The following is a 120895-nucleotide window of genomic DNA, read 5'->3' on the forward strand; positions in this document are numbered from 1 at the left end:
GCCACTGCCACGACCGCCATTCACCACCGCCTTGATGCCCTCCAGAGTACAGGTTTTCCCTTGCCCGGTGATGATGACGAACCCGGTCCTGCCTCTCCAGCCCAGCCTGCCCCGACTTCAGCCCCCGTTCCCACTCCAGTGTTGCTCCCGTTGACTCCCCCTCTTGCTGCTCCAGAACGCTTCCAGCGTGAACTCCGGAATAATCGCACCTTCATAAATCAGTGTAAATTACATTTCTTATGCAAACCTCAGGCTTTTCCCGACTCTGTCACTAAGGCCGCCTTCCTTCTGTCTCATTTGTCCGGGGTAGCTGCCACTTGGGCAAATCCATTGTTGGAAAACGATCACCCTGCCTTATACGATTTCGATCTGCTGGTCGCAGAAATGGCAAAGGTATTCGATACCCGTTACAAGGCCCAGGCACGGGACCTGGAATTACTTGATCTCACACAGGGTAGGCAAACATTGATAGAATATATCACCCGTTTTAACCAATTGGCCGCAGAAACTTCCTGGCCAGAGGAAAAAAAGGCGATCGTTTTCTACCGGGGCTTGTCCAATGCCATGAAAGATGCTCTGTCGGTGGTTCCTGCTCTGACTTCTGTTTTTTCGGATCTAGTTGATCTCACACTGCAGTTAGACGCCCGCAGATCCGAGCAGAAGGCAGAAGCAACATTTGCTAGTCACTCTTCCTCGGCACCTCCACCTACCAGTCCCAAACCCATGCAAAAAGGCGGGATCCGCAGTCCAATAACACCGACTGAAAGGGAACGTCGGAGGACAGATAACGCCTGCTTTTATTGCAGACTCAACGGGCACTATGTGAAAGAATGCCCTTGACGTCCCAGAAGCAAGACTCCGTTTTTTCAGAAGGCTCGCCCATGAGAGAGGGGGCACCGGCGGTTGAATATAGACGGTTGAATGCCATCACCATCAAAAACAGGTATCCTATTCCACTCATTTCTACGCTGTTAGATAAGTTAACGGCCGCTTCTATCTTTACCAAGTTGGACCTGAGAGGGGCGTACAATCTGATCCGCATGCTGCGTGGGGACGAGTGGAAAAAGGCCTTTTGTTCTCGACAGGGGTTGTTTGAGTACAACGTGATGCCCTTTGGGCTCTGTAACGCTCCTGCCACATTCCAACGCTTCATCAATGATGTATTATCTGACATTCTTGATGTATTCGTGGTGGTCTATTTAGATGATATCTTGATCTTCTCATCCTCTCTGGATGACCATATCGGGCATGTAAGAGAAGTCCTCTCTCGCCTCAAAAGAAACGCCTTGTTCGCCAAACCCGAAAAGTGTTTGTTTCATTCTCAAGAAGTAGAGTTCCTGGGTTTTCACATTACACCCGGTGGGTTGACCATGAATCAGACAAAAGTACGTGCAATCACGGAGTGGCCTACCCCCGTCAAACTCAAACAACTCCAATCGTTTCTCGGCTTTGCCAACTTTTACAGGCGATTCATCGCCGGCTTTTCTGCCATCGTTTCTCCCCTGACCGCCCTCACCAGCCCTCATGTCCCCTTCATCTGGACACCTGACCACCAAGGGGCCTTCGTGTCACTCAAGTCCAGGATTGTTTCTGCCCCTGTGCTAAAACACCCTGACCCGGAGATTCCGTTTGTTGTAGAGGCGGATGCCTCCTCTTTCGCGTTAGGTACCATACTTTCTCAACCTTGTTCTGCTACTGGGCTTTTGCAACCTATAGCTTATCATTCACAGAAATTCTCGACAGCCGAGTCCCATTATACCGTAACAGAAAAGGAACTGTTAGCCATTAAGGATGCACTTCAAACCTGGCGTCACCATCTAATGGGGGCAAAGCATCAAACGGTGGTGTACACAGATCATAAAAACCTGAGGATCTTGCCTCTCTGAAATGTGTGAACAGTAGGCAGGTGCATTGGTATTTATTCTTCGCCGCATTCGATTTTGTGGTAAAGCATAGGCCAGCTCTCGCTCATGGTAAAGCAGATGCACTTTCACGTTCTCCTGGGGGAGTATTGCTTTCCACATTTCCGGACACATTATTGGGAAAGGGCCATGTCATCTGCCTATGTACACCGACCCCAACCATGCTTACCACGATTAAAGATTGGACCTGCCAACACCGGCACATACTCACTGAATGGGACATTACACTTCAGGAGGGACTGCCATTCATTCAAGGGAAATTAATCCTCCCCACTAGCGATGTATGCAATCAGGCACTTGCCTGGTCTCATGATGCTGCCATCAACGGACATCCAGGGCAACAACGTACCTTGGAGTTATTACGACGTTGGTGTTGGTGGCCGTCAATGGGAAGGGATGTAGCGAACTATGTAAACACCTGTGCGATCTGTGCCCAATGTAAATCACGCGGGGGATGTCCTTTGGGTTTGCTCCAACCTCTACCCATTCCCCCCAAACCATGGCACACGGTCTCTATGGACCTTATGACAGACTTACCCCGCAGACAGGGGTATGATACCATCTGGGTCATCGTTGATTCTTATACTAAAATTGCCCGTTTCATTCCCTGCACTGGCGTGCCATCAGCCCCGACCTTGGCCCGTTTGTTTTTTAGGTCTGTCTTTTGTCTTTTCGGCCTCCCACAAGTCATCATATCAGACCGTGGAGCAAAATTCACGTCCTGTTTTTGGCGTTCTCTGACCAAGCTCCTGGGTATTGATGCCCGCTTCTCCTCGGCCTATCACCCGGAAAGTAATGGACAGACGGAAAGGGTGAATCAGGCTCTAGAACAGTTTTTGCGCTGCCTGACCCTTCAGTATCAAGACTCCTGGTTCGATCTGCTCCATCTCGCTGAATTTGCCTACAATAATGCATGGCACTCGGCCACCGGCTTTTCTCCTTTCTATTCCATGTATGGCCAACACCCACGCACCCTTCCACTTCCGGACTTTCCTTCTGCCACCCCTGCTGCTACTGCTTGTGCCCGCGATCCAACTGAGGTTCATGCCCAAACCATGATCCATCTCCGTGAGGCACAGACAGCTATGAAGAAGAAGGCGGACAGGAAACGAGCAGTAGCACCTGTGTATCATGTAGGGGACCGTGTTTGGTTGTCAACTCGCCATTTACACATCCCGGGCTGTCGCAAACTTCTGCCCCGCTTTGTCGGCCCCTACAGAATTGCTAAAGTCCTGAACCCTGTAGCCTTGCGCCTTGCTATTCCATCTGCTTGGCGTATACACCCGGTTTTTCATACTACCCTCCTTAAACCATACCTTGCCCCTACCCGGGTCCATACTCCACCTGCTCCTGTTTCAGTCTCCACACCCGATGTCTTTGAGGTCAGTGCCATTTTGGGTTCCCGTCTGCACAGAGGTCGGCTCCAATACCTCGTGGACTGGTTGGGCTACGGTCCGGAGGAGCGCTCTTGGGTTCCATCTCGGGGCGTCCAGGCCCCGCTTCTTGTTGCGCACTTCCATAAGGACCATCCCTCCTGCCCACGAGGTTGTGGGCCTTTGAGGGGGGACTCTGTTACATCTTCCACGTCCTCTACCTTACGAACTCCTATGTTTCCCACAGACTCACGTTTCCACACACCCACATTACGTAGCCCCCGATGCTTACCTCTGGGTGCGCAGACAAGGCGGCACCATTGCACTCGTCATGTCAGGGGGGTCCATGGCAGGCTTGGTGTCTATCGCCCTTCTCTCCGTTGGCAATGTAATTGGAGGTTCCCATTTGGCCGCAATCACCGTTGCTCATGTGGACCTGATCGTCACGTGAGGAGACCAAACGCAATAGGTATCACCTGACGACCCCCACGCCTCAACGTTTCCTTGTTGAACATCACGTGATTTTCTCCAATGGTTTAAATGCATTCAGAAACACTGAAAGTTGCTTCACAGCTGGTCTTTCTCTTGGACATTGCTACGCTTCGAATTTAACAGGAACTTTTGGTCACTCGACAGCAGTCTGCCTAAAGGATTGCTTTCTCTTAACCCTGAACTTGCCTCGATTAGCTCTGGAACTCTTGGTTTACTCGACCACGGCCTGATTAACGGATTTTCTCCACAAACCACGATTTTTGGAACCTGGGCCTATGACCTCTCACTAGGCGTTCGCCTGATCAAGCACTTCAAACTCCAGTGCTTACCATCATCATACTAGAGGTTGTGGAAACCTATCCGAACCCGAGCTCAGGTCCAATCACTCTCCTTCCTTTCCGGGTGGGCCTACAGTACACATACAGTACACATAGGTAAGAACGTTTAGTTTCTATTCCTAGATACTCTGTAAAATTGCATTTCGCCTTGTACTAATCCCTCCTTGCCTTACAGAGCTCAAAGGGTCCTTCCGGCAGTTCCTGACTCCAGACTCGACGAACTACCACACCTGTGGCCTCAAGGATTGCACAGGTAGTGTTCATATAATCGCCTGTGTGGTACTTGGGGACGGAGGTATTCATATCTGCACGACCGGCAACTTTGTAACAGAGGGCTACCAACCTTAACCCTTTGTGCTGTGCATGGCCAGGAAGCTCATCATGTTCCAGGTGGTACGAAGAAAAACTGAGGCCTCCTGCATAAGGGCCGGTTATACCTCCAGAGAAGGGGCAGAGCCAACAAAGAAGAGATTAGAAAGGGCTCTGGGCAGAGGGAGATCCTCTCAAAGGTAAGTACTGAGACAAGGAAGCGGGACGTGGAGGTAATGGCACTATACCGCCAACCAACATAACACATTTGCCTTCTGTTGCGCCTTTATGGGACAGGGGCCCCTGGGGGGAAGTGACATCACAGAGGGACAAACCAAACCAGTGGGTAGGGGGAGAAGGGACTGGGAAAGGAAGCGGGACATGGTGGAAGGAAAAGAAAGTAATACAGCTGCTGTTCCCCACCTTATATTGAGTGCCCCATAGCGCGTGTCTCCTTACGCTCACATTTCCTAATAGACCTTTATAGCACCTCTTGCCTCTTTCCCCTTCTCTACCCTTTACTATCGACAACCCAATGTAAATAATTTGGCTAAAATGTTGTAACGACACATTCTGAGCTCTAACTTTGTGTATCTCATTTGTCAATGTATACTGTTTACCATTCTGTAACTTTGTAAGCTTTGCATTTCCTTGCTGCGCCCTGCTACCTTCGGGTCAGGTGCGCTCTACAAATTGAATAAACAAACAAACAAAGCCCCCTCTCCCTGGTCAGTAGAGTGCAAAACCATCAGGAGGGAAAGCATCTCTCTGGTAACTCTCATACTCGTGCTGCTGCCCTTTCTTGCACAATCTCCTGTGCTGACTTCATGCACAAACAACGGTTAAGAAAAAGCAGAGGCTTTCCTCCGTCAACTGGGGATAAAGCTCAGTGGTAGAGCATTTGACTGCAGATCAAGAGGTCCCCTATTCGAATCCGGGTGTCCCCTTCTTTTTATTATTATAAAACTTACTTTCTCAGTTCATTAAGAATTGCCTTTCTTTTCTGTGCAAAGCTGACATCCGTGAACAGTCGCTGCTCTGAAATGTGGAACTTTAAAATACTTTCTTAAGTTTTCTAAATTGAAATATCTCTACGGTTGAAAACTCGAAAGAGGAACACATCACATCCATGTTTTTGTTTTTAGCTCTGAAGTCAGTATTTACACGGAGCTCTTAACACATAACATCGCTGCAAAGGTCACTTAACCTGCTGTGCTACCTATGCAGATTTCTTCTTTAGGACTCATCACTCAAATTACAAAGAATCCAGTCTCAGATGTGGTTCTCTGATCGTGAGCACTGCACTACCAGCAGTGCCATTCATATGCATGCCTTAAAAGAGTAGCGTCAGTGCCCACAGTCTCGTTTAAGCTATACATTTGGAAACTGAAAGCACAGGTGTTCCTACTTTCCCAACTCACTGGTGGGATGCGGCGGTAGGGGGGAGGCGACACTTGTAGCACATCCCTGTGTGGTACTAGGGGACGGAGGTATTCATATCTGCACGACCGGCAACTTTGTAACAGACTGTGAAGCCTTCCCGGTTGGTTCAGACTATGAATCCCTCCGCCGGGGACCCTGTGACGGCGTTAATGCAGGCCCTAGAGGACCTTAGGACCGACATGGCCACTGCCACGACTGCCATTCACCACCACCTTGATGCCCTCCAGAGTACACGTTTTCCCTTGCCCGGTGATGATGACGAACCCGGTCCTGCCTCTACAGCCCAGCCTGCCCCGACTTCAGCCCCCGTTCCCACTCCAGTGTTGCTCCCGTTGACTCCCCCTCTTGCTGCTCCAGAACGCTTCCAGGGTGAACCCCGGAAATATCGCACCTTCATAAATCAGTGTAAATTACATTTCTTATGCAAACCTCAGGCTTTTCCCGACTCTGTCACTAAGGCCGCTTTCCTTCTATCTCATTTGTCCGGGGTAGCTGCCACTTGGGCAAATCCATTGTTGGAAAACGATCACCCTGCCTTATACGATTTCGATCTGCTGGTCGCAGAAATGGCAAAGGTATTCGATACCCGTTACAAGGCCCAGGCACGGGACCTGGAATTACTTGATCTCACACAGGGTAGGCAAACATTGATAGAATATATCACCCGTTTTAACCAATTGGCCGCAGAAACTTCCTGGCCAGAGGAAAAAAAGGTGATCGTTTTCTACCGGGGCTTGTCCAATGCCATGAAAGATGCTCTGTCGGTGGTTCCTGCTCTGACTTCTGTTTTTTCGGATCTAGTTGATCTCACACTGCAGTTAGACGCCCGCAGATCCGAGCAGAAGGCAGAAGCGACATTTGCTAGTCACTCTTCCCCGGCACTTCCATCTACCAGTCTCGATCCCATGCAAATAGGCGGGATCCGCAGTCCAATAACACCGACTGAAAGGGAACGTCGGAGGACAGATAACGCCTGCTTTTATTGCGGACTCAACAGGCACTATGTGAAAGAATGCCCTCGACGTCCCAGAAACAAGACTCCGTTTTTTCTGAAGGCTCGGCCATGTGAGAGGGGGCACCGGCGAGCCCTTCATTGACCCCCACTGAACCCGCCTTTGGTCCAATCAGACCCATAGTAGTGTAGGCCTTATTAAAACCAACCAGGGAGATCACACACACTGTCTATCCTGTGATCGATTCAGGGGCCACTGGCTGCTTCATGGACATCGCTTTAGCCCATAGTCTTAACTTAATCAAAAAGGAGCATCCTGAGCCCGTACAAGCAGTCAATGGCACGTCCCTGACTTCTGGCCCGATCAGACATCAAACGGCCCCTCTTGAGGTGGTAATACAAGGCACACATAAAGAGACCCTGTCATTCGATCTCATCACTACACCGCAGTTCGGTATCGTTCTAGGTATCCCCTGGTTGAGGCAACATAACCCTTTGATCAATTGGGGAACAGGACACGTATCGTTTGAGTCAGAGTTATGTCAACATTTTTGCCTGATAGAACCAGACTCCCTTGTTTCTCCTGCCACGATTCTTGGCGCCATGGCCTCCTCCCGACTCACTGATGACACAGCAGAGGCTACCACATTACATACCGTAGGGGCCATCTCGGTTAGCATCCCTGTTGAATACCAAGATTTACACATGGTTTTCGATACGGCATCCACGGAGGGTTTGCCCCCGCATAGGGCCTACGATTGTCCTATTGATCTCATTCCAGATGCCCCCATACCAAAGGGGAGGATCTACTCGTTGTCACCTTCCGAGGAACAAGCCCTGAAGGATTACATACAGCAGGCTCTGCGTCTAGGTCATATCTGTCCCTCCTGTTCCCCAGCTGCTAGCCCCATTTTCTTTGTGCCAAAGAAGGAAGGTGATCTACGCCCGTGCGTGGACTATAGACGGTTGAATGCCATCACCATCAAAAACAGGTATCCTATTCCACTCATTTCTACGCTGTTAGATAAGTTAACGGCCGCCTCTATCTTTACCAAGTTGGACCTGAGAGGGGCGTACAATCTGATCCGCATGCGGCGTGGGGACGAGTGGAAAACGGCCTTTTGCTCTCGACAGGGGTTGTTTGAGTACACCGTGATGCCCTTTGGGCTCTGTAACGCTCCTGCCACATTCCAACGCTTCATCAATGATGTATTATCTGACATTCTTGATGTATTCGTAGTGGTCTATTTAGATGATATCTTGATCTTCTCATCCTCTCTGGATGACCATATCGGGCATGTAAGAGAAGTCCTCTCTCGCCTCAAAAGAAACGCCTTGTTCGCCAAACCCGAAAAGTGTTTGTTTCATTCTCAAGAAGTAGAGTTCCTGGGTTTTCACATTACACCCGGTGGGTTGACCATGAATCAGACAAAAGTACGTGCAATCACGGAGTGGCCTACCCCCGTCAAACTCAAACAACTCCAATCGTTTCTCGACTTTGCCAACTTTTACAGGCGATTCATCGCCGGCTTTTCTGCCATCGTTTCTCCCCTGACCGCCCTCACCAGCCCTCATGTCCCCTTCATCTGGACACCTGACCACAAAGGGGCCTTCGAGGCACTCAAGTCCAGGTTTGTTTCTGCCCCTGTGCTACAACACCCTGACCCGGAGATTCCGTTTGTTGTAGAGGCGGATGCCTCCTCTTTCGCGTTAGGTGCCATACTTTCTCAACCTTGTTCTGCTACTGGGCTTTTGCATCCTATAGCTTATCATTCACAGAAATTCTCGACAGCCGAGTCCCATTATACCATAACAGAAAAGGAACTGTTAGCCATTAAGGATGCACTTCAAACCTGGCGTCACCATCTAATGGGGGCAAAGCATCAAACGGTGGTGTACACAGATCATAAAAACCTGCAGGATCTTGCCTCTCTGAAATGTGTGAACAGTAGGCAGGTGCGTTGGTATTTATTCTTCGCCGCATTCGATTTTGTGGTAAAGCATAGGCCATCTCTCGCTCATGGTAAAGCAGATGCACTTTCACATTCTCCTGGGGGAGTATTGCTTTCCACATTTCCGGACACATTATTGGGAAAGGGCCATGTCATCTGCCTATGTACACCGACCCCAACCATGCTTACCACGATTAAAGATTGGACCTGCCAACACCGGCACATACTCACTGAATGGGACATTACACTTCAGGAGGGACTGCCATTCATTCAAGGGAAATTATTCCTCCCCACTAGCGATGTATGCAATCAGGCACTTGCCTGGTCTCATGATGCTGCCATCAACGGATATCCAGGGCAACAACGTACCTTGGAGTTATTACGACGTTGGTGTTGGTGGCCGTCAATCGGAAGGGATGTAGCGAACTATGTAAACACCTGTGCGATCTGTGCCCAATGTAAATCACGCGGGGGATGTCCTTTGGGTTTGCTCCAACCTCTACCCATTCCCCCCAAACCATGGCACACGGTCTCTATGGACCTTATGACAGACTTACCCCGCAGACAGGGGTATGATACCATCTGGGTCATCGTTGATTCTTATACTAAAATGGCCCGTTTCATTCCCTGCACTGGCGTGCCATCAGCCCCGACCTTGGCCCGTTTGTTTTTTAGGTCTGTCTTTTGTCTTTTCGGCCTCCCACAAGTCATCATATCAGACCGTGGAGCACAATTCACGTCCTGTTTTTGGCATTCTCTGACCAAGCTCCTGGGTATTGATGCCCGCTTCTCCTCGGCCTATCACCCGGAAAGTAATGGACAGATGGAAAGGGTGAATCAGGCTCTAGAACAGTTTTTGCGCTGCCTGACCCTTCAGTATCAAGACTCCCAGTTCGATCTGCTCCATCTCGCTGAATTTGCCTACAATAATGCATGGCACTCGGCCACCGGCTTTTCTCCTTTCTATTCCATGTATGGCCAACACCCATGCACCCTTCCACTTCCGGACTTTCCTTCTGCCACCCCTGCTGCTACTGCTTGTGCCCGCGATCTAACTGAGGTTCATGCCCAAACCATGATCCATCTCCGTGAGGCACAGACAGCTATGAAGAAGAAGGCGTACAGGAAACGAGCAGTAGCACCTGTGTATCATGTAGGGGACCGTGTTTGGTTGTCAACTCGCCATTTACACATCCCGGGCTGTCGCAAACTTCTGCCCCGCTTTGTCGGCCCCTACAGAATTGCTAAAGTCCTGAACCCTGTAGCCTTGCGCCTTGCTATTCCATCTGCTTGGCGTATAGACCCAGTTTTTCATACTTCCCTCCTTAAACCATACCTTGCCCCTACCCGGGTCCATACTCCACCTGCTCCTGTTTCAGTCTCCACACCCGATGTCTTTGAGGTCAGTGCCATTTTGGGTTCCCGTCTGCACAGAGGTAGGCCCCAATACCTCGTGGACTGGTTGGGCTACGGTCCGGAGGAGCGCTCTTGGGTTCCATCTCAGGGCGTCCAGGCCCCGCTTCTTGTTGCGCGCTTCCATAAGGACCATCCCTCCTGCCCATGAGGTCGTGGGCCTTTGAGGGGGGACTCTGTTACATCTTCCACGTCCTCTACCTTACGAACTCCTATGTTTCCCACAGACTCACGTTTCCACACACCCACATTACGTAGCCCCCGATGCTTACCTCTGGGTGCGCAGACAAGGCGGCACCATTGCACTCATCATGTCAGGGGGGTCCATGGCAGGCTTGGTGTCTATCGCCCTTCTCTCCGTTGGCAATGTAATTGGAGGTTCCTATTTGGCCGCAATCACCGTTGCTCGTGTGGACCTGATCGTCACGTGAGGAGACCAAACGCAATCGGTATCACGTGACGACCCCCACGCCTCAACGTTTCCTTGTTGAGCATCACGTGATTTTCTCCAATGGTTTAAATGCATTCAGAAACACCGAAACGTTGCTTCACAGCTGGTCTTTCTCTTGGACATTGCTACGCTTCGAATTTACCAGGAACTTTTGGTCACTCGACAGCGGTCTGCCTAAAGGATTGCTTTCTCTGAACCCTGAACTTGCCTTGATTAGCTCTGGAACTCTTGGTTTACTGGACCACGGCCTGATTAACGGATTTTCTCCACGAACCACGATTTTTGGAACCTGGGCCTATGACCTCTCACTAGGCGTTCGCCTGATCAAGCACTTCAAACTCCAGTGCTTACCATCATCATACCAGAGGTTGTGGAAACCTATCCGAACCCGAGCTCAGGTCCAATCACTCTCCTTCCTTTCCGGGTGGTCCTACAGTACACATACAGTACACATAGGTAAGAACGTTTAGTTTTTATTCCTAGATACTCTGTAAAATTGCATTTCGCCTTGTACTAATCCCTCCTTGCCTTACAGCGCTCAAAGGGTCCTTCCGGCAGTTCCTGACTCCAGACTCGACGAACTACCACACCTGTGGCCTCAAGGATTGCACAGGCAGTGTTCATATAATCGCCTGTGTGGTACTTGGGGGCGGAGGTATTCATATCTGCACGACCGGCAACTTTGTAACAGAGGGCTACCAACCTTAACCCTTTGTGCTGTGCAAGGCCAGGAAGCTCATCATGTTCCAGGTGGTACGAAGAAAAACTGAGGCCTCCTGCATAAGGGCCGGTTATACCTCCAGAGAAGGGGCAGAGCCAACAAAGAAGAGCTTAGAAAGGGCTCTGGGCAGAGGGAGATCCTCTCAAAGGTAAGTACTGAGACAAGGAAGCGGGACGTGGAGGTAATGGCACTATACCGCCAACCAACATAACACATTTGCCTTCTGTTGCGCCTTTATGGGACAGGGGCCCCTGGGGGGAAGTGACATCACAGAGGGACAAACCAAACCAGTGGGTAGGGGGAGAAGGGACTGGGAAAGGAAGCGGGACATGGTGGAAGGAAAAGAAAGAAATACAGCTGCTGTTCCCCACCTTATATTGAGTGCCCCATAGCGCGTGTCTCCGTACGCTCACATTTCCTAATAGACCTATTTAGCACCTCTTGCCTCTTTCCCCTTCTCTACCCTTTACTATTGACAACCCAATGTAAATATTTTGGCTAAAATGTTGTAACGACACATTCTGAGCTCTAACTTTGTGTATCTCATTTGTCAATGTATACTGTTTACCATTATGTAACTTTGTAAGCTTTGCATTTCCTTGCTGTGCCCTGCTACCTTCGGGTCAGGTGCGCTCTACAAATTGAATAAACAAACAAACAAAGCCCCCTCTCCCTGGTCAGTAGAGTGCAAAACCATCAGGAGGGAAAGCATCTCTCTGGTCACTCTCATAGTCGTGCTGCTGCCCTTTCTTGCACAATCTCCTGTGCTGACTTCATGCACAAACAACGGTTAAGAAAAAGCAGAGGCTTACCTTTGTCATCTGGGGATATAGTTCAGTGGTAGAGCATTTGACTGCAGATCAAGAGGTCCCCTTTAAATCCGGGTGAACTTACTTTCTCAGTTCATTAAGAATTGCCTTTCTTTTCTGTGCAAAGCTGACATCCGTGAACAGTCGCTGCTCTGAAATGTGGAACTTTAAAATACTTTCTTAAGTTTTCTAAATTGAAATATCTCTACGGTTGAAAACTCGAAAGAAGAACACATCACATCCATGTTTTTGTTTTTAGCTCTGAAGTCAGTATTTACACGGAGCTCTTAACACATAACATCGCAGCAAAGGTCACTTAACCTGCTGTGCTACCTATGCAGATTTCTTCTTTAGGACTCATCACTCAAATTACAAAGAATCCAGTCTCAGATGTGGTTCTCTGATCGTGAGCACTGCACTACCAGCAGTGCCATTCATATGCATGCCTTAAAAGAGTAGCGTCAGTGCCCACAGTCTCGTTTAAGCTATACATTTGGAAACTGAAAGCACAGGTGTTCCTACTTTCCCAACTCACTGGTGGGACGCGGCGGTAGGGGGGAGGCGACACTTGTAGCACATATAATCGCCTGTGTGGTACTAGGGGACGGAGGTATTCATATCTGCACGACCGGCAACTTTGTAAAAGACTGTGAAGCCTTCCCGGTTCGTTCAGACTATGAATCCCTCCACCGGGGACCCTGTGACCGCGTTAATGCAGGCCCTAGAGGCCCTTAGGACCGACATGGCCACTGCCACGACCGCCATTCACCACCGCCTTGATGCCCTCCAGAGTACATGTTTTCCCTTGCCCGGTGATGATGACGAACCCGGTCCTGCCTCTCCAGCCCAGCCTGCCCCGACTTCAGCCCCCGTTCCCACTCCAGTGTCGCTCCCGTTGACTCCCCCTCTTGCTGCTCCAGAACGCTTCCAGGGTGAACCCCGGAAATATTGCACCTTCATAAATCAGTGTAAATTACATTTCTTATGCAAACCTCAGGCTTTTCCCGACTCTGTCACTAAGGCCGCCTTCCTTCTGTCTCATTTGTCCGGGGTAGCTGCCACTTGGGCAAATCCATTGTTGGAAAACGATCACCCTGCCTTATACGATTTCGATCTGCTGGTCGCAGAAATGGCAAAGGTATTCGATACCCGTTACAAGGCCCAGGCACGGGACCTGGAATTACTTGATCTCACACAGGGTAGGCAAACATTGATAGAATATATCACCCGTTTTAACCAATTGGCCGCAGAAACTTCCTGGCCAGAGGAAAAAAAGGCGATCGTTTTCTACCGGGGCTTGTCCAATGCCATGAAAGATGCTCTGTCGGTGGTTCCTGCTCTGACTTCTGTTTTTTCGGATCTAGTTGATCTCACACTGCAGTTAGACGCCCGCAGATCTGAGCAGAAGGCAGACGCGTCATTTGCTAGTCACTCTTCCTCGGCACCTCCATCTACCAGTCCCGAACCCATGCAAATAGGCGGGATCCGCAGTCCAATAACACCGACTGAAAGGGAACGTCGGAGGACAGATAACGCCTGCTTTTACTGCAGACTCAACGGGCACTATGTCAAAGAATGCCCTCGACGTCCCAGAAGCAAGACTCCGTTTTTTCAGAAGGCTCGCCCATGAGAGAGGGGGCACCGGCGAGCCCTTCATTGACCCCCACTGAACCCGCCTTTGGTCCAATCAGACCCATAGTAGTGCAGGCCTTATTAAAACCAACCAGGGAGATCACACACACTGTCTATCCTGTGATCGATTCAGGGGCCACTGGCTGCTTCATGGACATCGCTTTAGCCCATAGTCTTAACTTACCACTAATCAAAAAGGAGCATCCTGAGCCCGTACAAGCAGTCAATGGCACGTCTCTGACTTCTGGCCCGATCAGACATCAAACAGCCCCTCTTGAGGTGGTAATACAAGGCACACATAAAGAGACCCTGTCATTCGATCTCATCACTACACTGCAGTTCGGTATCATTCTAGGTATCCCCTGGTTGAGGCAACATAACCCTTTGATCAATTGGGGAACAGGACACGTATCGTTTGAGTCAGAGTTATGTCAACATTTTTGCCTGATAGAACCAGACTCCCTTGTTTCTCCTGCCACGATTCTTGGCGCCATGGCCTCCTCCCGACTCACTGATGACACAGCAGTGGCTACCACATTACATACCGTAGGGGCCATCTCGGTTAGCATCCTGTTGAATACCAAGATTTCGACATGGTTTTCGATAAGGCATCCACGGAGGGTTTGCCCCCGCATAGGGCCTACGATTGTCCTATTGATCTCATTCCAGATGCCCCCATACCAAAGGGGAGGATCTACTCGTTGTCACCTTCCGAGGAACAAGCCCTGAAGGATTACATACAGCAGGCTCTGCGTCTAGGTCATATCTGTCCCTCCTGTTCCCCAGCTGCTAGCCCCATTTTCTTTGTGCCAAAGAAGGAAGGTGATCTACGCCCGTGCGTGGACTATAGACGGTTGAATGCCATCACCATCAAAAACAGGTATCCTATTCCACTCATTTCTACGCTGTTAGATAAGTTAACGGCCGCCTCTATCTTTACCAAGTTGGACCTGAGAGGGGCGTACAATCTGATCCGCATGCGGCGTGGGGACGAGTGGAAAACGGCCTTTTGTTCTCGACAGGGGTTGTTTGAGTACACCGTGATGCCCTTTGGGCTCTGTAACGCTCCTGCCACATTCCAACGCTTCATCAATGATGTATTATCTGACATTCTTGATGTATTCGTGGTGGTCTATTTAGATGATATCTTGATCTTCTCATCCTCTCTGGATGACCATATCGGGCATGTAAGAGAAGTCCTCTCTCGCCTCAAAAGAAACGCCTTGTTCGCCAAACCCGAAAAGTGTTTGTTTCATTCTCAAGAAGTAGAGTTCCTGGGTTTTCACATTACACCCGGTGGGTTGACCATGAATCAGACAAAAGTACGTGCAATCACGGAGTGGCCTACCCCCGTCAAACTCAAACAACTCCAATCGTTTCTCGGCTTTGCCAACTTTTACAGGCGATTCATCGCCGGCTTTTCTGCCATCGTTTCTCCCCTGACCGCCCTCACCAGCCCTCATGTCCCCTTCATCTGGACACCTGACCACAAAGGGGCCTTCAAGGCACTCAAGTCCAGGTTTGTTTCTGCCCCTGTGCTACAACACCCTGACCCGGAGATTCCGTTTGTTGTAGAGGCGGATGCCTCCTCTTTCGCGTTAGGTGCCATACTTTCTCAACCTTGTTCTGCTACTGGGCTTTTGCATCCTATAGCTTATCATTCACAGAAATTCTCGACAGCCGAGTCCCATTATACCATAACAGAAAAGGAACTGTTAGCCATTAAGGATGATCTTCAAACCTGGCGTCACCATCTAATGGGGGCAAAGCATCAAACGGTGGTGTACACAGATCATAAAAACCTGCAGGATCTTGCCTCTCTGAAATGTGTGAACAGTAGGCAGGTGCGTTGGTATTTATTCTTCGCCGCATTCGATTTTGTGGTAAAGCATAGGCCATCTCTCGCTCATGGTAAAGCAGATGCACTTTCACATTCTCCTGGGGGAGTATTGCTTTCCACATTTCCGGACACATTATTGGGAAAGGGCCATGTCATCTGCCTATGTACACCGACCCCAACCATGCTTACCACGATTAAAGATTGGACCTGCCAACACCGGCACATACTCACTGAATGGGACATTACACTTCAGGAGGGACTGCCATTCATTCAAGGGAAATTATTCCTCCCCACTAGCGATGTATGCAATCAGGCACTTGCCTGGTCTCATGATACTGCCATCAACGGACATCCAGGGCAACAACGTACCTTGGAGTTATTACGACGTTGGTGTTGATGGCCGTCAATGGGAAGGGATGTAGCGAACTATGTAAACACCTGTGCGATCTGTGCCCAATGTAAATCACGCAGGGGACGTCCTTTGGGTTTGCTCCAACCTCTACCCATTCCCCCCAAACCATGGCACACGGTCTCTATGGACCTTATGACAGACTTACATCGCAGACAGGGGTATGATACCATCTGGGTCATCGTTGATTCTTATACTAAAATGGCCCATTTCATTCCCTGCACTGGCGTGCCATCAGCCCCGACCTTGGCCCGTTTGTTTTTTAGGTCTGTCTTTTGTCTTTTCGGCCTCCCACAAGTCATCATATCAGACCGTGGAGCACAATTCACGTCCTGTTTTTTGCGTTCTCTGACCAAGCTCCTGGGTATTGATGCCCGCTTCTCCTCGGCCTATCACCCGGAAAGTAATGGACAGACGGAAAGGGTGAATCAGGCTCTAGAACAGTTTTTGCGCTGCCTGACCCTTCAGTATCAAGACTCCTGGTTCGATCTGCTCCATCTCGCTGAATTTGCCTACAATAATGCATGGCACTCGGCCACCGGCTTTTCTCCTTTCTATTCCATGTATGGCCAACACCCACGCACCCTTCCACTTCCGGACTTTCCGGCCACCCCTGCTGCTACTGCTTGTGCCCGCGATCTAACTGAGGTTCATGCCCAAACCATGATCCATCTCCGTGAGGCACAGACAGCTATGAAGAAGAAGGCGGACAGGAAACGAGCAGTAGCACCTGTGTATCATGTAGGGGACCGTGTTTGGTTGTCAACTCGCCATTTACACATCCCGGGCTGTCGCAAACTTCTGCCCCGCTTTGTCGGCCCATACAGAATTGCTAAAGTCCTGAACCCTGTAGCCTTGCGCCTTGCTATTCCATCTGCTTGGCGTATACACCCGGTTTTTCATACTTCCCTCCTTAAACCATACATTGCCCCTACCCGGGTCCATACTCCACCTGCTCCTGTTTCAGTCTCCACACCCGATGTCTTTGAGGTCAGTGCCATTTTGGGTTCCCGTCTGCACAGAGGTCGGCTCCAATACCTCGTGGACTGGTTGGGCTACGGTCCGGAGGAGCGCTCTTGGGTTCCATCTCGGGGCGTCCAGGCCCCGCTTCTTGTTGCGCGCTTCCATAAGGACCATCCCTCCTGCCCACGAGGTCGTGGGCCTTTGAGGGGGGACTCTGTTACATCTTCCACGTCCTCTACCTTACGAACTCCTATGTTTCCCACAGACTCACGTTTCCACACACCCACATTACCTAGCCCCCGATGCTTACCTCTGGGTGCGCAGACAAGGCGGCACCATTGCACTCGTCATGTCAGGGGGGGTCCATGGCAGGCTTGGTGTCTATCGCCCTTCTCTCCATTGGCAATGGAATCGGAGGTTCCCATTTGGCCGCAATCACCGTTGCTCGTGTGGACCTGATCGTCACGTGAGGAGACCAAACGCAATCGGTATCACGTGACGACCCCCACGCCTCAACGTTTCCTTGTTGAGCATCACGTGATTTTCTCCAATGGTTTAAATGCATTCAGAAACACCGAAACGTTGCTTCACAGCTGGTCTTTCTCTTGGACATTGCTACGCTTCGAATTTACCAGGAACTTTTGGTCACTCGACAGCGGTCTGCCTAAAGGATTGCTTTCTCTTAACCCTGAACTTGCCTTGATTAGCTCTGGAACTCTTGGTTTACTCGACCACGGCCTGATTAACGGATTTTCTCCACGAACCACGATTTTTGGAACCTGGGCCGATGACCTCTCACTAGGCGTTCGCCTGATCAAGCACTTCAAACTCCAGTGCTTACCATCATCATACCAGAGGTTGTGGAAACCTATCCGAACCCGAGCTCAGGTCCAATCATTCTCCTTCCTTTCCGGGTGGTCCTACAGTACACATACAGTACTCATAGGTAAGAATGTTTAGTTTCTATTCCTAGATACTCTGTAAAATTGTATTTCGCCTTGTACTAATCCCTCCTTGCCTTACAGCGCTGAAAGGGTCCTTCCTGCAGTTCCTGACTCCAGACTCGACGAACTACCACACCTGTGGCCTCAAGGATTGCACAGGCAGTGTTCATATAATCGCCTGTGTGGTACTTGGGGACGGAGGTATTCATATCTGCACGACCGGCAACTTTGTAACAGAGGGCTACCAACCTTAACCCTTTGTGCTGTGCATGGCCAGGAAGCTCATCATGTTCCAGGTGGTACGAAGAAAAACTGAGGCCTCCTGCATAAGGGCCGGTTATACCTCCAGAGAAGGGGCAGAGCCAAAAAAGAAGAGCTTAGAAAGGGCTCTGGGCAGAGGGAGATCCTCTCAAACGTAAGTACTGAGACAAGGAAGCGGGACGTGGAGGTAATGGCACTATACCGCCAACCAACATAACACATTTGCCTTCTGTTGCGCCTTTATGGGACAGGGGCCCCTGGGGGGAAGTGACATCACAGAGGGACAAACCAAACCAGTGGGTAGGGGGAGAAGGGACTGGGAAAGGAAGCGGGACATGGTGGAAGGAAAAGAAAGTAATACAGCTGCTGTTCCCCACCTTATATTGAGTGCCCCATAGCGCGTGTCTCCTTACGCTCACATTTCCTAATAGACCTATATAGCACCTCTTGCCTCTTTCCCCTTCTCTACCCTTTACTATCCACAACCCAATGTAAATAATTTGGCTAAAATGTTGTAACGACACATTCTGAGCTCTAACTTTGTGTATCTCATTTGTCAAAGTATACTGTTTACCATTATGTAACTTTGTAAGCTTTGCATTTCCTTGCTGCGCCCTGCTACCTTCGGGTCAGGTGCGCTCTACATATTGAATAAACAAACAAACAAAGCCCCCTCTCCCTGGTCAGTAGAGTGCAAAACCATCAGGAGGGAAAGCATCTCTCTGGTCACTCTCATACTCGTGCTGCTGCCCTTTCTTGCACAATCTCCTGTGCTGCCTTCATGCACAAACAACGGTTAAGTAAAAGCAGAGGCTCTTCTCTGTCATCCGGGGATATAGCTCAGTGGTAGAGCATTTGACTGCAGATCAAGAGGTCCCCGGTTCAAATCCGGGTGTCCACTTCTTTTTATTATTATAAAACTTACTTTCTCAGTTCATTAAGAATTGCCTTTCTTTTCTGTGCAAAGCTGACATCCGTGAACAGTCGCTGCTCTGAAATGTGGAACTTTAAAATACTTTCTTAAGTTTTCTAAATTGAAATATCTCTACGGTTGAAAACTCGAAAGAAGAACACATCACATCCATGTTTTTGTTTTTATCTCTGAAGTCAGTATTTACACGGAGCTCTTAACACATAACATCGCAGCAACGGTCACTTAACCTGCTGTGCTACCTATGCAGATTTCTTCTTTAGGACTCATCACTCAAATTACAAAGAATCCAGTCTCAGATGTGATTCTCTGATCGTGAGCACTGCACTACCAGCAGTGCCATTCATATGCATGCCTTAAAAGAGTAGCGTCAGTGCCCACAGTCTCGTTTAAGCTATACATTTGGAAACTGAAAGCACAGGTGTTCCTACTTTCCCAACTCACTGGTAGGACACGGCGGTAGGGGGGAGGCGACACTTGTAGCACATATAATCGCCTGTGTGGTACTAGGGGACGGAGATATTCATATCTGCACGACCAGCAACTTTGTAACAGACTGTGAAGCCTTCCCGGTTCGTTCAGACTATGAATCCCTCCGCCGGGGACCCTGTGACCGCGTTAATGCAGGCCCTAGAGGCCCTTAGGACCGACATGGCCACTGCCACGACTACCATTCACCACCGCCTTGATGCCCTCCAGAGTACACGTTTTCCCTTGCCCGGTGATGATGACGAACCCGGTCCTGCCTCTCCAGCCCAGCCTGCCCCGACTTCAGCCCCCGTTCCCACTCCAGTGTTACTCCCGTTGACCCCCCCTCTTGCTGCTCCAGAACGCTTCCAGGGTGAACCCCGGAAATATCGCACCTTCATAAATCAGTGTAAATTACATTTCTTATGCAAACCTCAGGCTTTTCCCGACTCTGTCACTAAGGCCGCTTTCCTTCTGTCTCATTTGTCCGGAGTAGCTGCCACTTGGGCAAATCCATTGTTGGAAAACGATCACCCTGCCTTATACGATTTCGATCTGCTAGTTGCAAAAATGGCAAAGGTATTCGATACCCGTTACAAGGCCCAGGCACGGGACCTGGAATTGCTTGATCTCACACAGGGTAGGCAAACATTGATAGAATATATCACCCGTTTTAACCAATTGGCCGCAGAAACTTCCTGGCCAGAGGAAAAAAAGGCGATCGTTTTCTACCGGGGCTTGTCCAATGCCATGAAAGATGCTCTGTCGGTGGTTCCTGCTCTGACTTCTGTTTTTTCGGATCTAGTTGATCTCACACTGCAGTTAGACGCCCGCAGATCCGAGCAGAAGGCAGAAGCGACATTTGCTAGTCACTCTTCCCCGGCACCTCCATCTACCAGTCCCGAACCCATGCAAATAGGCGGGATCCGCAGTCCAATAACACCGACTGAAAGGGAACGTCGGAGGACAGATAACGCCTGCTTTTATTGCGGACTCAACAGGCACTAGGTGAAAGAATGCCCTCGACGTCCCAGAAACAAGACTCCGTTTTTTCAGAAGGCTCGCCCATGAGAGAGGGAGCACCGGCGAGCCCTTCATTGACCCCCACTGAACCCGCCTTTGGTCCAATCAGACCCATAGTAGTGCAGGCCTTATTAAAACCAACAAGGGAGATCACACACACTGTCTATCCTGTGATCGATTCAGGGGCCACTGGCTGCTACATGGACATCGCTTTAGCCCATAGTCTTAACTTACCGCTAATCAAAAAGGAGCATCCTGAGCCCGTACAAGCAGTCAATGGCACGTCCCTGACTTCTGGCCCGATCAGACATCAAACGGCCCCTCTTGAGGTGGTAATACAAGGCACACATAAAGAGACCCTGTCATTCGATCTCATCACTACACCGCAGTTCGGTATCGTTCTAGGTATCCCCTGGTTGAGGCAACATAACCCTTTGATCAATTGGGGAACAGGACACGTATCGTTTGAGTCAGAGTTATGTCAACATTTTTGCCTGATAGAACCAGACTCCCTTGTTTCTCCTGCCACGATTCTTGGCGCCATGGCCTCCTCCCGACTCACTGATGACACAGCAGAGGCTACCACATTACATACCGTAGGGGCCATCTCGGTTAGCATCCCTGTTGAATACCAAGATTTCCACATGGTTTTCGATAAGGCATCCACTGAGGGTTTGCCCCCGCATAGGGCCTACGATTGTCCTATAGATCTCATTCCAGATGCCCCCATACCAAAGGGGAGGATCTACTCGTCACCTTCCGAGGAACAAGCCCTGAAGGATTACATACAGCAGGCTCTGCGCCTAGGTCATATCTGTCCCTCCTGTTCCCCAGCTGCTAGCCCCATTTTCTTTGTGCCAAAGAAGGAAGGTGATCTACGCCCGTGCGTAGACTATAGACGGTTGAATGCCATCACCATCAAAAACAGGTATCCTATTTCACTAATTTCTACGCTGTTAGATAAGTTAACGGCCGCCTCTATCTTTACCAAGTTGGACCTGAGAGGGGCGTACAATCTGATCCGCATGCGGCGTGGGGACGAGTGGAAAACGGCCTTTTGTTCTCGACAGGGGTTCTTTGAGTACACTGTGATGCCCTTTGGGCTCTGTAACGCTCCTGCCACATTCCAACGCTTCATCAATGATGTATTATCTGACATTCTTGATGTATTCGTGGTGGTCTATTTAGATGATATCTTGATCTTCTCATCTTCTCTGGATGACCATATCGGGCATGTAAGAGAAGTCCTCTCTCGCCTCAAAAGAAACGCCTTGTTCGCCAAACCCGAAAAGTGTTTGTTTCATTCTCAAGAAGTAGAGTTCCCGGGTTTTCACATTACACCCGGTGGGTTGACCATGAATCAGACAAAAGTACGTGCAATCACGGAGTGGCCTACCCCCGTCAAACTCAAACAACTCCAATCGTTTTTCGGCTTTGCCAACTTTTACAGGCGATTCATCGCCGGCTTTTCTGCCACCGTTTCTCCCCTGACCGCCCTCACCAGCCCTCATGTCCCCTTCATCTGAACACCTGACCACCAAGGGACCTTCGAGGCACTCAAGTCCAGGTTTGTTTCTGCCCCTGTGCTACAACACCCTGACCCAGAGATTCCGTTTGTTGTAGAGGCGGATGCCTCCTCTTTCGCGTTAGGTGCCATACTTTCTCAACCTTGTTCTGCTACTGGGCTTTTGCATCCTATAGCTTATCATTCACAGAAATTCTCGACAGCCGAGTCCCATTATACCATAACAGAAAAGGAACTGTTAGCCATTAAGGATGCACTTCAAACCTGGCGTCACCATCTAATGGGGGCAAAGCATCAAACGGTGGTGTACACAGATCATAAAAACCTGCAGGATCTTGCCTCTCTGAAATGTGTGAACAGTAGGCAGGTGCGTTGGCATTTATTCTTCGCCGCATTCGATTTTGTGGTAAAGCATAGGCCAGCTCTCGCTCATGGTAAAGCGGATGCACTTTCACGTTCTCCTGGGGGAGTATTGCTTTCCACATTTCAGGACACATTATTGGGAAAGGGCCATGTCATCTGCCTATGTACACCGACCCCAACCATGCTTACCACGATTAAAGATTGGACCTGCCAACACTGGCACATACTCACTGAATGGGACATTACACTTCAGGAGGGACTGCCATTCATTCAAGGGAAATTATTCCTCCCCACTAGCGATGTATGCAATCAGGCACTTGCCTGGTCTCATGATACTGCCACCAACGGACATCCAGGGCAACAACGTACCTTGGAGTTATTACGACGTTGGTGTTGATGGCCGTCAATGGGAAGGGATGTAGCGAACTATGTAAACACCTGTGCGATCTGTGCCCAATGTAAATCACGCAGGGGACGTCCTTTGGGTTTGCTCCAACCTCTACCCATTCCCCCCAAACCATGGCACACGGTCTCTATGGACCTTATGACAGACTTACATCGCAGACAGGGGTATGATACCATCTGGGTCATCGTTGATTCTTATACTAAAATGGCCCATTTCATTCCCTGCACTGGCGTGCCATCAGCCCCGACCTTGGCCCGTTTGTTTTTTAGGTCTGTCTTTTGTCTTTTCGGCCTCCCACAAGTCATCATATCAGACCGTGGAGCACAATTCACGTCCTGTTTTTGGCGTTCTCTGACCAAGCTCCTGGGTATTGATGCCCGCTTCTCCTCGGCCTATCACCCGGAAAGTAATGGACAGACGGAAAGGGTGAATCAGGCTCTAGAACAGTTTTTGCGCTGTCTGACCCTTCAGTATCAAGACTCCTGGTTCGATCTGCTCCATCTCGCTGAATTTGCCTACAATAATGCATGGCACTCGGCCACCGGCTTTTCTACTTTCTATTCTATGTATGGCCAACACCCACGCACCCTTCCACTTCCGGACTTTCCTTCTGCCACCCCTGCTGCTACTGCTTGTGCCCGCGATCTAACTGAGGTTCATGCCCAAACCATGATCCATCTCCGTGAGGCACAGACAGCTATGAAGAAGAAGGCGTACAGGAAACGAGCAGTAGCACCTGTGTATCATGTAGGGGACCGTGTTTGGTTGTCAACTCGCCATTTACACATCCCGGGCTGTCGCAAACTTCTGCCCCGCTTTGTCGGCCCCTACAGAATTGCTAAAGTCCTGAACCCTGTAGCCTTGCGCCTTGCTATTCCATCTGCTTGGCGTATACACCCGTTTTTTCATACTTCCCTCCTTAAACCATACCTTGCCCCTACCCGGGTCCATACTCCACCTGCTCCTGTTTCAGTCTCCACACCCGATGTCTTTGAGGTCAGTGCCATTTTGGGTTCCCGTCTGCACAGAGGTCGGCTCCAATACCTCGTGGACTGGTTGGGCTACGGTCCGGAGGAGCGCTCTTGGGTTCCATCTCGGGGCGTCCAGGCCCCGCTTCTTGTTGCGCGCTTCCATAAGGACCATCCCTCCTGCCCACGAGGTCGTGGGCCTTTGAGGGGGGACTCTGTTACATCTTCCACGTCCTCTACCTTACGAACTCCTATGTTTCCCACAGACTCACGTTTCCACACACCCACATTACGTAGCCCCCGATGCTTACCTGTGGGTGTGCAGACAAGGCGGCACCATTGCACTCGTCATGTCAGGGGGGTCCATGGCAGGCTTGGTGTCTATCGCCCTTCTCTCCATTAGCAATGTAATTGGAGGTTCCCATTTGGCCGAAATCACCGTTGCTCGTGTGGACCTGATCGTCACGTGAGGAGACCAAACGCAATCGGTATCACGTGACGACCCCCACGCCTCAACGTTTCCTTGTTGAGCATCACGTGATTTTCTCCAATGGTTTAAATGCATTCAGAAACACCGAAACGTTGCTTCACAGCTGGTCTTTCTCTTGGACATTGCTACGCTTCGAATTTACCAGGAACTTTTGGTCACTCGACAGCGGTCTGCCTAAAGGATTGCTTTCTCTGAACCCTGAACTTGCCTTGATTAGCTCTGGAACTCTTGGTTTACTGGACCACGGCCTGATTAACGGATTTTCTCCACGAACCACGATTTTTGGAACCTGGGCCTATGACCTCTCACTAGGCGTTCGCCTGATCAAGCACTTCAAACTCCAGTGCTTACCATCATCATACCAGAGGTTGTGGAAACCTATCCGAACCCGAGCTCAGGTCCAATCACTCTCCTTCCTTTCCGGGTGGTCCTACAGTACACATACAGTACACATAGGTAAGAACGTTTAGTTTCTATTCCTAGATACTCTGTAAAATTGCATTTCGCCTTGTACTAATCCCTCCTTGCCTTACAGCGCTCAAAGGGTCCTTCCGGCAGTTCCTGACTCCAGACTCGACGAACTACCACACCTGTGGCCTCAAGGATTGCACAGGCAGTGTTCATATAATCGCCTGTGTGGTACTTGGGGGCGGAGGTATTCATATCTGCACGACCGGCAACTTTGTAAAAGAGGGCTACCAACCTTAACCCTTTGTGCTGTGCATGGCCAGGAAGCTCATCATGTTCCAGGTGGTACGAAGAAAAACTGAGGCCTCCTGCATAAGGGCCGGTTATACCTCCAGAGAAGGGGCAGAGCCAACAAAGAAGAGCTTAGAAAGGGCTCTGGGCAGAGGGAGATCCTCTCAAAGGTAAGTACTGAGACAAGGAAGCGGGACGTGGAGGTAATGGCACTATACCGCCAACAAACATAACACATTTGCCTTCTGTTGCGCCTTTATGGGACAGGGGCCCCTGGGGGGAAGTGACATCACAGAGGGACAAACCAAACCAGTGGGTAGGGGGAGAAGGGACTGGGAAAGGAAGCGGGACATGGTGGAAGGAAAAGAAAGTAATACAGCTGCTGATCCCCACCTTATATTGAGTGCCCCATAGCGCGTCTCCTTACGCTCACATTTCCTAATAGACCTATATAGCACCTCTTGCCTCTTTCCCCTTCTCTACCCTTTACTATCGACAACCCAATGTAAATAATTTGGCTAAAATGTTGTAACGACACATTCTGAGCTCTAACTTTGTGTATCTCATTTGTCAATGTATACTGTTTACCATTATATAACTTTGTAAGCTTTGCATTTCCTTGCTGTGCCCTGCTACCTTCGGGTCAGGTGCGCTCTACAAATTGAATAAACAAACAAACAAAGCCCCCTCTCCCTGGTCAGTAGATTGCAAAACCATCAGGAGGGAAAGCATCTCTCTGGTCACTCTCATAGTCGTGCTGCTGCCCTTTCTTGCATAATCTCCTGTGCTGACTTCATGCACAAACAACGGTTAAGAAAAAGCAGAGGCCTACCTCTGTCATCTGGCAATATAGCTCAGTGGTAGAGCATTTGACTGCAGATCAAGAGGTCCCCGGTTCAAATCCGGGTGTCCCCTTCTTTTTATCATTTATTATTCTAAAACTTACTTTCTCAGTTCATTAAGAATTGCCTTTCTTTTCTGTGCAAAGCTGACATCCGTGAACAGTCGCTGCTCTGAAATGTGGAACTTTAAAATACTTTCTTAAGTTTTCTAAATTGAAATATCTCTACGGTTGAAAACTCGAAAGAAGAACACATCACATCCATGTTTTTGTTTTTAGCTCTGAAGTCAGTATTTACACGGAGCTCTTAACACATAACATCGCAGCAAAGGTCACTTAACCTGCTGTGCTACCTATGCAGATTTCTTCTTTAGGACTCATCACTCAAATTACAAAGAATCCAGTCTCAGATGTGATTCTCTGATCGTGAGCACTGCACTACCAGCAGTGCCATTCATATGCATGCCTTAAAAGAGTAGCGTCAGTGCCCACAGTCTCGTTTAAGCTATACATTTAGAAACTGAAAGCACAGGTGTTCCTACTTTCCCAACTCACTGGTAGGACGCGGCGGTAGGGGGGAGGCGACACTTGTAGCACATATAATCGCCTGTGTGGTACTAGGGGACGGAGATATTCATATCTGCACGACCGGCAACTTTGTAACAGACTGTGAAGCCTTCCCGGTTCGTTCAGACTATGAATCCCTCCGCCGGGGACCCTGTGACCGCGTTAATGCAGGCCCTAGAGGCCCTTAGGACCGACATGGCCACTGCCACGACTACCATTCACCACCGCCTTGATGCCCTCCAGAGTACACGTTTTCCCTTGCCCGGTGATGATGACGAACCCGGTCCTGCCTCTCCAGCCCAGCCTGCCCCGACTTCAGCCCCCGTTCCCACTCCAGTGTTGCTCCCGTTGACCCCCCCTCTTGCTGCTCCAGAACGCTTCCAGGGTGAACCTCGGAAATATCGCACCTTCATAAATCAGTGTAAATTACATTTCTTATGCAAACCTCAGGCTTTTCCCGACTCTGTCACTAAGGCCGCTTTCCTTCTGTCTCATTTGTCCGGGGTAGCTGCCACTTGGGCAAATCCATTGTTGGAAAATGATCACCCTGCCTTATACGATTTCGATCTGCTAGTCGCAGAAATGGCAAAGGTATTCGATACCCGTTACAAGGCCCAGGCACGGGACCTGGAATTACTTGATCTCACACAGGGTAGGCAAACATTGATAGAATATATCACCCGTTTTAACCAATTGGCCGCAGAAACTTCCTGGCCAGAGGAAAAAAAGGCGATCGTTTTCTACCGGGGCTTGTCCAATGCCATGAAAGATGCTCTGTCGGTGGTTCCTGCTCTGACTTCTATTTTTTCTGATCTAGTTGATCTCACACTGCAGTTAGACGCCCGCAGATCCGAGCAGAAGGCAGAAGCGACATTTGCTAGTCACTCTTCCCCGCCACCTCCATCTACCAGTCCCGAACCCATGCAAATAGGCGGGATTCCGCAGTCCAATAACACCGACTGAAAGGGAACGTCGGAGGACAGATAACGCCTGCTTTTATTGCGGACTCAACGGGCACTATGTGAAAGAATGCCCTCGACGTCCCAGAAACAAGACTCCGTTTTTTCAGAAGGCTCGCCCATGAGAGAGGGGGCACCGGCGAGCCCTTCATTGACCCCCACTGAACCTGCCTTTGGTCCAATCAGACCCATAGTAGTGCAGGCCTTATTAAAACCAACCAGGGAGATCACACACACTGTCTATCCTGTGATCGATTCAGGGGCCACTGGCTGCTTCATGGACATCGCTTTAGCCCATAGTCTTAACTTAATCAAAAAGGAGCATCCTGAGCCCGTCCAAGCAGTCAATGGCACGTCCCTGACTTCTGGCCCGATCAGACATCAAACGGCCCCTCTTGAGGTGGTAATACAAGGCACACATAAAGAGACCCTGTCATTCGATCTCATCACTACACCGCAGTTCGGTATCGTTCTAGGTATACCCTGGTTGAGGCAACATAACCCTTTGATCAATTGGGGAACAGGACACGTATCGTTTGAGTCAGAGTTATGTCAACATTTTTGCCTGATAGAACCAGACTCCCTTGTTTCTCCTGCCATGATTCTTGGCGCCATGGCCTCCTCCCGACTCACTGATGACACAGCAGAGGCTACCACATTACATACCGTAGGGGCCATCTCGGTTAGCATCCCTGTTGAATACCAAGATTTCCACATGGTTTTCGATAGGGCATCCACGGAGGGTTTGCCCCCGCATAGGGCCTACAATTGTCCTATTGATCTCATTCCAGATGCCCCCATACCAAAGGGGAGGATCTACTCGTTGTCACCTTCCGAGGAACAAGCCCTGAAGGATTACGTACAGCAGGCTCTGCGTCTAGGTCATATCTGTCCCTCCTGTTCCCCAGCTGCTAGCCCCATTTTCTTTGTGCCAAAGAAGGAAGGTGATCTACGCCCGTGCGTGGACTATAGACGGTTGAATGCCATCACCATCAAAAACAGGTATCCTATTCCACTCATTTCTACGCTGTTAGATAAGTTAACGGCCGCCTCTATCTTTACCAAGTTTGGACTTGAGAGGGGCATACAATCTGATCCGCATGCGGCGTGGGGACGAGTGGAGAACGGTCTTTTGTTCTCGACATGGGTTGTTTGAGTACACCGTGATGCCCTTTGGGCTCTGTAACGCTCCTGCCACATTCCAACGCTTCATCAATGATGTATTATCTGACATTCTTGATGTATTCGTGGTGGTCTATTTAGATGATATCTTGATCTTCTCATCCTCTCTGGATGACCATATCGGGCATGTAAGAGAAGTCCTCTCTCGCCTCAAAAGAAACGCCTTGTTCGCCAAACCCGAAAAGTGTTTGTTTCATTCTCAAGAAGTAGAGTTCCTGGGTTTTCACATTACACCCGGTGGGTTGACCATGAATCAGACAAAAGTGCGTGCAATCACGGAGTGGCCTACCCCGTCAAACTCAAACAACTCCAATCGTTTCTCGGCTTTGCCAACTTTTACAGGCGATTCATCGCCGGCTTTTCTGCCATCGTTTCTCCCCTGACCGCCCTCACCAGCCCTCATGTCCCCTTCATCTGGACACCTGACCACCAAGGGGCCTTAGAGGCACTCAAGTCCAGGTTTGTTTCTGCCCCTGTGCTACAACACCCTGACCCGGAGATTCCGTTTGTTGTAGAGGCGGATGCCTCCTCTTTCGCGTTAGGTGCCATACTTTCTCAACCTTGTTCTGCTACTGGGCTTTTGCATCCTATAGCTTATCATTCACGGAAATTCTCGACAGCCGAGTCCCATTATACCGTAACAGAAAAGGAACTGTTAGCCATTAAGGATGCACTTCAACCCTGGCGTCACCATCTAATGGGGGCAAAGCATCAAACGGTGGTGTACACAGATCATAAAAACCTGCAGGATCTTGCCTCTCTGAAATGTGTGAACAGTAGGCAGGTGCGTTGGCATTTATTCTTCGCCGCATTCGATTTTGTGGTAAAGCATAGGCCAGCATTCGCTCATGGTAAAGCGGATGCACTTTCACGTTCTCCTGGGGGAGTATTGCTTTCCACATTTCCGGACATATTATTGGGCAAGGGCCATGTCATCTGCCTATGTACACCGACCCCAACCATCCTTACCACAATTAAAGATTGGACCTGCCAACACCGGCACATACTCACTGAATGGGACATTACACTTCAGGAGGGACTGCCATTCATTCAAGGGAAATGATTCCTCCCCACTAGCGATGTATGCAATCAGGCACTTGCCTGGTCTCATGATGCTGCCATCAATGGACATCCAGGGCAACAACGTACCTTGGAGTTATTACGACGTTGGTGTTGGTGGCCGTCAATGGGAAGGGATGTAGCGAACTATGTAAACACCTGTGCGATCTGTGCCCAATGTAAATCACGCAGGGGACGTCCTTTGGGTTTGCTCCAACCTCTACCCATTCCCCACAAACCATGGCACACGGTCTCTATGGACCTTATCACAGACTTACCCCGCAGACAGGGGTATGATACCATCTGGGTCATCGTTGATTCTTATACTAAAATGGCCCGTTTCATTCCCTGCACTGGCGTGCCATCAGCCCCGACCTTGGCCCGTTTGTTTTTTAGGTCTGTCTTTTGTCTTTTCGGCCTCCCACAAGTCATCATATCAGACCGTGGAGCACAATTCACGTCCTGTTTTTGGCGTTCTCTGACCAAGCTCCTGGGTATTGATGCCCGCTTCTCCTCGGCCTATCACCCGGAAAGTAATGGACAGACGGAAAGGGTGAATCAGGCTCTAGAACAGTTTTTGCGCTGTCTGACCCTTCAGTATCAAGACTCCTGGTTCGATCTGCTCCATCTCGCTGAATTTGCCTACAATAATGCATGGCACTCGGCCACCGGCTTTTCTCCTTTCTATTCCATGTATGGCCAACACCCACGCACCCTTCCACTTCCGGACTTTCCTTCTGCCACCCCTGCTGCTACTGCTTGTGCCCGCGATCTAACTGAGGTTCATGCCTAAACCATGATCCATCTCCGTGAGGCACAGACAGCTATGAAGAAGAAGGCGTACAGGAAACGAGCAGTAGCACCTGTGTATCATGTAGGGGACCGTGTTTGGTTGTCAACTCGCCATTTACACATCCCGGGCTGTCGCAAACTTCTGCCCCGCTTTGTCAGCCCCTACAGAATTGCTAAAGTCCTGAACCCTGTAGCCTTGCGCCTTGCTATTCCATCTGCTTGGCGTATACACCCGGTTTTTCATACTTCCCTCCTTAAACCATACCTTGCCCCTACCCGGGTCCATACTCCACCTGCTCCTGTTTCAGTCACCACACCCGATGTCTTTGAGGTCAGTGCCATTTTGGGTTCCCGTCTGCACAGAGGTCGGCTCCAATACCTCGTGGACTGGTTGGGCTACGGTCCGGAGGAGCGCTCTTGGGTTCCATCTCGGGGCGTCCAGGCCCCGCTTCTTGTTGCGCGCTTCCATAAGGACCATCCCTCCTGCCCACGAGGTCGTGGGCCTTTGAGGGGGGACTCTGTTACATCTTCCACGTCCTCTACCTTACGAACTCCTATGTTTCCCACAGACTCACGTTTCCACACACCCACATTACGTAGCCCCCGATGCTTACCTCTGGGTGCGCTGACAAGGCGGCACCATTGCACTCGTCATGTCAGGGGGGTCCATGGCAGGCTTGGTGTCTATCGCCCTTCTCTCCATTGGCAATGTAATTGGAGGTTCCCATTTGGCCGAAATCACGTTGCTCGTGTGGACCTGATCGTCACGTGAGGAGACCAAACGCAATCGGTATCACGTGACGACCCCCACGCCGCAACGTTTCCTTGTTGAGCATCACGTGATTTTCTCCAATGGTTTAAATGCATTCAGAAACACCGAAACGTTGCTTCACAGCTGGTCTTTCTCTTGGACATTGCTACGCTTCGAATTTACCAGGAACTTTTGGTCACTCGACAGCGGTCTGCCTAAAGGATTGCTTTCTCTGAACCCTGAACTTGCCTTGATTAGCTCTGGAACTCTTGGTTTACTGGACCACGGCCTGATTAACGGATTTTCTCCACGAACCACGATTTTTGGAACCTGGGCCTATGACCTCTCACTAGGCGTTCGCCTGATCAAGCACTTCAAACTCCAGTGCTTACCATCATCATACCAGAGGTTGTGGAAGCCTATCCGAACCCGAGCTCAGGTCCAATCACTCTCCTTCCTTTCCGGGTGGTCCTACAGTACACATACAGTACACATAGGTAAGAACGTTTAGTTTCTATTCCTAGATACTCTGTAAAATTGCATTTCGCCTTGTACTAATCCCTCCTTGCCTTACAGCGCTCAAAGGGTCCTTCCGGCAGTTCCTGACTCCAGACTCGACGAACTACCACACCTGTGGCCTCAAGGATTGCACAGGCAGTGTTCATATAATCGCCTGTGTGGTACTTGGGGGCGGAGGTATTCATATCTGCACGACCGGCAACTTTGTAACAGAGGGCTACCAACCTTAACCCTTTGTGCTGTGCATGGCCAGGAAGCTCATCATGTTCCAGGTGGTACGAAGAAAAACTGAGGCCTCCTGCATAAGGGCCGGTTATACCTCCAGAGAAGGGGCAGAGCCAACAAAGAAGAGCTTAGAAAGGGCTCTGGGCAGAAGGAGATCCTCTCAAAGGTAAGTACTGAGACAAGGAAGCGGGACGTGGAGGTAATGGCACTATACCGCCAACAAACATAACACATTTGCCTTCTGTTGCGCCTTTATGGGACAGGGGCCCCTGGGGGGAAGTGACATCACAGAGGGACAAACCAAACCAGTGGGTAGGGGGAGAAGGGACTGGGAAAGGAAGCGGGACATGGTGGAAGGAAAAGAAAGTAATACAGCTGCTGATCCCCACCTTATATTGAGTGCCCCATAGCGCGTGTCTCCTTACGCTCACATTTCCTAATAGACCTATATAGCACCTCTTGCCTCTTTCCCCTTCTCTACCCTTTACTATCGACAACCCAATGTAAATAATTTGGCTAAAATGTTGTAACGACACATTCTGAGCTCTAATTTTGTGTATCTCATTTGTCAATGTATACTGTTTACCATTATGTAACTTTGTAAGCTTTGCATTTCCTTGCTGTGCCCTGCTACCTTCGGGTCAGGTGCGCTCTACAAATTGAATAAACAAACAAACAAAGCCCCCTCTCCCTGGTCAGTAGAGTGCAAAACCATCAGGAGGGAAAGCATCTCTCTGGTCACTCTCATAGTCGTGCTGCTGCCCTTTCTTGCACAATCTCCTGTACTGACTTTATGCACAAACAGCGGTTAAGAAAAAGCAGAGGCTTACCTTTGTCATCTGGGGATATAGCTCAGTGGTAGAGCATTTGACTGCAGATCAAGAGGTCCCCGGTTCAAATCCGGGTGTCCCCTTCTTTTTATCATTTATTATTATAAAACTTACTTTCTCAGTTCATTAAGAATTGCCTTTCTTTTCTGTGCAAAGCTGACATCCGTGAACAGTCGCTGCTCTGAAATGTGGAACTTTAAAATACTTTCTTAAGTTTTCTAAATTGAAATATCTCTATGGTTGAAAACTCGAAAGAAGAACACATCACATCCATGTTTTTGTTTTTAGCTCTGTAGTCAGTATTTACACGGAGCACTTAACACATAACATCGCAGCAAAGGTCACTTAACCTGCTGTGCTACCTATGCAGATTTCTTCTTTAGGACTCATCACTCAAATTACAAAGAATCCAGTCTCAGATGTGATTCTCTGATCGTGAGCACTGCACTACCAGCAGTGCCATTCATATGCATGCCTTAAAAGAGTAGCGTCAGTGCCCACAGTCTCGTTTAAGCTATACATTTAGAAACTGAAAGCACAGGTGTTCCTACTTTCCCAACTCACTGGTAGGACGCGGCGGTAGGGGGGAGGCGACACTTGTAGCACATATAATCGCCTGTGTGGTACTAGGGGACGGAGATATTCATATCTGCACGACCGGCAACTTTGTAACAGACTGTGAAGCCTTCCCGGTTCGTTCAGACTATGAATCCCTCCGCCGGGGACCCTGTGACCGCGTTAATGCAGGCCCTAGAGGCCCTTAGGACCGACATGGCCACTGCCACGACTACCATTCACCACCGCCTTGATGCCCTCCAGAGTACACGTTTTCCCTTGCCCGGTGATGATGACGAACCCGGTCCTGCCTCTCCAGCCCAGCCTGCCCCGACTTCAGCCCCCGTTCCCACTCCAGTGTTGCTCCCGTTGACCCCCCCTCTTGCTGCTCCAGAACGCTTCCAGGGTGAACCTCGGAAATATCGCACCTTCATAAATCAGTGTAAATTACATTTCTTATGCAAACCTCAGGCTTTTCCTGACTCTGTCACTAAGGCCGCTTTCCTTCTGTCTCATTTGTCCGGGGTAGCTGCCACTTGGGCAAATCCATTGTTGGAAAATGATCACCCTGCCTTATACGATTTCGATCTGCTAGTCGCAGAAATGGCAAAGGTATTCGATACCCGTTACAAGGCCCAGGCACGGGACCTGGAATTACTTGATCTCACACAGGGTAGGCAAACATTGATAGAATATATCACCCGTTTTAACCAATTGGCCGCAGAAACTTCCTGGCCAGAGGAAAAAAAGGCGATCGTTTTCTACCGGGGCTTGTCCAATGCCATGAAAGATGCTCTGTCGGTGGTTCCTGCTCTGACTTCTGTTTTTTCTGATCTAGTTGATCTCACACTGCAGTTAGACGCCCGCAGATCCGAGCAGAAGGCAGAAGCGACATTTGCTAGTCACTCTTCCCCGCCACCTCCATCTACCAGTCCCGAACCCATGCAAATAGGCGGGATTCCGCAGTCCAATAACACCGACTGAAAGGGAACGTCGGAGGACAGATAACGCCTGCTTTTATTGCGGACTCAACGGGCACTATGTGAAAGAATGCCCTCGACGTCCCAGAAACAAGACTCCGTTTTTTCAGAAGGCTCGCCCATGAGAGAGGGGGCACCGGCGAGCCCTTCATTGACCCCCACTGAACCCGCCTTTGGTCCAATCAGACCCATAGTAGTGCAGGCCTTATTAAAACCAACCAGGGAGATCACACACACTGTCTATCCTGTGATCGATTCAGGGGCCACTGGCTGCTTCATGGACATCGCTTTAGCCCATAGTCTTAACTTAATCAAAAAGGAGCATCCTGAGCCCGTCCAAGCAGTCAATGGCACGTCCCTGACTTCTGGCCCGATCAGACATCAAACGGCCCCTCTTGAGGTGGTAATACAAGGCACACATAAAGAGACCCTGTCATTCGATCTCATCACTACACCGCAGTTCGGTATCGTTCTAGGTATCCCCTGGTTGAGGCAACATAACCCTTTGATCAATTGGGGAACAGGACACGTATCGTTTGAGTCAGAGTTATGTCAACATTTTTGCCTGATAGAACCAGACTCCCTTGTTTCTCCTGCCATGATTCTTGGCGCCATGGCCTCCTCCCGACTCACTGATGACACAGCAGAGGCTACCACATTACATACCGTAGGGGCCATCTCGGTTAGCATCCCTGTTGAATACCAAGATTTCCACATGGTTTTCGATAGGGCATCCACGGAGGGTTTGCCCCCGCATAGGGCCTACAATTGTCCTATTGATCTCATTCCAGATGCCCCCATACCAAAGGGGAGGATCTACTCGTTGTCACCTTCCGAGGAACAAGCCCTGAAGGATTACATACAGCAGGCTCTGCGTCTAGGTCATATCTGTCCCTCCTGTTCCCCAGCTGCTAGCCCCATTTTCTTTGTGCCAAAGAAGGAAGGTGATCTACGCCCGTGCGTGGACTATAGACGGTTGAATGCCATCACCATCAAAAACAGGTATCCTATTCCACTCATTTCTACGCTGTTAGATAAGTTAACGGCCGCCTCTATCTTTACCAAGTTTGGACTTGAGAGGGGCGTACAATCTGATCCGCATGCGGCATGGGGATGAGTGGAAAACGGTCTTTTGTTCTCGATATGGGTTGTTTGAGTACACCGTGATGCCCTTTGGCCTCTGTAACGCTCCTGCCACATTCCAACGCTTCATCAATGATGTATTATCTGACATTCTTGATGTATTCGTGGTGGTCTATTTAGATGATATCTTGATCTTCTCATCCTCTCTGGATGACCATATCGGGCATGTAAGAGAAGTCCTCTCTCGCCTCAAAAGAAACGCCTTGTTCGCCAAACCCGAAAAGTGTTTGTTTCATTCTCAAGAAGTAGAGTTCCTGGGTTTTCACATTACACCCGGTGGGTTGACCATGAATCAGACAAAAGTGCGTGCAATCACGGAGTGGCCTACCCCGTCAAACTCAAACAACTCCAATCGTTTCTCGACTTTGCCAACTTTTACAGGCGATTCATCGCCGGCTTTTCTGCCATCGTTTCTCCCCTGACCGCCCTCACCAGCCCTCATGTCCCCTTCATCTGGACACCTGACCACCAAGGGGCCTTAGAGGCACTCAAGTCCAGGTTTGTTTCTGCCCCTGTGCTACAACACCCTGACCCGGAGATTCCGTTTGTTGTAGAGGCGGATGCCATCTCTTTCGCGTTAGGTGCCATACTTTCTCAACCTTGTTCTGCTACTGGGCTTTTGCATCCTATAGCTTATCATTCACGGAAATTCTCGACAGCCGAGTCCCATTATACCGTAACAGAAAAGGAACTGTTAGCCATTAAGGATGCACTTCAACCCTGGCGTCACCATCTAATGGGGGCAAAGCATCAAACGGTGGTGTACACAGATCATAAAAACCTGCAGGATCTTGCCTCTCTGAAATGTGTGAACAGTAGGCAGGTGCGTTGGCATTTATTCTTCGCCGCATTCGATTTTGTGGTAAAGCATAGGCCAGCATTCGCTCATGGTAAAGCGGATGCACTTTCACGTTCTCCTGGGGGAGTATTGCTTTCCACATTTCCGGACATATTATTGGGAAAGGGCCATGTCATCTGCCTATGTACACCGACCCCAACCATCCTTACCACAATTAAAGATTGGACCTGCCAACACCGGCACATACTCACTGAATGGGACATTACACTTCAGGAGGGACTGCCATTCATTCAAGGGAAATTATTCCTCCCCACTAGCGATGTATGCAATCAGGCACTTGCCTGGTCTCATGATGCTGCCATCAATGGACATCCAGGGCAACAACGTACCTTGGAGTTATTACGACGTTGGTGTTGGTGGCCGTCAATGGGAAGGGATGTAGCGAACTATGTAAACACCTGTGCGATCTGTGCCCAATGTAAATCACGCAGGGGACGTCCTTTGGGTTTGCTCCAACCTCTACCCATTCCCCCCAAACCATGGCACACAGTCTCTATGGACCTTATCACAGACTTACCCCGCAGACAGGGGTATGATACCATCTGGGTCATCGTTGATTCTTATACTAAAATGGCCCGTTTCATTCCCTGCACTGGCGTGCCATCAGCCCCGACCTTGGCCCGTTTGTTTTTAAGGTCTGTCTTTTGTCTTTTCGGCCTCCCACAAGTCATCATATCAGACCGTGGAGCACAATTCACGTCCTGTTTTTGGCGTTCTCTGACCAAGCTCCTGGGTATTGATGCCCGCTTCTCCTCGGCCTATCACCCGGAAAGTAATGGACAGACGGAAAGGGTGAATCAGGCTCTAGAACAGTTTTTGCGCTGTCTGACCCTTCAGTATCAAGACTCCTGGTTCGATCTGCTCCATCTCGCTGAATTTGCCTACAATAATGCATGGCACTCGGCCACCGGCTTTTCTCCTTTCTATTCCATGTATGGCCAACACCCACGCACCCTTCCACTTCCGGACTTTCCTTCTGCCACCCCTGCTGCTACTGCTTGTGCCCGCGATCTAACTGAGGTTCATGCCCAAACCATGATCCATCTCCGTGAGGCACAGACAGCTATGAAGAAGAAGGCGTACAGGAAACGAGCAGTAGCACCTGTGTATCATGTAGGGGACCGTGTTTGGTTGTCAACTCGCCATTTACACATCCCGGGCTGTCGCAAACTTCTGCCCCGCTTTGTCAGCCCCTACAGAATTGCTAAAGTCCTGAACCCTGTAGCCTTGCACCTTGCTATTCCATCTGCTTGGCGTATACACCCGGTTTTTCATACTTCCCTCCTTAAACCATACCTTGCCCCTACCCGGGTCCATACTCCACCTGCTCCTGTTTCAGTCTCCACACCCGATGTCTTTGAGGTCAGTGCCATTTTGGGTTCCCGTCTGCACAGAGGTCGGCTCCAATACCTCGTGGACTGGTTGGGCTACGGTCCGGAGGAGCGCTCTTGGGTTCCATCTCCGGGCGTCCAGGCCCCACTTCTTGTTGCGCGCTTCCATAAGGACCATTCCTCCTGCCCACGAGGTCGTGGGCCTTTGAGGGGGGACTCTGTTACATCTTCCACGTCCTCTACCTTACGAACTCCTATGTTTCCCACAGACTCACGTTTCCACACACCCACATTACGTAGCCCCCAATGCTTACCTCTGGGTGCACAGACAAGGCGGCACCATTGCACTCGTCATGTCAGGGGGGTCCATGGCAGGCTTGGTGTCTATCGCCCTTCTCTCCATTGGCAATGTAATTGGAGGTTCCCATTTGGCCGCAATCACCGTTGCTCGTGTGGACCTGATCGTCACGTGAGGAGACCAAACGCAATCGGTATCACGTGACGACCCCCACGCCTCAACGTTTCCTTGTTGAGCATCACGTGATTTTCTCCAATGGTTTAAATGCATTCAGAAACACCGAAACGTTGCTTCACAGCTGGTCTTTCTCTTGGACATTGCTACGCTTCGAATTTACCAGGAACTTTTGGTCACTCGACAGCGGTCTGCCTAAAGGATTGCTTTCTCTGAACCCTGAACTTGCCTTGATTAGCTCTGGAACTCTTGGTTTACTGGACCACGGCCTGATTAACGGATTTTCTCCACGAACCACGATTTTTGGAACCTGGGCCTATGACCTCTCACTAGGCGTTCGCCTGATCAAGCACTTCAAACTCCAGTGCTTACCATCATCATACCAGAGGTTGTGGAAACCTATCCGAACCCGAGCTCAGGTCCAATCACTCTCCTTCCTTTCCGGGTGGTCCTACAGTACACATACAGTACACATAGGTAAGAACGTTTAGTTTCTATTCCTAGATACTCTGTAAAATTGCATTTCGCCTTGTACTAATCCCTCCTTGCCTTACAGCGCTCAAAGGGTCCTTCCGGCAGTTCCTGACTCCAGACTCGACGAACTACCACACCTGTGGCCTCAAGGATTGCACAGGCAGTGTTCATATAATCGCCTGTGTGGTACTTGGGGGCGGAGGTATTCATATCTGCACGACCGGCAACTTTGTAACAGAGGGCTACCAACCTTAACCCTTTGTGCTGTGCATGGCCAGGAAGCTCATCATGTTCCAGGTGGTACGAAGAAAAACTGAGGCCTCCTGCATAAGGGCCGGTTATACCTCCAGAGAAGGGGCAGAGCCAACAAAGAAGAGCTTAGAAAGGGCTCTGGGCAGAGGGAGATCCTCTCAAAGGTAAGTACTGAGACAAGGAAGCGAGACGTGGAGGTAATGGCACTATACCGCCAACCAACATAACACATTTGCCTTCTGTTGCGCCTTTATGGGACAGGGGCCCCTGGGGGGAAGTGACATCACAGAGGGACAAACCAAACCAGTGGGTAGGGGGAGAAGGGACTGGGAAAGGAAGCGGGACATGGTGGAAGGAAAAGAAAGTAATACAGCTGCTGTTCCCTACCTTATATTGAGTGCCCCATAGCGCGTGTCTCCTTACGCTCACATTTCCTAATAGACCTATATAGCACCTCTTGCCTCTTTCCCCTTCTCTACCCTTTACTATCGACAACCCAATGTAAATAATTTGGCTAAAATGTTGTAACGACACATTCTGAGCTCTAACTTTGTGTATCTCATTTGTCAATGTATACTGTTTACCATTATGTAACTTTGTAAGCTTTGCATTTCCTTGCTGTGCCCTGCTACCTTCGGGTCAGGTGCGCTCTACAAATTGAATAAACAAACAAACAAAGCCCCCTCTCCCTGGTCAGTAGAGTGCAAAACCATCAGGAGGGAAAGCATCTCTCTGGTCACTCTCATAGTCGTGCTGCTGCCCTTTCTTGCACAATCTCCTGTGCTGAATTCGTGCACAAACAACGGTTAAGAAAAAGCAGAGGCTCACCTTTGTCATCTGGGGATATAGCTCAGTGGTAGAGCATTTGACTGCAGATCAAGAGGTCCCCGGTTCAAATCCGGGTGTCCTCCTTTTTATCATTTATTATTATAAAACTTACTTTCTCAGTTCATTAAGAATTGCCTTTCTTTTCTGTGCAAAGCTGACATCCGTGAACAGTCGCTGCTCTGAAATGTGGAACTTTAAAATACTTTCTTAAGTTTTCTAAATTGAAATATCTCTACGGTTGAAAACTCGAAAGAAGAACACATCACATCCATGTTTTTGTTTTTAGCTCTGAAGTCAGTATTTACACGGAGCTCTTAACACATAACATCGCAGCAAAGGTCACTTAACCTGCTGTGCTACCTATGCAGATTTCTTCTTTAGGACTCATCACTCAAATTACAAAGAATCCAGTCTCAGATGTGGTTCTCTGATCGTGAGCACTGCACTACCAGCAGTGCCATTCATATGCATGCCTTAAAAGAGTAGCGTCAGTGCCCACAGTCTCGTTTAAGCTATACATTTGGAAACTGAAAGCACAGGTGTTCCTACTTTCCCAACTCACTGGTAGGACGCGGCGGTAGGGGGGAGGCGACACTTGTAGCACATATAATCGCCTGTGTGGTACTAGGGGACGGAGATATTCATATCTGCACGACCGGCAACTTTGTAACAGACTGTGAAGCCTTCCCGGTTCGTTCAGACTATGAATCCCTCCGCCGGGGACCCTGTGACCGCGTTAATGCAGGCCCTAGAGGCCCTTAGGACCGACATGGCCACTGCCACGACTACCATTCACCACCGCCTTGATGCCCTCCAGAGTACACGTTTTCCCTTGCCCGGTGATGATGACGAACCCGGTCCTGCCTCTCCAGCCCAGCCTGCCCCGACTTCAGCCCCCGTTCCCACTCCAGTGTTGCTCCCGTTGACCCCCCCTCTTGCTGCTCCAGAACGCTTCCAGGGTGAACCCCGGAAATATTGCACCTTCATAAATCAGTGTAAATTACATTTCTTATGCAAACCTCAGGCTTTTCCCGACTCTGTCACTAAGGCCGCTTTCCTTCTGTCTCATTTGTCCGGGGTAGCTGCCACTTGGGCAAATCCATTGTTGGAAAACGATCACCCTGCCTTATACGATTTCGATCTGCTAGTCGCACCCGTTACAAGGCCCAGGCACGGGACCTGGGATTACTTGATCTCACACAGGGTAGGCAAACATTGATAGAATATATCACCCGTTTTAACCAATTGGCCGCAGAAACTTCCTGGCCAGAGGAAAAAAAGGCGATCGTTTTCTACCGGGGCTTGTCCAATGCCATGAAAGATGCTCTGTCGGTGGTTCCTGCTCTGACTTCTGTTTTTTCGGATCTAGTTGATCTCACACTGCAGTTAGACGCCCGCAGATCCGAGCAGAAGGCAGAAGCGACATTTGCTAGTCACTCTTCCCCGGCACCTCCATCTACCAGTCCCGAACCCATGAAAATAGGCGGGATCCGCAGTCCAATAACACCGACTGAAAGGGAACGTCGGAGGACAGATAACGCCTGCTTTTATTGCGGACTCAACGGGCACTATGTGAAAGAATGCCCTCGACGTCCCAGAAACAAGACTCCGTTTTTTCAGAAGGCTCGCCCATGAGAGAGGGGGCACCGGCGAGCCCTTCATTGACCCCCACTGAACCCGCCTTTGGTCCAATCAGACCCATAGTAGTGCAGGCCTTATTAAAACCAACCAGGGAGATCACACACACTGTCTATCCTGTGATCGATTCAGGGGCCACTGGCTGCTTCATGGACATCGCTTTAGCCCATAGTCTTAACTTAATCAAAAAGGAGCATCCTGAGCCCGTACAAGCAGTCAATGGCACGTCCCTGACTTCTGGCCCGATCCGACATCAAACGGCCCCTCTTGAGGTGGTAATACAAGGCACACATAAAGAGACCCTGTCATTCGATCTCATCACTACACCGCAGTTCGGTATCGTTCTAGGTATCCCCTGGTTGAGGCAACATAACCCTTTGATCAATTGGGGAACAGGACACGTATCGTTTGAGTCAGAGTTATGTCAACATTTTTGCCTGATAGAACCAGACTCCCTTGTTTCTCCTGCCATGATTCTTGGCGCCATGGCCTCCTCCCGACTCACTGATGACACAGCAGAGGCTACCACATTACATACCGTAGGGGTCATCTCGGTTAGCATCCCTGTTGAATACCAAGATTTCCACATGGTTTTCGATAGGGCATCCACGGAGGGTTTGCCCCCGCATAGGGCCTACAATTGTCCTATTGATCTCATTCCAGATGACCCCATACCAAAGGGGAGGATCTACTCGTTGTCACCTTCCGAGGAACAAGCCCTGAAGGATTACATACAGCAGGCTCTGCGTCTAGGTCATATCTGTCCCTCCTGTTCCCCAGCTGCTAGCCCCATTTTCTTTGTGCCAAAGAAGGAAGGTGATCTACGCCCGTGCGTGGACTATAGACGTTTGAATGCCATCACCATCAAAAACAGGTATCCTATTCCACGCATTTCTACGCTGTTAGATAAGTTAACGGCCGCCTCTATCTTTACCAAGTTTGGACTTGAAAGAGGCGTACAATCTGATCCGCATGCGGCGTGGGGACGAGTGGAAAACGGCCTTTTGTTCTCGACAGGGGTTGTTTGAGTACACCGTGATGCCCTTTGGGCTCTGTAACGCTCCTGCCACATTCCAACGCTTCATCAATGATGTATTATCTGACATTCTTGATGTATTCGTGGTGGTCTATTTAGATGATATCTTGATCTTCTCATCCTCTCTGGATGACCATATCGGGCATGTAAGAGAAGTCCTCTCTCGCCTCAAAAGAAACGCCTTGTTCGCCAAACCCGAAAAGTGTTTGTTTCATTCTCAAGAAGTAGAGTTCCTGGGTTTTCACATTACACCCGGTGGGTTGACCATGAATCAGACAAAAGTGCGTGCAATCACGGAGTGGCCTACCCCGTCAAACTCAAACAACTCCAATCGTTTCTCGGCTTTGCCAACTTTTACAGGCGATTCATCGCCGGCTTTTCTGCCATCGTTTCTCCCCTGACCGCCCTCACCAGCCCTCATGTCCCCTTCATCTGGACACCTGACCACCAAGGGGCCTTAGAGGCACTCAAGTCCAGGTTTGTTTCTGCCCCTGTGCTACAACACCCTGATATGATATGATATCATAAGGTATTTGTAACGCGCCTATACACAAGTGTTTCAAGGCGCGACGAGGCAGGGAGGGAGGGAAACAAGGGGAAGACAGACAAACGATCCTACTAGGCCAGGTGTCATTCAGATCGCGCAAGTGCAGAGGAAGGGGAAAAGGAGAAAGTGCAGGGGGAGGAGGTAGGGGGGAAAGTGCAGTACAAGGTAAGTAGCGTAAATAAATAATAAATAATAAATAATAAGTAAAAAGGGCCAGCTGGTGGCAAGTACGAGGTAAGTGCAGAGCTGGGAAGGGGGCTGTAGGGATACAGTGACAGTCCCGCAGTGCAGGGGGAGCCAGGGAGGCACTGCAAGTGGAGAGTGGCTGGGTCCTGGACCGAGGCCGCTGAGAGTGGCCCAGATGCAGGTATAGTGCAGAATTCAGTGGGGAGTTAAGCAGGTTTAGCAGGGGAGAGGGAGAGAGAAGGCAGAAGCGAAGAGGAAGGTTTTGAGGTGCTTCCGGAACCGGAGATGGTTCTCCTCAAGTTTCAGGGAGGCAGGAAGGCTGTTCCAGAGGGAGGCCCCTGCTGCGGAGAGAGATCTGCCTCCAGCTCGTTGCTTCGAGAAGCGGCTGACCATGAGGGAGTTGGAGGCGGATGAGCGAAGGGCTCGTGAAGGAAGATATTTAGGAAGAGAGAGTTGAAGGTATTTAGGCCCCAGCCCCCAGAAGGCCTTGTGGACAATGCAGAGGGTTTTGAACTTAATCCTCGCAGCCACTGGGAGCCAGTGAAGAGATTTCAGTCCTGGAGAGATACGGTCCCTGGGCTTGAGGCCAAGGACGAGTCTCGCAGTTCTGTTCTGGATAAGTTGCAGAGGGCGGAGAGTGGAGGCAGGCAGATTAAGATAGAGGCTGTTACAGTAGTCCAGCCTTGAGAGAACCAGGGCTCGGGAGACAGTGAGCTTCTGGGGGAAGGAGAGGAAGGGAAGAATACCTCTGAGGAAGTGCAGCTGGTAGTGTGACTTCTTAGAGACGTCAGATATATGAGGAGAGAAGGAGAGTGTGGAGTCGAAGATGACCCCGAGGTTTTTAGCCTTGCAGGTAGGGGCAGGAAGGGGGCCAAGGGAGGCCGGCCAGAGAGCTGCAGGGAAGGAGGGAGTGGGTGTGCCGATGAGTAGAATCTCAGTCTTACTGGCGTAAGAGTGACCCGGAGATTCCGTTTGTTGTAGAGGCGGATGCCTCCTCTTTCGCGTTAGGTGCCATACTTTCTCAACCTTGTTCTGCTACTGGGCTTTTGCATCCTATAGCTTATCATTCACGGAAATTCTCGACAGCCGAGTCCCATTATACCGTAACAGAAAAGGAACTGTTAGCCATTAAGGATGCACTTCAAACCTGGCGTCACCATCTAATGGGGGCAAAGCATCAAACGGTGGTGTACACAGATCATAAAAACCTGCAGGATCTTGCCTCTCTGAAATGTGTGAACAGTAGGCAGGTGCGTTGGCATTTATTCTTCGCCGCATTCGATTTTGTGGTAAAGCATAGGCCAGCATTCGCTCATGGTAAAGCGGATGCACTTTCACGTTCTCCTGGGGGAGTATTGCTTTCCACATTTCCGGACATATTATTGGGAAAGGGCCATGTCATCTGCCTATGTACACCGACCCCAACCATGCTTACCACGATTAAAGATTGGACCTGCCAACACCGGCACATACTCACTGAATGGGACATTACACTTCAGGAGGGACTGCCATTCATTCAAGGGAAATTATTCCTCCCCACTAGCGATGTATGCAATCAGGCACTTGCCTGGTCTCATGATGCTGCCATCAATGGACATCCAGGGCAACAACGTACCTTGGAGTTATTACGACGTTGGTGTTGGTGGCCATCAATGGGAAGGGATGTAGCGAACTATGTAAACACCTGTGCGATCTGTGCCCAAAATAAATCACGCAGGGGACGTCCTTTGGGTTTGCTCCAACCTCTACCCATTCCCCCCAAACCATGGCACACGGTCTCTATGGACCTTATCACAGACTTACCCCGCAGACAGGGGTATGATACCATCTGGGTCATCGTTGATTCTTATACTAAAATGGCCTGTTTCATTCCCTGCACTGGCGTGCCATCAGTCCCGACCTTGGCCCGTTTGTTTTTTAGGTCTGTCTTTTGTCTTTTCGGCCTCCCACAAGTCATCATATCAGACCGTGGAGCACAATTCACGTCCTGTTTTTGGCGTTCTCTGACCAAGCTCCTGGGTATTGATGCCCGCTTCTCCTCGGCCTATCACCCGGAAAGTAATGGACAGACGGAAAGGGTGAATCAGGCTCTAGAACAGTTTTTGCGCTGTCTGACCCTTCAGTATCAAGACTCCTGGTTCGATCTGCTCCATCTCGCTGAATTTGCCTACAATAATGCATGGCACTCGGCCACCGGCTTTTCTCCTTTCTATTCCATGTATGGCCAACACCCACGCACCCTTCTACTTCCGGACTTTCCTTCTGCCACCCCTGCTGCTACTGCTTGTGCCCGCGATCTAACTGAGGTTCATGCCCAAACCATGATCCATCTCCGTGAGGCACAGACAGCTATGAAGAAGAAGGCGTACAGGAAACGAGCAGTAGCACCTGTGTATCATGTAGGGGACCGTGTTTGGTTGTCAACTCGCCATTTACACATCCCGGGCTGTCGCAAACTTCTGCCCCGCTTTGTCGGCCCCTACAGAATTGCTAAAGTCCTGAACCCTGTAGCCTTGCGCCTTGCTATTCCATCTGCTTGGCATATACACCCGGTTTTTCATACTTCCCTCCTTAAACCATACCTTGCCCCTACCCGGGTCCATACTCCACCTGCTCCTGTTTCAGTCTCCACACCCGATGTCTTTGAGGTCAGTGCCATTTTGGGTTCCCGTCTGCACAGAGGTCGGCTCCAATACCTTGTGGACTGGTTGGGCTACGGTCCGGAGGAGCGCTTTTGGGTTCCATCTCGGGGCGTCCAGGCCCCGCTTCTTGTTGCGCGTTTCCATAAGGACCATCCCTCCTGCCCACGAGGTCGTGGGCCTTTGAGGGGGGACTCTGTTACATCTTCCACGTCCTCTACCTTACGAACTCCTATGTTTCCCACAGACTCACGTTTCCACACACCCACATTACGTAGCCCCCGATGCTTACCTCTGGGTGCGCAGACAAGGCAGCACCATTGCACTCGACATGTCAGGGGGGTCCATGGCAGGCTTGGTGTCTATCGCCCTTCTCTCCATTGGCAATGTAATTGGAGGTTCCCATTTGGCCGAAATCACCGTTGCTCGTGTGGACCTGATCGTCACGTGAGGAGACCAAACGCAATCGGTATCACGTGACGACCCCCACGCCTCAACGTTTCCTTGTTGAGCATCACGTGATTTTCTCCAATGGTTTAAATGCATTCAGAAACACCGAAACGTTGCTTCACAGCTGGTCTTTCTCTTGGACATTGCTACGCTTCGAATTTACCAGGAACTTTTGGTCACTCGACAGAGGTCTGCCTAAAGGATTGCTTTCTCTGAACCCTGAACTTGCCTTGATTAGCTCTGGAACTCTTGGTTTACTCGACCACGGCCTGATTAACGGATTTTCTCCACGAACCACGATTTTTGGAACCTGGGCCTATGACCTCTCACTAGGCGTTCGCCTGATCAAGCACTTCAAACTCCAGTGCTTACCATCATAATACCAGAGGTTGTGGAAACCTATCCGAACCCGAGCTCAGGTCCAATCACTCTCCTTCCTTTCCGGGTGGTCCTACAGTACACATACAGTACACATAGGTAAGAACGTTTAGTTTCTATTCCTAGATACTCTGTAAAATTGCATTTCGCCTTGTACTAATCCCTCCTTGCCTTACAGCGCTCAAAGGGTCCTTCCGGCAGTTCCTGACTCCAGACTCGACGAACTACCACACCTGTGGCCTCAAGGATTGCACAGGCAGTGTTCATATAATCGCCTGTGTGGTACTTGGGGGGCGGAGGTATTCATATCTGCACGACCGGCAACTTTGTAACAGAGGGCTACCAACCTTAACCCTTTGTGCTGTGCATGGCCAGGAAGCTCATCATGTTCCAGGTGGTACGAAGAAAAACTGAGGCCTCCTGCATAAGGGCCGGTTATACCTCCAGAGAAGGGGCAGAGCCAACAAAGAAGAGCTTAGAAAGGGCTCTGGGCAGAGGGAGATCCTCTCAAAGGTAAGTACTGAGACAAGGAAGCGGGACGTGGAGGTAATGGCACTATACCGCCAACCAACATAACACATTTGCCTTCTGTTGCGCCTTTATGGGACAGGGGCCCCTGGGGGGAAGTGACATCACAGAGGGACAAACCAAACCAGTGGGTAGGGGGAGAAGGGACTGGGAAAGGAAGCGGGACATGGTGGAAGGAAAAGAAAGTAATACAGCTGCTGTTCCCCACCTTATATTGAGTGCCCCATAGCGCGTGTCTCCTTACGCTCACATTTCCTAATAGACCTATATAGCACCTCTTGCCTCTTTCCCCTTCTCTACCCTTTACTATCGACAACCCAATGTAAATAATTTGGCTAAAATGTTGTAACGACACATTCTGAGCTCTAACTTTGTGTATCTCATTTGTCAATGTATACTGTTTACCATTCTGTAACTTGGTAAGCTTTGCATTTCCTTGCTGTGGCCTGCTACCTTCGGGTCAGGTGCGCTCTACAAATTGAATAAACAAACAAACAAAGCCCCCTCTCCCTGGTCAGTAGAGTGCAAAACCATCAGGAGGGAAAGCATCTCTCTGGTCACTCTCATAGTCGTGCTGCTGTCCTTTCTTGCACAATCTCCTGTGCTGACTTCGTGCACAAACAAAGGTTAAGAAAAAGCAGAGGCTCGCCTCCTACATCTGGGGATATAGCTCAGTGGTAGAGCATTTGACTGCAGATCAAGAGGTCCCCGGTTCAAATCCGGGTGTCCCCTTCTTTTTATCATTTATTATTCTAAAACTTACTTTCTCAGTTCATTAAGAATTGCCTTTCTTTTCTGTGCAAAGCTGACATCCGTGAACAGTCGCTGCTCTGAAATGTGGAACTTTAAAATACTTTCTTAAGTTTTCTAAATTGAAATATCTCTACGGTTGAAAACTCGAAAGAAGAACACATCACATCCATGTTTTTGTTTTTAGCTCTGAAGTCAGTATTTACACGGAGCTCTTAACACATAACATCGCAGCAAAGGTCACTTAGCCTGCTGTGCTACCTATGCAGATTTCTTCTTTAGGACTCATCACTCAAATTACAAAGAATCCAGTCTCAGATGTGGTTCTCTGATCGTGAGCACTGCACTACCAGCAGTGCCATTCATATGCATGCCTTAAAAGAGTAGCGTCAGTGCCCACAGTCTCGTTTAAGCTATACATTTGGAAACTGAAAGCACAGGTGTTCCTACTTTCCCAACTCACTGGTAGGACGCGGCGGTAGGGGGGAGGCGACACTTGTAGCACATATAATCGCCTGTGTGGTACTAGGGGACGGAGATATTCATATCTGCACGACCGGCAACTTTGTAACAGACTGTGAAGCCTTCCCGGTTCGTTCAGACTATGAATCCCTCCGCCGGGGACCCTGTGACCGCGTTAATGCAGGCCCTAGAGGCCCTTAGGACCAACATGGCCACTGCCACGACTACCATTCACCACCGCCTTGATGCCCTCCAGAGTACACGTTTTCCCTTGCCCGGTGATGATGACGAACCCGGTCCTGCCTCTCCAGCCCAGCCTGCCCCGACTTCAGCCCCCGTTCCCACTCCAGTGTTGCTCCCGTTGACCCCCCCTCTTGCTGCTCCAGAACGCTTCCAGGGTGAACCTCGGAAATATCGCACCTTCATAAATCAGTGTAAATTACATTTCTTATGCAAACCTCAGGCTTTTCCTGACTCTGTCACTAAGGCCGCTTTCCTTCTGTCTCATTTGTCCGGGGTAGCTGCCACTTGGGCAAATCCATTGTTGGAAAATGATCACCCTGCCTTATACGATTTCGATCTGCTAGTCGCAGAAATGGCAAAGGTATTCGATACCCGTTACAAGGCCCAGGCACAGGACCTGGAATTACTTGATCTCACACAGGGTAGGCAAACATTGATAGAATATATCACCCGTTTTAAGCAATTGGCCGCAGAAACTTCCTGGCCAGAGGAAAAAAAGGCGATCGTTTTCTACCGGGGCTTGTCCAATGCCATGAAAGATGCTCTGTCGGTGGTTCCTGCTCTGACTTCTGTTTTTTCTGATCTAGTTGATCTCACACTGCAGTTAGACGCCCGCAGATCCGAGCAGAAGGCAGAAGCGACATTTGCTAGTCACTCTTCCCCGCCACCTCCATCTACCAGTCCCGAACCCATGCAAATAGGCGGGATTCCGCAGTCCAATAACACCGACTGAAAGGGAACGTCGGAGGACAGATAACGCCTGCTTTTATTGCGGACTCAACGGGCACTATGTGAAAGAATGCCCTCGACGTCCCAGAAACAAGACTCCGTTTTTTCAGAAAGCTCGCCCATGAGAGAGGGGGCACCGGCGAGCCCTTCATTGACCCCCACTGAACCCGCCTTTGGTCCAATCAGACCCATAGTAGTGCAGGCCTTATTAAAACCAACCAGGGAGATCACACACACTGTCTATCCTGTGATCGATTCAGGGGCCACTGGCTGCTTCATGGACATCGCTTTAGCCCATAGTCTTAACTTAATCAAAAAGGAGCATCCTGAGCCCGTCCAAGCAGTCAATGGCACGTCCCTGACTTCTGGCCCGATCAGACATCAAACGGCCCCTCTTGAGGTGGTAATACAAGGCACACATAAAGAGACCCTGTCATTCGATCTCATCACTACACCGCAGTTCGGTATCGTTCTAGGTATCCCCTGGTTGAGGCAACATAACCCTTTGATCAATTGGGGAACAGGACACGTATCGTTTGAGTCAGAGTTATGTCAACATTTTTGCCTGATAGAACCAGACTCCCTTGTTTCTCCTGCCATGATTCTTGGCGCCATGGCCTCCTCCCGACTCACTGATGACACAGCAGAGGCTACCACATTACATACCGTAGGGGCCATCTCGGTTAGCATCCCTGTTGAATACCAAGATTTCCACATGGTTTTCGATAGGGCATCCACGGAGGGTTTGCCCCCGCATAGGGCCTACAATTGTCCTATTGATCTCATTCCAGATGCCCCCATACCAAAGGGGAGGATCTACTCGTTGTCACCTTCCGAGGAACAAGCCCTGAAGGATTACATACAGCAGGCTCTGCGTCTAGGTCATATCTGTCCCTCCTGTTCCCCAGCTGCTAGCCCCATTTTCTTTGTGCCAAAGAAGGAAGGTGATCTACGCCCGTGCGTGGACTATAGACGGTTGAATGCCATCACCATCAAAAACAGGTATCCTATTCCACTCATTTCTACGCTGTTAGATAAGTTAACGGCCGCCTCTATCTTTACCAAGTTTGGACTTGAGAGGGGCGTACAATCTGATCCGCATGCGGCATGGGGATGAGTGGAAAACGGTCTTTTGTTCTCGATATGGGTTGTTTGAGTACACTGTGATGCCCTTTGGCCTCTGTAACGCTCCTGCCACATTCCAACGCTTCATCAATGATGTATTATCTGACATTCTTGATGTATTCGTGGTGGTCTATTTAGATGATATCTTGATCTTCTCATCCTCTCTGGATGACCATATCGGGCATGTAAGAGAAGTCCTCTCTCGCCTCAAAAGAAACGCCTTGTTCGCCAAACCCGAAAAGTGTTTGTTTCATTCTCAAGAAGTAGAGTTCCTGGGTTTTCACATTACACCCGGTGGGTTGACCATGAATCAGACAAAAGTGCGTGCAATCACGGAGTGGCCTACCCCGTCAAACTCAAACAACTCCAATCGTTTCTCGACTTTGCCAACTTTTACAGGCGATTCATCGCCGGCTTTTCTGCCATCGTTTCTCCCCTGACCGCCCTCACCAGCCCTCATGTCCCCTTCATCTGGACACCTGACCACCAAGGGGCCTTAGAGGCACTCAAGTCCAGGTTTGTTTCTGCCCCTGTGCTACAACACCCTGACCCGGAGATTCCGTTTGTTGTAGAGGCGGATGCCTCCTCTTTCGCGTTAGGTGCCATACTTTCTCAACCTTGTTCTGCTACTGGGCTTTTGCATCCTATAGCTTATCATTCACGGAAATTCTCGACAGCCGAGTCCCATTATACCGTAACAGAAAAGGAACTGTTAGCCATTAAGGATGCACTTCAACCCTGGCGTCACCATCTAATGGGGGCAAAGCATCAAACGGTGGTGTACACAGATCATAAAAACCTGCAGGATCTTGCCTCTCTGAAATGTGTGAACAGTAGGCAGGTGCGTTGGCATTTATTCTTCGCCGCATTCGATTTTGTGGTAAAGCATAGGCCAGCATTCGCTCATGGTAAAGCGGATGCACTTTCACGTTCTCCTGGGGGAGTATTGCTTTCCACATTTCCGGACATATTATTGGGAAAGGGCCATGTCATCTGCCTATGTACACCGACCCCAACCATCCTTACCACAATTAAAGATTGGACCTGCCAACACCGGCACATACTCACTGAATGGGACATTACACTTCAGGAGGGACTGCCATTCATTCAAGGGAAATTATTCCTCCCCACTAGCGATGTATGCAATCAGGCACTTGCCTGGTCTCATGATGCTGCCATCAATGGACATCCAGGGCAACAACGTACCTTGGAGTTATTACGACGTTGGTGTTGGTGGCCGTCAATGGGAAGGGATGTAGCGAACTATGTAAACACCTGTGCGATCTGTGCCCAATGTAAATCACGCAGGGGACGTCCTTTGGGTTTGCTCCAACCTCTACCCATTCCCCCCAAACCATGGCACACAGTCTCTATGGACCTTATCACAGACTTACCCCGCAGACAGGGGTATGATACCATCTGGGTCATCGTTGATTCTTATACTAAAATGGCCCGTTTCATTCCCTGCACTGGCGTGCCATCAGCCCCGACCTTGGCCCGTTTGTTTTTAAGGTCTGTCTTTTGTCTTTTCGGCCTCCCACAAGTCATCATATCAGACCGTGGAGCACAATTCACGTCCTGTTTTTGGCGTTCTCTGACCAAGCTCCTGGGTATTGATGCCCGCTTCTCCTCGGCCTATCACCCGGAAAGTAATGGACAGACGGAAAGGGTGAATCAGGCTCTAGAACAGTTTTTGCGCTGTCTGACCCTTCAGTATCAAGACTCCTGGTTCGATCTGCTCCATCTCGCTGAATTTGCCTACAATAATGCATGGCACTCGGCCACCGGCTTTTCTCCTTTCTATTCCATGTATGGCCAACACCCACGCACCCTTCCACTTCCGGACTTTCCTTCTGCCACCCCTGCTGCTACTGCTTGTGCCCGCGATCTAACTGAGGTTCATGCCCAAACCATGATCCATCTCCGTGAGGCACAGACAGCTATGAAGAAGAAGGCGTACAGGAAACGAGCAGTAGCACCTGTGTATCATGTAGGGGACCGTGTTTGGTTGTCAACTCGCCATTTACACATCCCGGGCTGTCGCAAACTTCTGCCCCGCTTTGTCAGCCCCTACAGAATTGCTAAAGTCCTGAACCCTGTAGCCTTGCACCTTGCTATTCCATCTGCTTGGCGTATACACCCGGTTTTTCATACTTCCCTCCTTAAACCATACCTTGCCCCTACCCGGGTCCATACTCCACCTGCTCCTGTTTCAGTCTCCACACCCGATGTCTTTGAGGTCAGTGCCATTTTGGGTTCCCGTCTGCACAGAGGTCGGCTCCAATACCTCGTGGACTGGTTGGGCTACGGTCCGGAGGAGCGCTCTTGGGTTCCATCTCCGGGCGTCCAGGCCCCACTTCTTGTTGCGCGCTTCCATAAGGACCATCCCTCCTGCCCACGAGGTCGTGGGCCTTTGAGGGGGGACTCTGTTACATCTTCCACGTCCTCTACCTTACGAACTCCTATGTTTCCCACAGACTCACGTTTCCACACACCCACATTACATAGCCCCCAATGCTTACCTCTGGGTGCACAGACAAGGCGGCACCATTGCACTCGTCATGTCAGGGGGGTCCATGGCAGGCTTGGTGTCTATCACCCTTCTCTCCATTGGCAATGTAATTGGAGGTTCCCATTTGGCCGCAATCACCGTTGCTCGTGTGGACCTGATCGTCACGTGAGGAGACCAAACGCAATCGGTATCACGTGACGACCCCCACGCCTCAACGTTTCCTTGTTGAGCATCACGTGATTTTCTCCAATGGTTTAAATGCATTCAGAAACACCGAAACGTTGCTTCACAGCTGGTCTTTCTCTTGGACATTGCTACGCTTCGAATTTACCAGGAACTTTTGGTCACTCGACAGCGGTCTGCCTAAAGGATTGCTTTCTCTGAACCCTGAACTTGCCTTGATTAGCTCTGGAACTCTTGGTTTACTGGACCACGGCCTGATTAACGGATTTTCTCCACGAACCACGATTTTTGGAACCTGGGCCTATGACCTCTCACTAGGCGTTCGCCTGATCAAGCACTTCAAACTCCATTGCTTACCATCATCATACCAGAGGTTGTGGAAACCTATCCGAACCCGAGCTCAGGTCCAATCACTCTCCTTCCTTTCCGGGTGGTCCTACAGTACACATACAGTACACATAGGTAAGAACGTTTAGTTTCTATTCCTAGATACTCTGTAAAATTGCATTTCGCCTTGTACTAATCCCTCCTTGCCTTACAGCGCTCAAAGGGTCCTTCCGGCAGTTCCTGACTCCAGACTCGACGAACTACCACACCTGTGGCCTCAAGGATTGCACAGGCAGTGTTCATATAATCGCCTGTGTGGTACTTGGGGGGCGGAGGTATTCATATCTGCACGACCGGCAACTTTGTAACAGAGGGCTACCAACCTTAACCCTTTGTGCTGTGCATGGCCAGGAAGCTCATCATGTTCCAGGTGGTACGAAGAAAAACTGAGGCCTCCTGCATAAGGGCCGGTTATACCTCCAGAGAAGGGGCAGAGCCAACAAAGAAGAGCTTAGAAAGGGCTCTGGGCAGAGGGAGATCCTCTCAAAGGTAAGTACTGAGACAAGGAAGCGGGACGTGGAGGTAATGGCACTATACCGCCAACCAACATAACACATTTGCCTTCTGTTGCGCCTTTATGGGACAGGGGCCCCTGGGGGGAAGTGACATCACAGAGGGACAAACCAAACCAGTGGGTAGGGGGAGAAGGGACTGGGAAAGGAAGCGGGACATGGTGGAAGGAAAAGAAAGTAATACAGCTGCTGTTCCCCACCTTATATTGAGTGCCCCATAGCGCGTGTCTCCTTACGCTCACATTTCCTAATAGACCTATATAGCACCTCTTGCCTCTTTCCCCTTCTCTACCCTTTACTATCGACAACCCAATGTAAATAATTTGGCTAAAATGTTGTAACGACACATTCTGAGCTCTAACTTTGTGTATCTCATTTGTCAATGTATACTGTTTACCATTCTGTAACTTTGTAAGCTTTGCATTTCCTTGCTGTGGCCTGCTACCTTCGGGTCAGGTGCGCTCTACAAATTGAATAAACAAACAAACAAAGCCCCCTCTCCCTGGTCAGTAGAGTGCAAAACCATCAGGAGGGAAAGCATCTCTCTGGTCACTCTCATAGTCGTGCTGCTGTCCTTTCTTGCACAATCTCCTGTGCTGACTTCGTGCACAAACAAAGGTTAAGAAAAAGCAGAGGCCCGCCTCCTACATCTGGGGATATAGCTCAGTGGTAGAGCATTTGACTGCAGATCAAGAGGTCCCCGGTTCAAATCCGGGTGTCCCCTTCTTTTTATCATTTATTATTATAAAACTTACTTTCTCAGTTCATTAAGAATTGCCTTTCTTTTCTGTGCAAAGCTGACATCCGTGAACAGTCGCTGCTCTGAAATGTGGAACTTTAAAATACTTTCTTAAGTTTTCTAAATTGAAATATCTCTACGGTTGAAAACTCGAAAGAAGAACACATCACATCCATGTTTTTGTTTTTAGCTCTGAAGTCAGTATTTACACGGAGCTCTTAACACATAACATCGCAGCAAAGGTCACTTAGCCTGCTGTGCTACCTATGCAGATTTCTTCTTTAGGACTCATCACTCAAATTACAAAGAATCCAGTCTCAGATGTGGTTCTCTGATCGTGAGCACTGCACTACCAGCAGTGCCATTCATATGCATGCCTTAAAAGAGTAGCGTCAGTGCCCACAGTCTCGTTTAAGCTATACATTTGGAAACTGAAAGCACAGGTGTTCCTACTTTCCCAACTCACTGGTAGGACGCGGCGGTAGGGGGGAGGCGACACTTGTAGCACATATAATCGCCTGTGTGGTAATAGGGGACGGAGATATTCATATCTGCACGACCGGCAACTTTGTAACAGACTGTGAAGCCTTCCCGGTTCGTTCAGACTATGAATCCCTCCGCCGGGGACCCTGTGACCGCGTTAATGCAGGCCCTAGAGGCCCTTAGGACCGACATGGCCACTGCCACGACTACCATTCACCACCGCCTTGATGCCCTCCAGAGTACACGTTTTCCCTTGCCCGGTGATGATGACGAACCCGGTCCTGCCTCTCCAGCCCAGCCTGCCCCGACTTCAGCCCCCGTTCCCACTCCAGTGTTGCTCCTGTTGACCCCCCCCTCTTGCTGCTCCAGAACGCTTCCAGGGTGAACCTCGGAAATATCGCACCTTCATAAATCAGTGTAAATTACATTTCTTATGCAAACCTCAGGCTTTTCCTGACTCTGTCACTAAGGCCGCTTTCCTTCTGTCTCATTTGTCCGGGGTAGCTGCCACTTGGGCAAATCCATTGTTGGAAAATGATCACCCTGCCTTATACGATTTCGATCTGCTAGTCGCAGAAATGGCAAAGGTATTCGATACCCGTTACAAGGCCCAGGCACAGGACCTGGAATTACTTGATCTCACACAGGGTAGGCAAACATTGATAGAATATATCACCCGTTTTAAGCAATTGGCCGCAGAAACTTCCTGGCCAGAGGAAAAAAAGGCGATCGTTTTCTACCGGGGCTTGTCCAATGCCATGAAAGATGCTCTGTCGGTGGTTCCTGCTCTGACTTCTGTTTTTTCTGATCTAGTTGATCTCACACTGCAGTTAGACGCCCGCAGATCCGAGCAGAAGGCAGAAGCGACATTTGCTAGTCACTCTTCCCCGCCACCTCCATCTACCAGTCCCGAACCCATGCAAATAGGCGGGATTCCGCAGTCCAATAACACGGACTGAAAGGGAACGTCGGAGGACAGATAACGCCTGCTTTTATTGCGGACTCAACGGGCACTATGTGAAAGAATGCCCTCGACGTCCCAGAAACAAGACTCCGTTTTTTCAGAAAGCTCGCCCATGAGAGAGGGGGCACCGGCGAGCCCTTCATTGACCCCCACTGAACCCGCCTTTGGTCCAATCAGACCCATAGTAGTGCAGGCCTTATTAAAACCAACCAGGGAGATCACACACACTGTCTATCCTGTGATCGATTCAGGGGCCACTGGCTGCTTCCTGGACATCGCTTTAGCCCATAGTCTTAACTTAATCAAAAAGGAGCATCCTGAGCCCGTCCAAGCAGTCAATGGCACGTCCCTGACTTCTGGCCCGATCAGACATCAAACGGCCCCTCTTGAGGTGGTAATACAAGGCACACATAAAGAGACCCTGTCATTCGATCTCATCACTACACCGCAGTTCGGTATCGTTCTAGGTATCCCCTGGTTGAGGCAACATAACCCTTTGATCAATTGGGGAACAGGACACGTATCGTTTGAGTCAGAGTTATGTCAACATTTTTGCCTGATAGAACCAGACTCCCTTGTTTCTCCTGCCATGATTCTTGGCGCCATGGCCTCCTCCCGACTCACTGATGACACAGCAGAGGCTACCACATTACATACCGTAGGGGCCATCTCGGTTAGCATCCCTGTTGAATACCAAGATTTCCACATGGTTTTCGATAGGGCATCCACGGAGGGTTTGCCCCCGCATAGGGCCTACAATTGTCCTATTGATCTCATTCCAGATGCCCCCATACCAAAGGGGAGGATCTACTCGTTGTCACCTTCCGAGGAACAAGCCCTGAAGGATTACATACAGCAGGCTCTGCGTCTAGGTCATATCTGTCCCTCCTGTTCCCCAGCTGCTAGCCCCATTTTCTTTGTGCCAAAGAAAGAAGGTGATCTACGCCCGTGCGTGGACTATAGACGGTTGAATGCCATCACCATCAAAAACAGGTATCCTATTCCACTCATTTCTACGCTGTTAGATAAGTTAACGGCCGCCTCTATCTTTACCAAGTTTGGACTTGAGAGGGGCGTACAATCTGATCCGCATGCGGCATGGGGATGAGTGGAAAACGGTCTTTTGTTCTCGATATGGGTTGTTTGAGTACACTGTGATGCCCTTTGGCCTCTGTAACGCTCCTGCCACATTCCAACGCTTCATCAATGATGTATTATCTGACATTCTTGATGTATTCGTGGTGGTCTATTTAGATGATATCTTGATCTTCTCATCCTCTCTGGATGACCATATCGGGCATGTAAGAGAAGTCCTCTCTCGCCTCAAAAGAAACGCCTTGTTCGCCAAACCCGAAAAGTGTTTGTTTCATTCTCAAGAAGTAGAGTTCCTGGGTTTTCACATTACACCCGGTGGGTTGACCATGAATCAGACAAAAGTGCGTGCAATCACGGAGTGGCCTACCCCGTCAAACTCAAACAACTCCAATCGTTTCTCGGCTTTGCCAACTTTTACAGGCGATTCATCGCCGGCTTTTCTGCCATCGTTTCTCCCCTGACCGCCCTCACCAGCCCTCATGTCCCCTTCATCTGGACACCTGACCACCAAGGGGCCTTAGAGGCACTCAAGTCCAGGTTTGTTTCTGCCCCTGTGCTACAACACCCTGACCCGGAGATTCCGTTTGTTGTAGAGGCGGATGCCTCCTCTTTCGCGTTAGGTGCCATACTTTCTCAACCTTGTTCTGCTACTGGGCTTTTGCATCCTATAGCTTATCATTCACGGAAATTCTCGACAGCCGAGTCCCATTATACCGTAACAGAAAAGGAACTGTTAGCCATTAAGGATGCACTTCAACCCTGGCGTCACCATCTAATGGGGGCAAAGCATCAAACGGTGGTGTACACAGATCATAAAAACCTGCAGGATCTTGCCTCTCTGAAATGTGTGAACAGTAGGCAGGTGCGTTGGCATTTATTCTTCGCCGCATTCGATTTTGTGGTAAAGCATAGGCCAGCATTCGCTCATGGTAAAGCGGATGCACTTTCACGTTCTCCTGGGGGAGTATTGCTTTCCACATTTCCGGACATATTATTGGGAAAGGGCCATGTCATCTGCCTATGTACACCGACCCCAACCATCCTTACCACAATTAAAGATTGGACCTGCCAACACCGGCACATACTCACTGAATGGGACATTACACTTCAGGAGGGACTGCCATTCATTCAAGGGAAATTATTCCTCCCCACTAGCGATGTATGCAATCAGGCACTTGCCTGGTCTCATGATGCTGCCATCAATGGACATCCAGGGCAACAACGTACCTTGGAGTTATTACGACGTTGGTGTTGGTGGCCGTCAATGGGAAGGGATGTAGCGAACTATGTAAACACCTGTGCGATCTGTGCCCAATGTAAATCACGCAGGGGACGTCCTTTGGGTTTGCTCCAACCTCTACCCATTCCCCCCAAACCATGGCACACAGTCTCTATGGACCTTATCACAGACTTACCCCGCAGACAGGGGTATGATACCATCTGGGTCATCGTTGATTCTTATACTAAAATGGCCCGTTTCATTCCCTGCACTGGCGTGCCATCAGCCCCGACCTTGGCCCGTTTGTTTTTAAGGTCTGTCTTTTGTCTTTTCGGCCTCCCACAAGTCATCATATCAGACCGTGGAGCACAATTCACGTCCTGTTTTTGGCGTTCTCTGACCAAGCTCCTGGGTATTGATGCCCGCTTCTCCTCGGCCTATCACCCGGAAAGTAATGGACAGACGGAAAGGGTGAATCAGGCTCTAGAACAGTTTTTGCGCTGTCTGACCCTTCAGTATCAAGACTCCTGGTTCGATCTGCTCCATCTCGCTGAATTTGCCTACAATAATGCATGGCACTCGGCCACCGGCTTTTCTCCTTTCTATTCCATGTATGGCCAACACCCACGCACCCTTCCACTTCCGGACTTTCCTTCTGCCACCCCTGCTGCTACTGCTTGTGCCCGCGATCTAACTGAGGTTCATGCCCAAACCATGATCCATCTCCGTGAGGCACAGACAGCTATGAAGAAGAAGGCGTACAGGAAACGAGCAGTAGCACCTGTGTATCATGTAGGGGACCGTGTTTGGTTGTCAACTCGCCATTTACACATCCCGGGCTGTCGCAAACTTCTGCCCCGCTTTGTCAGCCCCTACAGAATTGCTAAAGTCCTGAACCCTGTAGCCTTGCACCTTGCTATTCCATCTGCTTGGCGTATACACCCGGTTTTTCATACTTCCCTCCTTAAACCATACCTTGCCCCTACTCGGGTCCATACTCCACCTGCTCCTGTTTCAGTCTCCACACCCGATGTCTTTGAGGTCAGTGCCATTTTGGGTTCCCGTCTGCACAGAGGTCGGCTCCAATACCTCGTGGACTGGTTGGGCTACGGTCCGGAGGAGCGCTCTTGGGTTCCATCTCCGGGCGTCCAGGCCCCACTTCTTGTTGCGCGCTTCCATAAGGACCATCCCTCCTGCCCACGAGGTCGTGGGCCTTTGAGGGGGGACTCTGTTACATCTTCCACGTCCTCTACCTTACGAACTCCTATGTTTCCCACAGACTCACGTTTCCACACACCCACATTACATAGCCCCCAATGCTTACCTCTGGGTGCACAGACAAGGCGGCACCATTGCACTCGTCATGTCAGGGGGGTCCATGGCAGGCTTGGTGTCTATCGCCCTTCTCTCCATTGGCAATGTAATTGGAGGTTCCCATTTGGCCGCAATCACCGTTGCTCGTGTGGACCTGATCGTCACGTGAGGAGACCAAACGCAATCGGTATCACGTGACGACCCCCACGCCTCAACGTTTCCTTGTTGAGCATCACGTGATTTTCTCCAATGGTTTAAATGCATTCAGAAACACCGAAACGTTGCTTCACAGCTGGTCTTTCTCTTGGACATTGCTACGCCTCGAATTTACCAGGAACTTTTGGTCACTCGACAGCGGTCTGCCTAAAGGATTGCTTTCTCTGAACCCTGAACTTGCCTTGATTAGCTCTGGAACTCTTGGTTTACTGGACCACGGCCTGATTAACGGATTTTCTCCACGAACCACGATTTTTGGAACCTGGGCCTATGACCTCTCACTAGGCGTTCGCCTGATCAAGCACTTCAAACTCCATTGCTTACCATCATCATACCAGAGGTTGTGGAAACCTATCCGAACCCGAGCTCAGGTCCAATCACTCTCCTTCCTTTCCGGGTGGTCCTACAGTACACATACAGTACACATAGGTAAGAACGTTTAGTTTCTATTCCTAGATACTCTGTAAAATTGCATTTCGCCTTGTACTAATCCCTCCTTGCCTTACAGCGCTCAAAGGGTCCTTCCGGCAGTTCCTGACTCCAGACTCGACGAACTACCACACCTGTGGCCTCAAGGATTGCACAGGCAGTGTTCATATAATCGCCTGTGTGGTACTTGGGGGCGGAGGTATTCATATCTGCACGACCGGCAACTTTGTAACAGAGGGCTACCAACCTTAACCCTTTGTGCTGTGCATGGCCAGGAAGCTCATCATGTTCCAGGTGGTACGAAGAAAAACTGAGGCCTCCTGCATAAGGGCCGGTTATACCTCCAGAGAAGGGGCAGAGCCAACAAAGAAGAGCTTAGAAAGGGCTCTGGGCAGAGGGAGATCCTCTCAAAGGTAAGTACTGAGACAAGGAAGCGGGACGTGGAGGTAATGGCACTATACCGCCAACCAACATAACACATTTGCCTTCTGTTGCGCCTTTATGGGACAGGGGCCCCTGGGGGGAAGTGACATCACAGAGGGACAAACCAAACCAGTGGGTAGGGGGAGAAGGGACTGGGAAAGGAAGCGGGACATGGTGGAAGGAAAAGAAAGTAATACAGCTGCTGTTCCCCACCTTATATTGAGTGCCCCATAGCGCGTGTCTCCTTACGCTCACATTTCCTAATAGACCTATATAGCACCTCTTGCCTCTTTCCCCTTCTCTACCCTTTACTATCGACAACCCAATGTAAATAATTTGGCTAAAATGTTGTAACGACACATTCTGAGCTCTAACTTTGTGTATCTCATTTGTCAATGTATACTGTTTACCATTATGTAACTTTGTAAGCTTTGCATTTCCTTGCTGTGGCCTGCTACCTTCGGGTCAGGTGCGCTCTACAAATTGAATAAACAAACAAACAAAGCCCCCTCTCCCTGGTCAGTAGAGTGCAAAACCATCAGGAGGGAAAGCATCTCTCTGGTCACTCTCATAGTCGTGCTGCTGCCCTTTCTTGCACAATCTCCTGTGCTGAATTCGTGCACAAACAACGGTTAAGAAAAAGCAGAGGCTCACCTTTGTCATCTGGGGATATAGCTCAGTGGTAGAGCATTTGACTGCAGATCAAGAGGTCCCCGGTTCAAATCCGGGTGTCCTCCTTTTTATCATTTATTATTATAAAACTTACTTTCTCAGTTCATTAAGAATTGCCTTTCTTTTCTGTGCAAAGCTGACATCCGTGAACAGTCGCTGCTCTGAAATGTGGAACTTTAAAATACTTTCTTAAGTTTTCTAAATTGAAATATCTCTACGGTTGAAAACTCGAAAGAAGAACACATCACATCCATGTTTTTGTTTTTAGCTCTGAAGTCAGTATTTACACGGAGCTCTTAACACATAACATCGCAGCAAAGGTCACTTAACCTGCTGTGCTACCTATGCAGATTTCTTCTTTAGGACTCATCACTCAAATTACAAAGAATCCAGTCTCAGATGTGGTTCTCTGATCGTGAGCACTGCACTACCAGCAGTGCCATTCATATGCATGCCTTAAAAGAGTAGCGTCAGTGCCCACAGTCTCGTTTAAGCTATACATTTGGAAACTGAAAGCACAGGTGTTCCTACTTTCCCAACTCCATGGTAGGACGCGGCGGTAGGGGGGAGGCGACACTTGTAGCACATATAATCGCCTGTGTGGTACTAGGGGACGGAGATATTCATATCTGCACGACCGGCAACTTTGTAACAGACTGTGAAGCCTTCCCGGTTCGTTCAGACTATGAATCCCTCCGCCGGGGACCCTGTGACCGCGTTAATGCAGGCCCTAGAGGCCCTTAGGACCGACATGGCCACTGCCACGACTACCATTCACCACCGCCTTGATGCCCTCCAGAGTACACGTTTTCCCTTGCCCGGTGATGATGACGAACCCGGTCCTGCCTCTCCAGCCCAGCCTGCCCCGACTTCAGCCCCCGTTCCCACTCCAGTGTTGCTCCCGTTGACCCCCCCTCTTGCTGCTCCAGAACGCTTCCAGGGTGAACCCCGGAAATATTGCACCTTCATAAATCAGTGTAAATTACATTTCTTATGCAAACCTCAGGCTTTTCCCGACTCTGTCACTAAGGCCGCTTTCCTTCTGTCTCATTTGTCCGGGGTAGCTGCCACTTGGGCAAATCCATTGTTGGAAAACGATCACCCTGCCTTATACGATTTCGATCTGCTAGTCGCACCCGTTACAAGGCCCAGGCACGGGACCTGGGATTACTTGATCTCACACAGGGTAGGCAAACATTGATAGAATATATCACCCGTTTTAACCAATTGGCCGCAGAAACTTCCTGGCCAGAGGAAAAAAAGGCGATCGTTTTCTACCGGGGCTTGTCCAATGCCATGAAAGATGCTCTGTCGGTGGTTCCTGCTCTGACTTCTGTTTTTTCGGATCTAGTTGATCTCACACTGCAGTTAGACGCCCGCAGATCCGAGCAGAAGGCAGAAGCGACATTTGCTAGTCACTCTTCCCCGGCACCTCCATCTACCAGTCCCGAACCCATGAAAATAGGCGGGATCCGCAGTCCAATAACACCGACTGAAAGGGAACGTCGGAGGACAGATAACGCCTGCTTTTATTGCGGACTCAACGGGCACTATGTGAAAGAATGCCCTCGACGTCCCAGAAACAAGACTCCGTTTTTTCAGAAGGCTCGCCCATGAGAGAGGGGGCACCGGCGAGCCCTTCATTGACCCCCACTGAACCCGCCTTTGGTCCAATCAGACCCATAGTAGTGCAGGCCTTATTAAAACCAACCAGGGAGATCACACACACTGTCTATCCTGTGATCGATTCAGGGGCCACTGGCTGCTTCATGGACATCGCTTTAGCCCATAGTCTTAACTTAATCAAAAAGGAGCATCCTGAGCCCGTACAAGCAGTCAATGGCACGTCCCTGACTTCTGGCCCGATCCGACATCAAACGGCCCCTCTTGAGGTGGTAATACAAGGCACACATAAAGAGACCCTGTCATTCGATCTCATCACTACACCGCAGTTCGGTATCGTTCTAGGTATCCCCTGGTTGAGGCAACATAACCCTTTGATCAATTGGGGAACAGGACACGTATCGTTTGAGTCAGAGTTATGTCAACATTTTTGCCTGATAGAACCAGACTCCCTTGTTTCTCCTGCCATGATTCTTGGCGCCATGGCCTCCTCCCGACTCACTGATGACACAGCAGAGGCTACCACATTACATACCGTAGGGGTCATCTCGGTTAGCATCCCTGTTGAATACCAAGATTTCCACATGGTTTTCGATAGGGCATCCACGGAGGGTTTGCCCCCGCATAGGGCCTACAATTGTCCTATTGATCTCATTCCAGATGACCCCATACCAAAGGGGAGGATCTACTCGTTGTCACCTTCCGAGGAACAAGCCCTGAAGGATTACATACAGCAGGCTCTGCGTCTAGGTCATATCTGTCCCTCCTGTTCCCCAGCTGCTAGCCCCATTTTCTTTGTGCCAAAGAAGGAAGGTGATCTACGCCCGTGCGTGGACTATAGACGTTTGAATGCCATCACCATCAAAAACAGGTATCCTATTCCACGCATTTCTACGCTGTTAGATAAGTTAACGGCCGCCTCTATCTTTACCAAGTTTGGACTTGAAAGGGGCGTACAATCTGATCCGCATGCGGCGTGGGGACGAGTGGAAAACGGCCTTTTGTTCTCGACAGGGGTTGTTTGAGTACACCGTGATGCCCTTTGGGCTCTGTAACGCTCCTGCCACATTCCAACGCTTCATCAATGATGTATTATCTGACATTCTTGATGTATTCGTGGTGGTCTATTTAGATGATATCTTGATCTTCTCATCCTCTCTGGATGACCATAGCGGGCATGTAAGAGAAGTCCTCTCTCGCCTCAAAAGAAACGCCTTGTTCGCCAAACCCGAAAAGTGTTTGTTTCATTCTCAAGAAGTAGAGTTCCTGGGTTTTCACATTACACCCGGTGGGTTGACCATGAATCAGACAAAAGTGCGTGCAATCACGGAGTGGCCTACCCCGTCAAACTCAAACAACTCCAATCGTTTCTCGGCTTTGCCAACTTTTACAGGCGATTCATCGCCGGCTTTTCTGCCATCGTTTCTCCCCTGACCGCCCTCACCAGCCCTCATGTCCCCTTCATCTGGACACCTGACCACCAAGGGGCCTTAGAGGCACTCAAGTCCAGGTTTGTTTCTGCCCCTGTGCTACAACACCCTGATATGATATGATATCATAAGGTATTTGTAACGCGCCTATACACAAGTGTTTCAAGGCGCGACGAGGCAGGGAGGGAGGGAAACAAGGGGAAGACAGACAAACGATCCTACTAGGCCAGGTGTCATTCAGATCGCGCAAGTGCAGAGGAAGGAGAAAAGGAGAAAGTGCAGGGGGAGGAGGTAGGGGGGAAAGTGCAGTACAAGGTAAGTAGCGTAAATAAATAATAAATAATAAATAATAAGTAAAAAGGGCCAGCTGGTGGCAAGTGCGAGGTAAGTGCAGAGCTGGGAAGGGGGCTGTAGGGATACAGTGACAGTCCAGCAGTGCAGGGGGAGCCAGGGAGGTACTGCAAGTGGAGAGTGGCTGGGTCCTGGACCGAGGCCGCTGAGAGTGGCCCAGATGCAGGTATAGTGCAGAATTCAGTGGGGAGTTAAGCAGGTTTAGCAGGGGAGAGGGAGAGAGAAGGCAGAAGCGAAGAGGAAGGTTTTGAGGTGCTTCCGGAACCGGAGATGGTTCTCCTCAAGTTTCAGGGAGGCAGGAAGGCTGTTCCAGAGGGAGGCCCCTGCTGCGGAGAGAGATCTGCCTCCAGCTCGTTGCTTCGAGAAGCGGCTGACCATGAGGGAGTTGGAGGCGGATGAGCGAAGGGCTCGTGAAGGAAGATATTTAGGAAGAGAGAGTTGAAGGTATTTAGGCCCCAGCCCCCAGAAGGCCTTGTGGACAATGCAGAGGGTTTTGAACTTAATCCTCGCAGCCACTGGGAGCCAGTGAAGAGATTTCAGTCCTGGAGAGATACGGTCCCTGGGCTTGAGGCCAAGGACGAGTCTCGCAGTTCTGTTCTGGATAAGTTGCAGAGGGCGGAGAGTGGAGGCAGGCAGATTAAGATAGAGGCTGTTACAGTAGTCCAGCCTTGAGAGAACCAGGGCTCGGGAGACAGTGAGCTTCTGGGGGAAGGAGAGGAAGGGAAGAATACCTCTGAGGAAGTGCAGCTGGTAGTGTGACTTCTTAGAGACGTCAGATATATGAGGAGAGAAGGAGAGTGTGGAGTCGAAGATGACCCCGAGGTTTTTAGCCTTGCAGGTAGGGGCAGGAAGGGGGCCAAGGGAGGCCGGCCAGAGAGCTGCAGGGAAGGAGGGAGTGGGTGTGCCGATGAGTAGAATCTCAGTCTTACTGGCGTAAGAGTGACCCGGAGATTCCGTTTGTTGTAGAGGCGGATGCCTCCTCTTTCGCGTTAGGTGCCATACTTTCTCAACCTTGTTCTGCTACTGGGCTTTTGCATCCTATAGCTTATCATTCACGGAAATTCTCGACAGCCGAGTCCCATTATACCGTAACAGAAAAGGAACTGTTAGCCATTAAGGATGCACTTCAAACCTGGCGTCACCATCTAATGGGGGCAAAGCATCAAACGGTGGTGTACACAGATCATAAAAACCTGCAGGATCTTGCCTCTCTGAAATGTGTGAACAGTAGGCAGGTGCGTTGGCATTTATTCTTCGCCGCATTCGATTTTGTGGTAAAGCATAGGCCAGCATTCGCTCATGGTAAAGCGGATGCACTTTCACGTTCTCCTGGGGGAGTATTGCTTTCCACATTTCCGGACATATTATTGGGAAAGGGCCATGTCATCTGCCTATGTACACCGACCCCAACCATGCTTACCACGATTAAAGATTGGACCTGCCAACACCGGCACATACTCACTGAATGGGACATTACACTTCAGGAGGGACTGCCATTCATTCAAGGGAAATTATTCCTCCCCACTAGCGATGTATGCAATCAGGCACTTGCCTGGTCTCATGATGCTGCCATCAATGGACATCCAGGGCAACAACGTACCTTGGAGTTATTACGACGTTGGTGTTGGTGGCCATCAATGGGAAGGGATGTAGCGAACTATGTAAACACCTGTGCGATCTGTGCCCAAAATAAATCACGCAGGGGACGTCCTTTGGGTTTGCTCCAACCTCTACCCATTCCCCCCAAACCATGGCACACGGTCTCTATGGACCTTATCACAGACTTACCCCGCAGACAGGGGTATGATACCATCTGGGTCATCGTTGATTCTTATACTAAAATGGCCTGTTTCATTCCCTGCACTGGCGTGCCATCAGTCCCGACCTTGGCCCGTTTGTTTTTTAGGTCTGTCTTTTGTCTTTTCGGCCTCCCACAAGTCATCATATCAGACCGTGGAGCACAATTCACGTCCTGTTTTTGGCGTTCTCTGACCAAGCTCCTGGGTATTGATGCCCGCTTCTCCTCGGCCTATCACCCGGAAAGTAATGGACAGACGGAAAGGGTGAATCAGGCTCTAGAACAGTTTTTGCGCTGTCTGACCCTTCAGTATCAAGACTCCTGGTTCGATCTGCTCCATCTCGCTGAATTTGCCTACAATAATGCATGGCACTCGGCCACCGGCTTTTCTCCTTTCTATTCCATGTATGGCCAACACCCACGCACCCTTCCACTTCCGGACTTTCCTTCTGCCACCCCTGCTGCTACTGCTTGTGCCCGCGATCTAACTGAGGTTCATGCCCAAACCATGATCCATCTCCGTGAGGCACAGACAGCTATGAAGAAGAAGGCGTACAGGAAACGAGCAGTAGCACCTGTGTATCATGTAGGGGACCGTGTTTGGTTGTCAACTCGCCATTTACGCATCCCGGGCTGTCGCAAACTTCTGCCCCGCTTTGTCGGCCCCTACAGAATTGCTAAAGTCCTGAACCCTGTAGCCTTGCGCCTTGCTATTCCATCTGCTTGGCATATACACCCGGTTTTTCATACTTCCCTCCTCAAACCATACCTTGCCCCTACCCGGGTCCATACTCCACCTGCTCCTGTTTCAGTCTCCACACCCGATGTCTTTGAGGTCAGTGCCATTTTGGGTTCCCGTCTGCACAGAGGTCGGCTCCAATACCTTGTGGACTGGTTGGGCTACGGTCCGGAGGAGCGCTTTTGGGTTCCATCTCGGGGCGTCCAGGCCCCGCTTCTTGTTGCGCGTTTCCATAAGGACCATCCCTCCTGCCCACGAGGTCGTGGGCCTTTGAGGGGGGACTCTGTTACATCTTCCACGTCCTCTACCTTACGAACTCCTATGTTTCCCACAGACTCACGTTTCCACACACCCACATTACGTAGCCCCCGATGCTTACCTCTGGGTGCGCAGACAAGGCAGCACCATTGCACTCGTCATGTCAGGGGGGTCCATGGCAGGCTTGGTGTCTATCGCCCTTCTCTCCATTGGCAATGTAATTGGAGGTTCCCATTTGGCCGAAATCACCGTTGCTCGTGTGGACCTGATCGTCACGTGAGGAGACCAAACGCAATCGGTATCACGTGACGACCCCCACGCCTCAACGTTTCCTTGTTGAGCATCACGTGATTTTCTCCAATGGTTTAAATGCATTCAGAAACACCGAAACGTTGCTTCACAGCTGGTCTTTCTCTTGGACATTGCTACGCTTCGAATTTACCAGGAACTTTTGGTCACTCGACAGAGGTCTGCCTAAAGGATTGCTTTCTCTGAACCCTGAACTTGCCTTGATTAGCTCTGGAACTCTTGGTTTACTCGACCACGGCCTGATTAACGGATTTTCTCCACGAACCACGATTTTTGGAACCTGGGCCTATGACCTCTCACTAGGCGTTCGCCTGATCAAGCACTTCAAACTCCAGTGCTTACCATCATAATACCAGAGGTTGTGGAAACCTATCCGAACCCGAGCTCAGGTCCAATCACTCTCCTTCCTTTCCGGGTGGTCCTACAGTACACATACAGTACACATAGGTAAGAACGTTTAGTTTCTATTCCTAGATACTCTGTAAAATTGCATTTCGCCTTGTACTAATCCCTCCTTGCCTTACAGCGCTCAAAGGGTCCTTCCGGCAGTTCCTGACTCCAGACTCGACGAACTACCACACCTGTGGCCTCAAGGATTGCACAGGCAGTGTTCATATAATCGCCTGTGTGGTACTTGGGGGGCGGAGGTATTCATATCTGCACGACCGGCAACTTTGTAACAGAGGGCTACCAACCTTAACCCTTTGTGCTGTGCATGGCCAGGAAGCTCATCATGTTCCAGGTGGTACGAAGAAAAACTGAGGCCTCCTGCATAAGGGCCGGTTATACCTCCAGAGAAGGGGCAGAGCCAACAAAGAAGAGCTTAGAAAGGGCTCTGGGCAGAGGGAGATCCTCTCAAAGGTAAGTACTGAGACAAGGAAGCGGGACGTGGAGGTAATGGCACTATACCGCCAACCAACATAACACATTTGCCTTCTGTTGCGCCTTTATGGGACAGGGGCCCCTGGGGGGAAGTGACATCACAGAGGGACAAACCAAACCAGTGGGTAGGGGGAGAAGGGACTGGGAAAGGAAGCGGGACATGGTGGAAGGAAAAGAAAGTAATACAGCTGCTGTTCCCCACCTTATATTGAGTGCCCCATAGCGCGTGTCTCCTTACGCTCACATTTCCTAATAGACCTATATAGCACCTCTTGCCTCTTTCCCCTTCTCTACCCTTTACTATCGACAACCCAATGTAAATAATTTGGCTAAAATGTTGTAACGACACATTCTGAGCTCTAACTTTGTGTATCTCATTTGTCAATGTATACTGTTTACCATTCTGTAACTTTGTAAGCTTTGCATTTCCTTGCTGTGGCCTGCTACCTTCGGGTCAGGTGCGCTCTACAAATTGAATAAACAAACAAACAAAGCCCCCTCTCCCTGGTCAGTAGAGTGCAAAACCATCAGGAGGGAAAGCATCTCTCTGGTCACTCTCATAGTCGTGCTGCTGTCCTTTCTTGCACAATCTCCTGTGCTGACTTCGTGCACAAACAAAGGTTAAGAAAAAGCAGAGGCTCGCCTCCTACATCTGGGGATATAGCTCAGTGGTAGAGCATTTGACTGCAGATCAAGAGGTCCCCGGTTCAAATCCGGGTGTCCCCTTCTTTTTATCATTTATTATTATAAAACTTACTTTCTCAGTTCATTAAGAATTGCCTTTCTTTTCTGTGCAAAGCTGACATCCGTGAACAGTCGCTGCTCTGAAATGTGGAACTTTAAAATACTTTCTTAAGTTTTCTAAATTGAAATATCTCTACGGTTGAAAACTCGAAAGAAGAACACATCACATCCATGTTTTTGTTTTTAGCTCTGAAGTCAGTATTTACACGGAGCTCTTAACACATAACATCGCAGCAAAGGTCACTTAGCCTGCTGTGCTACCTATGCAGATTTCTTCTTTAGGACTCATCACTCAAATTACAAAGAATCCAGTCTCAGATGTGGTTCTCTGATCGTGAGCACTGCACTACCAGCAGTGCCATTCATATGCATGCCTTAAAAGAGTAGCGTCAGTGCCCACAGTCTCGTTTAAGCTATACATTTGGAAACTGAAAGCACAGGTGTTCCTACTTTCCCAACTCACTGGTAGGACGCGGCGGTAGGGGGGAGGCGACACTTGTAGCACATATAATCGCATGTGTGGTACTAGGGGACGGAGATATTCATATCTGCACGACCGGCAACTTTGTAACAGACTGTGAAGCCTTCCCGGTTCGTTCAGACTATGAATCCCTCCGCCGGGGACCCTGTGACCGCGTTAATGCAGGCCCTAGAGGCCCTTAGGACCGACATGGCCACTGCCACGACTACCATTCACCACCGCCTTGATGCCCTCCAGAGTACACGTTTTCCCTTGCCCGGTGATGATGACGAACCCGGTCCTGCCTCTCCAGCCCAGCCTGCCCCGACTTCAGCCCCCGTTCCCACTCCAGTGTTGCTCCCGTTGACCCCCCCTCTTGCTGCTCCAGAACGCTTCCAGGGTGAACCTCGGAAATATCGCACCTTCATAAATCAGTGTAAATTACATTTCTTATGCAAACCTCAGGCTTTTCCTGACTCTGTCACTAAGGCCGCTTTCCTTCTGTCTCATTTGTCCGGGGTAGCTGCCACTTGGGCAAATCCATTGTTGGAAAATGATCACCCTGCCTTATACGATTTCGATCTGCTAGTCGCAGAAATGGCAAAGGTATTCGATACCCGTTACAAGGCCCAGGCACAGGACCTGGAATTACTTGATCTCACACAGGGTAGGCAAACATTGATAGAATATATCACCCGTTTTAAGCAATTGGCCGCAGAAACTTCCTGGCCAGAGGAAAAAAAGGCGATCGTTTTCTACCGGGGCTTGTCCAATGCCATGAAAGATGCTCTGTCGGTGGTTCCTGCTCTGACTTCTGTTTTTTCTGATCTAGTTGATCTCACACTGCAGTTAGACGCCCGCAGATCCGAGCAGAAGGCAGAAGCGACATTTGCTAGTCACTCTTCCCCGCCACCTCCATCTACCAGTCCCGAACCCATGCAAATAGGCGGGATTCCGCAGTCCAATAACACCGACTGAAAGGGAACGTCGGAGGACAGATAACGCCTGCTTTTATTGCGGACTCAACGGGCACTATGTGAAAGAATGCCCTCGACGTCCCAGAAACAAGACTCCGTTTTTTCAGAAAGCTCGCCCATGAGAGAGGGGGCACCGGCGAGCCCTTCATTGACCCCCACTGAACCCGCCTTTGGTCCAATCAGACCCATAGTAGTGCAGGCCTTATTAAAACCAACCAGGGAGATCACACACACTGTCTATCCTGTGATCGATTCAGGGGCCACTGGCTGCTTCATGGACATCGCTTTAGCCCATAGTCTTAACTTAATCAAAAAGGAGCATCCTGAGCCCGTCCAAGCAGTCAATGGCACGTCCCTGACTTCTGGCCCGATCAGACATCAAACGGCCCCTCTTGAGGTGGTAATACAAGGCACACATAAAGAGACCCTGTCATTCGATCTCATCACTACACCGCAGTTCGGTATCGTTCTAGGTATCCCCTGGTTGAGGCAACATAACCCTTTGATCAATTGGGGAACAGGACACGTATCGTTTGAGTCAGAGTTATGTCAACATTTTTGCCTGATAGAACCAGACTCCCTTGTTTCTCCTGCCATGATTCTTGGCGCCATGGCCTCCTCCCGACTCACTGATGACACAGCAGAGGCTACCACATTACATACCGTAGGGGCCATCTCGGTTAGCATCCCTGTTGAATACCAAGATTTCCACATGGTTTTCGATAGGGCATCCACGGAGGGTTTGCCCCCGCATAGGGCCTACAATTGTCCTATTGATCTCATTCCAGATGCCCCCATACCAAAGGGGAGGATCTACTCGTTGTCACCTTCCGAGGAACAAGCCCTGAAGGATTACATACAGCAGGCTCTGCGTCTAGGTCATATCTGTCCCTCCTGTTCCCCAGCTGCTAGCCCCATTTTCTTTGTGCCAAAGAAGGAAGGTGATCTACGCCCGTGCGTGGACTATAGACGGTTGAATGCCATCACCATCAAAAACAGGTATCCTATTCCACTCATTTCTACGCTGTTAGATAAGTTAACGGCCGCCTCTATCTTTACCAAGTTTGGACTTGAGAGGGGCGTACAATCTGATCCGCATGCGGCATGGGGATGAGTGGAAAACGGTCTTTTGTTCTCGATATGGGTTGTTTGAGTACACTGTGATGCCCTTTGGCCTCTGTAACGCTCCTGCCACATTCCAACGCTTCATCAATGATGTATTATCTGACATTCTTGATGTATTCGTGGTGGTCTATTTAGATGATATCTTGATCTTCTCATCCTCTCTGGATGACCATATCGGGCATGTAAGAGAAGTCCTCTCTCGCCTCAAAAGAAACGCCTTGTTCGCCAAACCCGAAAAGTGTTTGTTTCATTCTCAAGAAGTAGAGTTCCTGGGTTTTCACATTACACCCGGTGGGTTGACCATGAATCAGACAAAAGTGCGTGCAATCACGGAGTGGCCTACCCCGTCAAACTCAAACAACTCCAATCGTTTCTCGACTTTGCCAACTTTTACAGGCGATTCATCTCCGGCTTTTCTGCCATCGTTTCTCCCCTGACCGCCCTCACCAGCCCTCATGTCCCCTTCATCTGGACACCTGACCACCAAGGGGCCTTAGAGGCACTCAAGTCCAGGTTTGTTTCTGCCCCTGTGCTACAACACCCTGACCCGGAGATTCCGTTTGTTGTAGAGGCGGATGCCTCCTCTTTCGCGTTAGGTGCCATACTTTCTCAACCTTGTTCTGCTACTGGGCTTTTGCATCCTATAGCTTATCATTCACGGAAATTCTCGACAGCCGAGTCCCATTATACCGTAACAGAAAAGGAACTGTTAGCCATTAAGGATGCACTTCAACCCTGGCGTCACCATCTAATGGGGGCAAAGCATCAAACGGTGGTGTACACAGATCATAAAAACCTGCAGGATCTTGCCTCTCTGAAATGTGTGAACAGTAGGCAGGTGCGTTGGCATTTATTCTTCGCCGCATTCGATTTTGTGGTAAAGCATAGGCCAGCATTCGCTCATGGTAAAGCGGATGCACTTTCACGTTCTCCTGGGGGAGTATTGCTTTCCACATTTCCGGACATATTATTGGGAAAGGGCCATGTCATCTGCCTATGTACACCGACCCCAACCATCCTTACCACAATTAAAGATTGGACCTGCCAACACCGGCACATACTCACTGAATGGGACATTACACTTCAGGAGGGACTGCCATTCATTCAAGGGAAATTATTCCTCCCCACTAGCGATGTATGCAATCAGGCACTTGCCTGGTCTCATGATGCTGCCATCAATGGACATCCAGGGCAACAACGTACCTTGGAGTTATTACGACGTTGGTGTTGGTGGCCGTCAATGGGAAGGGATGTAGCGAACTATGTAAACACCTGTGCGATCTGTGCCCAATGTAAATCACGCAGGGGACGTCCTTTGGGTTTGCTCCAACCTCTACCCATTCCCCCCAAACCATGGCACACAGTCTCTATGGACCTTATCACAGACTTACCCCGCAGACAGGGGTATGATACCATCTGGGTCATCGTTGATTCTTATACTAAAATGGCCCGTTTCATTCCCTGCACTGGCGTGCCATCAGCCCCGACCTTGGCCCGTTTGTTTTTAAGGTCTGTCTTTTGTCTTTTCGGCCTCCCACAAGTCATCATATCAGACCGTGGAGCACAATTCACGTCCTGTTTTTGGCGTTCTCTGACCAAGCTCCTGGGTATTGATGCCCGCTTCTCCTCGGCCTATCACCCGGAAAGTAATGGACAGACGGAAAGGGTGAATCAGGCTCTAGAACAGTTTTTGCGCTGTCTGACCCTTCAGTATCAAGACTCCTGGTTCGATCTGCTCCATCTCGCTGAATTTGCCTACAATAATGCATGGCACTCGGCCACCGGCTTTTCTCCTTTCTATTCCATGTATGGCCAACACCCACGCACCCTTCCACTTCCGGACTTTCCTTCTGCCACCCCTGCTGCTACTGCTTGTGCCCGCGATCTAACTGAGGTTCATGCCCAAACCATGATCCATCTCCGTGAGGCACAGACAGCTATGAAGAAGAAGGCGTACAGGAAACGAGCAGTAGCACCTGTGTATCATGTAGGGGACCGTGTTTGGTTGTCAACTCGCCATTTACACATCCCGGGCTGTCGCAAACTTCTGCCCCGCTTTGTCAGCCCCTACAGAATTGCTAAAGTCCTGAACCCTGTAGCCTTGCACCTTGCTATTCCATCTGCTTGGCGTATACACCCGGTTTTTCATACTTCCCTCCTTAAACCATACCTTGCCCCTACCCGGGTCCATACTCCACCTGCTCCTGTTTCAGTCTCCACACCCGATGTCTTTGAGGTCAGTGCCATTTTGGGTTCCCGTCTGCACAGAGGTCGGCTCCAATACCTCGTGGACTGGTTGGGCTACGGTCCGGAGGAGCGCTCTTGGGTTCCATCTCCGGGCGTCCAGGCCCCACTTCTTGTTGCGCGCTTCCATAAGGACCATCCCTCCTGCCCACGAGGTCGTGGGCCTTTGAGGGGGGACTCTGTTACATCTTCCACGTCCTCTACCTTACGAACTCCTATGTTTCCCACAGACTCACGTTTCCACACACCCACATTACATAGCCCCCAATGCTTACCTCTGGGTGCACAGACAAGGCGGCACCATTGCACTCGTCATGTCAGGGGGGTCCATGGCAGGCTTGGTGTCTATCGCCCTTCTCTCCATTGGCAATGTAATTGGAGGTTCCCATTTGGCCGCAATCACCGTTGCTCGTGTGGACCTGATCGTCACGTGAGGAGACCAAACGCAATCGGTATCACGTGACGACCCCCACGCCTCAACGTTTCCTTGTTGAGCATCACGTGATTTTCTCCAATGGTTTAAATGCATTCAGAAACACCGAAACGTTGCTTCACAGCTGGTCTTTCTCTTGGACATTGCTACGCTTCGAATTTACCAGGAACTTTTGGTCACTCGACAGCGGTCTGCCTAAAGGATTGCTTTCTCTGAACCCTGAACTTGCCTTGATTAGCTCTGGAACTCTTGGTTTACTGGACCACGGCCTGATTAACGGATTTTCTCCACGAACCACGATTTTTGGAACCTGGGCCTATGACCTCTCACTAGGCGTTCGCCTGATCAAGCACTTCAAACTCCATTGCTTACCATCATCATACCAGAGGTTGTGGAAACCTATCCGAACCCGAGCTCAGGTCCAATCACTCTCCTTCCTTTCCGGGTGGTCCTACAGTACACATACAGTACACATAGGTAAGAACGTTTAGTTTCTATTCCTAGATACTCTGTAAAATTGCATTTCGCCTTGTACTAATCCCTCCTTGCCTTACAGCGCTCAAAGGGTCCTTCCGGCAGTTCCTGACTCCAGACTCGACGAACTACCACACCTGTGGCCTCAAGGATTGCACAGGCAGTGTTCATATAATCGCCTGTGTGGTACTTGGGGGCGGAGGTATTCATATCTGCACGACCGGCAACTTTGTAACAGAGGGCTACCAACCTTAACCCTTTGTGCTGTGCATGGCCAGGAAGCTCATCATGTTCCAGGTGGTACGAAGAAAAACTGAGGCCTCCTGCATAAGGGCCGGTTATACCTCCAGAGAAGGGGCAGAGCCAACAAAGAAGAGCTTAGAAAGGGCTCTGGGCAGAGGGAGATCCTCTCAAAGGTAAGTACTGAGACAAGGAAGCGGGACGTGGAGGTAATGGCACTATACCGCCAACCAACATAACACATTTGCCTTCTGTTGCGCCTTTATGGGACAGGGGCCCCTGGGGGGAAGTGACATCACAGAGGGACAAACCAAACCAGTGGGTAGGGGGAGAAGGGACTGGGAAAGGAAGCGGGACATGGTGGAAGGAAAAGAAAGTAATACAGCTGCTGTTCCCCACCTTATATTGAGTGCCCCATAGCGCGTGTCTCCTTACGCTCACATTTCCTAATAGACCTATATAGCACCTCTTGCCTCTTTCCCCTTCTCTACCCTTTACTATCGACAACCCAATGTAAATAATTTGGCTAAAATGTTGTAACGACACATTCTGAGCTCTAACTTTGTGTATCTCATTTGTCAATGTATACTGTTTACCATTATGTAACTTTGTAAGCTTTGCATTTCCTTGCTGTGGCCTGCTACCTTCGGGTCAGGTGCGCTCTACAAATTGAATAAACAAACAAACAAAGCCCCCTCTCCCTGGTCAGTAGAGTGCAAAACCATCAGGAGGGAAAGCATCTCTCTGGTCACTCTCATAGTCGTGCTGCTGCCCTTTCTTGCACAATCTCCTGTGCTGAATTCGTGCACAAACAACGGTTAAGAAAAAGCAGAGGCTCACCTTTGTCATCTGGGGATATAGCTCAGTGGTAGAGCATTTGACTGCAGATCAAGAGGTCCCCGGTTCAAATCCGGGTGTCCTCCTTTTTATCATTTATTATTATAAAACTTACTTTCTCAGTTCATTAAGAATTGCCTTTCTTTTCTGTGCAAAGCTGACATCCGTGAACAGTCGCTGCTCTGAAATGTGGAACTTTAAAATACTTTCTTAAGTTTTCTAAATTGAAATATCTCTACGGTTGAAAACTCGAAAGAAGAACACATCACATCCATGTTTTTGTTTTTAGCTCTGAAGTCAGTATTTACACGGAGCTCTTAACACATAACATCGCAGCAAAGGTCACTTAACCTGCTGTGCTACCTATGCAGATTTCTTCTTTAGGACTCATCACTCAAATTACAAAGAATCCAGTCTCAGATGTGGTTCTCTGATCGTGAGCACTGCACTACCAGCAGTGCCATTCATATGCATGCCTTAAAAGAGTAGCGTCAGTGCCCACAGTCTCGTTTAAGCTATACATTTGGAAACTGAAAGCACAGGTGTTCCTACTTTCCCAACTCACTGGTAGGACGCGGCGGTAGGGGGGAGGCGACACTTGTAGCACATATAATCGCCTGTGTGGTACTAGGGGACGGAGATATTCATATCTGCACGACCGGCAACTTTGTAACAGACTGTGAAGCCTTCCCGGTTCGTTCAGACTATGAATCCCTCCGCCGGGGACCCTGTGACCGCGTTAATGCAGGCCCTAGAGGCCCTTAGGACCGACATGGCCACTGCCACGACTACCATTCACCACCGCCTTGATGCCCTCCAGAGTACACGTTTTCCCTTGCCCGGTGATGATGACGAACCCGGTCCTGCCTCTCCAGCCCAGCCTGCCCCGACTTCAGCCCCCGTTCCCACTCCAGTGTTGCTCCCGTTGACCCCCCCTCTTGCTGCTCCAGAACGCTTCCAGGGTGAACCCCGGAAATATTGCACCTTCATAAATCAGTGTAAATTACATTTCTTATGCAAACCTCAGGCTTTTCCCGACTCTGTCACTAAGGCCGCTTTCCTTCTGTCTCATTTGTCCGGGGTAGCTGCCACTTGGGCAAATCCATTGTTGGAAAACGATCACCCTGCCTTATACGATTTCGATCTGCTAGTCGCACCCGTTACAAGGCCCAGGCACGGGACCTGGGATTACTTGATCTCACACAGGGTAGGCAAACATTGATAGAATATATCACCCGTTTTAACCAATTGGCCGCAGAAACTTCCTGGCCAGAGGAAAAAAAGGCGATCGTTTTCTACCGGGGCTTGTCCAATGCCATGAAAGATGCTCTGTCGGTGGTTCCTGCTCTGACTTCTGTTTTTTCGGATCTAGTTGATCTCACACTGCAGTTAGACGCCCGCAGATCCGAGCAGAAGGCAGAAGCGACATTTGCTAGTCACTCTTCCCCGGCACCTCCATCTACCAGTCCCGAACCCATGAAAATAGGCGGGATCCGCAGTCCAATAACACCGACTGAAAGGGAACGTCGGAGGACAGATAACGCCTGCTTTTATTGCGGACTCAACGGGCACTATGTGAAAGAATGCCCTCGACGTCCCAGAAACAAGACTCCGTTTTTTCAGAAGGCTCGCCCATGAGAGAGGGGGCACCGGCGAGCCCTTCATTGACCCCCACTGAACCCGCCTTTGGTCCAATCAGACCCATAGTAGTGCAGGCCTTATTAAAACCAACCAGGGAGATCACACACACTGTCTATCCTGTGATCGATTCAGGGGCCACTGGCTGCTTCATGGACATCGCTTTAGCCCATAGTCTTAACTTAATCAAAAAGGAGCATCCTGAGCCCGTACAAGCAGTCAATGGCACGTCCCTGACTTCTGGCCCGATCCGACATCAAACGGCCCCTCTTGAGGTGGTAATACAAGGCACACATAAAGAGACCCTGTCATTCGATCTCATCACTACACCGCAGTTCGGTATCGTTCTAGGTATCCCCTGGTTGAGGCAACATAACCCTTTGATCAATTGGGGAACAGGACACGTATCGTTTGAGTCAGAGTTATGTCAACATTTTTGCCTGATAGAACCAGACTCCCTTGTTTCTCCTGCCATGATTCTTGGCGCCATGGCCTCCTCCCGACTCACTGATGACACAGCAGAGGCTACCACATTACATACCGTAGGGGTCATCTCGGTTAGCATCCCTGTTGAATACCAAGATTTCCACATGGTTTTCGATAGGGCATCCACGGAGGGTTTGCCCCCGCATAGGGCCTACAATTGTCCTATTGATCTCATTCCAGATGACCCCATACCAAAGGGGAGGATCTACTCGTTGTCACCTTCCGAGGAACAAGCCCTGAAGGATTACATACAGCAGGCTCTGCGTCTAGGTCATATCTGTCCCTCCTGTTCCCCAGCTGCTAGCCCCATTTTCTTTGTGCCAAAGAAGGAAGGTGATCTACGCCCGTGCGTGGACTATAGACGTTTGAATGCCATCACCATCAAAAACAGGTATCCTATTCCACGCATTTCTACGCTGTTAGATAAGTTAACGGCCGCCTCTATCTTTACCAAGTTTGGACTTGAAAGGGGCGTACAATCTGATCCGCATGCGGCGTGGGGACGAGTGGAAAACGGCCTTTTGTTCTCGACAGGGGTTGTTTGAGTACACCGTGATGCCCTTTGGGCTCTGTAACGCTCCTGCCACATTCCAACGCTTCATCAATGATGTATTATCTGACATTCTTGATGTATTCGTGGTGGTCTATTTAGATGATATCTTGATCTTCTCATCCTCTCTGGATGACCATATCGGGCATGTAAGAGAAGTCCTCTCTCGCCTCAAAAGAAACGCCTTGTTCGCCAAACCCGAAAAGTGTTTGTTTCATTCTCAAGAAGTAGAGTTCCTGGGTTTTCACATTACACCCGGTGGGTTGACCATGAATCAGACAAAAGTGCGTGCAATCACGGAGTGGCCTACCCCGTCAAACTCAAACAACTCCAATCGTTTCTCGGCTTTGCCAACTTTTACAGGCGATTCATCGCCGGCTTTTCTGCCATCGTTTCTCCCCTGACCGCCCTCACCAGCCCTCATGTCCCCTTCATCTGGACACCTGACCACCAAGGGGCCTTAGAGGCACTCAAGTCCAGGTTTGTTTCTGCCCCTGTGCTACAACACCCTGATATGATATGATATCATAAGGTATTTGTAACGCGCCTATACACAAGTGTTTCAAGGCGCGACGAGGCAGGGAGGGAGGGAAACAAGGGGAAGACAGACAAACGATCCTACTAGGCCAGGTGTCATTCAGATCGCGCAAGTGCAGAGGAAGGGGAAAAGGAGAAAGTGCAGGGGGAGGAGGTAGGGGGGAAAGTGCAGTACAAGGTAAGTAGCGTAAATAAATAATAAATAATAAATAATAAGTAAAAAGGGCCAGCTGGTGGCAAGTGCGAGGTAAGTGCAGAGCTGGGAAGGGGGCTGTAGGGATACAGTGACAGTCCCGCAGTGCAGGGGGAGCCAGGGAGGCACTGCAAGTGGAGAGTGGCTGGGTCCTGGACCGAGGCCGCTGAGAGTGGCCCAGATGCAGGTATAGTGCAGAATTCAGTGGGGAGTTAAGCAGGTTTAGCAGGGGAGAGGGAGAGAGAAGGCAGAAGCGAAGAGGAAGGTTTTGAGGTGCTTCCGGAACCGGAGATGGTTCTCCTCAAGTTTCAGGGAGGCAGGAAGGCTGTTCCAGAGGGAGGCCCCTGCTGCGGAGAGAGATCTGCCTCCAGTTCGTTGCTTCGAGAAGCGGCTGACCATGAGGGAGTTGGAGGCGGATGAGCGAAGGGCTCGTGAAGGAAGATATTTAGGAAGAGAGAGTTGAAGGTATTTAGGCCCCAGCCCCCAGAAGGCCTTGTGGACAATGCAGAGGGTTTTGAACTTAATCCTCGCAGCCACTGGGAGCCAGTGAAGAGATTTCAGTCCTGGAGAGATACGGTCCCTGGGCTTGAGGCCAAGGACGAGTCTCGCAGTTCTGTTCTGGATAAGTTGCAGAGGGCGGAGAGTGGAGGCAGGCAGATTAAGATAGAGGCTGTTACAGTAGTCCAGCCTTGAGAGAACCAGGGCTCGGGAGACAGTGAGCTTCTGGGGGAAGGAGAGGAAGGGAAGAATACCTCTGAGGAAGTGCAGCTGGTAGTGTGACTTCTTAGAGACGTCAGATATATGAGGAGAGAAGGAGAGTGTGGAGTCGAAGATGACCCCGAGGTTTTTAGCCTTGCAGGTAGGGGCAGGAAGGGGGCCAAGGGAGGCCGGCCAGAGAGCTGCAGGGAAGGAGGGAGTGGGTGTGCCGATGAGTAGAATCTCAGTCTTACTGGCGTAAGAGTGACCCGGAGATTCCGTTTGTTGTAGAGGCGGATGCCTCCTCTTTCGCGTTAGGTGCCATACTTTCTCAACCTTGTTCTGCTACTGGGCTTTTGCATCCTATAGCTTATCATTCACGGAAATTCTCGACAGCCGAGTCCCATTATACCGTAACAGAAAAGGAACTGTTAGCCATTAAGGATGCACTTCAAACCTGGCGTCACCATCTAATGGGGGCAAAGCATCAAACGGTGGTGTACACAGATCATAAAAACCTGCAGGATCTTGCCTCTCTGAAATGTGTGAACAGTAGGCAGGTGCGTTGGCATTTATTCTTCGCCGCATTCGATTTTGTGGTAAAGCATAGGCCAGCATTCGCTCATGCTAAAGCGGATGCACTTTCACGTTCTCCTGGGGGAGTATTGCTTTCCACATTTCCGGACATATTATTGGGAAAGGGCCATGTCATCTGCCTATGTACACCGACCACAACCATGCTTACCACGATTAAAGATTGGACCTGCCAACACCGGCACATACTCACTGAATGGGACATTACACTTCAGGAGGGACTGCCATTCATTCAAGGGAAATTATTCCTCCCCACTAGCGATGTATGCAATCAGGCACTTGCCTGGTCTCATGATGCTGCCATCAATGGACATCCAGGGCAACAACGTACCTTGGAGTTATTACGACGTTGGTGTTGGTGGCCATCAATGGGAAGGGATGTAGCGAACTATGTAAACACCTGTGCGATCTGTGCCCAAAATAAATCACGCAGGGGACGTCCTTTGGGTTTGCTCCAACCTCTACCCATTCCCCCCAAACCATGGCACACGGTCTCTATGGACCTTATCACAGACTTACCCCGCAGACAGGGGTATGATACCATCTGGGTCATCGTTGATTCTTATACTAAAATGGCCTGTTTCATTCCCTGCACTGGCGTGCCATCAGTCCCGACCTTGGCCCGTTTGTTTTTTAGGTCTGTCTTTTGTCTTTTCGGCCTCCCACAAGTCATCATATCAGACCGTGGAGCACAATTCACGTCCTGTTTTTGGCGTTCTCTGACCAAGCTCTTGGGTATTGATGCCCGCTTCTCCTCGGCCTATCACCCGGAAAGTAATGGACAGACGGAAAGGGTGAATCAGGCTCTAGAACAGTTTTTGCGCTGTCTGACCCTTCAGTATCAAGACTCCTGGTTCGATCTGCTCCATCTCGCTGAATTTGCCTACAATAATGCATGGCACTCGGCCACCGGCTTTTCTCCTTTCTATTCCATGTATGGCCAACACCCACGCACCCTTCCACTTCCGGACTTTCCTTCTGCCACCCCTGCTGCTACTGCTTGTGCCCGCGATCTAACTGAGGTTCATGCCCAAACCATGATCCATCTCCGTGAGGCACAGACAGCTATGAAGAAGAAGGCGTACAGGAAACGAGCAGTAGCACCTGTGTATCATGTAGGGGACCGTGTTTGGTTGTCAACTCGCCATTTACACATCCCGGGCTGTCGCAAACTTCTGCCCCGCTTTGTCGGCCCCTACAGAATTGCTAAAGTCCTGAACCCTGTAGCCTTGCGCCTTGCTATTCCATCTGCTTGGCATATACACCCGGTTTTTCATACTTCCCTCCTCAAACCATACCTTGCCCCTACCCGGGTCCATACTCCACCTGCTCCTGTTTCAGTCTCCACACCCGATGTCTTTGAGGTCAGTGCCATTTTGGGTTCCCGTCTGCACAGAGGTCGGCTCCAATACCTTGTGGACTGGTTGGGCTACGGTCCGGAGGAGCGCTTTTGGGTTCCATCTCGGGGCGTCCAGGCCCCGCTTCTTGTTGCGCGTTTCCATAAGGACCATCCCTCCTGCCCACGAGGTCGTGGGCCTTTGAGGGGGGACTCTGTTACATCTTCCACGTCCTCTACCTTACGAACTCCTATGTTTCCCACAGACTCACGTTTCCACACACCCACATTACGTAGCCCCCGATGCTTACCTCTGGGTGCGCAGACAAGGCAGCACCATTGCACTCGTCATGTCAGGGGGGTCCATGGCAGGCTTGGTGTCTATCGCCCTTCTCTCCATTGGCAATGTAATTGGAGGTTCCCATTTGGCCGAAATCACCGTTGCTCGTGTGGACCTGATCGTCACGTGAGGAGACCAAACGCAATCGGTATCACGTGACGACCCCCACGCCTCAACGTTTCCTTGTTGAGCATCACGTGATTTTCTCCAATGGTTTAAATGCATTCAGAAACACCGAAACGTTGCTTCACAGCTGGTCTTTCTCTTGGACATTGCTACGCTTCGAATTTACCAGGAACTTTTGGTCACTCGACAGAGGTCTGCCTAAAGGATTGCTTTCTCTGAACCCTGAACTTGCCTTGATTAGCTCTGGAACTCTTGGTTTACTCGACCACGGCCTGATTAACGGATTTTCTCCACGAACCACGATTTTTGGAACCTGGGCCTATGACCTCTCACTAGGCGTTCGCCTGATCAAGCACTTCAAACTCCAGTGCTTACCATCATAATACCAGAGGTTGTGGAAACCTATCCGAACCCGAGCTCAGGTCCAATCACTCTCCTTCCTTTCCGGGTGGTCCTACAGTACACATACAGTACACATAGGTAAGAACGTTTAGTTTCTATTCCTAGATACTCTGTAAAATTGCATTTCGCCTTGTACTAATCCCTCCTTGCCTTACAGCGCTCAAAGGGTCCTTCCGGCAGTTCCTGACTCCAGACTCGACGAACTACCACACCTGTGGCCTCAAGGATTGCACAGGCAGTGTTCATATAATCGCCTGTGTGGTACTTGGGGGGCGGAGGTATTCATATCTGCACGACCGGCAACTTTGTAACAGAGGGCTACCAACCTTAACCCTTTGTGCTGTGCATGGCCAGGAAGCTCATCATGTTCCAGGTGGTACGAAGAAAAACTGAGGCCTCCTGCATAAGGGCCGGTTATACCTCCAGAGAAGGGGCAGAGCCAACAAAGAAGAGCTTAGAAAGGGCTCTGGGCAGAGGGAGATCCTCTCAAAGGTAAGTACTGAGACAAGGAAGCGGGACGTGGAGGTAATGGCACTATACCGCCAACCAACATAACACATTTGCCTTCTGTTGCGCCTTTATGGGACAGGGGCCCCTGGGGGGAAGTGACATCACAGAGGGACAAACCAAACCAGTGGGTAGGGGGAGAAGGGACTGGGAAAGGAAGCGGGACATGGTGGAAGGAAAAGAAAGTAATACAGCTGCTGTTCCCCACCTTATATTGAGTGCCCCATAGCGCGTGTCTCCTTACGCTCACATTTCCTAATAGACCTATATAGCACCTCTTGCCTCTTTCCCCTTCTCTACCCTTTACTATCGACAACCCAATGTAAATAATTTGGCTAAAATGTTGTAACGACACATTCTGAGCTCTAACTTTGTGTATCTCATTTGTCAATGTATACTGTTTACCATTCTGTAACTTTGTAAGCTTTGCATTTCCTTGCTGTGGCCTGCTACCTTCGGGTCAGGTGCGCTCTACAAATTGAATAAACAAACAAACAAAGCCCCCTCTCCCTGGTCAGTAGAGTGCAAAACCATCAGGAGGGAAAGCATCTCTCTGGTCACTCTCATAGTCGTGCTGCTGTCCTTTCTTGCACAATCTCCTGTGCTGACTTCGTGCACAAACAAAGGTTAAGAAAAAGCAGAGGCTCGCCTCCTACATCTGGGGATATAGCTCAGTGGTAGAGCATTTGACTGCAGATCAAGAGGTCCCCGGTTCAAATCCGGGTGTCCCCTTCTTTTTATCATTTATTATTATAAAACTTACTTTCTCAGTTCATTAAGAATTGCCTTTCTTTTCTGTGCAAAGCTGACATCCGTGAACAGTCGCTGCTCTGAAATGTGGAACTTTAAAATACTTTCTTAAGTTTTCTAAATTGAAATATCTCTACGGTTGAAAACTCGAAAGAAGAACACATCACATCCATGTTTTTGTTTTTAGCTCTGAAGTCAGTATTTACACGGAGCTCTTAACACATAACATCGCAGCAAAGGTCACTTAGCCTGCTGTGCTACCTATGCAGATTTCTTCTTTAGGACTCATCACTCAAATTACAAAGAATCCAGTCTCAGATGTGGTTCTCTGATCGTGAGCACTGCACTACCAGCAGTGCCATTCATATGCATGCCTTAAAAGAGTAGCGTCAGTGCCCACAGTCTCGTTTAAGCTATACATTTGGAAACTGAAAGCACAGGTGTTCCTACTTTCCCAACTCACTGGTAGGACGCGGCGGTAGGGGGGAGGCGACACTTGTAGCACATATAATCGCCTGTGTGGTACTAGGGGACGGAGATATTCATATCTGCACGACCGGCAACTTTGTAACAGACTGTGAAGCCTTCCCGGTTCGTTCAGACTATGAATCCCTCCGCCGGGGACCCTGTGACCGCGTTAATGCAGGCCCTAGAGGCCCTTAGGACCGACATGGCCACTGCCACGACTACCATTCACCACCGCCTTGATGCCCTCCAGAGTACACGTTTTCCCTTGCCCGGTGATGATGACGAACCCGGTCCTGCCTCTCCAGCCCAGCCTGCCCCGACTTCAGCCCCCGTTCCCACTCCAGTGTTGCTCCCGTTGACCCCCCCTCTTGCTGCTCCAGAACGCTTCCAGGGTGAACCTCGGAAATATCGCACCTTCATAAATCAGTGTAAATTACATTTCTTATGCAAACCTCAGGCTTTTCCTGACTCTGTCACTAAGGCCGCTTTCCTTCTGTCTCATTTGTCCGGGGTAGCTGCCACTTGGGCAAATCCATTGTTGGAAAATGATCACCCTGCCTTATACGATTTCGATCTGCTAGTCGCAGAAATGGCAAAGGTATTCGATACCCGTTACAAGGCCCAGGCACAGGACCTGGAATTACTTGATCTCACACAGGGTAGGCAAACATTGATAGAATATATCACCCGTTTTAAGCAATTGGCCGCAGAAACTTCCTGGCCAGAGGAAAAAAAGGCGATCGTTTTCTACCGGGGCTTGTCCAATGCCATGAAAGATGCTCTGTCGGTGGTTCCTGCTCTGACTTCTGTTTTTTCTGATCTAGTTGATCTCACACTGCAGTTAGACGCCCGCAGATCCGAGCAGAAGGCAGAAGCGACATTTGCTAGTCACTCTTCCCCGCCACCTCCATCTACCAGTCCCGAACCCATGCAAATAGGCGGGATTCCGCAGTCCAATAACACCGACTGAAAGGGAACGTCGGAGGACAGATAACGCCTGCTTTTATTGCGGACTCAACGGGCACTATGTGAAAGAATGCCCTCGACGTCCCAGAAACAAGACTCCGTTTTTTCAGAAAGCTCGCCCATGAGAGAGGGGGCACCGGCGAGCCCTTCATTGACCCCCACTGAACCCGCCTTTGGTCCAATCAGACCCATAGTAGTGCAGGCCTTATTAAAACCAACCAGGGAGATCACACACACTGTCTATCCTGTGATCGATTCAGGGGCCACTGGCTGCTTCATGGACATCGCTTTAGCCCATAGTCTTAACTTAATCAAAAAGGAGCATCCTGAGCCCGTCCAAGCAGTCAATGGCACGTCCCTGACTTCTGGCCCGATCAGACATCAAACGGCCCCTCTTGAGGTGGTAATACAAGGCACACATAAAGAGACCCTGTCATTCGATCTCATCACTACACCGCAGTTCGGTATCGTTCTAGGTATCCCCTGGTTGAGGCAACATAACCCTTTGATCAATTGGGGAACAGGACACGTATCGTTTGAGTCAGAGTTATGTCAACATTTTTGCCTGATAGAACCAGACTCCCTTGTTTCTCCTGCCATGATTCTTGGCGCCATGGCCTCCTCCCGACTCACTGATGACACAGCAGAGGCTACCACATTACATACCGTAGGGGCCATCTCGGTTAGCATCCCTGTTGAATACCAAGATTTCCACATGGTTTTCGATAGGGCATCCACGGAGGGTTTGCCCCCGCATAGGGCCTACAATTGTCCTATTGATCTCATTCCAGATGCCCCCATACCAAAGGGGAGGATCTACTCGTTGTCACCTTCCGAGGAACAAGCCCTGAAGGATTACATACAGCAGGCTCTGCGTCTAGGTCATATCTGTCCCTCCTGTTCCCCAGCTGCTAGCCCCATTTTCTTTGTGCCAAAGAAGGAAGGTGATCTACGCCCGTGCGTGGACTATAGACGGTTGAATGCCATCACCATCAAAAACAGGTATCCTATTCCACTCATTTCTACGCTGTTAGATAAGTTAACGGCCGCCTCTATCTTTACCAAGTTTGGACTTGAGAGGGGCGTACAATCTGATCCGCATGCGGCATGGGGATGAGTGGAAAACGGTCTTTTGTTCTCGATATGGGTTGTTTGAGTACACTGTGATGCCCTTTGGCCTCTGTAACGCTCCTGCCACATTCCAACGCTTCATCAATGATGTATTATCTGACATTCTTGATGTATTCGTGGTGGTCTATTTAGATGATATCTTGATCTTCTCATCCTCTCTGGATGACCATATCGGGCATGTAAGAGAAGTCCTCTCTCGCCTCAAAAGAAACGCCTTGTTCGCCAAACCCGAAAAGTGTTTGTTTCATTCTCAAGAAGTAGAGTTCCTGGGTTTTCACATTACACCCGGTGGGTTGACCATGAATCAGACAAAAGTGCGTGCAATCACGGAGTGGCCTACCCCGTCAAACTCAAACAACTCCAATCGTTTCTCGACTTTGCCAACTTTTACAGGCGATTCATCGCCGGCTTTTCTGCCATCGTTTCTCCCCTGACCGCCCTCACCAGCCCTCATGTCCCCTTCATCTGGACACCTGACCACCAAGGGGCCTTAGAGGCACTCAAGTCCAGGTTTGTTTCTGCCCCTGTGCTACAACACCCTGACCCGGAGATTCCGTTTGTTGTAGAGGCGGATGCCTCCTCTTTCGCGTTAGGTGCCATACTTTCTCAACCTTGTTCTGCTACTGGGCTTTTGCATCCTATAGCTTATCATTCACGGAAATTCTCGACAGCCGAGTCCCATTATACCGTAACAGAAAAGGAACTGTTAGCCATTAAGGATGCACTTCAACCCTGGCGTCACCATCTAATGGGGGCAAAGCATCAAACGGTGGTGTACACAGATCATAAAAACCTGCAGGATCTTGCCTCTCTGAAATGTGTGAACAGTAGGCAGGTGCGTTGGCATTTATTCTTCGCCGCATTCGATTTTGTGGTAAAGCATAGGCCAGCATTCGCTCATGGTAAAGCGGATGCACTTTCACGTTCTCCTGGGGGAGTATTGCTTTCCACATTTCCGGACATATTATTGGGAAAGGGCCATGTCATCTGCCTATGTACACCGACCCCAACCATCCTTACCACAATTAAAGATTGGACCTGCCAACACCGGCACATACTCACTGAATGGGACATTACACTTCAGGAGGGACTGCCATTCATTCAAGGGAAATTATTCCTCCCCACTAGCGATGTATGCAATCAGGCACTTGCCTGGTCTCATGATGCTGCCATCAATGGACATCCAGGGCAACAACGTACCTTGGAGTTATTACGACGTTGGTGTTGGTGGCCGTCAATGGGAAGGGATGTAGCGAACTATGTAAACACCTGTGCGATCTGTGCCCAATGTAAATCACGCAGGGGACGTCCTTTGGGTTTGCTCCAACCTCTACCCATTCCCCCCAAACCATGGCACACAGTCTCTATGGACCTTATCACAGACTTACCCCGCAGACAGGGGTATGATACCATCTGGGTCATCGTTGATTCTTATACTAAAATGGCCCGTTTCATTCCCTGCACTGGCGTGCCATCAGCCCCGACCTTGGCCCGTTTGTTTTTAAGGTCTGTCTTTTGTCTTTTCGGCCTCCCACAAGTCATCATATCAGACCGTGGAGCACAATTCACGTCCTGTTTTTGGCGTTCTCTGACCAAGCTCCTGGGTATTGATGCCCGCTTCTCCTCGGCCTATCACCCGGAAAGTAATGGACAGACGGAAAGGGTGAATCAGGCTCTAGAACAGTTTTTGCGCTGTCTGACCCTTCAGTATCAAGACTCCTGGTTCGATCTGCTCCATCTCGCTGAATTTGCCTACAATAATGCATGGCACTCGGCCACCGGCTTTTCTCCTTTCTATTCCATGTATGGCCAACACCCACGCACCCTTCCACTTCCGGACTTTCCTTCTGCCACCCCTGCTGCTACTGCTTGTGCCCGCGATCTAACTGAGGTTCATGCCCAAACCATGATCCATCTCCGTGAGGCACAGACAGCTATGAAGAAGAAGGCGTACAGGAAACGAGCAGTAGCACCTGTGTATCATGTAGGGGACCGTGTTTGGTTGTCAACTCGCCATTTACACATCCCGGGCTGTCGCAAACTTCTGCCCCGCTTTGTCAGCCCCTACAGAATTGCTAAAGTCCTGAACCCTGTAGCCTTGCACCTTGCTATTCCATCTGCTTGGCGTATACACCCGGTTTTTCATACTTCCCTCCTTAAACCATACCTTGCCCCTACCTGGGTCCATACTCCACCTGCTCCTGTTTCAGTCTCCACACCCGATGTCTTTGAGGTCAGTGCCATTTTGGGTTCCCGTCTGCACAGAGGTCGGCTCCAATACCTCGTGGACTGGTTGGGCTACGGTCCGGAGGAGCGCTCTTGGGTTCCATCTCCGGGCGTCCAGGCCCCACTTCTTGTTGCGCGCTTCCATAAGGACCATCCCTCCTGCCCACGAGGTCGTGGGCCTTTGAGGGGGGACTCTGTTACATCTTCCACGTCCTCTACCTTACGAACTCCTATGTTTCCCACAGACTCACGTTTCCACACACCCACATTACATAGCCCCCAATGCTTACCTCTGGGTGCACAGACAAGGCGGCACCATTGCACTCGTCATGTCAGGGGGGTCCATGGCAGGCTTGGTGTCTATCGCCCTTCTCTCCATTGGCAATGTAATTGGAGGTTCCCATTTGGCCGCAATCACCGTTGCTCGTGTGGACCTGATCGTCACGTGAGGAGACCAAACGCAATCGGTATCACGTGACGACCCCCACGCCTCAACGTTTCCTTGTTGAGCATCACGTGATTTTCTCCAATGGTTTAAATGCATTCAGAAACACCGAAACGTTGCTTCACAGCTGGTCTTTCTCTTGGACATTGCTACGCTTCGAATTTACCAGGAACTTTTGGTCACTCGACAGCGGTCTGCCTAAAGGATTGCTTTCTCTGAACCCTGAACTTGCCTTGATTAGCTCTGGAACTCTTGGTTTACTGGACCACGGCCTGATTAACGGATTTTCTCCACGAACCACGATTTTTGGAACCTGGGCCTATGACCTCTCACTAGGCGTTCGCCTGATCAAGCACTTCAAACTCCATTGCTTACCATCATCATACCAGAGGTTGTGGAAACCTATCCGAACCCGAGCTCAGGTCCAATCACTCTCCTTCCTTTCCGGGTGGTCCTACAGTACACATACAGTACACATAGGTAAGAACGTTTAGTTTCTATTCCTAGATACTCTGTAAAATTGCATTTCGCCTTGTACTAATCCCTCCTTGCCTTACAGCGCTCAAAGGGTCCTTCCGGCAGTTCCTGACTCCAGACTCGACGAACTACCACACCTGTGGCCTCAAGGATTGCACAGGCAGTGTTCATATAATCGCCTGTGTGGTACTTGGGGGCGGAGGTATTCATATCTGCACGACCGGCAACTTTGTAACAGAGGGCTACCAACCTTAACCCTTTGTGCTGTGCATGGCCAGGAAGCTCATCATGTTCCAGGTGGTACGAAGAAAAACTGAGGCCTCCTGCATAAGGGCCGGTTATACCTCCAGAGAAGGGGCAGAGCCAACAAAGAAGAGCTTAGAAAGGGCTCTGGGCAGAGGGAGATCCTCTCAAAGGTAAGTACTGAGACAAGGAAGCGGGACGTGGAGGTAATGGCACTATACCGCCAACCAACATAACACATTTGCCTTCTGTTGCGCCTTTATGGGACAGGGGCCCCTGGGGGGAAGTGACATCACAGAGGGACAAACCAAACCAGTGGGTAGGGGGAGAAGGGACTGGGAAAGGAAGCGGGACATGGTGGAAGGAAAAGAAAGTAATACAGCTGCTGTTCCCCACCTTATATTGAGTGCCCCATAGCGCGTGTCTCCTTACGCTCACATTTCCTAATAGACCTATATAGCACCTCTTGCCTCTTTCCCCTTCTCTACCCTTTACTATCGACAACCCAATGTAAATAATTTGGCTAAAATGTTGTAACGACACATTCTGAGCTCTAACTTTGTGTATCTCATTTGTCAATGTATACTGTTTACCATTATGTAACTTTGTAAGCTTTGCATTTCCTTGCTGTGGCCTGCTACCTTCGGGTCAGGTGCGCTCTACAAATTGAATAAACAAACAAACAAAGCCCCCTCTCCCTGGTCAGTAGAGTGCAAAACCATCAGGAGGGAAAGCATCTCTCTGGTCACTCTCATAGTCGTGCTGCTGCCCTTTCTTGCACAATCTCCTGTGCTGAATTCGTGCACAAACAACGGTTAAGAAAAAGCAGAGGCTCACCTTTGTCATCTGGGGATATAGCTCAGTGGTAGAGCATTTGACTGCAGATCAAGAGGTCCCCGGTTCAAATCCGGGTGTCCTCCTTTTTATCATTTATTATTATAAAACTTACTTTCTCAGTTCATTAAGAATTGCCTTTCTTTTCTGTGCAAAGCTGACATCCGTGAACAGTCGCTGCTCTGAAATGTGGAACTTTAAAATACTTTCTTAAATTTTCTAAATTGAAATATCTCTACGGTTGAAAACTCGAAAGAAGAACACATCACATCCATGTTTTTGTTTTTAGCTCTGAAGTCAGTATTTACACGGAGCTCTTAACACATAACATCGCAGCAAAGGTCACTTAACCTGCTGTGCTACCTATGCAGATTTCTTCTTTAGGACTCATCACTCAAATTACAAAGAATCCAGTCTCAGATGTGGTTCTCTGATCGTGAGCACTGCACTACCAGCAGTGCCATTCATATGCATGCCTTAAAAGAGTAGCGTCAGTGCCCACAGTCTCGTTTAAGCTATACATTTGGAAACTGAAAGCACAGGTGTTCCTACTTTCCCAACTCACTGGTAGGACGCGGCGGTAGGGGGGAGGCGACACTTGTAGCACATATAATCGCCTGTGTGGTACTAGGGGACGGAGATATTCATATCTGCACGACCGGCAACTTTGTAACAGACTGTGAAGCCTTCCCGGTTCGTTCAGACTATGAATCCCTCCGCCGGGGACCCTGTGACCGCGTTAATGCAGGCCCTAGAGGCCCTTAGGACCGACATGGCCACTGCCACGACTACCATTCACCACCGCCTTGATGCCCTCCAGAGTACACGTTTTCCCTTGCCCGGTGATGATGACGAACCCGGTCCTGCCTCTCCAGCCCAGCCTGCCCCGACTTCAGCCCCCGTTCCCACTCCAGTGTTGCTCCCGTTGACCCCCCCTCTTGCTGCTCCAGAACGCTTCCAGGGTGAACCCCGGAAATATTGCACCTTCATAAATCAGTGTAAATTACATTTCTTATGCAAACCTCAGGCTTTTCCCGACTCTGTCACTAAGGCCGCTTTCCTTCTGTCTCATTTGTCCGGGGTAGCTGCCACTTGGGCAAATCCATTGTTGGAAAACGATCACCCTGCCTTATACGATTTCGATCTGCTAGTCGCACCCGTTACAAGGCCCAGGCACGGGACCTGGGATTACTTGATCTCACACAGGGTAGGCAAACATTGATAGAATATATCACCCGTTTTAACCAATTGGCCGCAGAAACTTCCTGGCCAGAGGAAAAAAAGGCGATCGTTTTCTACCGGGGCTTGTCCAATGCCATGAAAGATGCTCTGTCGGTGGTTACTGCTCTGACTTCTGTTTTTTCGGATCTAGTTGATCTCACACTGCAGTTAGACGCCCGCAGATCCGAGCAGAAGGCAGAAGCGACATTTGCTAGTCACTCTTCCCCGGCACCTCCATCTACCAGTCCCGAACCCATGAAAATAGGCGGGATCCGCAGTCCAATAACACCGACTGAAAGGGAACGTCGGAGGACAGATAACGCCTGCTTTTATTGCGGACTCAACGGGCACTATGTGAAAGAATGCCCTCGACGTCCCAGAAACAAGACTCCGTTTTTTCAGAAGGCTCGCCCATGAGAGAGGGGGCACCGGCGAGCCCTTCATTGACCCCCACTGAACCCGCCTTTGGTCCAATCAGACCCATAGTAGTGCAGGCCTTATTAAAACCAACCAGGGAGATCACACACACTGTCTATCCTGTGATCGATTCAGGGGCCACTGGCTGCTTCATGGACATCGCTTTAGCCCATAGTCTTAACTTAATCAAAAAGGAGCATCCTGAGCCCGTACAAGCAGTCAATGGCACGTCCCTGACTTCTGGCCCGATCCGACATCAAACGGCCCCTCTTGAGGTGGTAATACAAGGCACACATAAAGAGACCCTGTCATTCGATCTCATCACTACACCGCAGTTCGGTATCGTTCTAGGTATCCCCTGGTTGAGGCAACATAACCCTTTGATCAATTGGGGAACAGGACACGTATCGTTTGAGTCAGAGTTATGTCAACATTTTTGCCTGATAGAACCAGACTCCCTTGTTTCTCCTGCCATGATTCTTGGCGCCATGGCCTCCTCCCGACTCACTGATGACACAGCAGAGGCTACCACATTACATACCGTAGGGGTCATCTCGGTTAGCATCCCTGTTGAATACCAAGATTTCCACATGGTTTTCGATAGGGCATCCACGGAGGGTTTGCCCCCGCATAGGGCCTACAATTGTCCTATTGATCTCATTCCAGATGACCCCATACCAAAGGGGAGGATCTACTCGTTGTCACCTTCCGAGGAACAAGCCCTGAAGGATTACATACAGCAGGCTCTGCGTCTAGGTCATATCTGTCCCTCCTGTTCCCCAGCTGCTAGCCCCATTTTCTTTGTGCCAAAGAAGGAAGGTGATCTACGCCCGTGCGTGGACTATAGACGTTTGAATGCCATCACCATCAAAAACAGGTATCCTATTCCACGCATTTCTACGCTGTTAGATAAGTTAACGGCCGCCTCTATCTTTACCAAGTTTGGACTTGAAAGGGGCGTACAATCTGATCCGCATGCGGCGTGGGGACGAGTGGAAAACGGCCTTTTGTTCTCGACAGGGGTTGTTTGAGTACACCGTGATGCCCTTTGGGCTCTGTAACGCTCCTGCCACATTCCAACGCTTCATCAATGATGTATTATCTGACATTCTTGATGTATTCGTGGTGGTCTATTTAGATGATATCTTGATCTTCTCATCCTCTCTGGATGACCATATCGGGCATGTAAGAGAAGTCCTCTCTCGCCTCAAAAGAAACGCCTTGTTCGCCAAACCCGAAAAGTGTTTGTTTCATTCTCAAGAAGTAGAGTTCCTGGGTTTTCACATTACACCCGGTGGGTTGACCATGAATCAGACAAAAGTGCGTGCAATCACGGAGTGGCCTACCCCGTCAAACTCAAACAACTCCAATCGTTTCTCGGCTTTGCCAACTTTTACAGGCGATTCATCGCCGGCTTTTCTGCCATCGTTTCTCCCCTGACCGCCCTCACCAGCCCTCATGTCCCCTTCATCTGGACACCTGACCACCAAGGGGCCTTAGAGGCACTCAAGTCCAGGTTTGTTTCTGCCCCTGTGCTACAACACCCTGATATGATATGATATCATAAGGTATTTGTAACGCGCCTATACACAAGTGTTTCAAGGCGCGACGAGGCAGGGAGGGAGGGAAACAAGGGGAAGACAGACAAACGATCCTACTAGGCCAGGTGTCATTCAGATCGCGCAAGTGCAGAGGAAGGGGAAAAGGAGAAAGTGCAGGGGGAGGAGGTAGGGGGGAAAGTGCAGTACAAGGTAAGTAGCGTAAATAAATAATAAATAATAAATAATAAGTAAAAAGGGCCAGCTGGTGGCAAGTGCGAGGTAAGTGCAGAGCTGGGAAGGGGGCTGTAGGGATACAGTGACAGTCCCGCAGTGCAGGGGGAGCCAGGGAGGCACTGCAAGTGGAGAGTGGCTGGGTCCTGGACCGAGGCCGCTGAGAGTGGCCCAGATGCAGGTATAGTGCAGAATTCAGTGGGGAGTTAAGCAGGTTTAGCAGGGGAGAGGGAGAGAGAAGGCAGAAGCGAAGAGGAAGGTTTTGAGGTGCTTCCGGAACCGGAGATGGTTCTCCTCAAGTTTCAGGGAGGCAGGAAGGCTGTTCCAGAGGGAGGCCCCTGCTGCGGAGAGAGATCTGCCTCCAGCTCGTTGCTTCGAGAAGCGGCTGACCATGAGGGAGTTGGAGGCGGATGAGCGAAGGGCTCGTGAAGGAAGATATTTAGGAAGAGAGAGTTGAAGGTATTTAGGCCCCAGCCCCCAGAAGGCCTTGTGGACAATGCAGAGGGTTTTGAACTTAATCCTCGCAGCCACTGGGAGCCAGTGAAGAGATTTCAGTCCTGGAGAGATACGGTCCCTGGGCTTGAGGCCAAGGACGAGTCTCGCAGTTCTGTTCTGGATAAGTTGCAGAGGGCGGAGAGTGGAGGCAGGCAGATTAAGATAGAGGCTGTTACAGTAGTCCAGCCTTGAGAGAACCAGGGCTCGGGAGACAGTGAGCTTCTGGGGGAAGGAGAGGAAGGGAAGAATACCTCTGAGGAAGTGCAGCTGGTAGTGTGACTTCTTAGAGACGTCAGATATATGAGGAGAGAAGGAGAGTGTGGAGTCGAAGATGACCCCGAGGTTTTTAGCCTTGCAGGTAGGGGCAGGAAGGGGGCCAAGGGAGGCCGGCCAGAGAGCTGCAGGGAAGGAGGGAGTGGGTGTGCCGATGAGTAGAATCTCAGTCTTACTGGCGTAAGAGTGACCCGGAGATTCCGTTTGTTGTAGAGGCGGATGCCTCCTCTTTCGCGTTAGGTGCCATACTTTCTCAACCTTGTTCTGCTACTGGGCTTTTGCATCCTATAGCTTATCATTCACGGAAATTCTCGACAGCCGAGTCCCATTATACCGTAACAGAAAAGGAACTGTTAGCCATTAAGGATGCACTTCAAACCTGGCGTCACCATCTAATGGGGGCAAAGCATCAAACGGTGGTGTACACAGATCATAAAAACCTGCAGGATCTTGCCTCTCTGAAATGTGTGAACAGTAGGCAGGTGCGTTGGCATTTATTCTTCGCCGCATTCGATTTTGTGGTAAAGCATAGGCCAGCATTCGCTCATGGTAAAGCGGATGCACTTTCACGTTCTCCTGGGGGAGTATTGCTTTCCACATTTCCGGACATATTATTGGGAAAGGGCCATGTCATCTGCCTATGTACACCGACCACAACCATGCTTACCACGATTAAAGATTGGACCTGCCAACACCGGCACATACTCACTGAATGGGACATTACACTTCAGGAGGGACTGCCATTCATTCAAGGGAAATTATTCCTCCCCACTAGCGATGTATGCAATCAGGCACTTGCCTGGTCTCATGATGCTGCCATCAATGGGCATCCAGGGCAACAACGTACCTTGGAGTTATTACGACGTTGGTGTTGGTGGCCATCAATGGGAAGGGATGTAGCGAACTATGTAAACACCTGTGCGATCTGTGCCCAAAATAAATCACGCAGGGGACGTCCTTTGGGTTTGCTCCAACCTCTACCCATTCCCCCCAAACCATGGCACACGGTCTCTATGGACCTTATCACAGACTTACCCCGCAGACAGGGGTATGATACCATCTGGGTCATTGTTAATTCTTATACTAAAATGGCCTGTTTCATTCCCTGCACTGGCGTGCCATCAGTCCCGACCTTGGCCCGTTTGTTTTTTAGGTCTGTCTTTTGTCTTTTCGGCCTCCCACAAGTCATCATATCAGACCGTGGAGCACAATTCACGTCCTGTTTTTGGCGTTCTCTGACCAAGCTCCTGGGTATTGATGCCCGCTTCTCCTCGGCCTATCACCCGGAAAGTAATGGACAGACGGAAAGGGTGAATCAGGCTCTAGAACAGTTTTTGCGCTGTCTGACCCTTCAGTATCAAGACTCCTGGTTCGATCTGCTCCATCTCGCTGAATTTGCCTACAATAATGCATGGCACTCGGCCACCGGCTTTTCTCCTTTCTATTCCATGTATGGCCAACACCCACGCACCCTTCCACTTCCGGACTTTCCTTCTGCCACCCCTGCTGCTACTGCTTGTGCCCGCGATCTAACTGAGGTTCATGCCCAAACCATGATCCATCTCCGTGAGGCACAGACAGCTATGAAGAAGAAGGCGTACAGGAAACGAGCAGTAGCACCTGTGTATCATGTAGGGGACCGTGTTTGGTTGTCAACTCGCCATTTACACATCCCGGGCTGTCGCAAACTTCTGCCCCGCTTTGTCGGCCCCTACAGAATTGCTAAAGTCCTGAACCCTGTAGCCTTGCGCCTTGCTATTCCATCTGCTTGGCATATACACCCGGTTTTTCATACTTCCCTCCTTAAACCATACCTTGCCCCTACCCGGGTCCATACTCCACCTGCTCCTGTTTCAGTCTCCACACCCGATGTCTTTGAGGTCAGTGCCATTTTGGGTTCCCGTCTGCACAGAGGTCGGCTCCAATACCTTGTGGACTGGTTGGGCTACGGTCCGGAGGAGCGCTTTTGGGTTCCATCTCGGGGCGTCCAGGCCCCGCTTCTTGTTGCGCGTTTCCATAAGGACCATCCCTCCTGCCCACGAGGTCGTGGGCCTTTGAGGGGGGACTCTGTTACATCTTCCACGTCCTCTACCTTACGAACTCCTATGTTTCCCACAGACTCACGTTTCCACACACCCACATTACGTAGCCCCCGATGCTTACCTCTGGGTGCGCAGACAAGGCAGCACCATTGCACTCGTCATGTCAGGGGGGTCCATGGCAGGCTTGGTGTCTATCGCCCTTCTCTCCATTGGCAATGTAATTGGAGGTTCCCATTTGGCCGAAATCACCGTTGCTCGTGTGGACCTGATCGTCACGTGAGGAGACCAAACGCAATCGGTATCACGTGACGACCCCCACGCCTCAACGTTTCCTTGTTGAGCATCACGTGATTTTCTCCAATGGTTTAAATGCATTCAGAAACACTGAAACGTTGCTTCACAGCTGGTCTTTCTCTTGGACATTGCTACGCTTCGAATTTACCAGGAACTTTTGGTCACTCGACAGAGGTCTGCCTAAAGGATTGCTTTCTCTGAACCCTGAACTTGCCTTGATTAGCTCTGGAACTCTTGGTTTACTCGACCACGGCCTGATTAACGGATTTTCTCCACGAACCACGATTTTTGGAACCTGGGCCTATGACCTCTCACTAGGCGTTCGCCTGATCAAGCACTTCAAACTCCAGTGCTTACCATCATAATACCAGAGGTTGTGGAAACCTATCCGAACCCGAGCTCAGGTCCAATCACTCTCCTTCCTTTCCGGGTGGTCCTACAGTACACATACAGTACACATAGGTAAGAACGTTTAGTTTCTATTCCTAGATACTCTGTAAAATTGCATTTCGCCTTGTACTAATCCCTCCTTGCCTTACAGCGCTCAAAGGGTCCTTCCGGCAGTTCCTGACTCCAGACTCGACGAACTACCACACCTGTGGCCTCAAGGATTGCACAGGCAGTGTTCATATAATCGCCTGTGTGGTACTTGGGGGGCGGAGGTATTCATATCTGCACGACCGGCAACTTTGTAACAGAGGGCTACCAACCTTAACCCTTTGTGCTGTGCATGGCCAGGAAGCTCATCATGTTCCAGGTGGTACGAAGAAAAACTGAGGCCTCCTGCATAAGGGCCGGTTATACCTCCAGAGAAGGGGCAGAGCCAACAAAGAAGAGCTTAGAAAGGGCTCTGGGCAGAGGGAGATCCTCTCAAAGGTAAGTACTGAGACAAGGAAGCGGGACGTGGAGGTAATGGCACTATACCGCCAACCAACATAACACATTTGCCTTCTGTTGCGCCTTTATGGGACAGGGGCCCCTGGGGGGAAGTGACATCACAGAGGGACAAACCAAACCAGTGGGTAGGGGGAGAAGGGACTGGGAAAGGAAGCGGGACATGGTGGAAGGAAAAGAAAGTAATACAGCTGCTGTTCCCCACCTTATATTGAGTGCCCCATAGCGCGTGTCTCCTTACGCTCACATTTCCTAATAGACCTATATAGCACCTCTTGCCTCTTTCCCCTTCTCTACCCTTTACTATCGACAACCCAATGTAAATAATTTGGCTAAAATGTTGTAACGACACATTCTGAGCTCTAACTTTGTGTATCTCATTTGTCAATGTATACTGTTTACCATTCTGTAACTTTGTAAGCTTTGCATTTCCTTGCTGTGGCCTGCTACCTTCGGGTCAGGTGCGCTCTACAAATTGAATAAACAAACAAACAAAGCCCCCTCTCCCTGGTCAGTAGAGTGCAAAACCATCAGGAGGGAAAGCATCTCTCTGGTCACTCTCATAGTCGTGCTGCTGTCCTTTCTTGCACAATCTCCTGTGCTGACTTCGTGCACAAACAAAGGTTAAGAAAAAGCAGAGGCTCGCCTCCTACATCTGGGGATATAGCTCAGTGGTAGAGCATTTGACTGCAGATCAAGAGGTCCCCGGTTCAAATCCGGGTGTCCCCTTCTTTTTATCATTTATTATTATAAAACTTACTTTCTCAGTTCATTAAGAATTGCCTTTCTTTTCTGTGCAAAGCTGACATCCGTGAACAGTCGCTGCTCTGAAATGTGGAACTTTAAAATACTTTCTTAAGTTTTCTAAATTGAAATATCTCTACGGTTGAAAACTCGAAAGAAGAACACATCACATCCATGTTTTTGTTTTTAGCTCTGAAGTCAGTATTTACACGGAGCTCTTAACACATAACATCGCAGCAAAGGTCACTTAGCCTGCTGTGCTACCTATGCAGATTTCTTCTTTAGGACTCATCACTCAAATTACAAAGAATCCAGTCTCAGATGTGGTTCTCTGATCGTGAGCACTGCACTACCAGCAGTGCCATTCATATGCATGCCTTAAAAGAGTAGCGTCAGTGCCCACAGTCTCGTTTAAGCTATACATTTGGAAACTGAAAGCACAGGTGTTCCTACTTTCCCAACTCACTGGTAGGACGCGGCGGTAGGGGGGAGGCGACACTTGTAGCACATATAATCGCCTTTGTGGTACTAGGGGACGGAGATATTCATATCTGCACGACCGGCAACTTTGTAACAGACTGTGAAGCCTTCCCGGTTCGTTCAGACTATGAATCCCTCCGCCGGGGACCCTGTGACCGCGTTAATGCAGGCCCTAGAGGCCCTTAGGACCGACATGGCCACTGCCACGACTACCATTCACCACCGCCTTGATGCCCTCCAGAGTACACGTTTTCCCTTGCCCGGTGATGATGACGAACCCGGTCCTGCCTCTCCAGCCCAGCCTGCCCCGACTTCAGCCCCCGTTCCCACTCCAGTGTTGCTCCCGTTGACCCCCCCTCTTGCTGCTCCAGAACGCTTCCAGGGTGAACCTCGGAAATATCGCACCTTCATAAATCAGTGTAAATTACATTTCTTATGCAAACCTCAGGCTTTTCCTGACTCTGTCACTAAGGCCGCTTTCCTTCTGTCTCATTTGTCCGGGGTAGCTGCCACTTGGGCAAATCCATTGTTGGAAAATGATCACCCTGCCTTATACGATTTCGATCTGCTAGTCGCAGAAATGGCAAAGGTATTCGATACCCGTTACAAGGCCCAGGCACAGGACCTGGAATTACTTGATCTCACACAGGGTAGGCAAACATTGATAGAATATATCACCCGTTTTAAGCAATTGGCCGCAGAAACTTCCTGGCCAGAGGAAAAAAAGGCGATCGTTTTCTACCGGGGCTTGTCCAATGCCATGAAAGATGCTCTGTCGGTGGTTCCTGCTCTGACTTCTGTTTTTTCTGATCTAGTTGATCTCACACTGCAGTTAGACGCCCGCAGATCCGAGCAGAAGGCAGAAGCGACATTTGCTAGTCACTCTTCCCCGCCACCTCCATCTACCAGTCCCGAACCCATGCAAATAGGCGGGATTCCGCAGTCCAATAACACGGACTGAAAGGGAACGTCGGAGGACAGATAACGCCTGCTTTTATTGCGGACTCAACGGGCACTATGTGAAAGAATGCCCTCGACGTCCCAGAAACAAGACTCAGTTTTTTCAGAAAGCTCGCCCATGAGAGAGGGGGCACCGGCGAGCCCTTCATTGACCCCCACTGAACCCGCCTTTGGTCCAATCAGACCCATAGTAGTGCAGGCCTTATTAAAACCAACCAGGGAGATCACACACACTGTCTATCCTGTGATCGATTCAGGGGCCACTGGCTGCTTCATGGACATCGCTTTAGCCCATAGTCTTAACTTAATCAAAAAGGAGCATCCTGAGCCCGTCCAAGCAGTCAATGGCACGTCCCTGACTTCTGGCCCGATCAGACATCAAACGGCCCCTCTTGAGGTGGTAATACAAGGCACACATAAAGAGACCCTGTCATTCGATCTCATCACTACACCGCAGTTCGGTATCGTTCTAGGTATCCCCTGGTTGAGGCAACATAACCCTTTGATCAATTGGGGAACAGGACACGTATCGTTTGAGTCAGAGTTATGTCAACATTTTTGCCTGATAGAACCAGACTCCCTTGTTTCTCCTGCCATGATTCTTGGCGCCATGGCCTCCTCCCGACTCACTGATGACACAGCAGAGGCTACCACATTACATACCGTAGGGGCCATCTCGGTTAGCATCCCTGTTGAATACCAAGATTTCCACATGGTTTTCGATAGGGCATCCACGGAGGGTTTGCCCCCGCATAGGGCCTACAATTGTCCTATTGATCTCATTCCAGATGCCCCCATACCAAAGGGGAGGATCTACTCGTTGTCACCTTCCGAGGAACAAGCCCTGAAGGATTACATACAGCAGGCTCTGCGTCTAGGTCATATCTGTCCCTCCTGTTCCCCAGCTGCTAGCCCCATTTTCTTTGTGCCAAAGAAGGAAGGTGATCTACGCCCGTGCGTGGACTATAGACGGTTGAATGCCATCACCATCAAAAACAGGTATCCTATTCCACTCATTTCTACGCTGTTAGATAAGTTAACGGCCGCCTCTATCTTTACCAAGTTTGGACTTGAGAGGGGCGTACAATCTGATCCGCATGCGGCATGGGGATGAGTGGAAAACGGTCTTTTGTTCTCGATATGGGTTGTTTGAGTACACTGTGATGCCCTTTGGCCTCTGTAACGCTCCTGCCACATTCCAACGCTTCATCAATGATGTATTATCTGACATTCTTGATGTATTCGTGGTGGTCTATTTAGATGATATCTTGATCTTCTCATCCTCTCTGGATGACCATATCGGGCATGTAAGAGAAGTCCTCTCTCGCCTCAAAAGAAACGCCTTGTTCGCCAAACCCGAAAAGTGTTTGTTTCATTCTCAAGAAGTAGAGTTCCTGGGTTTTCACATTACACCCGGTGGGTTGACCATGAATCAGACAAAAGTGCGTGCAATCACGGAGTGGCCTACCCCGTCAAACTCAAACAACTCCAATCGTTTCTCGGCTTTGCCAACTTTTACAGGCGATTCATCGCCGGCTTTTCTGCCATCGTTTCTCCCCTGACCGCCCTCACCAGCCCTCATGTCCCCTTCATCTGGACACCTGACCACCAAGGGGCCTTAGAGGCACTCAAGTCCAGGTTTGTTTCTGCCCCTGTGCTACAACACCCTGACCCGGAGATTCCGTTTGTTGTAGAGGCGGATGCCTCCTCTTTCGCGTTAGGTGCCATACTTTCTCAACCTTGTTCTGCTACTGGGCTTTTGCATCCTATAGCTTATCATTCACGGAAATTCTCGACAGCCGAGTCCCATTATACCGTAACAGAAAAGGAACTGTTAGCCATTAAGGATGCACTTCAACCCTGGCGTCACCATCTAATGGGGGCAAAGCATCAAACGGTGGTGTACACAGATCATAAAAACCTGCAGGATCTTGCCTCTCTGAAATGTGTGAACAGTAGGCAGGTGCGTTGGCATTTATTCTTCGCCGCATTCGATTTTGTGGTAAAGCATAGGCCAGCATTCGCTCATGGTAAAGCGGATGCACTTTCACGTTCTCCTGGGGGAGTATTGCTTTCCACATTTCCGGACATATTATTGGGAAAGGGCCATGTCATCTGCCTATGTACACCGACCCCAACCATCCTTACCACAATTAAAGATTGGACCTGCCAACACCGGCACATACTCACTGAATGGGACATTACACTTCAGGAGGGACTGCCATTCATTCAAGGGAAATTATTCCTCCCCACTAGCGATGTATGCAATCAGGCACTTGCCTGGTCTCATGATGCTGCCATCAATGGACATCCAGGGCAACAACGTACCTTGGAGTTATTACGACGTTGGTGTTGGTGGCCGTCAATGGGAAGGGATGTAGCGAACTATGTAAACACCTGTGCGATCTGTGCCCAATGTAAATCACGCAGGGGACGTCCTTTGGGTTTGCTCCAACCTCTACCCATTCCCCCCAAACCATGGCACACAGTCTCTATGGACCTTATCACAGACTTACCCCGCAGACAGGGGTATGATACCATCTGGGTCATCGTTGATTCTTATACTAAAATGGCCCGTTTCATTCCCTGCACTGGCGTGCCATCAGCCCCGACCTTGGCCCGTTTGTTTTTAAGGTCTGTCTTTTGTCTTTTCGGCCTCCCACAAGTCATCATATCAGACCGTGGAGCACAATTCACGTCCTGTTTTTGGCGTTCTCTGACCAAGCTCCTGGGTATTGATGCCCGCTTCTCCTCGGCCTATCACCCGGAAAGTAATGGACAGACGGAAAGGGTGAATCAGGCTCTAGAACAGTTTTTGCGCTGTCTGACCCTTCAGTATCAAGACTCCTGGTTCGATCTGCTCCATCTCGCTGAATTTGCCTACAATAATGCATGGCACTCGGCCACCGGCTTTTCTCCTTTCTATTCCATGTATGGCCAACACCCACGCACCCTTCCACTTCCGGACTTTCCTTCTGCCACCCCTGCTGCTACTGCTTGTGCCCGCGATCTAACTGAGGTTCATGCCCAAACCATGATCCATCTCCGTGAGGCACAGACAGCTATGAAGAAGAAGGCGTACAGGAAACGAGCAGTAGCACCTGTGTATCATGTAGGGGACCGTGTTTGGTTGTCAACTCGCCATTTACACATCCCGGGCTGTCGCAAACTTCTGCCCCGCTTTGTCAGCCCCTACAGAATTGCTAAAGTCCTGAACCCTGTAGCCTTGCACCTTGCTATTCCATCTGCTTGGCGTATACACCCGGTTTTTCATACTTCCCTCCTTAAACCATACCTTGCCCCTACCCGGGTCCATACTCCACCTGCTCCTGTTTCAGTCTCCACACCCGATGTCTTTGAGGTCAGTGCCATTTTGGGTTCCCGTCTGCACAGAGGTCGGCTCCAATACCTCGTGGACTGGTTGGGCTACGGTCCGGAGGAGCGCTCTTGGGTTCCATCTCCGGGCGTCCAGGCCCCACTTCTTGTTGCGCGCTTCCATAAGGACCATCCCTCCTGCCCACGAGGTCGTGGGCCTTTGAGGGGGGACTCTGTTACATCTTCCACGTCCTCTACCTTACGAACTCCTATGTTTCCCACAGACTCACGTTTCCACACACCCACATTACATAGCCCCCAATGCTTACCTCTGGGTGCACAGACAAGGCGGCACCATTGCACTCGTCATGTCAGGGGGGTCCATGGCAGGCTTGGTGTCTATCGCCCTTCTCTCCATTGGCAATGTAATTGGAGGTTCCCATTTGGCCGCAATCACCGTTGCTCGTGTGGACCTGATCGTCACGTGAGGAGACCAAACGCAATCGGTATCACGTGACGACCCCCACGCCTCAACGTTTCCTTGTTGAGCATCACGTGATTTTCTCCAATGGTTTAAATGCATTCAGAAACACCGAAACGTTGCTTCACAGCTGGTCTTTCTCTTGGACATTGCTACGCCTCGAATTTACCAGGAACTTTTGGTCACTCGACAGCGGTCTGCCTAAAGGATTGCTTTCTCTGAACCCTGAACTTGCCTTGATTAGCTCTGGAACTCTTGGTTTACTGGACCACGGCCTGATTAACGGATTTTCTCCACGAACCACGATTTTTGGAACCTGGGCCTATGACCTCTCACTAGGCGTTCGCCTGATCAAGCACTTCAAACTCCATTGCTTACCATCATCATACCAGAGGTTGTGGAAACCTATCCGAACCCGAGCTCAGGTCCAATCACCCTCCTTCCTTTCCGGGTGGTCCTACAGTACACATACAGTACACATAGGTAAGAACGTTTAGTTTCTATTCCTAGATACTCTGTAAAATTGTATTTCGCCTTGCACTAATCCCTCCTTGCCTTACAGCGCTCAAAGGGTCCTTCCGGCAGTTCCTGACTCCAGACTCGACGAACTACCACACCTGTGGCCTCAAGGATTGCACAGGCAGTGTTCATATAATCGCCTGTGTGGTACTTGGGGGCGGAGGTATTCATATCTGCACGACCGGCAACTTTGTAACAGAGGGCTACCAACCTTAACCCTTTGTGCTGTGCATGGCCAGGAAGCTCATCATGTTCCAGGTGGTACGAAGAAAAACTGAGGCCTCCTGCATAAGGGCCGGTTATACCTCCAGAGAAGGGGCAGAGCCAACAAAGAAGAGCTTAGAAAGGGCTCTGGGCAGAGGGAGATCCTCTCAAAGGTAAGTACTGAGACAAGGAAGCGGGACGTGGAGGTAATGGCACTATACCGCCAACCAACATAACACATTTGCCTTCTGTTGCGCCTTTATGGGACAGGGGCCCCTGGGGGGAAGTGACATCACAGAGGGACAAACCAAACCAGTGGGTAGGGGGAGAAGGGACTGGGAAAGGAAGCGGGACATGGTGGAAGGAAAAGAAAGTAATACAGCTGCTGTTCCCCACCTTATATTGAGTGCCCCATAGCCCGTGTCTCCTTATGCTCACATTTCCTAATAGACCTATATAGCACCTCTTGCCTCTTTCCCCTTCTCTACCCTTTACTATCGACAACCCAATGTAAATAATTTGGCTAAAATGTTGTAACGACACATTCTGAGCTCTAACTTTGTGTATCTCATTTGTCAATGTATACTGTTTACCATTCTGTAACTTTGTAAGCTTTGCATTTCCTTGCTGTGGCCTGCTACCTTCGGGTCAGGTGCGCTCTACAAATTGAATAAACAAACAAACAAAGCCCCCTCTCCCTGGTCAGTAGAGTGCAAAACCATCAGGAGGGAAAGCATCTCTCTGGTCACTCTCATAGTCGTGCTGCTGCCCTTTCTTGCACAATCTCCTGTGCTGAATTCGTGCACACACAACGGTTAAGAAAAAGCAGAGGCCACCTCTGTCATCTGGGGATATAGCTCAGTGGTAGAGCATTTGACTGCAGATCAAGAGGTCCCCGGTTCAAATCCGGGTGTCCTCCTTTTTATCATTTATTATTATAAAACTTACTTTCTCAGTTCATTAAGAATTGCCTTTCTTTTCTGTGCAAAGCTGACATCCGTGAACAGTCGCTGCTCTGAAATGTGGAACTTTAAAATACTTTCTTAAGTTTTCTAAATTGAAATATCTCTACGGTTGAAAACTCGAAAGAAGAACACATCACATCCATGTTTTTGTTTTTAGCTCTGAAGTCAGTATTTACACGGAGCTCTTAACACATAACATCACTGCAAAGGTCACTTAACCTGCTGTGCTACCTATGCAGATTTCTTCTTTAGGACTCATCACTCAAATTACAAAGAATCCAGTCTCAGATGTGGTTCTCTGATCGTGAGCACTGCACTACCAGCAGTGCCATTCATATGCATGCCTTAAAAGAGTAGCGTCAGTGCCCACAGTCTCGTTTAAGCTATACATTTGGAAACTGAAAGCACAGGTGTTCCTACTTTCCCAACTCACTGGTAGGACGCGGCGGTAGGGGGGAGGCGACACTTGTAGCACATATAATCGCCTGTGTGGTACTAGGGGACGGAGATATTCATATCTGCACGACCGGCAACTTTGTAACAGACTGTGAAGCCTTCCCGGTTCGTTCAGACTATGAATCCCTCCGCCGGGGACCCTGTGACCGCGTTAATGCAGGCCCTAGAGGCCCTTAGGACCGACATGGCCACTGCCACGACTACCATTCACCACCGCCTTGATGCCCTCCAGAGTACACGTTTTCCCTTGCCCGGTGATGATGACGAACCCGGTCCTGCCTCTCCAGCCCAGCCTGCCCCGACTTCAGCCCCCGTTCCCACTCCAGTGTTGCTCCCGTTGACCCCCCCTCTTGCTGCTCCAGAACGCTTCCAGGGTGAACCCCGGAAATATTGCACCTTCATAAATCAGTGTAAATTACATTTCTTATGCAAACCTCAGGCTTTTCCCGACTCTGTCACTAAGGCCGCTTTCCTTCTGTCTCATTTGTCCGGGGTAGCTGCCACTTGGGCAAATCCATTGTTGGAAAACGATCACCCTGCCTTATACGATTTCGATCTGCTAGTCGCACCCGTTACAAGGCCCAGGCACGGGACCTGGAATTACTTGATCTCACACAGGGTAGGCAAACATTGATAGAATATATCACCCGTTTTAACCAATTGGCCGCAGAAACTTCCTGGCCAGAGGAAAAAAAGGCGATCGTTTTCTACCGGGGCTTGTCCAATGCCATGAAAGATGCTCTGTCGGTGGTTCCTGCTCTGACTTCTGTTTTTTCGGATCTAGTTGATCTCACACTGCAGTTAGACGCCCGCAGATCCGAGCAGAAGGCAGAAGCGACATTTGCTAGTCACTCTTCCCCGGCACCTCCATCTACCAGTCCCGAACCCATGCAAATAGGCGGGATCCGCAGTCCAATAACACCGACTGAAAGGGAACGTCGGAGGACAGATAACGCCTGCTTTTATTGCGGACTCAACGGGCACTATGTGAAAGAATGCCCTCGACGTCCCAGAAACAAGACTCCGTTTTTTCAGAAGGCTCGCCCATGAGAGAGGGGGCACCGGCGAGCCCTTCATTGACCCCCACTGAACCCGCCTTTGGTCCAATCAGACCCATAGTAGTGCAGGCCTTATTAAAACCAACCAGGGAGATCACACACACTGTCTATCCTGTGATCGATTCAGGGGCCACTGGCTGCTTCATGGACATCGCTTTAGCCCATAGTCTTAACTTAATCAAAAAGGAGCATCCTGAGCCCGTACAAGCAGTCAATGGCACGTCCCTGACTTCTGGCCCGATCCGACATCAAACGGCCCCTCTTGAGGTGGTAATACAAGGCACACATAAAGAGACCCTGTCATTCGATCTCATCACTACACCGCAGTTCGGTATCGTTCTAGGTATCCCCTGGTTGAGGCAACATAACCCTTTGATCAATTGGGGAACAGGACACGTATCGTTTGAGTCAGAGTTATGTCAACATTTTTGCCTGATAGAACCAGACTCCCTTGTTTCTCCTGCCATGATTCTTGGCGCCATGGCCTCCTCCCGACTCACTGATGACACAGCAGAGGCTACCACATTACATACCGTAGGGGTCATCTCGGTTAGCATCCCTGTTGAATACCAAGATTTCCACATGGTTTTCGATAGGGCATCCACGGAGGGTTTGCCCCCGCATAGGGCCTACAATTGTCCTATTGATCTCATTCCAGATGACCCCATACCAAAGGGGAGGATCTACTCGTTGTCACCTTCCGAGGAACAAGCCCTGAAGGATTACATACAGCAGGCTCTGCGTCTAGGTCATATCTGTCCCTCCTGTTCCCCAGCTGCTAGCCCCATTTTCTTTGTGCCAAAGAAGGAAGGTGATCTACGCCCGTGCGTGGACTATAGACGGTTGAATGCCATCACCATCAAAAACAGGTATCCTATTCCACGCATTTCTACGCTGTTAGATAAGTTAACGGCCGCCTCTATCTTTACCAAGTTTGGACTTGAAAGGGGCGTACAATCTGATCCGCATGCGGCGTGGGGACGAGTGGAAAACGGCCTTTTGTTCTCGACAGGGGTTGTTTGAGTACACCGTGATGCCCTTTGGGCTCTGTAACGCTCCTGCCACATTCCAACGCTTCATCAATGATGTATTATCTGACATTCTTGATGTATTCGTGGTGGTCTATTTAGATGATATCTTGATCTTCTCATCCTCTCTGGATGACCATATCGGGCATGTAAGAGAAGTCCTCTCTCGCCTCAAAAGAAACGCCTTGTTCGCCAAACCCGAAAAGTGTTTGTTTCATTCTCAAGAAGTAGAGTTCCTGGGTTTTCACATTACACCCGGTGGGTTGACCATGAATCAGACAAAAGTGCGTGCAATCACGGAGTGGCCTACCCCGTCAAACTCAAACAACTCCAATCGTTTCTCGGCTTTGCCAACTTTTACAGGCGATTCATCGCCGGCTTTTCTGCCATCGTTTCTCCCCTGACCGCCCTCACCAGCCCTCATGTCCCCTTCATCTGGACACCTGACCACCAAGGGGCCTTAGAGGCACTCAAGTCCAGGTTTGTTTCTGCCCCTGTGCTACAACACCCTGATATGATATGATATCATAAGGTATTTGTAACGCGCCTATACACAAGTGTTTCAAGGCGCGACGAGGCAGGGAGGGAGGGAAACAAGGGGAAGACAGACAAACGATCCTACTAGGCCAGGTGTCATTCAGATCGCGCAAGTGCAGAGGAAGGGGAAAAGGAGAAAGTGCAGGGGGAGGAGGTAGGGGGGAAAGTGCAGTACAAGGTAAGTAGCGTAAATAAATAATAAATAATAAATAATAAGTAAAAAGGGCCAGCTGGTGGCAAGTGCGAGGTAAGTGCAGAGCTGGGAAGGGGGCTGTAGGGATACAGTGACAGTCCCGCAGTGCAGGGGGAGCCAGGGAGGCAGTGCAAGTGGAGAGTGGCTGGGTCCTGGACCGAGGTCACTGAGAGTGGCCCAGATGCAGGTATAGTGCAGAATTCAGTGGGGAGTTAAGCAGGTTTAGCAGGGGAGAGGGAGAGAGAACGCAGAAGCGAAGAGGAAGGTTTTGAGGTGCTTCCGGAACCGGAGATGGTTCTCCTCAAGTTTCAGGGAGGCAGGAAGGCTGTTCCAGAGGGAGGCCCCTGCTGCGGAGAGAGATCTGCCTCCAGCTCGTTGCTTCGAGAAGCGGCTGACCATGAGGGAGTTGGAGGCGGATGAGCGAAGGGCTCGTGAAGGAAGATATTTAGGAAGAGAGAGTTGAAGGTATTTAGGCCCCAGCCCCCAGAAGGCCTTGTGGACAATGCAGAGGGTTTTGAACTTAATCCTCGCAGCCACTGGGAGCCAGTGAAGAGATTTCAGTCCTGGAGAGATACGGTCCCTGGGCTTGAGGCCAAGGACGAGTCTCGCAGTTCTGTTCTGGATAAGTTGCAGAGGGCGGAGAGTGGAGGCAGGCAGATTAAGATAGAGGCCGTTACAGTAGTCCAGCCTTGAGAGAACCAGGGCTCGGGAGACAGTGAGCTTCTGGGGGAAGGAGAGGAAGGGAAGAATACCTCTGAGGAAGTGCAGCTGGTAGTGTGACTTCTTAGAGACGTCAGATATATGAGGAGAGAAGGAGAGTGTGGAGTCGAAGATGACCCCGAGGTTTTTAGCCTTGCAGGTAGGGGCAGGAAGGGGGCCAAGGGAGGCCGGCCAGAGAGCTGCAGGGAAGGAGGGAGTGGGTGTGCCGATGAGTAGAATCTCAGTCTTACTGGCGTAAGAGTGACCCGGAGATTCCGTTTGTTGTAGAGGCGGATGCCTCCTCTTTCGCGTTAGGTGCCATACTTTCTCAACCTTGTTCTGCTACTGGGCTTTTGCATCCTATAGCTTATCATTCACGGAAATTCTCGACAGCCGAGTCCCATTATACCGTAACAGAAAAGGAACTGTTAGCCATTAAGGATGCACTTCAAACCTGGCGTCACCATCTAATGGGGGCAAAGCATCAAACGGTGGTGTACACAGATCATAAAAACCTGCAGGATCTTGCCTCTCTGAAATGTGTGAACAGTAGGCAGGTGCGTTGGCATTTATTCTTCGCCGCATTCGATTTTGTGGTAAAGCATAGGCCAGCATTCGCTCATGGTAAAGCGGATGCACTTTCACGTTCTCCTGGGGGAGTATTGCTTTCCACATTTCCGGACATATTATTGGGAAAGGGCCATGTCATCTGCCTATGTACACCGACCCCAACCATGCTTACCACGATTAAAGATTGGACCTGCCAACACCGGCACATACTCACTGAATGGGACATTACACTTCAGGAGGGACTGCCATTCATTCAAGGGAAATTATTCCTCCCCACTAGCGATGTATGCAATCAGGCACTTGCCTGGTCTCATGATGCTGCCATCAATGGACATCCAGGGCAACAACGTACCTTGGAGTTATTACGACGTTGGTGTTGGTGGCCATCAATGGGAAGGGATGTAGCGAACTATGTAAACACCTGTGCGATCTGTGCCCAAAATAAATCACGCAGGGGACGTCCTTTGGGTTTGCTCCAACCTCTACCCATTCCCCCCAAACCATGGCACACGGTCTCTATGGACCTTATCACAGACTTACCCCGCAGACAGGGGTATGATACCATCTGGGTCATCGTTGATTCTTATACTAAAATGGCCTGTTTCATTCCCTGCACTGGCGTGCCATCAGTCCCGACCTTGTCCCGTTTGTTTTTTAGGTCTGTCTTTTGTCTTTTCGGCCTCCCACAAGTCATCATATCAGACCGTGGAGCACAATTCACGTCCTGTTTTTGGCGTTCTCTGACCAAGCTCCTGGGTATTGATGCCCGCTTCTCCTCGGCCTATCACCCGGAAAGTAATGGACAGACGGAAAGGGTGAATCAGGCTCTAGAACAGTTTTTGCGCTGTCTGACCCTTCAGTATCAAGACTCCTGGTTCGATCTGCTCCATCTCGCTGAATTTGCCTACAATAATGCATGGCACTCGGCCACCGGCTTTTCTCCTTTCTATTCCATGTATGGCCAACACCCACGCACCCTTCCACTTCCAGACTTTCCTTCTGCCACCCCTGCTGCTACTGCTTGTGCCCGCGATCTAACTGAGGTTCATGCCCAAACCATGATCCATCTCCGTGAGGCACAGACAGCTATGAAGAAGAAGGCGTACAGGAAACGAGCAGTAGCACCTGTGTATCATGTAGGGGACCGTGTTTGGTTGTCAACTCGCCATTTACACATCCCGGGCTGTCGCAAACTTCTGCCCCGCTTTGTCGGCCCCTACAGAATTGCTAAAGTCCTGAACCCTGTAGCCTTGCGCCTTGCTATTCCATCTGCTTGGCGTATACACCCGGTTTTTCATACTTCCCTCCTTAAACCATACCTTGCCCCTACCCGGGTCCATACTCCACCTGCTCCTGTTTCAGTCTCCACACCCGATGTCTTTGAGGTCAGTGCCATTTTGGGTTCCCGTCTGCACAGAGGTCGGCTCCAATACCTTGTGGACTGGTTGGGCTACGGTCCGGAGGAGCGCTTTTGGGTTCCATCTCGGGGCGTCCAGGCCCCGCTTCTTGTTGCGCGCTTCCATAAGGACCATCCCTCCTGCCCACGAGGTCGTGGGCCTTTGAGGGGGGACTCTGTTACATCTTCCACGTCCTCTACCTTACGAACTCCTATGTTTCCCACAGACTCACGTTTCCACACACCCACATTACGTAGCCCCCGATGCTTACCTCTGGGTGCGCAGACAAGGCAGCACCATTGCACTCGTCATGTCAGGGGGGTCCATGGCAGGCTTGGTGTCTATCGCCCTTCTCTCCATTGGCAATGTAATTGGAGGTTCCCATTTGGCCGAAATCACCGTTGCTCGTGTGGACCTGATCGTCACGTGAGGAGACCAAACGCAATCGGTATCACGTGACGACCCCCACGCCTCAACGTTTCCTTGTTGAGCATCACGTGATTTTCTCCAATGGTTTAAATGCATTCAGAAACACCGAAACGTTGCTTCACAGCTGGTCTTTCTCTTGGACATTGCTACGCTTCGAATTTACCAGGAACTTTTGGTCACTCGACAGAGGTCTGCCTAAAGGATTGCTTTCTCTGAACCCTGAACTTGCCTTGATTAGCTCTGGAACTCTTGGTTTACTCGACCACGGCCTGATTAACGGATTTTCTCCACGAACCACGATTTTTGGAACCTGGGCCTATGACCTCTCACTAGGCGTTCGCCTGATCAAGCACTTCAAACTCCAGTGCTTACCATCATAATACCAGAGGTTGTGGAAACCTATCCGAACCCGAGCTCAGGTCCAATCACTCTCCTTCCTTTCCGGGTGGTCCTACAGTACACATACAGTACACATAGGTAAGAACGTTTAGTTTCTATTCCTAGATACTCTGTAAAATTGCATTTCGCCTTGTACTAATCCCTCCTTGCCTTACAGCGCTCAAAGGGTCCTTCCGGCAGTTCCTGACTCCAGACTCGACGAACTACCACACCTGTGGCCTCAAGGATTGCACAGGCAGTGTTCATATAATCGCCTGTGTGGTACTTGGGGGGCGGAGGTATTCATATCTGCACGACCGGCAACTTTGTAACAGAGGGCTACCAACCTTAACCCTTTGTGCTGTGCATGGCCAGGAAGCTCATCATGTTCCAGGTGGTACGAAGAAAAACTGAGGCCTCCTGCATAAGGGCCGGTTATACCTCCAGAGAAGGGGCAGAGCCAACAAAGAAGAGCTTAGAAAGGGCTCTGGGCAGAGGGAGATCCTCTCAAAGGTAAGTACTGAGACAAGGAAGCGGGACGTGGAGGTAATGGCACTATACCGCCAACCAACATAACACATTTGCCTTCTGTTGCGCCTTTATGGGACAGGGGCCCCTGGGGGGAAGTGACATCACAGAGGGACAAACCAAACCAGTGGGTAGGGGGAGAAGGGACTGGGAAAGGAAGCGGGACATGGTGGAAGGAAAAGAAAGTAATACAGCTGCTGTTCCCCACCTTATATTGAGTGCCCCATAGCGCGTGTCTCCTTACGCTCACATTTCCTAATAGACCTATATAGCACCTCTTGCCTTTTTCCCCTTCTCTACCCTTTACTATCGACAACCCAATGTAAATAATTTGGCTAAAATGTTGTAACGACACATTCTGAGCTCTAACTTTGTGTATCTCATTTGTCAATGTATACTGTTTACCATTCTGTAACTTTGTAAGCTTTGCATTTCCTTGCTGTGGCCTGCTACCTTCGGGTCAGGTGCGCTCTACAAATTGAATAAACAAACAAACAAAGCCCCCTCTCCCTGGTCAGTAGAGTGCAAAACCATCAGGAGGGAAAGCATCTCTCTGGTCACTCTCATAGTCGTGCTGCTGTCCTTTCTTGCACAATCTCCTGTGCTGACTTCGTGCACAAACAACGGTTAAGAAAAAGCAGAGGCTCACCTCCTTCATCTGGGGATATAGCTCAGTGGTAGAGCATTTGACTGCAGATCAAGAGGTCCCCTGTTCAAATCCGGGTGTCCCCTCCTTTTTATCATTTATTATTATAAAACTTACTTTCTCAGTTCATTAAGAATTGCCTTTCTTTTCTGTGCAAAGCTGACATCCGTGAACAGTCGCTGCTCTGAAATGTGGAACTTTAAAATACTTTCTTAAGTTTTCTAAATTGAAATATCTCTACGGTTGAAAACTCGAAAGAAGAACACATCACATCCATGTTTTTGTTTTTAGCTCTGAAGTCAATATTTACACGGAGCTCTTAACACATAACATCGCAGCAAAGGTCACTTAGCCTGCTGTGCTACCTATGCAGATTTCTTCTTTAGGACTCATCACTCAAATTACAAAGAATCCAGTCTCAGATGTGGTTCTCTGATCGTGAGCACTGCACTACCAGCAGTGCCATTCATATGCATGCCTTAAAAGAGTAGCGTCAGTGCCCACAGTCTCGTTTAAGCTATACATTTGGAAACTGAAAGCACAGGTGTTCCTACTTTCCCAACTCACTGGTAGGACGCGGCGGTAGGGGGGAGGCGACACTTGTAGCACATTTAATCGCCTGTGTGGTACTAGGGGACGGAGATATTCATATCTGCACGACCGGCAACTTTGTAACAGACTGTGAAGCCTTCCCGGTTCGTTCAGACTATGAATCCCTCCGCCGGGGACCCTGTGACCGCGTTAATGCAGGCCCTAGAGGCCCTTAGGACCGACATGGCCACTGCCACGACTACCATTCACCACCGCCTTGATGCCCTCCAGAGTACACGTTTTCCCTTGCCCGGTGATGATGACGAACCCGGTCCTGCCTCTCCAGCCCAGCCTGCCCCGACTTCAGCCCCCGTTCCCACTCCAGTGTTGCTCCCGTTGACCCCCCCTCTTGCTGCTCCAGAACGCTTCCAGGGTGAACCCCGGAAATATTGCACCTTCATAAATCAGTGTAAATTACATTTCTTATGCAAACCTCAGGCTTTTCCCGACTCTGTCACTAAGGCCGCTTTCCTTCTGTCTCATTTGTCCGGGGTAGCTGCCACTTGGGCAAATCCATTGTTGGAAAACGATCACCCTGCCTTATACGATTTCGATCTGCTAGTCGCACCCGTTACAAGGCCCAGGCACGGGACCTGGAATTACTTGATCTCACACAGGGTAGGCAAACATTGATAGAATATATCACCCGTTTTAACCAATTGGCCGCAGAAACTTCCTGGCCAGAGGAAAAAAAGGCGATCGTTTTCTACCGGGGCTTGTCCAATGCCATGAAAGATGCTCTGTCGGTGGTTCCTGCTCTGACTTCTGTTTTTTCGGATCTAGTTGATCTCACACTGCAGTTAGACGCCCGCAGATCCGAGCAGAAGGCAGAAGCGACATTTGCTAGTCACTCTTCCCCGGCACCTCCATCTACCAGTCCCGAACCCATGCAAATAGGCGGGATCCGCAGTCCAATAACACCGACTGAAAGGGAACGTCGGAGGACAGATAACGGCTGCTTTTATTGCAGACTCAACGGGCACTATGTGAAAGAATGCCCTCGACGTCCCAGAAACAAGACTCCGTTTTTTCCCGCCCATGAGAGAGGGGGCACCGGCGAGCCCTTCATTGACCCCCACTGAACCCGCCTTTGGTCCAATCAGACCCATAGTAGTGCAGGCCTTATTAAAACCAACCAGGGAGATCACACACACTGTCTATCCTGTGATCGATTCAGGGGCCACTGGCTGCTTCATGGACATCGCTTTAGCCCATAGTCTTAACTTAATCAAAAAGGAGCATCCTGAGCCCGTACAAGCAGTCAATGGCACGTCCCTGACTTCTGGCCCGATCCGACATCAAACGGCCCCTCTTGAGGTGGTAATACAAGGCACACATAAAGAGACCCTGTCATTCGATCTCATCACTACACCGCAGTTCGGTATCGTTCTAGGTATCCCCTGGTTGAGGCAACATAACCCTTTGATCAATTGGGGAACAGGACACGTATCGTTTGAGTCAGAGTTATGTCAACATTTTTGCCTGATAGAACCAGACTCCCTTGTTTCTCCTGCCATGATTCTTGGCGCCATGGCCTCCTCCCGACTCACTGATGACACAGCAGAGGCTACCACATTACATACCGTAGGGGTCATCTCGGTTAGCATCCCTGTTGAATACCAAGATTTCCACATGGTTTTCGATAGGGCATCCACGGAGGGTTTGCCCCCGCATAGGGCCTACAATTGTCCTATTGATCTCATTCCAGATGACCCCATACCAAAGGGGAGGATCTACTCGTTGTCACCTTCCGAGGAACAAGCCCTGAAGGATTACATACAGCAGGCTCTGCGTCTAGGTCATATCTGTCCCTCCTGTTCCCCAGCTGCTAGCCCCATTTTCTTTGTGCCAAAGAAGGAAGGTGATCTACGCCCGTGCGTGGACTATAGACGGTTGAATGCCATCACCATCAAAAACAGGTATCCTATTCCACGCATTTCTACGCTGTTAGATAAGTTAACGGCCGCCTCTATCTTTACCAAGTTTGGACTTGAAAGGGGCGTACAATCTGATCCGCATGCGGCGTGGGGACGAGTGGAAAACGGCCTTTTGTTCTCGACAGGGGTTGTTTGAGTACACCGTGATGCCCTTTGGGCTCTGTAACGCTCCTGCCACATTCCAACGCTTCATCAATGATGTATTATCTGACATTCTTGATGTATTCGTGGTGGTCTATTTAGATGATATCTTGATCTTCTCATCCTCTCTGGATGACCATATCGGGCATGTAAGAGAAGTCCTCTCTCGCCTCAAAAGAAACGCCTTGTTCGCCAAACCCGAAAAGTGTTTGTTTCATTCTCAAGAAGTAGAGTTCCTGGGTTTTCACATTACACCCGGTGGGTTGACCATGAATCAGACAAAAGTGCGTGCAATCACGGAGTGGCCTACCCCGTCAAACTCAAACAACTCCAATCGTTTCTCGGCTTTGCCAACTTTTACAGGCGATTCATCGCCGGCTTTTCTGCCATCGTTTCTCCCCTGACCGCCCTCACCAGCCCTCATGTCCCCTTCATCTGGACACCTGACCACCAAGGGGCCTTAGAGGCACTCAAGTCCAGGTTTGTTTCTGCCCCTGTGCTACAACACCCTGATATGATATGATATGATAAGGTATTTGTAACGCGCCTATACACAAGTGTTTCAAGGCGCGACAAGGCAGGGAGGGAGGGAAACAAGGGGAAGACAGACAAACGATCCTACTAGGCCAGGTGTCATTCAGATCGCGCAAGTGCAGAGGAAGGGGAAAAGGAGAAAGTGCAGGGGGAGGAGGTAGGGGGGAAAGTGCAGTACAAGGTAAGTAGCGTAAATAAATAATAAATAATAAATAATAAGTAAAAAGGGCCAGCTGGTGGCAAGTGCGAGGTAAGTGCAGAGCTGGGAAGGGGGCTGTAGGGATACAGTGACAGTCCCGCAGTGCAGGGGGAGCCAGGGAGGCAGTGCAAGTGGAGAGTGGCTGGGTCCTGGACCGAGGTCGCTGAGAGTGGCCCAGATGCAGGTATAGTGCAGAATTCAGTGGGGAGTTAAGCAGGTTTAGCAGGGGAGAGGGAGAGAGAAGGCAGAAGCGAAGAGGAAGGTTTTGAGGTGCTTCCGGAACCGGAGATGGTTCTCCTCAAGTTTCAGGGAGGCAGGAAGGCTGTTCCAGAGGGAGGCCCCTGCTGCGGAGAGAGATCTGCCTCCAGCTCGTTGCTTCGAGAAGCGGCTGACCATGAGGGAGTTGGAGGCGGATGAGCGAAGGGCTCGTGAAGGAAGATATTTAGGAAGAGAGAGTTGAAGGTATTTAGGCCCCAGCCCCCAGAAGGCCTTGTGGACAATGCAGAGGGTTTTGAACTTAATCCTCGCAGCCACTGGGAGCCAGTGAAGAGATTTCAGTCCTGGAGAGATACGGTCCCTGGGCTTGAGGCCAAGGACGAGTCTCGCAGTTCTGTTCTGGATAAGTTGCAGAGGGCGGAGAGTGGAGGCAGGCAGATTAAGATAGAGGCTGTTACAGTAGTCCAGCCTTGAGAGAACCAGGGCTCGGGAGACAGTGAGCTTCTGGGGGAAGGAGAGGAAGGGAAGAATACCTCTGAGGAAGTGCAGCTGGTAGTGTGACTTCTTAGAGACGTCAGATATATGAGGAGAGAAGGAGAGTGTGGAGTCGAAGATGACCCCGAGGTTTTTAGCCTTGCAGGTAGGGGCAGGAAGGGGGCCAAGGGAGGCCGGCCAGAGAGCTGCAGGGAAGGAGGGAGTGGGTGTGCCGATGAGTAGAATCTCAGTCTTACTGGCGTAAGAGTGACCCGGAGATTCCGTTTGTTGTAGAGGCGGATGCCTCCTCTTTCGCGTTAGGTGCCATACTTTCTCAACCTTGTTCTGCTACTGGGCTTTTGCATCCTATAGCTTATCATTCACGGAAATTCTCGACAGCCGAGTCCCATTATACCGTAACAGAAAAGGAACTGTTAGCCATTAAGGATGCACTTCAAACCTGGCGTCACCATCTAATGGGGGCAAAGCATCAAACGGTGGTGTACACAGATCATAAAAACCTGCAGGATCTTGCCTCTCTGAAATGTGTGAACAGTAGGCAGGTGCGTTGGCATTTATTCTTCGCCGCATTCGATTTTGTGGTAAAGCATAGGCCAGCATTCGCTCATGGTAAAGCGGATGCACTTTCACGTTCTCCTGGGGGAGTATTGCTTTCCACATTTCCGGACATATTATTGGGAAAGGGCCATGTCATCTGCCTATGTACACCGACCCCAACCATGCTTACCACGATTAAAGATTGGACCTGCCAACACCGGCACATACTCACTGAATGGGACATTACACTTCAGGAGGGACTGCCATTCATTCAAGGGAAATTATTCCTCCCCACTAGCGATGTATGCAATCAGGCACTTGCCTGGTCTCATGATGCTGCCATCAATGGACATCCAGGGCAACAACGTACCTTGGAGTTATTACGACGTTGGTGTTGGTGGCCATCAATGGGAAGGGATGTAGCGAACTATGTAATCACCTTTGCGATCTGTGCCCAAAATAAATCACGCAGGGGACGTCCTTTGGGTTTGCTCCAACCTCTACCCATTCCCCCCAAACCATGGCACACGGTCTCTATGGACCTTATCACAGACTTACCCCGCAGACAGGGGTATGATACCATCTGGGTCATCGTTGATTCTTATACTAAAATGGCCTGTTTCATTCCCTGCACTGGCGTGCCATCAGTCCCGACCTTGGCCCGTTTGTTTTTTAGGTCTGTCTTTTGTCTTTTCGGCCTCCCACAAGTCATCATATCAGACCGTGGAGCACAATTCACGTCCTGTTTTTGGCGTTCTCTGACCAAGCTCCTGGGTATTGATGCCCGCTTCTCCTCGGCCTATCACCCGGAAAGTAATGGACAGACGGAAAGGGTGAATCAGGCTCTAGAACAGTTTTTGCGCTGTCTGACCCTTCAGTATCAAGACTCCTGGTTCGATCTGCTCCATCTCGCTGAATTTGCCTACAATAATGCATGGCACTCGGCCACCGGCTTTTCTCATTTCTATTCCATGTATGGCCAACACCCACGCACCCTTCCACTTCCGGACTTTCCTTCTGCCACCCCTGCTGCTACTGCTTGTGCCCGCGATCTAACTGAGGTTCATGCCCAAACCATGATCCATCTCCGTGAGGCACAGACAGCTATGAAGAAGAAGGCGTACAGGAAACGAGCAGTAGCACCTGTGTATCATGTAGGGGACCGTGTTTGGTTGTCAACTCGCCATTTACACATCCCGGGCTGTCGCAAACTTCTGCCCCGCTTTGTCGGCCCCTACAGAATTGCTAAAGTCCTGAACCCTGTAGCCTTGCGCCTTGCTATTCCATCTGCTTGGCGTATACACCCGGTTTTTCATACTTCCCTCCTTAAACCATACCTTGCCCCTACCCGGGTCCATACTCCACCTGCTCCTGTTTCAGTCTCCACACCCGATGTCTTTGAGGTCAGTGCCATTTTGGGTTCCCGTCTGCACAGAGGTCGGCTCCAATACCTTGTGGACTGGTTGGGCTACGGTCCGGAGGAGCGCTTTTGGGTTCCATCTCGGGGCGTCCAGGCCCCGCTTCTTGTTGTGCGCTTCCATAAGGACCATCCCTCCTGCCCACGAGGTCGTGGGCCTTTGAGGGGGGACTCTGTTACATCTTCCACGTCCTCTACCTTACGAACTCCTATGTTTCCCACAGACTCACGTTTCCACAGACCCACATTACGTAGCCCCCGATGCTTACCTCTGGGTGCGCAGACAAGGCAGCACCATTGCACTCGTCATGTCAGGGGGGTCCATGGCAGGCTTGGTGTCTATCGCCCTTCTCTCCATTGGCAATGTAATTGGAGGTTCCCATTTGGCC

The 120895-nt window shown here is 50.1% G+C and overlaps 14 non-coding genes across 14 annotated transcripts; all 14 read left to right on the plus strand.

Annotated features, from left to right (window-relative positions):
• The first annotated feature begins 19053 nt into the window (after nt 1-19053).
• Nucleotides 19054-19125, plus strand: TRNAC-GCA (transfer RNA cysteine (anticodon GCA)). The gene has a single exon. It is a non-coding gene; the product is annotated as a tRNA-Cys (tRNA).
• Nucleotides 19126-25940: 6815 nt separating this feature from the next.
• TRNAC-GCA (transfer RNA cysteine (anticodon GCA)) lies at nt 25941-26012 on the plus strand. Its single transcript has one exon. It is a non-coding gene; the product is annotated as a tRNA-Cys (tRNA).
• Nucleotides 26013-32833: 6821 nt separating this feature from the next.
• Nucleotides 32834-32905, plus strand: TRNAC-GCA (transfer RNA cysteine (anticodon GCA)). The gene has a single exon. It is a non-coding gene; the product is annotated as a tRNA-Cys (tRNA).
• Nucleotides 32906-39727: 6822 nt separating this feature from the next.
• Nucleotides 39728-39799, plus strand: TRNAC-GCA (transfer RNA cysteine (anticodon GCA)). The gene has a single exon. It is a non-coding gene; the product is annotated as a tRNA-Cys (tRNA).
• Nucleotides 39800-47778: 7979 nt separating this feature from the next.
• On the plus strand, nt 47779-47850 carry TRNAC-GCA (transfer RNA cysteine (anticodon GCA)). Its single transcript has one exon. It is a non-coding gene; the product is annotated as a tRNA-Cys (tRNA).
• A 6823-nt stretch (nt 47851-54673) lies between these two features.
• Nucleotides 54674-54745, plus strand: TRNAC-GCA (transfer RNA cysteine (anticodon GCA)). The gene has a single exon. It is a non-coding gene; the product is annotated as a tRNA-Cys (tRNA).
• Nucleotides 54746-61568: 6823 nt separating this feature from the next.
• On the plus strand, nt 61569-61640 carry TRNAC-GCA (transfer RNA cysteine (anticodon GCA)). The gene has a single exon. It is a non-coding gene; the product is annotated as a tRNA-Cys (tRNA).
• Nucleotides 61641-69619: 7979 nt separating this feature from the next.
• TRNAC-GCA (transfer RNA cysteine (anticodon GCA)) lies at nt 69620-69691 on the plus strand. The gene has a single exon. It is a non-coding gene; the product is annotated as a tRNA-Cys (tRNA).
• A 6822-nt stretch (nt 69692-76513) lies between these two features.
• On the plus strand, nt 76514-76585 carry TRNAC-GCA (transfer RNA cysteine (anticodon GCA)). Its single transcript has one exon. It is a non-coding gene; the product is annotated as a tRNA-Cys (tRNA).
• Nucleotides 76586-84564: 7979 nt separating this feature from the next.
• TRNAC-GCA (transfer RNA cysteine (anticodon GCA)) lies at nt 84565-84636 on the plus strand. Its single transcript has one exon. It is a non-coding gene; the product is annotated as a tRNA-Cys (tRNA).
• Nucleotides 84637-91458: 6822 nt separating this feature from the next.
• On the plus strand, nt 91459-91530 carry TRNAC-GCA (transfer RNA cysteine (anticodon GCA)). The gene has a single exon. It is a non-coding gene; the product is annotated as a tRNA-Cys (tRNA).
• A 7979-nt stretch (nt 91531-99509) lies between these two features.
• TRNAC-GCA (transfer RNA cysteine (anticodon GCA)) lies at nt 99510-99581 on the plus strand. Its single transcript has one exon. It is a non-coding gene; the product is annotated as a tRNA-Cys (tRNA).
• A 6821-nt stretch (nt 99582-106402) lies between these two features.
• Nucleotides 106403-106474, plus strand: TRNAC-GCA (transfer RNA cysteine (anticodon GCA)). The gene has a single exon. It is a non-coding gene; the product is annotated as a tRNA-Cys (tRNA).
• A 7979-nt stretch (nt 106475-114453) lies between these two features.
• Nucleotides 114454-114525, plus strand: TRNAC-GCA (transfer RNA cysteine (anticodon GCA)). Its single transcript has one exon. It is a non-coding gene; the product is annotated as a tRNA-Cys (tRNA).
• The last annotated feature ends 6370 nt before the right edge of the window (nt 114526-120895 follow it).

This window comes from Ambystoma mexicanum, chromosome 1p, assembly GCF_040938575.1.
Source record: "Ambystoma mexicanum isolate Mex_15411 chromosome 1p, UKY_AmexF1_1, whole genome shotgun sequence".
Taxonomy (NCBI): Eukaryota; Metazoa; Chordata; class Amphibia; order Caudata; family Ambystomatidae; genus Ambystoma; species Ambystoma mexicanum.